The sequence below is a fragment of the Heloderma suspectum genome, chromosome 3, assembly GCF_057233095.1.
Source record: "Heloderma suspectum isolate Gila_16-S chromosome 3, 16-S_ref, whole genome shotgun sequence".
Taxonomy (NCBI): domain Eukaryota; kingdom Metazoa; phylum Chordata; class Lepidosauria; order Squamata; family Helodermatidae; genus Heloderma; species Heloderma suspectum.
The window spans coordinates 59749108-59871003 of NC_139460.1; the positions used below are offsets into that span (position 1 = coordinate 59749108).

Sequence of the window (121896 nt, forward strand, 5' to 3'; positions counted from 1 at the left end):
TGAAGCAAAAGTGAACTCCTGGAAACGGTATTGTTTGAAATGCAACAAGTCTTTTATGTCAAAACAAGGACTTTGGTTTCGTGTGTGTGTGTGTGTGTGTGTGTGCGCGTGTGTGTGTGTGTGTGTGTGTGTGAGAGAGAGAGAGAAGGGGGGTCAGGCATGGGGAACAATCCACTGTTAACAATTCCAGTTCTTCCTTTTCATCTTGCCAGCAGGTGTAACTTGACATTCTTCAAACAAACTTCCTCCTTTGTGGCTGGAGAAAAGTACTGGCAAATGCTTATCCTTTGATATGATGCATACCTGTCAAAAATTCACAGAGGGAGTGGAATTGCCACTTGGAAGAAAATGCTTATTAGAACACGAGGGCTCTGTAGAATGCTGTGACTTAGATAACAGATCAGGCAAAAATGTTCCCATTATGTCAACTGCGAAATCATGGCTATGCACACAGATTTCACAGAAATCACAAAGCAAATATGTGTCCATCATACTCCTGCTTTATTGTAATCTGCATTCTGGTCTCTTTTTTGAAGTAAAATGGTTGACAACCCCAAATTTTAAAATAGCTTTCTGTTTCCAACATTTTCTGCGGGTACTCCTTTTGCAGTTATTTAGCGATCACAGCACAACTTGGCACTGTACAAAACAGCGATACAATGACACAGTCTCTGCTTACACCCTAAGGAAATATTTCAATGGCATCTCCATACTGTACTTTATCTGGAAAGGCAGACATGGCTTTTCCTCAGGACATCCCCACACTGACCATGGGAATCTGGCTGTGTACACTGCACAGCCTGTGCATGTCTCATCCTTGGCCATATCAGCTTCCTTCAGTGGATGCACCAGTGGGTGGACAGTGCAGCCTGAGGAAGGCCTGTTGCCAGACTTTTTGTGGTGAGGGAGCCTAACGGGCCAAGGAATCATCGCAAAGCACCAAGACAAGGCCGGCATCAAGACTATGCACGGTCGGGCACCTACCAAGGGACCACACCCCAGCAGGGCCCAATTGGCAAAAGCTCCCTGGAGACGCTGCTCCTCTTCACCATTGCAACTAGGGATGTGCACATTCCCCACCATCCGCCCAGGGGGGAGGCTATCTGTTCCCCCCTCCCTGGAATCCTCCGGGGCAGCTCCTTTCCACGAGGAGTCTGCGGAGCCGCCTGGCTTGAGGGCCGCTTACCTGGCCCATTCACCTCTGCGCTGATTGCCATGTTGCTTTAAAAAGTGGCGATCGGCAGGATGTGCCCATAGACTTATATGCAAAATAGAGCCGTGAATCTTGCATATAAGTCTATGGACACATCCTGCCAATCGCCATTTTTTTAAATTATTTTTTTTAAAGGCAATTGGCGCGGAGGCGAACGGCTCTAGTTAAGCAAGCAGCTGAGAGCTGTTCCACACAGAATCCTCCTGGAATGGAAGTAAGTGGGGCTGTCCTGCTGCGGATTCTGGAAGCTGGATTCTTTCTTCTCATTTGAATCCGCAGCAGATTTCTCTAACATCCCTAAATGCAACCTGCTTGTTCACCTGCCTCTCACCCTGGTCCAGACAATGGTGGTGGTGAGAAGAAGGAGCAATAGTTGTCACTGCTGCTTACTCAGAGGCTCTTTGCCTGTCAAGGAAGCAAGTGGTAGCAATGATGGGGAGGAGGAGGAGAAGGGGGACCTGGCGACAATGGCAGTGAGAAGGTAGACTGAGGGTCGGGCACGGTGAGGGTTGCTTGCTCCAGGGCACTCAAAAACCTGGAACCGGCACTCCACCCAGAACTTTAAAACATTTGACCTGTTCTATGTAGTTATTTAATTGTATTTCAGTGACCAGGGCCCCACCTACATGAGCCATTTGCCCCAATGCCTCTTCCAAGGGAAGATCTTTGCAACAGATGACGCAGTCCCCGCTTTGCAGCCCAGTCGTGGTCTTCATGGAGAAATCCGGATTTTCTCAGAGTCCATTTGCTGCGAAGTTTTCCCTTGCTTCCAGTTCTCTGCGGGTGTGGAGCTGTCTGTCCCTTCCTTGGATTGAAATTGCAGCGTCATTAGTAGGGATGTACGAAAGTCACTTACCTTTTCGAAGGGTGACATTTGTGGGGGGGGAGGCGCTCCGTCCCTCCCCCCAAAATTCTGGCCAGGGGGGAGGCGCTCCGTCCCTCCCCCCCGAATCCTGGCCGGCCGGCTCCGCTCCGCAGGGATTCTGCAGAGCCGCCGGCCAGCTCTGCCAGCGGCCAGACATCCGGCCGCTGGCTAGCAGGGACGCAAATGGCGGCGGCCGTAGCCACCGCCGTTTGCATCCCTGCAGTCAGCCGTGATAGGCTACATAAATGTTTACATAGCCTATCACGGCTGATTTAAAAGAAAAAATACACGCGCGTACGCAAATGGCAGCGCCCATGGGCACCGCCATTTGCGTTCCTTATTTTGGCACATCTTAGTCTATGTAAACATTTACGTAGACTAAGACGGTGAAAATAAGGGGAACGCAAATAGCGTAGCGTCTACGCTACATGTTTTACATGTAAAAAATGTTTACGTAGACAAAGACGTGCCAAAATAAGGAACGCAAATGGCGGCGCCCATGGGCGCCGCCATTTGCGTACGCACGTTCTTCTTTTTTCTTTTAAATCAGCTGTGATAGGCTACATAAACATTTACATAGCTTATCACGGTGTTTTTAAAAAATCTAGCTGTGATAGGCTACGTAAATCTTTACGTAGCCTATCACGTTTTTTTGTTTTTTTGTTTTGTTTTTTTTAACTGGAAATGGCGGCGGCAGCAGCCGGTCGGGAGCGGGAGACTGAACCACCGAACCGCCGCCGCAGCCGCCGCCGGAGTCGCTGCTGCCGCCAGGAAGATCCACCCAAGGTAAGTCCCGTCCCGGGGGGGTGGGGGGGCAGACCGTTCCGCCACCGATTTCAGGGGGCTGAATGTGCTGGCATTCGGCCTCCCCGAGATCCGTGGCAGAATTCTCTGACATCCCTAGTCATTAGTGATGCCCCTTCGCAGCTCTGCAGTTACAGGGGCATGACAGAGTGGGCTGGTGGAAGCTGCGCTGATAGGTGGAAGGAAAAGTAGCCTGGGGCAGGGGCGGGGGGAGAGTGGAGGGGCAAACATGTCTACTGGGAAGTAAATCATTGCCTTCAGCTTCACGTCGCTGCCTCTCTCACTTTAAGTATCGAGCTTGAGAGTGGAGACGTTCAGCTACAAAGGAACACAGCAAAGAAACGCTGGATGCCTGTGGATTTGCAGCTGCGAAGTTGGGCAAGGGTGGGTACCAGGGCAGAGGATTTTCATAAACATGTACTCAGAAGCACTTCATCGAGCCTGTGTTTGTGCAAGGGTGGGGGTAGGGAAGCCTGTTGACTGGGTAGTTAAGAGGCTACACGCTACTCGCTCTCTCTTCCTCCCCAGCTCTGCTCTCTCTGCTCTTCCCAGTTTGGGAAGTCCACATTAACCCTCCCATCTACTGCCCCAGTTGTTAATTTGCAATGCTAATACTGCGCAGCTCCAATGGAACAAACAATGAAATCGGCACCATGTAGATGTGGTCCAGTTGGATAGAATGATACCTGCAAGTTTCTGTCTATTTCCCCAATAGAAGGGCTTTTTAAAGTGAACATTCAGAGAAGTGGTCTAAAATATCTTCCCGGGGGGAGGGGGCAGGGGGAGCAGGATCTCATAGGACCTTTGTGGCTAAGTCCACCATTTGGTATATGAAAACTGTGACAATTAGAAGAGATGCAGAGGTGAGCTCTTCTTAGCCCTGAGATAAACACTGGAGCATGTTGACATGCCTTATGAAAGAAATACTTTGCATATTAACTGAATCAGGTCCAGCCCCCAACTTTGCACGCACAGCTGACCTCGCCTCCTTAATGTACAGGTATTTGACATTTGAAGGCACCTTTGCAGATGTCACAAATGCATATGTCAGTTAGAGGAAATATGCATACAGCAGTCCTATGCTTAATTCTTGGTGAGTGTGCATCTCGTAACAAACAGCATAATCCTATGCCCATCTACTCAGAAGTAAGTCCCACTGAGGTCAATTGGATTTACTGTCAGGTAACTGTGCAAATGATTGCAGCCTCAATGCCCTGCATTACCATCCTCCCCACAACTATTCTTAAATTTAAAAATGGCAGTTTTCATTTTTGTTTCAAACAGGTTGCAAACTCCTGTATTGGCAATGTAATACCTTCAAATACATGCCTATAGACAAATATTTTCAAATGATGTATTGCTTTTATGTTAATCCAGTAAGCAAAGTACAAGAACGACATCAATAATGTGTCAGCTATCTCCAATTTCACATCATGTCATTATAGTTATCATCTCTCGCCAAGATACTTAGAGAGCAATCCTGTGGCCCCTAGACAGTGGGCTACAGCACACCGGACTTTTATCCCACAATTTACCAGGACTTCTGATACTGGATTCTTTGTGGGATTAAGTTTGTCTCCTTACATGGGCTGACACTTGTTCTTTCTCTTTCTCGGCAAGTTCTCAGCGAGTTCTATATGTTTCATGTTACAGCCACTAGGTGGCACTGCTGTAAAGTGCACTGTACTTTACATACTGAATGTAAAGTGCATTGTAAGTGCTTCCTAGAAAAAAAATGGGGCTTTTCTTGCACTTTACAATCACAGGATAAAGGTAATAAACCATGGGAGGGGTCCTGAAGGTTGATGACATTGTGTAAAGGACCCGCAAACTTCCATGAGTAACCAGTCTTGATTGCACAATATAAGCCCCATGTGGAGAAGCCCAGTGTTGGGGGGGGGGATAGGATTGTTTGATTTCCTGGCTCCTCACCCCCACCCCCTCATAGCTGGCACAGAGAGAAGTGTGCCAGCTACCTCTCCGCACTCAGAAAACAGAGCTTGGAGATGAGGGGAAAGGGGCGTTCATAAGGGCAGAGAGGGAAGGAGACTGGTGCAGTGGCGATGTGATGTATCATATAGCCACCCCAGCCTCCTTCCCTCCCCCTCCGAAGCACCGCTGCTAGATGGGTGAAATCGCCCATCTAGCAGAAATGCAGGGCGGCTGGAGTGCGGAGGCGAACATCACCTCTGATGTCCTCCTGCCCTGCACTGGATATTTGGCAGCCTCCAAGTTCAGAGGCTGCTGACTTTCCATGTCGGATTGCGCCCTTATGGAACTAGCTAGCATTTTTTTAAAGCAAGTTTTCCACCTGCACAAATTCCCATCAGACATCCCATATGGAAAAAAAGCTAAAAAATATTTTTTTTGCTCCTTGTTTTGGTCGTAGTTTCTTCTTAGGAGTTAATAGTTCCTATCTACTGTACAGTAATAATTCATTTATTAATCTGCCTTAGTACACTAATAACGTTATCGACCTGGTCCTGCTGCCTCACCAATTTCAACAGCACAAGTTTGATATCTCTCAGATACTGGGTTTTTCCTAGGTTCACAATAATCCTTTTAAAGCTTCTGCAAGCATTATTGCGTGCTCAGGCTGTTATAAATCTCCATTCCAATACCCTATTTCCAATACAATGAAGAATAGGGACGACTTTAAAATCTTTAAGCTGAGTGGTTGCTTTGGTGACCACTGAAGCTTCTGCTCCCACCTTCTCCAGTTTTCACCAAGATTGCCTGTTAATCACAACTCAGCTGGTGGCTTAAATGGGTCTATTTAACACCGCAGCCGAAAGTGCCTGCAGACTTTCAGTACCAGCTGCTAACTTGCCGAGGAAACACCCCAAACCTTATATGTTACTCTTGTTTGGATGTTTGTGGGCTCTGGGGCATATATATGGGTTAAAAGAAAGCAGGATAACCATTGTTCCCTCTGTCCCAGTCTAAAAACATAGCTGTACACAGTTAGACACAGACTTCGGCTTGTGATTGTCATAGCCAGCAAGGAATTCCAAAAAACAGTCTCTAACAGCTCCAGTTATCCTCAGCCCTTGAGTGATGTCTTCTTGCTCAGCCCCATCATCAGCACAACCTAGCTGTGGTTGCACAGTTAGCTCTCTCTTTTCAGCAGGCAGCTTAGAAAAACATCACAGGAAGGGCCCCAACTCTCCTTCCAGCTCTTTGTGCAGGACCTGCTGTTTCCTTGTCCTTCCTTCTCCAGCCCTTCTTATCTCACTTTATAGCACCTGCAGCCCCAGCTCAGAGACTCCCAGACTGACTGAGTTTGAGATTACTGCAAAACTGTACAGACTGAGGTAGGCCACAAGGCACAATGCTTCTAGATCGATCGAAGGACAGATATATTAATATTAGTACATTTATTCCATTCAGTGCTATAAATAACATAGGCAATAACTAGTTATTAGAGGCAATAACTATGCAGTTTTTGAGCAGCTCTTCTGTGAAGTGCCCATCCCTAGTATACCATAATGCTAAATATAAGCAAAACATTCATCATATTTTACAGGGACAAGATCATTTCAGAAATGAGTGTTTCCACTCAATTTGGGGCTTCCCCTAGGAAGCGCTAAATCTCCCTTCTGCAAGCGGTGGGTCCCAATTGCGCAATGGAATTGGTGGGATCTACTGCCTGCAGAAGAGAATTGGCGGGGGCATAAGCACCCCCTTGGATTCTGCCCTATTAAAAGCAGTGACCCTAATTACAAAGAGTCTACTTTGTAACTGATACCCAAGATGTTGAGACTATTTGCATTGAAGTGTGTGAGTCTCTCAGCAACTTCCTTCAAGAAAAACTCAGCATTGATAAAAGTCTTACCAGTGTCATCAAACCATTCTCTACCCTCTCCCTAGATGCAGATCTCACATTGGGCACCAATTTGAATCTCGCAGATCTGGGGATGGAGTATGAAGAAATACTGGACACTGAGTGTGTTGACAGTAGGGATGCTGGAGAAATTCAAGATGGACTAAAATGATTTCAGATTTCTAAGAATCCAGCCTGCAGAATCTGCTGTGGACCAGCCTCCTCAGGCTGCACGGAGTCCATGGACTTACAGATTTTTATTTTTTTTTTACTTTCCCAAAATTTATGCAAATTTATTCATAGGAAAGTACGCAAGTTTCTGCTGAGACTGGAAAATATATGCAGGCAAAATTTGAATGGAATGAGGGACAATACGCTAAATGTTACATACTAACATAAATTACATACATTGTTGGGGACCTTCTTATGGGATTATTTGCGTATTTTTCTGCATAATGAAAAAATTCACATCCAGCTGTAATTAATGACATCGCACAATCCATGAAACACACATGTGATGGACTTCACACAAAATCCGGATGACCCTAGTTGAGAGCTTGTGCACCATGGCTTTGAGGAACAAAGTTACATTCTTTGCAGGGTCACCAAATTTCAGAAACATCACTATGATCCTTGCCTGCGCTGATGTTAAGATGCTCTTAAATGCAAGTGTTGCAGTCAGAGTAAAACCAGCCAGGGCCCAGCTACCTGTGGAAAGCTTTTATCTGCACATCCACTATAATATGCAACCATTGGCTGACTGAAACCCCAGACCAGCTGCTTTGCACTGGCTGCAGAAGGAAGATAGGGTGCAATATAGGCCTAAGGTGCAAGAATAGGAGTAGTTTAAAGGTATTTACAAAGATGCAATGAAGTGTTACCTGCCCGAAAATGAAGGTGAAGAAGAGGAAGTTCCAGCAGTTGTTTTAATATGGTTTTGGCAACAAACAATATTTGGGCCATGAACTCACTAGGTGGTCTTTTAAGAAATAAATAAATCATGATGATTGTGATATTATGTAATATCATGATACCCAATACATAATAATACCAGATGCTGCTCACAGTGATCAATAAAAGATCAGCCTATAAAAAAGTGGAGTCCTTTTATTATTTACTGAAATGAAAAAGTTCAGGAAACATCAACCCTTTTTCTTTTCTTTACTGGGGATGATGTCATGTTAGTTGGCCTGGTATATATAAACAAGTGTGTTTACATTGTTAATATTGCTTTCTAATATGGGATGATTCTTGACACTATCAACCCACTATCTCTTGCTTTCAGTAGCCCTATCTGTAAGATGATGATGATGACGACGACGACGACGACGATCTACTTTACAAGGCTGTTGTAAAAAAACTACTGAGGCAACTTATGTGAGAAGTGCTTCTTAAAATAGTTCTATAAAATTGCTAAGTATTGTTATGATTATGAAACTGACTAGATCAGTCTACAACTTCTTTATAAGCTACATTATTAAGCTTCTTTGTTGCACCCACATTTCTTTCCCCCTCTTTCATGGGATGGAGTCTGTCAGTCCTCCTGTCAACAGGAATGTGCAGCCTTCTTCCTTTCCACATCTCTTTTATGTTTTGATTTCATACCTTTTGTCAGCCGGTCTCTTTCCTTGCACTTGCATGTGAAATTAGACAAAGCTTCAGAACTGCCATCAGACATAGACACAGCAGAGCGATGAGGGAAAAGTGAAGTGTGAGAGGCTGAGTCCAGAAGCCCTTGGAGAGATTCACTGTCAGAGTGTAGTGAGGAAATGCAAAGTACAGCTATATTCTTTTTTCTGAATGTGTCCAAAGGGCTCCCCTGTCCTCCAGAACATGCAATGGGGAAAAATAGGTTAGAACGGACTCCCATTTTATAAAATAATGAAGCCAGTTAACATAGGCATTTGAAGGACTGGCTTGAGGGGGCCCTTGGCACCATGCTCTCTGGTGGGTCCCTCCTACCTCGGGAGGCCCTCAGCTTCAGGCTTACTGGAGCTGCCATTTTAATTTTCTCACAATATCCCTGTTGTAGCATCACTTCAGCTTTAAATTTCCTACAATGACCTGGAGAAATCCCACCTCAGAGGGATTGTAAAATGTAAAATCCCACCATTTTACATTTACCAGAAATGTAAAATGGGTGACCCAGCATACGGGGGCCAGGGCAAGTGTTAACACCAATGGTCCCTGCTGCGCCCTGGCAGCTGTCCAAAGGCGCCAGATACTCTGACACCAGGCCTGGGCATTTGGATGACTTAGGCAAAGTAATACGCCTTCCCCCGCCTTCCCAAAAAACCCAACAACAACAAATTGGAGTTTGGGGGCTGGTGAACCCTCCTCTTCACATTTGGCCTGGCTCAATAGTCTAGTACTGCCTTCCCCAACCAGTTGCCCTCTGGATGTGTTTGTCTCCATCTGGTCCACTATGGTCTCTTTTGCACCTCAGCTTTTACAGCAGGGCCACTCAGCTAATGTTTACTGGCTTCATGCTCACGTTCTCCTCTCTCAGGCCCACTCTGCAAGTTATTATGACCACCATATGAAGTTGCTTGAAACTCATCTCAGCATGGTAGCTGCTCCTTTACACTTCACCAGTGCACGAGTGGCATTCCATGGGTCGTTCATAACTCAGAAATGCGGAGATGAGGGTGGAAAAGTTGTGACAATTCATAACAAGGAAAGAAAAGCCATTGCTTGCAATGTCATATAACATGTATTTTTGCTTCTTCAGTCAGATCATCTAGTACATCACAGGTACATTTCCTTGTCTTCGTTTGATCTTTGGTTTTTTTTTTAATGGCCTCCCATTTGGCTGCAGGTGAAAATTTTACCATGCATTCTTTTAGACATCTGCACCTGATGTGTGGTGAAATTTTCCTTAAGACCCTTGACAGGAGCTTGGTAACCTGTGTGTATTCAGAACTTTTTTCTTTTGTACACAATTGCCATAGGGAGTGCCGGAGTTGGCACGATATATGTGATTTATTTAGGGAGAAGGCATGGACAGGGGAGCGATTTAAATGGCTTTTAAAAGTGTGCCCAAGTTTATTAACTGTCCTTCCATATGGACACTCCATCATGCAGACATTCTCCGGCTACTGCCAGAGGCAACTAGGAATTTTTAGTGGTGGTGCAGACATTCTCTAAACCAGCCTTCCCCAACCATGTGCTCTCCAGATGTGTTTGACTGCAACTCCCATTATCCCCAGCCAGTTTGGCCATTGGTCATGCTGGCTGGGGATGATGGGAGTTGTAGCCTAGCACATCTGGAGGGTGCCAGGTTAAGGAACGCTGCTCTACATAGTAAGAGCCAAATGTGATTTTCAAATTTATTTATTTTTTAATGCGGGCATGGAAGATGCCATCAAAAGCAGACTGGTAGGATGGCAGTGGAACTTCTTAACCCTTTCTTCCCATGCTAATTTTTCCTGCTTAAAATAATCCCTCTTTCTGCATGCACTGAATCCAAGAATACTATATCCCTTTCACATGTTATTTGCATGAAGAGCGGGTTACAAGATTGAGGGGGATGCACTCTTAGCACTGCCCCCTGTATCAGGCACACAGCCTGGCTTTGGCTGCAGACATCCAGGCACTAGCAAGGTAGGTCATCTGCAGGGGAAACCCTTTGTGAGGGAGCACTTGCTCGCATGAAAGTAATTTCCAAGCAGTCAGCCACCCTAACATCCCCACTACCCATTACTTGCATGATGCCCCTTTCGTGTGAGTAACACATGAAGTGAGCTGATGGATTTTATACGAACTGTAAAATTCTTATCCCTAAGCTCATCCTAAAATTCTAGGGATGTACGAAAGTCACTTTCATCCCTCCCCCCGGAATCCTCCCTGGGCCGGCTCTGCTCTGTGGCGGCTCCATGGAGCCGCCGGCCAGGGCTGTCCGCAGCCTTTTCCATGGCTGCCTTTACCGTGCCATCCATTTGTGTGGCTGCCTTTACCGTGATAGGCTATGTAAATACTTATGTAGCCTATCACAGAGAGAACAGCAGCGCAAATGGCGTAGCAGCCGCCATTTGCGTCCCTGCTCTTTGCCGTGATAGGCTACGTAAATACTTACGTAGCCTATCACGGCAGTTTGGCAGGACGCAAATGGCGGCCGCAGCAACCAGCCGAAAGACCAGCCGCCGCCGAAGCCCCAGGTAAGTTTCATTCCAGGCGGATTCCACGGGGTGGCGGGGGGTGGGAGGCCATTCCGCCACGGATTTCGGGGGGGCGAATGCCAGTGCATTCGACCTCACTGAAATCCGTGGCAGAATTCTCCGCCATCCCTATAAAATTCTTATTCTAAAGCTGAAATTCTGCAATTTCTCTTGAAAGCAGTGGGGCTTACATTCCAAGTCAATTAATACAATCTAAGAAAGGAATTCTTAGAAAGCACGGCCAATGGTGCTTTTCTACTTTGGGCTCTGGAAGGAGAAAGTTGTCCCTGGATTCCAGGAGTTTTACAGCTCCAAAGCTGCAATGGGAACTCTGTGGACTTGGGATCTTTAGGATAGTTACAGTTGGGTACAATCCTGTAATAATTCTTTACAACACATCCCTCTCCTTAATTTGGCTCATCCATGCAACTATATATATAGGACTAAAGGCTCTGCCAACATTCAAGCTACCTATTTAGGATTTCTCAGCCCAATTCCTTTTGCAGTCCCTTTGCTTGTTGGTGCACTCATGTCATGCACAAGCATGCACGTACATGTGCATACACGCATGCACACACACAAATCTATTGCTCACAAACTGATTGGGCAGAAGGCCTTCTATGTCAGCCTTCCCCAACCTGGGTCCCTCCAGATGTTTTGGACTGCAACTCCTAGCATTCCTGACAATTAGCCATGATGGCTGGGGCTGATGAGATTTGAAGTCCAAAACGTCTGGAGGGCACCAGGTTGGGGAAGGCTGCTCTATGGTATGAGACCCCCCCCCCTTTTTTTTTAACTGTTTGAATCTTTGATCACTTTCCTCCCATCCACTTACTGTGGTAGTGGATAGAGAACATTGGATTTGGACCTGGGTTCAAATTATTATACAGCCACCAAGTTCATCTTGGGCCACTCATTACCTCTCAGTCTAATCTACAGCAGAGAGTTGTTCTGAGGATAAAAGTGGTGGTGGTGGTGGTGGTGGGGATATTTATATATCATCATTCTGAGCTCCTTGGAAGAAGGACAGGATCAAAATGTAAATAAATAAATTATACATTTCTTAGGCATGCCTGGTTAGGCTCTTTCTAGCTTGCACTTCAGTTTTGAGGAATAGAGGTCACTGAGGACATGGAAAAGGCAATCTCACCCTTGATATGAACCCCTTATATCTGTTTTGAAGTTGTTGGCCTGAGATATAGAATTGTGCCTTGCTTATTTTAGAACGATGAGTGGCCAGAGTGGGTGCCTTCCTCACTAGCTTACCCACTGTTCATAAATAAATATAAGAGCACTGGAGCATTTGCTTTTCAAATATGTAACTTATTAGTGAGCTCATTCCTAAAAAGCTGTCCCTGCTGTCCAAGCCTTTTCTTGAAAGGCCATGCCCCCTGATTAAAAGAATAGGAATCAAAGATAGATAGATAGATAGATAGATAGATAGATAGATAGATAGATAGATAGATGATAGATACACACACACACACAATAAATGATTTGGGGGGGGGCAGAGTTCACAAGAGATCATGGACTTCCTGTCCTACTTCCTGCATCTTAAGACCATGTAAAGTCAAAATATACTAGGCAATGAAAAGAATGACAGTTCTAAGTTAAAGCGCTGTTTAGGAAAACACTCAAAGTTCAATGAGAGGTAGGATGATGAGGTAGCACTACTAACACTATTTAGTAACACTGTTAACTATGTATTCATGCTTAATAACCTGGATTAAGAAGATGCTGGTATCTTATTCCTCAGGTGGGCTACTGTAGCATACAAGCCTGGATGCTAAGCTGTCCTTGAAAAATAGAAATCATCCTGAATATAGAGCAGGTAGCCCTCCTGATGTTGTTGGCGTATAATTCCCATCTTCCTTAACCATTGGCCATGCTGGCTGGCAGGACCAGCCCTACCATTAGGCAGAGTGAAGCAGTCACGTCAGGCAGCAGAGGCTGAGAGGTGGCAAAGGTGTTGGAGGAGAGACCTGTGTGCCATGCAGCTTGTTCTGTGCCCCCTAAGTTAATTTGCTGCCTTCCAGTGCAGTGAAGAATGCTCACAGAACTGTCCCCTTACCCTTCCCTCCACGTTTGTGAACTTATAGAGGCAGCCAGCATGGTTCTCCCTGAGCTGGCTGTGAGGGGGGAGAGCTCAGACTCCTGGGTCTGAATCTGGCCAGATGTCTCCAACCTTGGATCCAGGAATTCACACTCTCCTATGGTCCTTCACATGTTGCCTAGGGCCATAGGATTGCTCTCCCTATGGCTTTGGAAGAAGGAATAACAATGGTCTACATATTTCATTATTGTTTTTGGTACATTACTCAACATCACACACTGATATTTTGCTTTTTACCTAAAGTTCAAAAAGATTAGGTAGGGAGGCCAATCCGGGTAGGTAGACCAATCTCATTAGGCAATAAAATTTATTTTTATTAGAGCCAATTCCAGAATTTGCAAGATTTTGTTTTTACTTTAAATTATATCTAGGAGATTCTGTGGATTTTATTAGTTAAGAGATGTGAACATCTTTAAAGAGGATGATATATTGAACATCATGGATGCAAGGTCCCTGTGTATACAAGCATTTATTTATTTATTGCATTTCATTTCTATACCACCCAAAGCTGAAGCTTTCTTACTACAAGCAGAAACCACCATTTTTTTTGCCACCTCTTTATCTATGTTTAGAAGGATTGCAAAAGGAAGCAAAATGGTGGCATCTACCCATGGCAAACAATTCGTATGATCCATTTACTATGAGCACCAGAAATTGGAGAGGCCTAGCCATAAGCACAGTCATGTGAACTAGTCCTTACAATATGATGTACAAAATGCAAATAAAATGTTCATTCTTATACTTGCAGTCGCACCATGCATAAACTGTGTGGATGAAAACTAGTTGAGAAAAAAAGTGGATTCTTATACGACATGGGACCAGCTCAAGGTTGAAGGAGGCCTTTGGCAAAGTGTCTTCTGGTGGGCCCCTTCCCAGGTGAGTGGACCCCCATGGCAGGCTTTCCTGGTGGCAGCATATCAACATCTGGCATCCCCAGTATACCAGAGTGATGCTACATTAGGATCATGGAAAATGAAAAAGGCCCCATGCAGATAAGAACATAAGAGGGAAGGGTTTAAAGGGGGTGGGGGGTAACAGGTCAGGTTTCAGGCATGGACCCATCAGGGGGGCTGGAGCCCCGTCAGCTTCCTGAAGATGTTTTATGCTGACACCAGCCTTACTATAGCATATACAAATGAATAAATAAACATTATCCACATTTTAGGAGAATCATTTCTGATAAGTGAAAATAGAAACAAGCCTTAAAACTACACTTGTGATACTGAATACATATAATGAAGTAGCAGCTAAAATACTAAATAGAATTTAACTATAAAACTGTTCATGTGCACAGTACCATAACTTACAGAAAAGAAAAGGGGGAAAACACACCAAAAGAAGAAATGTATAGAATATAGGCAAGTTCAAAGGGACTGAATCAGCAACATCTGTAAGTATTGCCTCAGCTAAGTTCCCTGATGTGTTCATTTCCAACAAAGAGAATTCCGGGAGAACAAATTTTTAGGGGACACCCCCACCCCCTGCATTTGAAGTATTTCTTTTCAATGTGAGATGCCACATCCTGCTTACAAGTGTGCTCATGGGGCAGGTGATGGATAGAACTGCTTTGCTTCAGAGATCCCTCGTGAAGACCCAGACAGAAAACTCCCCTTTCCCTCCCTCTATCCCTCTCCCCATAGTCAGGGAGACCAAAAATAATAGCACAAAGGTTAAAAGGAAGTATGCAGCTCCACATTTTACTCTAATAAAGCTGTCCAGTACATGGCCAGCTAAAAGAACCACAGCCAAAAAAGAAAAAAAAATCAAATGGTAACTGCTCTGCCATTATAAAAGACTGCTTCAGATAGATGATAATCAAACTCTAATAAATAATAGTGCTTGAAATTACATGGATACACCAGCAAGACAAGAATCTGGATCCACTGTAGAACTGAGAATGCTCTAAAAGTTTGAATAATGAGATTTATGGAAGACGGGATATGTTTTATATACGTTTGCATCGAGGTGGAGATGATTTTGATGATCAGTACATCTGGATAATTAAGGCTGCACCTATATACACTTACCTACATGTAATCACCATTAAACAAACAGACTTACTTCTGAGTAGGCATATATAGGTTTGCCAAGTTGCTTGTTTACATGGCTGTTAAGAATAAAGGAGGAAATATCAGGAAAGGAAAAGGCTTGAAGTTATTGAAAGCACTTTACTGCTTAGCTGAACAGCAATTTGAAAGAGAGACCATACATTAAAGTTTAGCCACATTTACATCCACATTAAATGTAAGAGGTTGTGTAAGTGTGGCTATGGATTTGTTGTTAGAAGTTTATGGAAATTCCTTCTTAAAAGACCGCAACCTCTTCTATTCCTGGACTTCTGCTCTAGTGAACTGGCTAGTCTGCAGAATGCTTGGACACATAAGTATAACTTAATGGTATTATGAAAATTTGCCACTTGTATTAATGCAGATGTGTGGGGGAAACTGGGGGGAAACAAAAGGGAATGAGAAAAAAATAGACTTTTTAATTGGCTAAATCTTTCTCTTCATATTTTTACTATGTACTTTGTTTTCCTTTAAAAACCCATGTAACCTGTTCCAAAATTGTAGTTCCTTTGTGAATTACCTGTGTATATACACGCTCTAAATAAAGTGTGATTTCAGATACATGACCACCAGCCTTATCCTTTGGGTGCAGGTAGTTCTCATTCCCTTTTGTTTCCCTACAGTTTCCACCACACATTACTTTATTTTATTGCTACAGGACCATGTGCTGCATTGACATCACCATTGACAATCACCAGTTTTTTAGTTTAGGGCTTAATTTGATCTGCAGCTTACTAAAGCTTTGCCCTGGAACCTATTTTCAGGACTAGCCTCATCGGGCACATGCCAAAAGCCACCTCTCAGGAGATAGCCCATTGCTAGAACTCTCTGGATCTGTTGCTTGTCCATTGATGATTGCTAACATCTTCTCCCCCTCTCTCAGAAAGAGACAGAGGCAGAGATAGCGACAGAGAGAGAACTGCAATGAGAGTAAGGAGGAACTACATTTCAGTAGGAGTAGGGTATTTTATGATTGTAAAAGGGAGAACGTCCCACTGAAGTCAAAAGACCTTACTTAATACACAGGCTCAAGACAGATTCCATTGCATGACCATCAGACCTGACCTGAGCTCAAGTGAAGGCCTTCCATTCCTTTCCTCAGTGTATCATTGAGTGTACCAGCTTAAGTTTAATACTCCAAAAACGAACTAATCTTAAGGCACCAACAATTTACAGGCTGTGACTTCACCTTTGACATAATAAATGTTTTCACTGTGTTGTTCCATTGCCGGACATTGATTTAAGATATCTCGACCCTGTTAATCTTTGGCTTTCAATTTTAGGAGAGCAAATTGATTAAAAAGGTAAATAAATGCCGCAGGAGTAACCAAAGGGTTAGCACTTACTTTCCAAGTCAGCATTTACGTGACTTGGGTTCATTTTGATGAGAATAATTTATAGCAACATGAATAAATAATAGCAGAGAGTTCTCACTGTCTAAACACGATACATAATACCCTGGAATTTTTTTTTTTCCTGTTCTAATGACTGATTGTTGCCTTTTATGTTGTGAGCAACTGTGACAAGTAAATCATCCGAAAATAACAGACATGCTCAGGTTTGTTTAAGCCACCCTTGTCAAACTGCATCCCAAGTCAATTTGGAGAGACACTGTCCTGCAGCAAAGCAGTGTGGTCTCTTTTTCCCTTTCTTTATCAATAGCTATGCAGATGGTTTGGTGGGCTTAACGTCAGCAATTTATTTTGCCAAAGTTCATTGTTGTATCAGTCTCCTCACAATCAATGTGCATTGACCACGAAGGAAAGTGTACTTCTGGTTCAATGTAATAGAGAAAGTACAGTGTTCAGCCATTTTGAGGAGCAGGCCTGGCACAAGAACAACATGGCATCCTTGAAGAGTTGCCAGACCCTCAGTGTCCCTTCAGGATCTACACTGTAATGATGCCTGCCCCTCCGCTCCACACACATACATCTAGAGGCTTGGAGCTCCCACTTAACATTCCCCACAATGCTCTGGAGTGATGCTACATCAGGACACTGGGGGAAATTTAAAATGACACTTCCAACTCACTTGCCACTGATTCAAGTGCTGCTGCCACTATCAGATAAGCCTTAAAGGAGGGGGACCACTCTTTGCCATGAGACCCCTTGGACCTGGAACCAGCCCTGTGGAGAAGGGCACATAATGCACTCTGCTTCTTAGGCATAGGCTTCTGAGGGACAGGATTGGTGCTGCTGCTGGTAGTGGTGATGGTGGATCTTGAACCAGGACACCTGGGGCTTTTTAATCTGGTGAAAATGCAAGTGGGTAGCAGCAGTCTTGGATCCTTTCTACATGAGACTTTTATTGTGTGCTCATGATTGTTCACTCACAATAGTTTGCAGATCCTTTAAATGACATCGTCATCCTTCAGGACCTCTCCCATACTTTGCAACCATTATCGTGGGTTTTTTCCCTAATGAGGAAAGTCTTGTACTATTTACAAATGGCAGAATGAGAGTCTCATGTAATTGTGCAATTCCACTATACCATAGTGCCATCTAGTGGTTGTATAATGAAACATATAGAAAAGCAAGGAAACCCTCACCCCACCCCCAACCCAGAAAAAGCACATGTAAAGGAGCCAATCTTAATCCTGCAAAGAATTCGGAAGCAGAAGCCTTGGTAAAGGTGCAGGATAAAAGCCTCATGTAGAAATGCCCTTAGCCTTCCTCAGCATAGAACATCTGAAGAGATCCCACACACATATAGATGCGCAAGCTGGGGTTTTTATCAGCTGTGCTAATGAATGCACATAGGTTTGATGGTGGTGCCTTCTGCTAAGATGTGCATTCATTATCTCTGGATGGATTGAACACCTGAAAGGGGCTCTGATGCTCCAGGAAAAAGGCTGTTCATGCTACATCTTGGTGGCAGCAGCATGCTGGGCAGTGTACACCTGAATCCTCATCCTTATTTATACTGACATGAATGAACTCCATTCTGTTATGCATTCCCCAGTTTCCAGAACTCCCTATAAATACATTTTCAGTTGGTCATTTCCTCTGTCCTAAGCAATGGACCCAGTTTTAGGCCCGTGAAACTGAGCTGGCATTTCCCCACTCCCTCCTCCTCATGGTAGCCCCCTAAAATGCTACACAGAGGGTTGGGGGTCCCTGATGAATATAGTGAGCTGTGGCACACGGAGGGGAGGGAGGATTCCTGAAAATTGTTTGTTAACACCTTCCATGAGCAGAGCTCTTCTACCCATGGAAGGCAGACCCTGGATCCAACCCAATAATTATCTACAAAAGAGAGAGCCTTTTGGTGGTGGAAATTTGGAGGACTCCTCTCCTTAAGGAAGTTCAATCTTTTCTTCACCAGGTCAATTTATCTTTATTTGCCCAGGCATTAAGCAGATTGCTTCTTCTGGTGGTATTGTTTTTGTCACATCTCAGTTTTATTGTTTCTATGCTGGTGTTGATGGAAATTATTTGGTATTGCTGCCTCCTGTTAAAAAGGCAGCCTGCAGAGAAAAACAAAAGGCAAAACAGAATGAGCATTTACCAGAACCACATGCACACCAACAGCTAAAAAAAGAGACCACACCTTCCTTTAGTGAAGAAAGAAAACCAGCTTTACTCACAAGTACTCATAAGATGTACTTGCGGGTAAAGATGCAGGTAGAGCATAGGGTTTCAAAAAGGAATTTGTTCAGTTTGTTTTGTGTTCCTTTACCCATGCAGGAGCGAGAGAGCAAGCCATGCTCCCAGGAATGGTGAGAGAGAGAAAGAGAGAGAAAGAGAGAGAGGGGGAAGGAAGGAAGGAAGGAAGGAAGGAAGGAAGGAAGGAAGGAAGGGAGGGAGGGAGGGAGGGAGGAGGGGAGGAGCAGGAAGGAGGAACCACACTTTAGGCTATAGAAAGATCCTAAGGCTAGCTATGTCCATGCATTAAATAACTAACTGCAACACTGCCCCCTTCCTGTACCTTGCAGACGAGGTTGCAATATTCCCAACAGTTATTTATTGTTTGTATAGTATTTTCTTTGCAATTTTGTACTCTTTATATAAACCGCCCTGGTATCCATTTAGATAAAGTAAATAAACGCATAAATAATGAGTGTGCATTACAAGGGCTTCAGAAAGCCATTTGCATGGTTGCCTTTACCGTGATAGACTACGGAAATACTTACGTAGCCTATCACGGCAAAGAGCAGGGGCGCCAGTGGCGTAGCGGCCGCCATTTGCGTCCCTGCTCTTTGCCGTGATAGGCTACGTAAATACTTATGTAGCCTATCATGGCTGACTGCAAGGACGCAATTTGCACTTGTCTGATCTCGGATGCTAAGCGGGGTCGGCCCCGGTCAGTAGTTGGATGGGCGACCGCCTGGGAATCAGGCTTCCTGCACTGAGCAGGGGGTTGTTCTATCCCTTCAAATGAGACTAAGTTTTACCCCCTCCTATCCCCCACTCAGAATGGGTTTTTTTTTAATTAAGGCGTTATCCTCGCAGAATCGGGGCTTCTCCGCAATGTTTTTTTTTCTAATTCAGGCATGATCTTTAAAGCCTCACAAGCGTGCACAGGAAAACAGCACAGTGCTCGAGTGTGAACTGAGCTTGTGCATTCAATGAAGCACTGCAATGGGGAAAATGGGTGAGTGCAAATAATTACATTTTAATGCGAGAGCATTTAACCCGACAGGACACTGAACTCATTGCGATGGCAGACGCAATGTAGGTTGGCCCATAGGCATTGCTACATAAATGTTCTCTCACTTCATATTTATAGTATCATATTATTGCCATCAAGTGTTAGCCCTGGAAATCGAAATTGCCCCTTTTCTTCGTAACCCAGCCTCTACCTCATCTCTCAGCTGTTTCTCTCCAGCTTCTAACCTTCCTCTTCCTGCTGAGCCCAATATAGGGCATCTGTAAGCAGATCTGAACTTTTGCTTTGGCCATTTTCTTTGGATCCTGAAAAAAAGTTCATTAACTTGAAATCCATAATGTGCTGCCAGTGAGGATTAACTCATTAAATACTGATGCTTGGAAAAGTTCTTAAGAACATATAACCTCTTGAGTCATAGATCTGCAGCAGATTTTTTTTAAACCTGACATAAAACACTTTTCTGTCTCCCTTGTAGATGTACATCTAAAATAAGCAAATGAAGAACGCTTCGAACTTGCAGATAATATTTTGGGCCATGGTTTTCAAGGGACCTCAGCGTATGCTAGATTTTCAAATGTGTTCTTCTGAAGGCTTGCTTGCAAAGCTGCCACTGGTTTTCACCTCTTTAATAGCTACTATAGGACCTATTTTCAAACTATGTGTGCTGCTTTGGGGGATGTGCTGATTTTGTACCTTTGATTTGTTGAGGGTAATTGGTCAGAAACTACATGTGAGCCGTGGGTAGTGCGGAAGTCAGTGGGCGGGGCCATTGCTTTTCTCCCTCTCTTCCTGTCATCCTCCTTTCCTTTTATCTTCCCCATGCTTTAATCTCTCCCTTTATCTCTTTCTCTCCCTCTGTGCTCAGCAGGCTGACAGGGAAGGGACTGATCACTCTTGCTGGAGGTCTGAATGGAGCAGTAGCACAGCCAGCAACAGGGAGGTCTTGATCGAGGCTTTAAGTAAAGCATCCCTGCTCCCTTCCTCCTGGCACTCTGAATGCTGCAAAGAAACATTCCAGGCTTCAGGGACTATGGGAAATAGTTGTCTAGAGTACGTGAGTCCATAATACGGAGATCAGGCACTATGGGGAAATGCTTCCCTTGGTCCCACTTTTTATAATCATGTGTTTAGATATCTGTGCTTCTTTTATTTTTCTATCTGAAGTAGGGTGGCCATCGCCCCCAAAAGAAATGAATCCCCAAAAAAGAGGACAAAAGAGGACACCAATTTGCATAAAATATGCATGTGCTAATTTGCATGTATAGGTGCTAATTTGTATGTATAGGTGCACATTTAGAAAGAATTATAAAAATACAATATATCTCACCATAGCGGAAAAGACAGTGACCAGGTGACCTGTGCGCCTTCTCTACTCCAGCCTAAAATCCCACATGTAAAATGGGGCTTTCTGCTTCTGTTTTAAATGCAGGATCATGACGGACTCCCTTGGCACATGCTTCCTCCCCACCACCCCCATGCCCGCTTTTCCCCCTTATCTGAGTCTTCCATAGACTCAGATAAGGTCTAGCTCCTCTTATTGCAGCTTTTCCTTTTTAATGAAGGAACGCAAGGGGAACTCAAATGCTGTAATTTGATAGCTCGTTATCTACAATCTTTTTTTTTTTTAACGGAATAAAGGTCATTTAGTGCAGGAGACACCCTGGAGGTTGATGACGTCATCTAAAGGACCCGCAAACTTCCATGACTAACCAATCTCAATAGCAGGATAAATGCTCTCAGTCTGCTGTCCAGGTGCTAATTCTGGATGTGCAGCTTCAAGGCCCCTGCTCACCCTTCTTCTGGTTCTTTATCTTTAAACTGGACTTAGATCGGGCAGCTTTTCAAACAGAGAACTGCCCTTTGAAACCTCCTAGGAACTTGGTATAATCGGCTTAGATGGGAGATGGACACCAACACTAGAGACAGTGTGAACTACTAAATAAGTTTATTTATTAAAGGCATATTTTGTTATTATTAAAGGCATGTTTTGTACATAGGGCAATACTGGTATTTACTTTGGGGTTTTAAAAGCGCTTAACGACAGATTCTAAGGACTAAAGAGACACTGTTGCTGACATGAGCCTCTAAGGGTGCAGTTTATGCATGCTTAGATAGAAAAAAAGTCCTACAATTCCCAGCATACCCCAGCCAGCCATGAGTTCTAGGACCTTTTTTCTGTCTAAGCATGCATAGGATTGCACCCTAAATGGCTTTTGACATCAGGCCAAATTCCCTAAACCTCCACCCCAGCCAAATTTGTTGAAACCAACTCCAGCAACTGGGGAGCTTTGGCATTTTTCTCAGATGCCAAAACTCCTCCTGTTGTATTCCTGGCTGCTTAGACAGTTTATCTGCTTTTAAGACCCACTCGTGTAACCTTCTTCTGGTAAGATCTTTACACAGGGCAGCCTTCTGGCATAACATTGCTACCTGCACCCTTCTTCTGATCTTCACCAGCAAAGTAGATTTATTGCACAGTGAGTAAGAGAGCAATCCTATGTCCCCAAGACAGTATCTGGGGGAGATAGAATTTTTCATTTTCCCAGCTATGAGCTCCTAGACAGTGCTACAAGCTTGTAACCAGGAAACCATGTTCCCTGCACCCTCCCGTGAGCCCCGTAGCTTGCATGGAGCAAACCGTACCACCGCTACCTCCATGCTCGTAGCATGGAGCATGGAGGTATGAAAATGGAATGTTCCTGGGGGAGGGGAGGGGAGGAGACCACAGAAGCTGTTTTAGAGAGCTTCCTATGTGGCCTCCAGCCCTGTTCCTACCCCCTCCCTGAAGCCACACTTAGCACAAAAATGTGCATCTAAGGCAAAGTGTAGGGCAGCTGCAGCACGGAGGGAATCCTCTCCTCCATGCTGCTTCTGCCCTGCATTGGATAGGTGGTCGCCTCCAACTTCAGGGAAGGTCAGAGGCGCCCATCTGTCTCCATAGGATTGAGCCCTAAATAACTTAATATTTTGGGCTCAGCTATCTGCCTTCACCTAGGGTTACTCTGGTCCTTGCCTTACATCACACACCTGAGTCTCCATCCTACTCCCCACCAGTCATTTTCCAACTGTCAACTGCCCTTTTCCCCACTGGCTAGAACCCCCAGCGAACCAGAGTGTGATATTTCCCAGACCAATCAAAAATGAAGTTACCAGGTTTCACTACTTGGAAATAAATTCAGTGGTACATGCTCCCAAGGAAGTGTGCACAAGACTGCCATCTTAATACTGTGGAAGAGAAATGTGATTGACAGTACGAATGTATGAGATCTAAAACATGGTTTGGGGAGGATGGATCAGGCACTAATGTTTTTTTTTAAGTCTTTGGCAGGGCAAAGCTTCTTATTTCATGGCAGAAGGTTGCTCATTTGATTTTGTTGTTACCACACTTGTATTTTATGTAAAATATTTTTCTCTTGTGGAAGCTGGGCAGCTATGGATCTGATCAAAGCCTGGTCCAAGGCAATAATCCTCCCGGCTGCTTCTGCTGCCTCCCCTGCCAGGGAAGGCAGCAGCCAGTATTCCAGGTCCTTGCAAAGTGTCATGTTCTGAGTCACAGCATCCCCGGCAGGAAAACGTTGCTGCTGCAAAACACTCACAAATACTTGATCCCTTGGAGGCAATCAAAGTGATGCTCATGAATCCCTAATATTAATAATCCATATTAATAATAACAATAATAAGTTGTTGTTGTTTCATTTCTATACTGTCCAGTAGCCAGAGTTCTCTGAGCAGTTCACAAAAATTACAAACCATAAAATACAAGATGATAAAATATAATATACAAGTGTAAAAGTTTAAAACTATGGTGTGTATATATATAAAAAAGATAAAACAAACATAATATAAAATCTTTAATACTCAAAATTTTAAAACAATTTAAACCGCTAAGGGTGCAATCCTACGGCTGCTAGACAGCGTCTGGACAGCCATAGGATTTTTTGTTTTCTAGAAAGCAAGGTTGGAGCCAGTGAGGTCGGTTTTCAGAAAACCGACTCCCCGTCCCCTCCCCCACCCCCTTGTAGGCAGCTCAGTTCGTCCCCAGCTCTGCACTCAGAAAAGTAGTGCAGAGTGGCCAAAAATTGGGCATTCCTGGGGGCCGGAAGGGGAGAGGATGGCGGAAGCACCGTTATGACACTTCCTATGCCCCGTCCGGCCTCCCCCCGACCCCTACTCAGAGGCGCCCTGACTAGACAGCCAAAATTGGCTATCTAGCCATGCATGCAGGGTGGCCAGAGTGCAGAGGAGAAGAATCCCTCCGCACTCTGCCCACCCTTCATTGGACAGTCAGTCACCTCTGAGTTCAGAGGAGGCCGACTATCCCCATAGGATTGCACCCTAAAAAAGCTACAGTAAGATACTGGACCTGCTAAAAAACAAGTAACGTAAGTAACAGCATATACCATCAAGCCTGGGAGTAGAGGACAGTTTAGTCTGTTTCCTGGAGGTTGTTTGGGAAGTTCAGTGTAGCTGAGAGCAAAGGAAGTTGTAAAGGCTTTATGCCATGAATACAAAACTGAGATGCCCTTCACAGTGAAGGACAGTTCAGAGGTATAGTCGGAATTCATTCTGGTAAACAACATAATCCTCCATCATTGTGAAAATTCTCAAAACTACATCAAGAACTTTGGTTGTGAAGTGAGGTAGAAATTTAAGACATAAATAAAAATGCATTGCATTGTTTTCAATATTTCATTTGAAGACCCATCCTGCACAAAATTACAAAAGCAGCCAATGCAATATGTTGAAATAAAATAGCATGATTCACGGAGAAATCATGAATTTTCAATACATACTTGAAAGTAATGATAGACAAGTAGGATGGCAGAAAGCAATATTTCTTCCTATTATTTTACCAAAGGAAAGCTATGCAATAGAAAATCGAGCAAATATTAATACACAATGAAATATATTTTTTTGTATTGTAATTTCATGCAGTTGAGAGGCCAAGATGATGTAGAAGAACAGGCACCAATGCAAACAATCCCTGTGGGCACCATCCGTTGCAGATGAGATTGCTTTACAGCATTAGCAGCACAAAGCATTTGTGGCTGTTGGCACAAGATTAGCCCTGGCCACCATTTCTGATTTACACAGGGAAATTTTATTCAGTGACCATTGACATTTACTCAGAAAAGTGATCCTGACAAGAAACTTGTTTTTCCTGCAGATTTTTAAAACTCTTATTTTATATTCATGATTTGTATCTGCTTGGCATTGTGGTAGTTGTTGTAGTTTTTTATTTGTTTGACATAGGATATTATTTATTACATTTATATTGTACCTCTTATCCAAGGAGCACAAGGTGGCATAAATGGTTCTTCTCCTTTCCATTTTATGGAAAACTGGAAAGGTCATGAGGCTGAGAGAGAGAGAGAGAGAGAGAGAGAGTCTAGGGTCACCTGGTAAGCATCATGACCAAGTTGGGATTTGTACCTGGGTCTCCCTAGTGCTACTCCAACACTCTTTAAGAATATATTACTCTCGTTTACATATGTTATGATTGGCTGTTGTTTTGTTGATTATTATTTTATCTGGACTTTGAGTCACCTTGGGAGTTCTATAGTGGAGCTGAAAGGCAGGACATCCATGTCCTAATAAATAACATGTCTTGAACTGCATTTGTAAAGGCCTGGAATCTCCCTCACACCAATTGCCCATCAACATGGTTTTTTATTACAACGCAAGACATTCCAACAAAATATTTTTAAAAGAACATTGTCCCAAGGTGCATTCTGCAATGGCTGTGGCCTACGTTAAAACCATTCCCAAGATCCATTTAACATGTACATTTCCCACTTGTGTTGACATCCACCTGGACAAAATGGCAGCATGAATTGGGCTTGTATTATGAACATGTTGCCTGCCTGCCTTTCCTGCAACCAAAATATAGGGAAGAGCAAAAAAAATAAACAAAAAAGCAAATGACAATCTTGCCTCTACACACACACACACACACACACACATTTCATTAACCTTCCTTCTGAATATTAGGCTGGAGTTCAAAACACTGGGATCTGACTAATTTCAAATCCGATTATTGGTCCATTTGATTCAGTCCTGTCTACACTGACTGGCAGCAGCTCTCAAAATTTTCATGCAGCAGTCTTTCCCAGCCTTACCTGGGCCCCACCTACATGAGCCATTTCTCCAGTGCCACTTTGAAGGGAAGATCTTTGCAACAGATGACACAGTCCCCGCTTTGCAGCCCAATCATGGTTTTCATGGAGAAATCCGGATTTTCTCAGAGTCCATTTGCTGCAAAGTCTTGCCTTGCTTCAGGTTCTCTGCGGGTGTTGAGCTGTCTGTCCCTTCCTCAGACTGAACTCTAGGGATGTACGAAAGTCACTTAGCTTGTCGAAGGGTGACATTCGCGGTGGGGGGGGAGGCGCTCCATCCCTCCCCCCGAAATTCTCCCCGGTCGGCTCCACTCTGCAGCAACTCTGCGGAGCCGCCAGCCAGGGCCGCCCACAGCCGGACATTCGGCTGCTGGGCAGCCTGCACAGGGACGCAAATAGCGGCCACCATTTGCGTTCCCTTTTTTTGCCGTGATAGGCTACATAAATATTTACGTAGCCTATTACGGCTAAAGATAGGGGCGCAAGCGGTTACTACACCATTTGCGCCTCTGTCTTTTGCCGTAATAGGCTACGTAAATATTTATGTAGCTTATCACGGCTTCCGCAGGGACGCAAATGGCGTCCCTGTGTTAGCCGTGATAGGCTACGTAAGTATTTACGTAGTCTATCACGGCTATAATGAAGAAGCGAATGGCGGCTGCAGACGTGGCCGCCATTCACAAAGCAGCGCGAACAGCAGCAGTTAGGTGCTCCTTTTCGTGCACCTTTTGCGGGGCAGGGGGCTTTGTTCCACCATGGATTTCGGGGGGCGAATGCACTGGCATTCGGCCTCACCGAGATCCATGGCGGAATTCTCTGACATCCCTATTGAAATCTCAGTGTCATTAGTGATGCCCCTTTGCAGCTCCACAGTTACAGGGGCATGAAGGAGCGGGCTGGTGGAAGCCGCGCTGATAGGTGGAAGGGAAAGTAGCCTGGGGCAGGGGCGGGGGGAGAGTGGAGGGGCAAACATGTCTACCGGGAAGTAACCGGTTGCCTTCAGCTTCACGTTGCTGCCTTCTCACTTTAAGTATCGAGCTTGAGAGTGGAGACGTTCAGTTACAAAGGAACACAGCGGAGAAACGCTGGATGCCTGTGGATTTGCAGCTGCGAAGTTGGGCAAGGGTGGGTGCCAGGGCAGAGGATTTTCATAAATATGTACTCAGAAGCACTTCATCGAGCCTGTGTTTGTGTGGGGAGGGGGAAGCTTGTTGACTGGACAGTTAAGAGAGTACGTGCTACTTGCTCTCTCTTCCTCCCCAGCTCCGCCCTTTCTACTCTCATTGTGGGCTCAGTCTCCTGAGGCAGCAGCCACCTGCCTGCCTGCCTGCCTTAGAAATGTGTATGCGGGGTTTGTTATGAATGTCTACTCACAAGCAAGTCCTGTGTGCTAGTTGCACACGCTCCTCCCCAGCTCTGTGCGCTCTGCTCTTCCCAGCTTGGGGAGCCGCTTTAACCCTCCCATCTACAATCCCAGTTGTTAATACTGCACAGCACCGACGGAACAAACAATGAAATCGGCGCCATGTAGATGCGGCCCTGGACATGGCAGGAATTAAATCTGGGACCTTCTGCATGCAAAATTTGTGCTCTACCACTGAACTATGGCCCTTTCCCTGCTTTTTTTAGAGGTTGGTACTTTATTGGTAAAGGTCAGGATGGCATCTTTTCTTGTGGCCTCCTGCTGCCCCCCCACCCCTCGCCTGCCCTTGATGCTGTAACTTTCAGGCATTACTTGAATATTTATTTCTGTTCAAGCGCTTTTTCTCCCATGTAATGAATTGGAGATGTTTTATTTAATATGCCACAAAAAAAGGACTCGACGACCATTCCATTTGCAAAAGGATTTTTGCCAGGTTGGTTCCTAAGAAAAACAATTTAGAATGAAATAGAGCATGGTCATTTAATAAAGAAATAACCATTTCATCTATAATTCAGAATGAGTCCACCTACTGGTGTGTGTTTGGGAAACAAATTAACAGGACAAGGGCTGCCAAATCTAAATTAAGCTAATCCAGAAAGTAGATTGATTCATGGTTTATGTGCAGCTAACTGCAGAATGCTAAATGACCCCACCTGTGCCTATATCCTCAGGCACATGCTTTTTCGTCATTTAAAATGCTTTCCTCTTAGAATCTGTCAAAGGTATATGAGTTTGGTACACATCCTATATGGATGTCTATTCACTGAGATGGTAGAGGGCCAACTATTCTTCTAAACCTAGAACTACCAACAATTTTAGTTACATAATTAGAGAACAATGGATCATGCCTGGCACTTTGGAAGCTGCCTGATACAGAGTTAGACCATTGGTCAACCTAACTCAGTATTGTCTACACTGACTGGGGGCGTTCTCCATAAGCTGCTCTACCACAGAGCTATGACCCTTCCCTAAAAAGTTTGGTAAGGAAAGGGCTCTCATTCTCCACCAGACAAGCCATGAGGGCTTGCCGAGGGTTTACACCAGGGGGCCCTGATACAGAATCCATGGGGCTCCCCAATGGCATTTGCAAAGGGGTCCCCAATGTGGCACCCACAGACTTTACTATTATTTGTTCAGATTTCTCTAATATACATGCATGCATTTGTATATATCCATAGCAATCAATACATATGACATATATGAAATGAATATATGAAAATACAACTTCCCAGCATGTATACATTCACATTGCCTTACTATTGCTCTCCTGCAACCCCTTTTCTTGCCATTTTTCTCCTTTTCCCATCCTTAGCCTTCTTTCTCTCTCTTCCTAGCCCCTACCCTTGCTCTTTCTCTCCCACTCATCCCTTTATCGAGCTGTTTCTCTTGACTCCTAACTTCTAGCTTCAGTATTTCTCTCCTCCACCTCTTTACCTTGCTCTTACCCTCCTAGCTTCTAGCCTCCCTCTACCCCTTTGTCATATTATTTTCCCTGCCATTCCAGCCTCTAGCTTTGCTATTTCTCTCTTTTGACTAACCAGGCTCCTGTGGCAGCCATTATGTGACAAGCCACATCCTCCATGGAAACCATTTTGTAGTGGTGCCCACAACAGTTTCTCAAATTCCCAAAAGTGCCACTGGTCCAAAAAATTTGGGGACCCCTGGTTTACACCTTTCCACTTCATACATTGATGCTACATAAGACTTATCTTTTGAACTCTTCATCAAGTTTTTAGAATTACTTTCTGTTAATGATTTAACATATTCCCTGATCCAGGAAAATAATGGAGGGGAAATCTGTTTACCATAGGGTGGCAGTTGGAAGATATGCTGAGGACCCCTAGGATGACAGTACTGGGGGATTTCAACTTCCATGCTGAGGCCATAGGATGCAGAGTGGCTCAGGACACCATGACTGGGCAAAAGGATGGTGATCTGAAAGTGGGGGTATTAACATCTATCTCCTTGTCATTGTCAGATCACTTCCTATTGAGGTTTAGACTCACAGCAGCCTTTCCCTTCTGCAAGGGTGGGAGACCCATTAAAATGGTCCATCCCCCAAGGCTAATGGATTCTGATGGATTCCAGAGGGCTGTGAGGGATTTTCCTGTTGGCATGGCTAGTGGTCCTGTCAAAGCCCTGGTTAATCTGTGGAATGCCGTGATGACTAGGGCAGTTATCACAATCCCTCTGAAGTGGCTTCTTCCTCTGAACAAAGCCCAGGAGGCAGGTCCTTAGCATACACCTGGGCTGAGGGCAATGAAGCAAGAGGGAAGATGGTTAGAATGCAGGTGGAGAAAGACTCATGTAGGGATGTCAGAGAATTCTGCCACGGACTCTAAAGAATCTAAAGAATCCAGCCCCCTGGAATCTGTGGCGGAACGGCCTCCCCCCCGCGGAATCCCCCCAGGACGGAGCTTACCTGGTGGCGGATGCGGCAGCAGCGGCGGTTGTGGCAGCAGAGGCGGCAGCGGCTCTGGCTGGTCTCCCGGCCGGCCACTGCCGGGCTCCTGCGGCCGCAAATGGCGGCCGTTGTAGTGGCCGCCATTTGTGTCCTTGCAGTCAGCTATGATAGGCTACGTGAGTATTTATGTAGCCTATCACGGCAAAGAGTAGGGACGTAAATGGCGGCCGCTACACCACTGGCGCCCCTGCTCTTTGCCATGATAGGCTACGTAAATACTTACGTAGCCTATCACGGCTGACTGCAAGGATGCAAATGGCGGCTGCAGCAGCCTGGACGTGGCTGGAACTCTGGCTGTGGCCAGCCCCGGCCAGCGGCTCCACAGAGCCAGCTGGGGAGGATTATGGGGGGAGGGATGGAGCGCCTCCCCCGCACACTGTGGATTGCCTGGTGTGGACCCAGGTAAGACTTTCGTACATCCCTAGACTCATATTGAGTCTGACAAAACACACTCTGTGGTGGTGAAGGTGGCAAAGAGGGAGTTCTTTTCCACCAGCATTGCATCTTCTCAGTGTTCTCCAGCAGAGATTTTCCAGGTGGTCCATGGCCTTTTGCATCTGGGCCAGGGACACAGATGGTGGAACTCTTGGTAGCACCCTGTGACAAGTTTGCACAGCATTTTGAAGATAAAGTCACTCACATTCATCATGACTTAGACACCATGATTAATGCAGTTCCATTGGTAGAGGCATTCAGAGCACCATCGGGTAATTTTATTGGATGGGTTTCAGTTGTTGAGGCCCGCGGATGAGGATAAGGTGCTTGGCCAAGTCTGGTAACCACCTGTGTGCTTGACCCTTGCGTAGTTATGCCATGGGATGCGGCAGGGCTCTGTTCTATCCCCCATGCTGTTCAACATCTACATGAAACTGTTGGGGGAGGTTATCCAGAGATATGGATGGAAGTGTCACCAATATGCAATGACACCCAGGTCTCTCTCTCTCCTTTTCATCAAAACCAGGTGAGGCAGTGGGTGTTCTGAACTAGTGCCTGGGTGCAGTAATGGACTGGATGAGCTATTTTGTTATTTATTTTTATACTGCAGTTTTAAACTTCTAAACTTTTATATTGTATTTTATCATTTTGTATTTTATGGTTTTAATTGTTGTGAACCACCAGAGAGCTTCGACTATTGGGCAGTGTAAAAATGTAATTAATAAAATAAAAGAAAGATTAATACAATAGGCAAAGATGGCTTCTTCAGAATAGGTTCATTTGAATGAATAGGGGCAATGATGATGGTCAGGAGTAAGGAAAACATGTTATGTGAGGAAAGGTTGAAGGAACTGGATATGTTTAGCTTGGAGAAGAAAAAACTGAGGGGGAACATGATGGCACTCTTTGAATGCATGAAGGGCTGTCACATTAAAGAAGAGGGCAATGATTTGTCATCTGCTTCCCCAGAGGGAAGGACTAAATATAATGGGTTTATTTCACAGGAGGGTAGATTCTACAGAACATTATGAGAAATCTCTTGCTGGTGAGAGCAACTTAACAGTGGAACAAAAATACCTAGGGAGGTGGTAGACTTCCATTTGCTGGAGATATTCAAGCAGAGGCTGGACTGACCATGAAGTAGCCTATCATGGGGATGTTCTGGGTCCAGTTGCATGTCATGTGCCTTTATCCATGCATAGCCAATGATTTAGCTGCAGAAATGGTAACTGGATGAATCATTCAGACACACCTGAATGATTGCTCCAGATCGACATGTACTTTCCAACAAAGGGTGTGTGTGGATGGACCTGAAACTAGCTGTATCATGAATAAGTAACTACTCCCATTTTGTCCCATGTGTATTTGAGAAACATGTATGAGCTATGTGCTATGATGGTGATGAGCAATGTATATAGTAAGAGTTAGGTCCAGATCTTTATGGAGGACTCACTCACCCTCCATGTCTAACCACCTAATGATTGCTATCATAACATGAGGTTGTCATGTTATTGCTAAGACCATATGACATGTAATTGGGCAAGAAGAAGACCCTTGTCAGTTTGCTCTATTGGTTTTGCCCATGGGGAAAAAAGAGAGAAAAAGACTTAATTCTACAGTGTAGAGTCTAACTGGAGTGACTCTGAGGAAATAAAGTACAGAACTTAAATAAGACGCTGGCCCAGGGATTGTTGGAAAATGTTCAACCTGTGGTTTCCTGTACAGAACATGTTACCATAATTACCAGACCACTGGGCACTCCTACCCTAGACTTGTATTTGACCTTGCTGGTTGTATTTTGTTTTTGTTTTTTTAATCTAAGCGCATGGATGTGAATTTCTATACCTCTTTTGATTTGTATTTTCCTTTATTTCATCAGGGGTAAAGTAATACCCAGTTCCCACAAATGACAGAGGAAACAATTTCTTGGTGTTCCCTCTCCTGGGCAATAATTACAATTTGCCTGGAATGCAGTTTATTGTGATTCATCAAGCATACTTCCCAGGGGCATAATTGTGAAGCACCTACATAAATATCTGGCCCAGTTAAATTCTTGGAAACAATCAAACTGAAAAATAATGGTGGATAGAACATTAAAAACCAACGGAGATGAGATTAGCAGAATATCACAGTTTACCATGCATATCAGATCTTGATCCAGCCTTTCTCTGTGAGGAGATTTCTATTGACTCCAAAGGGAATTGAATCAGACGCTGAATAATGTTTGCATAGATACTGGGAATAGCAGGACAGCTCTGTTTAGATACTATACATTATTTTCCACTAGAAAAGCCACCTTCCCCAGTTTTTCATGTTCATCAGGAAGTCCCACGATTAAGAAATCTGCATTCCAAACTATATAAATGCACTTTATTTAGTTAGTTAGGGAGCAATCCTATGGTCCCTGGCCAATATCTGAGGGGCCATAGGGTATTTTGGATTCCCAGTTCGAAGGTCTGAGACAACCCTCCCATCTCGGAGCTGGGAATCAGAGCTCTGCCCACCACCCCTCTTCGCAGCCAGAGCAGAAAGAACTGCATGAGCTGCCTCTCCAAGGTCAGGGACTTGACCTCAGAGAAGGGGACATTTCAATGGGTAGGGTGGGGACTGGAGAGCCCAGGATATGAGCTATCCTGGGGCCTCACCTGCCTCCTTCCCTTCCCCTCCAAGATGCATTCACTGGATGGGCAAAAAAGCCCATCTAGCAAAAAGGCAGAGCAGGAGGACAGGGAGGTGAAGATTGTCTCCTCTACTCTTCCCACCCTGTATAGGATGCTTGTAAGCCTCTGAGTTCAGGGGCTTATGAGTATCAAGGGTGCAACCCATAGGACTGCTCCCTTACTTACTGTATTTCTAAAGTGCTCCTCTACTCAATTAGTGCTCAAAATTTTACAATAAAATCATAAAAAACAATCTACATTTAATTATATTTATTTAAAATTATTTTAAGCCACCTAAACCTTCTCAAAGCAGCATACAGGATATAAAAAAACATTAAAAAGAATAGGCAAATAAATATGCAATAAAATACTACAAAACATTATAGAAACAGATTACACCAAGAAAACCTGCAACAAATACATAGGAAGGCCAGCAAATTCCAAACAAAACAAAACTGGTAAGACATATATTGCAATAAAACAGGAACCATGTAAAAGCAAAGAGCTGCATTGATCACTGAAAGCTCATGGAGGCATAGAACGTGTGCATGTCATACTCCAAGTCTGGAAACACCCACCACCTCAGTGGCCTAAAGATCTGGCTGCTATTTCTATATTTGAATATATATCCTATTCAAATATACAGACGGCTTATATTGATGAATGCATTTAAAATACAAGTGTTCAATTCTTAAACAAATTGTGTTCTCAACTGACATTTTGTTTTGTTGTCCCCCCGCCCTTTTTTTCTTCTGTTCTATTTGCAAATGAAATTTAAAAAAAAAAAAATCACTAAAACCTTGGCAGAACAGTATAGTTTTTACCTATGTCCTATGATGGTAAAAATCTCAATATAACCTCCCTGGGAAGGGAGTTCCACAACCAGGGCACTGCTACACAGGAGGCCCTTTCTTGGGACCCCACCAACTTCATCTCTGTCCGTTGTCCTTGTCACCAGTTCAAGGTGCCAAAACCAAGAAAGCAGAGTTATGTGTAAGTAAGTAGTGTCGAGGCCGGTCAGTTTCATCCGGTCAAGTCGGGTTAAATCAGGTCAAGTCCAGGCACATCAGATAAGTCAGGTCTGCAGAATCACAAAGCAAGGTTAGACCTGGCAGGCTCTTTCAGGACCTTGACAAGTCCAAGCTAGCTGAGGCTCAGTCAGGGAGTGCCATTGTCTCAGCAACAGTCAAAGGTCCTGAAACCCTATAAAGGTCAGCAGATCTAGACCTACAGTTAGCCCCGCCCCTTCAGAGAAGCTGTTTGTTTCTTGAAAGGCCATTGCCCAATTTTGTAGCCACCTGCTCCTACAGTGTCAGGGTGGTGAAGGCTATAAGGGGGGGGGAGTGTCCTCTGCCTCTGAGAAGTCATGTAAAGGCATATCTCCTGGCCTAGAAAGCCCTGATATAGTAGCGACAGGTTAATGGGGGAAGTCTCCACTGCCTCTGAATCCTCTTCAGAGCTGGAGAGGAGATCGACTTTGGGGAACATGACACCTCCTTAGGAGGATATGTAACAGGGCCTCAGATGATGCTCTGGGTAGCTTGCCATTCTACAACATCCAACCAGTAGTGCACCTAGGTAATTTTAGACCCTGGACTTAATGGTCTTATGGGGACCCCCATTTAGATGACCATGTGTATACATCAGTTGGGAAACACGCAACTAACATTTCTGTTCTTCCCCTGCTGCCATTCCATGCTTTATAACTGCTTCTGCATTCTTGTTATGTTAGAGCAAAAAAGAAAAAATAAACTGTTTGCCAACTCTGATTAAAAAAATACTCTGAGCATGTGCAATTTTGACATTTTAAACTCACACCATAGCACAATGGCTACAGAAATTTAATAGAGTTCACTTCTGCTGCTAAACACATTTACTTGGAAATAAGCATCATTTTGTAGTAGAAAAAGACAATACATATATTAAAGTAAAAATTATAAAATGAGCATCTGTAACTATGTACGTGGTTTGCCATGGCCCCCATCACATACCGCTCTTGGGCAGGGGGAGGGGCTGAGCCCTGGAGCCCAGAATTGCAGCTCTGAGATCCAGCCCTATCATCCAAGTTTCCTGAGAAAAAGCTGCAATTATTATAGGCAATGTTAAGGAAAAGTTGAGACAAAGCAGCTTTCTTTATTTTATTTACTGATTTATTATGTTTGTTTATTTGTTTATTAAAACCTTTGTAGAAGTAGTATTCAAGGCAACTAAAAACACTGATTGAGTTCACACACAAGTTATGAGCTCTGGTGAGCATATTAAGCTTTAGTGAACACACAGAGAGCCCCATATCCTTCAATGTATGTGAACGCACCATCTACGTATGTCTTTCTATAGTTTATTTAACCATTTCTCCTTCAGTTTTATTTCATCATCTCCCAGACACCAAATATATAAGGTTGTGTGTGACAGGTTTTTTGTTTCGTTTTTTTTTACCCTTGTTCTGCCTGGATTTGGTCTTTTCCATTAAACATTTTGTGGTGACCTAGGGTTATGCTTCTTGTATGTAAAAGTTTAATTGCATGAAGAGCTGATAGTCAAGACACTTTTAATTAATGCCTTAAGAACCAGAGCTCAAAAGATGAAAGACTGGCATTTGACTGATTAAACTAAATCACACATTCAGGCATTGCCATAGCTATAAGGACAAGGCCCTTGCCAACTTTTTTCACACATTTTGAGAATGATTCTCTTTTCTTCAGAGGGTCTTGTAATATCGACATTAAAGTAAGCTCCACAGTGGACTTTCATGTTCAAAGTCCTTTTCATTTATTTTGCTTCTTCAGAGCTTGGCTTTTTGCATATTGGAAGGGGGAGGGGGAAGTCACTGCTAAATCTTCCTGCCTTTTGGGATCCCTCTACATGAAAGAGATTTCACAGTACTAAGAAATATGCTCCTGTGTTCACCCAGAAAGTGTGTGATAGTTTGGGTGGGGACTATAGTTTAAGCAGACAGGCAGGATTACTGAATGCTATAGTGTTGTCTTATAAGCAGCCTTCTGCTGCAATGTTGTTGTTTTTTTAAAATCCTACATTGCATAATATGGGATTTATTTTTCATACTTCATGTCAACTGACATTCAATATAGGGGCCGCCTGTTCATCATGTTTAATGCAAAAACTGCCTGAGATTGAAAGATGTCATTGGTTATTAGATAGACTTCTCAGAATGTTCTATGCCCTTGCAGTACTATTGGTTCAAGAGACTCCATATAACCAACAACAAGTGGAATTGGTTCTTAGCTGCCCAAAAAATACCCGTTACTTATTTTATTTATGTATTATGTCGGTGCCTTGCCATTTCCTTTTCTGTTTTTCTGCTAAATAGCCTCTAGGTGGCAGTGTGGTACAGGAAACTGAGCTTTCTCTCACTTTCACAATTAATACCACATTTTGCCTGCTATAAAAAAAAGCTCACCAAAACTGCTGGTTAGATACAGAAAAGGAACTGGAGGGTCACTAAATAACCTATAAAACAACCTTGAGTAGGGAATGACGAACAGACAATAAATGCCTCATGTAGAAAAGCCTGTGACTGGCCCAGAGTCACCCAATGAATTTCATGGCTGACTGGGGATTTCATTGCTGAATGGGTCTCCACAGTCCTAGCTAGACATGCTAGCTACTACACCACCCTTATAGGTTCATGTGATTCAAGTATCTCATGACAGCTTTCTCCTCACACTGGTGGCTATGCTTATGTATCATAAAAAAAATGATCAGGTAATGTTTGGGTAATGGTGATGAAAAAGCATCCAAGCCTGAATGGCTTGCCTAAACATTGTGTGGTAAATTCACTGTGACTCTCAAGCTGCTACTTATGATTGCCTGGGATCTGCTCTCGAAGCTTTGCTCCCTAAACCTAAGTATGCGGGGACAGGATACTATAGTTGTCGGTGAGGAAAAGTCACACATTCTGGGTCACTTTTCCTTATTGCTCCTCAACATGTTCCAGGAATCGGCACTAGTATAAAAAGCAAATCACCATTATGAATCTGGGTGAGTGCATTAAGCCCATGTGTGTGTTCTACTGCAGAGCTACAGCTTCTTCTCAGTACATAAATGCATTGCCAATCTGCCTCCCCACTCCTCCCCTCCCTGCTGCTGGTGCTGCAGCAGCCCTTCATCCCCCCCCCCCGCCACCACGGCTTTCCCTTCCCTCCCGACGTGCTATCACAGATTGGGAGAAAAAGTAAGAATGGTAGGAGTTGGGGGGAGTAGAAAAGGGTCATGAGAAGAAGGTGGGGAGGGAAATAGTGGAGGAAAGAGGAGGAGGAAATAGTGAAGGAGGAGGAGGAGGAGGAGGAGGAGGAAGGAGTCATAAAAATGGGGGAGAGGAGGATGGAATAATAAGGAGGGAAGGAGAAGACAAAGAAGAAGGTGCACCCACCCAGCCTGACAGCAATTTTTGGTGGTGCCCATGGACACATTTCAAAATGTAAAATGTGCCCATGGACCCAAAAAAGTTGCCTACTACCCCAGTTCTACAGCAATTGCGTAAGCAGAGCGGCAGCATTAGATACTGCCCATTGAGTTCAGTGGGCCTTTCACCTAGATAAGAGAGCATAGGATTGCAGCCATAACAAATTCTGGTTAAATGGATGTATGACAGTGCAATCCTATATACACTGGCTACTCAAACTGAAGTCCCATTGAGTTTAACAGGATTACTCCCAGATTGCAGCTTGAATGCATCATAAGTAGCAGAAAATATATGAAAGTTGTACTTTTTTAAAAAGCCCACAATTTGAAGAATCCTGCTTTAAAGCAACAGAGCTACTAAATAAAACCAGGCTTATCATCTCCCTTTCAGGAGCCCTGCAGCTGAAGTAGAGGCAGAATATCCACAGGTGCTGCATCCATTGTTGTTGTTGTTGTTGTTCAGTCGTTCAGTTGTGTCCGACTCTTCGTGACCCCATGGACCATAGCACGCCAGGCCTTCCTGTCCTGCGCTCTCTCCCGGAGCGTGCTCAAGTTCATATTCATTGCATCCGTGATGCTATCTAGCCATCTCATCCTCTGCCGTCCCCTTCTCCTTTTGCCTTCAGTCTTTCCCAGCATCAGGGTCTTTTCCAGGGAGTTTTCTCTTCGCATTAGGTGGCCAAAATATTGGAGCTTCAGCTTCATTATCTGTCCTTCCAATGAGCACTCAGGGTTGATTTCCTTTAGGATGGACTGATTTGACCTCCTTGCAGTCCAGGGCACTCGTAAGAGTCTTCTCCAGCACCACAGTTCGAAAGCATCAATTCTTCGGCGCTCAGCCTTCCTTATAGTCCAGCTCTCACAGCCATACATTACTACTGGGAAAACCATAGCTTTGATTAGATGGACCTTTGTCGGCAAGGTGATGTCTCTGCTTCTTACTATGCTGTCTAGGTTGGCCATAGCTTTCCTCCCAAGGAGCAAGCGTCTTTTAATTTCATGGCTACAGTCACCGTCTGCGGTGATCTTGGAGCCCAAGAAAGTAAAATCTGTCACTGCTTCCATTTCTTCCCCTTCTATATGCCAGGAAGTGATGGGGCCAGATGCCATGATCTTCGTTTTTTTAATGTTGAGTTTCAAACCAGCTTTTGCACTCTCCTCTTTCACCCTCAACAAGAGGCTCTTGAGATCCTCTTCGCTTTCTGCCATTAGGGTGGTATCGTCTGCATATCGGAGGTTGTTGATAATTCTCCCAGCAATCTTAATTCCGACCTCTGATTCATCCAACCCGGCATTTCTCATGATGTACTCTGCATATAAGTTAAATAAGCAGGGTGACAATATGCAGCCTTGTCGTACTCCTTTCCCAATTTTGAACCAATCGGTTGTTCCATCTCTGGTTCTTACTGTTGCTTCTTGACCCTCGTACAGGTTTCTCAGGAGACAGGTAAGGTGGTCTGGTACTCCCATCTCTTTCAGAATTTGCCACAGTTTGTTGTGATCCACACAATCAAAGGCTTTAGCGTAGTCAATGAAGCAGAAATAGACGTTTTTCTGGAATTCTCTTGCTTTCTCCATGATGCAGCGAATGTTGGCGATTTGATATCTAGTTCCTCTGCCTCTTCGAAACCCAGCTTGTACTTCTGGTAGTTCTCGGTTCGCATACTGCTGAAGCCTAGTTTGTAGGATTTTGAGCTTCACCTTGCTGGCATGTGAAATGAGCGCAATTGTGTGGTAGTTTGAACACTCTTTGGCGTTGCCCTTCTTTGGAATTGGAATGTAAACTGACCTTTTCCAGTCTTGTGGCCACTGTTGAGTGTTCCAGATTTGTTGGCATATTGGATGCAGCACTTTCACAGCATCATCTTTTAGGATTTTAAATAGCTCGGCTGGAATACTGTCATCTCCGCTAGCTTTGTTGTTAGTAATGCTTCCTAAGGCCCACTTGACTTCACTCTCTAGGATGTCCGGCTCAAGTTCAGTGACCGCACTATCATGGCTATCAGGGACATTCAGATCTTTCCTGTAGAGTTCTTCTGTGTATTCTTGCCACCTCTTCTTAATCTCATCTGCTTCTGTTAGGTCCCTGCCTTCTTTGTCCTTTACCATGCCCGTCTTTGCACAAAACGTTCCCTTGAGATCTCCAATTTTCTTGAAGAGATCTCTAGTCTTTCCCATTCTGTTGTTTTCCTCGATTTCTTTGCATTGTTCATTTAAGAAGGCCTTCTTGTCTCTCCTTGCTATTCTCTGGAACTCTGCATTCAGTTGGGTATCTCTTCCCCTTTCTCCCTTGCTTTTCGCTTCCCTTCTTTTGTGAGCTACTTGTAAAGCCTCATCAGACAGCCACTTGGCTTTCTTGCATTTCTTTTTCTTTGGGATGGATTTCGTTGCTGCCTCCTGAACAATGTTACGGACGTCCGTCCATAGTTCCTCAGGCACTCTGTCTATCAGGTCTAATCCCTGAAATCTATTCCTCACCTCCACTGTATCAGGGATATGATTTAGGTCATACCTGAACGGTTTAGTGGTTTTCCCGACGTTCTTCAATTTCAGCCGAAATTTTGCAAGAAGCAGCTCATGATCTGAGCCACAGTCAGCTCCAGGTCTTGTTTTGACTGACTGTATGGAGCTTCTCCATCTTTGGCTGCAAAGGACATAATCAATCTGATTTCGATATTGACCATCTGGTGACGTCCATGTGTAGAGTTGCCTCTTGTGCTGTTGGAAAAGAGTGTTTGCTAAGATCAGCGTGTTCTCTTGGCAAAACTCTATTAGCTTTTGTCCTGCTTCATTTTGTACACCAAGGCCATGCCTGCCTGTTATCCCGGTGATTTCTTGACTTCCTACTTTAGCATTCCAATCCCCTATGATGAAGAGGACATCTTTTTTTGGTGTTAGTTCTAGAAGGTGTTGTAGGTCTTCATAGAACCGATCAACCTCAGCTTCTTCGGCCTCAGTGGTTGGGGCATAGACTTGAATTACTGTGATGTTGAATGGTTTGCCTTGGATTCGTACTGAGATCATTCTATCATTTTTAAGATTGTACCCCAGTACTGCTTTTCCCACCCTTTTGTTGACTATGAGTGCTACTCCATTTCTTCTAAGGGATTCTTGCCCACAATAGTAGATATGATGGTCACCTGAATTAAATTCGCCCATGCCTGTCCATTTGAGTTCGCTGATTCCCAAGATGTCGATGTTCAATCTTGCCATCTCATGTTTGACCACCTCCAGCTTACCTTGATTCATTGATCTGACATTCCAGGTTCCTAAACAATATTGTTCTTTACAGCATCGGATTTTCTTTTCACTGCCAGACACATCCACAGCTGAGTGTCCTTTCGGGTTTGGCCCAGCCGCTTCACTCTTTCTGGCGCTACTTGGAAATACCCTCTGCTCTTCCCCAGTAGCATATTGGACATCTTCCGACCTGAGGGGCTCATCTTCCGGCGTCATATCTTTTCGCCTTGTGATACGTTCCATGGGGTTTTCTTGGCAAGAATACTGGAGTGGGTTGCCATTTCCTTCTCCAGTGGACCACATTTTGTCAGAACTCTCTGCCATGACCTGTCCGTCTTGGGTGGCCCTGCACGGCATAGCTTATGGCTTCACTGAGTTACGCAAGCCCCTTCGCCACAACAAGGCAGTGATCCATGAAGAGGACTGCATCCATCCTCATATGTAAAGTAAAGTTGCACCAGTTGAATTTCTGCCTGACATGTACCTGGTAAGAGCACTGGGCCCTCTGCCCCTTGCAGCAAACTCAGCACCCCCTTCCCTTTGTCACAGGGGTCCCCAACCTTTTTGGGTCAGTGGGCACATTTACAATTTTGAGAGTGTTATGGGTGCTCTGCCCATATGGCTGCCATTGGGAGGTAGCCCATTCATAAAATGGCTGCCATGGTGGGCATGGCTGGTCACATAACACTCATTTCCCAGAAAGTGAGAGTAAAGAAAAGCAACTTGCTCAAGCACCTAATACAAGGCAGAAGTAGAGTCCGAGAGCCCCAAAACAAAACCACTCCTTTGAACCCAAATAGAGATGGTACAGGAGGGTGGCATGTTGCTTTGCAGCAGGCCAGCCTTCCAGGTTTTTTTTTTTTTAAGTGGAATTAAAACATCTTAAGAAATAAAATAAAAATTGGGAGGGCAAGGAGCATGGCAGGCACCAAGAGCACCACATTGGAGACACCAGCTTTATGAGATACAAAGGCTTCCTTTACACTAAGGAAAACCCCCACAGTCCTCTGGTTCTGGTCTGGAGCCTTTCTGCATTTATTGTGGGCTCCCAGACAGGGACCATGTGATTGCTGAGAGGGGAAGCTTTTAATTTTCAAGGTTCCATAGAATGCAATGAAACAGCGCCATCTAGTAGCTGTTTTAATCACATAACATTCCAAATTTTAAAAATGGCTCATTAGTTCCAGATCTTTCTGTGATGAAATAAGCGGGAAATACCTCTGGATGTGCACAGGAGGTTAATGATGTCATGAAAAGGACCCTCAGACTTTGGTGTGTGAGAAATCTCAATAGCAGGATAAAAGCTCCACGTGAAGGAGCCCCAAGTTGGAGAGCTGGGAAAAGCCACATAGCAGCACTTAGTCCTAACAGTTCTGAGGTAAAAATGAAGTCAAATGAAGGTCAACCATCATTCTTTAAACTCCTATAAATAAGCTACTTCTTTTCCTTTCTACCTCAGAATCAGCATTTAGTACAGACTACCCTCAAACAAATCTCTCCTACACTGCCAAGTTTCAAATCAATCCACTGAGCCATTTTCTGAGTAAAGCTGTAGAACCTCCCACCCCCCGTGCTGAATTCTGGTTATAATGGTGGAATGCAATTCATCCTACTCACCCTTAACGTAGGGCCAAACTGTGGCCCTATAATATATCTCAGCAGTGACAATTTATGTACCAATGACAGGTTATGCGGTTGTTGATACTCTTGGGTAAGCAACTGCTCTGAGTGCTGCTGATTTTGCTGCTTCTGTGAATGTCATCACACTTTTTTTTTTCATTGCATAATATCATTCTTATATAAATGACAGTGTACAATACAATACAATTCACTTACCTCATTGGCTTGGTTACCATTGGATCCATCCCAAGCTCTTCAGCCTAAGAAAGTGAACAGCTGGGATGCATCTTGTAGTGATAAACACTGCAGATATATACATATGGGAAGATGGGTCATAGGATGGGAAAAGCAGTGCACCCAAGATATTTTAGACCTGACCTTTTTTTCTAATATGGAAGAAGAATTTAGCCTCTAGAGATTTATAGAGATTTATAATGGATGCTGGTAATAAGATTATTTCACAATATAGTAAATGGCTTCCATTAATGGAAATAGACGTGAAAGAAATAGTAATTTCCAAAGTCGAAAATCAACATGAGTATTTCTTTCCTCAGATAAATATTTTAAGTCCGATTTCTACATTGTGAATCCAGGAAATGAATGAAATATTTGGAGATCACTGTCAATATTTCCCCCCATCTAATATCCAGTCAGAATTAATGGCTTCCATTTCTTAAGGCAAGGAGATTTGTCATGGGTATGTTACATAATTGATGGTCGGAGGTAAAATCCTTCCTTCCTTCCTTCCTTCCTTCCTTCCTTCCTTCCTTTCTCCCCCTGCCCCCCTCTCTTCCAATGCTGCCAATATAAATGTTTAAACAGAGGGTTTGGAACATGATAAAATCAATGTCTGATATTATAGATGGTCTTCCGTCACAGAACAAATGGAGATTTCATACTCACTTTTGAGGAAAACCTGTTCGCAAATCTTTTGTAGTATTTATGAGGGGCAAAATACCAAGCAATGGCAAATGCCATGAAATTGTGAAGCTGACTTCAAGACATCCTTGGAGTGTTTACATAGCAATATATGCTTCACCTCTATAAACACAAATTATCTACAGTTTCTTTACAGTTAAATTCTGAGCTAATGAAGACTCAGTTCCTAGAGAACTGGGCAATGGGAGAAACTGGGATTGTCTTGACACTGTATTTCTCATCCTTCACGCAGATTAGCTGGAGTTCTGACTTCTCGGTTTGTGTGATGAGAATATGAGAAATAAATAATTGTTTCAAAAAATATACTTAGGATGTGACTAATTTTCTGAGAAAACTTGAGCTTGTCAGTGATATCTTTTAAAATAGTTTAAATTGTCATTTAGGTTCATATTTCACTTGTAGCTATTACCTGTCTGAACTTTTGAACAAAAACCATGGTTAGTTGTTTTGTTTTTTAATGAAAGGGGCTGAGGTTTAAGTAAGTGGTGGGCAAACTGTAGCCAGATGTTGGATAACAACATCCATCATCCTTGTCCATTGGCTATGCTAGTTGTGGCTTGTGGGGGCTGGAGTCCAACAACATCTGGATGGCCACAGGTTCCCCAGCCCTGGAGTTTAAACTGTGCCATCTGACCGAGAACTTCTTTCCTTGTCCTAGATTGTGAGGAAGAGCTGTGGTTCCTTATGTCTAGGTCTCACTGTAGTTGTGGACTCCCATGATGGAATGCTTCTCACACACAAACAATATCATCACTTTAAAAAAAAGCAACCACACTCTACCTTGCAACTCTAGCTGGGCTAGAACCTTTCTGCCCAACATCTTTTTTCAAGACATAAGAAGAGCTCTCCTGTATCAGACCAAAGGTCCAACATATCCAGGGGCACCAGGTTAGGGAAGGCTAATTTAGGGCACAATGTCATGCATGTTTTGACAGAAAAAAAGCCCTACAACTCCTAGCATGGCTGGCGGGGGAATGCTGGGAATTGTAGGACTTCATTCTATCTAAACATGCATAGAACTGCAGCATTAATATGTTCTCAGAAAGGTGGTGTAACTTGATGAAATGGAAGAACTAGTACCAAAGTGTAATTCTCCAAGATGGTTTCTTGCATTTATGTCAACAAGCCAGCTTTCTGATCTCACCCAGGCCCAGCCCACATCAACCCTCACCCATATCCACCTGTTCTTGTAGGCAACCAATTCAGGGTTTTATTTGTGTTTCAACACAGCTCCTGTAGTGGTTTTCTTGATGAAGTAGCTCTCCTTGAGACTATCTAGCTGTGCTGTGAATCCTGCAGGACCTGGTCCTTGCTTTTCCAGCTCATTCCACCTGGTCTGAGAGGGTGGAGCCCTACTGACGGACTCTCCAGAAACAAAGGTTTCTGCCCCTGTGGTTATTTTTGCTGTTTGGATTTGTTTAGTTCTCCTTCGTTTGGCCTTAGTATAATTATTGTTGGATTGCTTAATAGTGTATATTTATTAATGCGAGATGTTTTATGTGTATTATATTTATGATTTGTAACCATTAATTATTTGAAAATGTTGCTGTATTTTATTGTGTAAATTTTTTGATGCTGTAAGCTACTTTGAGCATGGTTTATCATGGAAAAACAGCATACAAATAAACTGATGCTGATGAAGAAGATCAAGAAGATGAAGAAGATGAAGATGAAGAAGAAATTATCCTGCTATGGAGGGTGGCCAGGTGTCCTCTTTTACAGAGAATGGTCCTCTCTTTTGAAGGTGCACTCTATTTGAAGTGCTGTCTATCTAGTACACATCTGGTATAAAGATAAACAACCATCTGAAGGAACAGCTGGGCCCATCAACAGCACCTGGACAGCAGTCTGAGCAAGGCACACAGGTTGCCTGGTTGCAGTCTTCCACACTATGATGAGGTGTACTGTATTTCTATTTAACTCGAAATAATAATGTCTAAATTTGCATCTATACATAGAAATTAGCATGTGCAGATGCTATGCAAACTGGTGTCCTTCTTTGTTCTCTTTTTTGTAGATTCACAAGTGGCCACCCTCCTGCTGAATGCTTTACATGGGAAAGAGGGACCCAATACCTGGAGTTTTGTGGTGGGGTGGAAGTACACCAGATCTTTGGCTCCTTTGGCACATTGTGTATGGATGTAGCTGCTGAGTATGTGGCAGTATCCAGCATTGTCAAAAGTCTTGCGTGATGATATACACTGAGTAGCCAGATGTCAGCATAGTGTAGAAGTACACACCACACCAAAACAAATGAACAAGCAAATAAACCAGCTAACCTCCCCACCCACCCCACCCTGCCAAAACACATACACACACATAGCAAAGGCAAAATACGCCCTTGTTCCCACCAGCTTCTCTGCCCCCCCCCCCCAAGGATACTCCATTCAACCCCGCTCTAGCCTCCCAGAACACTCTCTAACTCCACTGCCCAGCCTAGTTTTTTTTCTGGGCTACTGGGCTCACAAAGTGCTGGGCTGCAGCCATTCATTTTAATGGGGTCCAGAGGTATTCTTGAAAATAAAGAGAGTGGGGGTGTTTCCACCAGTGATTTACTCTGAGCTGGCTGTGTGTTGAGGGCGTTAGGGATAAATGACGTCGTGACCATCCAGCAGCCACCCCAGAGCTTATCATGGAAAAACTGGATTTCCCGAGGCTGCTTAAAGTCCAATTCTTTTCCTCAAGTCAGGTTCTCCCAGGTATAGCTGTTGTGTGCCCCAACCCTTGCATTTACCTTGGGTATGATAGCCCTGCACAGGGTGTGCCTTTCACTGTGACCCCCAGTCAAGGGGTGTTTACTGTGTGTTTTCCATCCCAGCACAAACCAATTAGTGTCTACTCAGAAGTAACTCCCATTGTGCTCAGTGAGGCTTGCTTACATCAGAATTTACAGAGATCCCTCTGAATTGAAATAGAGATTTTAAACCACTGATTCCCTGAAGCCTGTAAAGTGTTTTACTGAACCTATGATTCTCTTTGGCTTGGTTTATTGCCTTAGGAAGTAACTACTTCACAGCTTCCTTATACAGCTTCCTTATCCTTCCTTATCACAGCCTGCAGCTAGAAAAGAGGCTGGTTTCCCATCCCTGTGTCGACCCCCCCCCCCCGTCTTTCCCAGCACAAGCATATGTGTGTCTACTTAGCAATAACTCCCCTTGTGCTCAATGAGGCTTACTCCTGAAATGCAGGTGCATCTGGACTTTCAGGGCAAAGGAGAAAGGGGGGGAGCCTCTCTTATTAGTTGAGCAGCCCCTGGCAATCAGATGACGTTCACTCCAACCCCCACCCCCACCAGGAAGTATGTTCTGTGAAGCGATTTTTACTGGTGTGTCGGGGTGTACGGACCCCACTTACCTGGGTCCGCTGGGGGGTCCACGGGGGGGAAGGCGATCCAGTCCTCCCCCCCGGAATCCTCCCCGGCCGGATCCACTCCGCGGTGCGTCTGCGGAGCTGCTGGCCGGGGCTGGCTGCTGCCGGATTTCCGGCTGCGGCTGGTCTACAGACGCAAATGGCATCCGGCATAGCAGACACCATTTGCGTGCCTCCCTTTGGCTATGATAGGCTACATAAATCTTTCATAAAAAGGAAGCACGCAAATGGCGTAGCAGACGCCATTTGTGTCCTTCCCTTTGGCCATGATAGGCTATGTAAATCTTTACGTAGCCTATCACGGCGAAAGGGAGGCACGCAAATGGCATCCACTATGCCATTTCCATGCCTCTCTTGGCCGTGATAGGCTATGTAAAGATTTACGTAGCCTATCATGGCAAAAAGGGAAGGACACAAATGGTGCCCACTGTGCCAGATGCCATTTTGCATCTGCATGGGGCAGTGGCCGGACCTGGCCGGAGCCGGACCCAGGGGTGCCAGCCTGCCAGGTAAGATCCAACCGGGTCAGACTTTGCAGGTTGGCGGGGTGCGGTGGTCTGTTCCACCACGGGCTCGGGGGGGGGGGGCTGGATTCTAAGAATCCGGCCTCATTGGAGTCCGTGGTGGAATTCTCCGCCATCCCTGCTGGTGCGGAACACTTGCTCATGGAGCCCTGCATGGACCAAAGTGCAGCAAAACTGATTCATTTTTTTTTTTTTAATCCAGTACTCTTCCATTTGCTTCTCCTTCCGTTGTCATGGAGACACAGTCAGTGTTGGAGGCCGGCATTTCAGCTAGCCTCCCAGTTTAAAATAATTACACACACACACTTTAAAAACTTTTTAAAAATCAGGGACAGGGAGCTTGGCAAGTGCCAAGGGAGATGACTGCAGAGACAGAGTTGGTGGGTTAGAGGTCCCAAAAGTAAGTTTAGAAAGGGCCCCAATATTTATTTATTTATTTATTTATTAAATTTATTAATTGCCCATCTGACTGGTCACCCAGCCACTCTGGGCGATGTACAACCCACCATAAACAATTTAAAACAATAAAATTTTACCATAAAATTTTTTTTAAAAAAATACCCTAACCCACCCCAAATGCCTGCCTGAACAACCACGTTTTTAATGCACGACGGAAGCTCATTAAAGAGGGGGCATGACGGAGTTCCCTAGGGAGGGAGTTCCACAGAGTGGGGGCCACCACAGAGAAGGCCCTCTCCCTCGTCCCCACCAGTCTAGCTGTCCTGGCTGATTGGACAGAGAGAAGGCCATCCGAGGCTGATCTTGTTAAGCGGCCTGTCTGGTGTTGCTGGAGGCGCTCCTTAAGATAGGCTGGGCCGGAACCATATAGGGTTTTAAAGGTCAAAACCAACACCTTGAATTTGGCCCGGAAAACAACTGGTAACCAGTGCAACTCCTTCAGCACTGGACTGATGTGATCTCGCCGGCGGCTGCCTTTAATCAGGCGAGCCGCCGCGTTCTGTACCAGCTGCAGTTTCCGAACCATCTTCAAGGGTAACCCCACGTAGAGCGCATTACAGTAGTCTAAACGAGAGGAGACCAGGGCATGTACTACCGATGGGAGCAGATGGTCGGGAAGGTAGGGGCGCAGCCGCCGTATCAGATGGAGTTGATACAGCGCTGTCCGGCTCACAGCTGACACCTGAGCCTCCATGGACAGCTGGGAGTCCAAAATGACCCCCAGGCTGCGGACCTGGTCTTTCAAGGGTAGCTGTACCCCATTCAACACCAGGTCAACATCCCCCAGCCTCCTCTTGTCTCCCACCAAAAGTACCTCGGTCTTGTCAGGGTTGAGCTTCAGCTTATTCCTCCCCATCCAGCCACTCACCGTCTCCAGACATTTGGACAGGGATTCTACAGCCAACCTTGGTGAAGATTTGAATGAGAGGTAGAGCTGAGTGTCATCTGCATATTGATGACACTGCACCCCAAACCTCCTGATGATAGCCCCCAGTGGCTTCACATAGATGTTAAATAGCATCGGGGAGAGGATGGAACCCTGTGGCACCCCACAAGTAAGTGGCCACGGGTCCGAAACCTCCTCTCCCAGTGCTACCCTCTGGTACCTGCCAGAGAGGAAGGACTGGAACCACCGCAATACAGTGTTTCCAATGCCCAACCCCTCCAGGCTGTCCAGGAGGATACCGTGGTCAACGGTATCAAAAGCCGCTGAGAGGTCGAGGAGAACAAGGAAGGAGCATTCACCCCTATCCAGAGCCCTCCTCATATCATCCACCAAGGCGACCAAGGCCGTTTCTGTCCCATGCCCAGGCCTGAAGCCCGACTGAAATGGGTCTAGATAATCAGTTTCTTCCAAGTGTGCCTTCAACTGCACCGCCACCACCCGCTCAATCACCTTGCCCAAAAATGGCAGATTTGAGACTGGGCGAAAGTTGTTCAGAACTTGAGGATCCAAGGAGGGCTTCTTTAAGAGCGGTCTTATCACTGCCTCCTTGAGGGCTGATGGCATCACTCCCTCCTCAAGGGAGGCGTTCACCACCGCCTTGATCCCCTCACCCAGTCTCTCTCTGCAGCTCATAATGAGCCAAGATGGGCAAGGATCAAGTAAGCAGGTGGTTGGCCTTACAGATGAAAGCACCTTGTCCACTTCATCAGGAGGAAGAAGCTGGAACCGATCCCACAAAACCGGTTTGCCACAGGCCGCCTCTTGCTCACTAACTGTATCCACAGTGTGCAGAGTAACACACCTAATCTGATCAATTTTATCTGCAAAGTGCCTTGCCAAAGCCTCACAGGAGGCCTTAGAATGCTCCAGTGGTTCCGGAGCCACAGGACCGACCAGGCTCCGGACCACTTGGAACAGCCTCCTGGGGCAGCACTCTGCAGACGCGATGGAGGCAGCATAATATTCCTTTTTTGCTGCCTTCACCACCACGTGATAGGCTGAAGATATAGCTCTAGCCCGTGTCTGATCGTCTTTGGAGCAAGACTTCCGCCACCGGCGCTCTAGCCGTCTCACCTCCTGTTTCAGAGCTCGTAACCGCGGATTGAACCATGGTGCAGTCCGAGCCCTGTTCAGGGGGAGAGGGCGTTTCGGAGCCACCCGATCTAATGCCCCAGTGATTGCGGCATTCCAGCCACCCACCAGGGTCTCGACCGAGTGGCCGTTGGCATGCCCCAGAGAATCCCCAAGCGCGTTCAGGAATCCATTTGGATCCATAAGACGCCTGGGGCGGACCATTTTAATGGGTCCTCCACCCCTGCGGAGGGGTTGTGGAACCGAGAAGTCCAACATCACCAGATAGTGATCTGACCATGACAAGGGGGTGGTGGATATACCCCCGACTTCCAGATCACTCCCCGCTTCTCCAGAAACAAACACAAGGTCTAGTGCATGACCGGCTACATGGGTGGGCCCAGTTAGAATATGGTGCAGCTCCCAGGAGGCCATGGTCTCCATGAAGTCCCGAGGTGCTCCTGTGAGGATGGCCTCCGAATGTACGTTGAAGTCCCCCAACACCAGTAAGTTAGGGGACTGTACACGCACAGTACAGAATATATGAATATATGAATATATTATGAATATGAATATGAATTCATATGAATATATTTGAGAAATGTTGCTTTGATCGGCCAGTCTTGATGGTGTTCCCCCCCCCCATGTGATAGGCAATGGCCAAGACCATAGACAATGACTCATTTCTTCCATAATATTAATCCCAAATGGCTGTTATCTCTCCACACAAGAGAGGATGCTTTAGTTATCATACACAGCTGATTTATCTTTATAATATGGAACCTATTAAGGACGTCTCTATACTTATATAGTTAAACTTTAGTCAAGTATAATTTCAAGCCAAATAAATAATTTTACCTATTTAAGAATGCTGGATCTTACTATTACTTTATCATATGCATGCTGACATCAACTCACTCTCAGCTTAATTCTGGAATTGAATATAAATTAATCTTGATATTTCTTAACCTTTTTTAGCATCAGCTTATGCATGTCTATTTAGACCTATTGAGTTCAATGGGACTTACTTCCAGCTAAGTATATACAGGACTGCAATCTTAATATCTTTCAACCAGCCTAATGAGAGTGAATCTGAAAGTTTATCTGCCACAACAGCAACAACAACAATAATGGCAGTATCCAACCATGTCATTCTGTTACCACAGATGATGTTGCGCTAGCGGAAACTAGCTTCTGAAGTATGCGCAAGAGGAGAATCCAACTAAAGTTACATTTGAGCAAGCATGATTGTGCAAGCGGTTGTGCATTACACTTGTGCAACCAGTTGTGCAATCAGTCACACATAACTCTTGTGCAACCGGTTGTGCAACTGCTTGCGCATTCGGCTTTTGCAACCCATTGTGCAATGGGTTGCAGAACCACTTGCACAAACTGTTGCACAAGTGTAATGGGCAACCATTTGCACAATGGAAAGTTTTGGAGGGGCTCCACTAGCAGTAATTGAGTTTGTCGAAGGACACCATTGGATAGTGCCCCTAGATATAGAAACTGGAAAGTTGTTTATTTGTTTTATTTTTTGTTTTTTTAACTTTCAGCCAGTGCTCGAATTATAGGGGGAAAGGTAGGAGGGCACACTTAACGACACTTACCTGCCAACTTGATTGGACTTAGAGAGCAGGGCCTCTGAGATGGATCTTAAGGCAAGTTCATATGGGTTTCTGCGATTCTTCAAATAACCTGGTCCCAAACAGCTGAGGGCTTTAAAATTATCATTGCATGATGCAAAATTGTTGTAACCTGATCGAAACATCTAGCCCTCAAAAACATTATTGCAACTAAAAACTGAACCAGCTGAAGTTCCCACATTGTCTTTAAACTACCTTATTTGGAGAGTATTACAGTCTAGTCTAGGTGTAACTAACTAGCATGTATAACTGAAGCCAGGTCTGCATGCTCCAGGTTAGGTCGGACCAGCCTAACAGTGCAATCCTAGGCATGTTTATTTAAAGTTAAGTCCCACTGTGTTCAATGGGGCTTATTCCCTAGTAAGTGTGTTTAGGATTGCAACCTAAGCTGGGGAAGTGCGTAAACGTAAAAAGCACAGTAACACAGAAACATTGTGGAAGCATACGGTTGCTCCCCCATGAAATGAATATCAAGAAACAATTTGATTTCTTATTATCAAGGATCAGTCCATGAAAAGAGGTCTCCTGCATTAGCCCTACTGAAATGAGTGTGAGCTGCACAAGAGTATGATGGCACTTTTGCATGGACAGGAGACCATTCCACTGGATTGGGCCCTTAATGATAAACAGCCTAAAAAGTAATGTGGTTTAAGTCCAAAAATCATTATATCTGAATATCCAAACAACTATACTCATTGGATTAAAAAGGTATTTTGAGTCTAAATAAAACATTGCTTTCTACAACTTGGATGAGTGAAGGCTCAAGTATTTAGTGAAATTATCATTTTTAAGTTATTAGCTTCATTTGTGCTGAATTATTCCAATCATTCAGCTCCATCTTCTGGTTTCCTGATGCACAGCACCAGTGTTTAGAATATACAAATGTAAAATGGAATTTGGTTTTCAGTTATCTAGCTCTCTTATGTACTGCTACTAATAGTTTATAAAGCAACTTTTTGATGCAGCCCAATACTCACCTGGAGTACACATATCTGAGGAGACATGTATAGCATTGCCATTACATGTGAAAATGACCATATAAGTCATTATTATTCCCCTTTCCTGTACAGAAAACTGAGGCAAATGGATGGAGAGAGAGATGGAGAGAGAGAGAGGCAGCCGCCGGTGAGATCACATCACTCCAGTGCTGAAGGAGTTGCACTGGTTACCAGTTGTTTTCCGGGCCAAATTCAACGTGTTGGTTTTGACCTTTAAAACCCTATATGGTTCCGGCCCAGCCTATCTTAAGGAGCACCTCCAGCAGCACCAGACAGGCCGCTTAACAAGATCGGCCTCGGATGGCCTTCTCTCTGTCCCATCAGCCAGGACAGCTAGACTGGTGGGGACGAGGGAGAGGGCCTTTTCTGTGGTGGCCCCCACTCTGTGGAACTCCCTCCCTAGGGAACTCCGTTATGCCCCCTCTTTAATGAGCTTCCGTCGTGCATTAAAAACGTGGTTGTTCAGGCAGGCTTTTGGGGTGGGTTAGGGTATTTTAGAAAATGTTTTTATTGTAGAATTTTATTGTTTTAAACTGTTTTTATTGTATGTTGTACATCGCCCAGAGTGGCTGGGTGACCAGCCAGATGGGCGATTAATAAATTTAATAATAAATAAAATAAGAGAGAGAGATGGATTGATAACTAGTTAGCTAGATCATAGAATCATAGAATAGTAGGGTTGGAAGGGGCCTATCGAGTCCAACCCCCTGCTCAACGCAGGAATCTAAGTCAAAGCATCCCTGACAGATGGCTGTCCAGCCTCATCTTGAATGCCTCCAGTGGGAATGCCTCCACTACCTCCCTAGGTAATTGGTTCCACTGTTGTATTGCTCTAACAGTCAGAAAGTTTTTCCTGATGTTCAGCCAGAATCTGGCTTCCTGTAAACTGAGCCCATTATTCTGTGTCTTGCACTCTGGGATGATCGAGAAGAGATCCTGGCTTTCCTCTCTGTGACAACCTTTCAAGTACTTGTACAGCACTCTCATATCTCCCCTCAGTCTTCTCTTCTCAAGGCTAAACATGCCCAGTTCTTGCAGTCTCTCTTCATAGGGCTTTGTTTCCAGTCCCCTGATCATCTTTGTTGCCCTCCTCTGAACCCTCTCCAGTTTGTCTGCGTCCTTCTTAAAGTATAGTGCCCAGAACTGGACACAGTACTCCAGATGAGGCCTAACCAGTGGTGAGTAGAGGGGAGCTAGTACTTCCCGTGATTTGGAAGCTATGCTTCTATTAATGCAGCCCAAAATAGCATTTGCCTTTTTTGCAGCCACATCACATTGTTAGCTCATATTCAGCTTGTGATCTACAATTCCAAGAACCTTCTCATTTGTAGTATTGTTGAGCCAAATATCCCCCATCTTGTAACTGTGCTTTAATATCCATCCCACCTTTACTCCAATGGGTTCCAAGTCCCATTTTGCTTTCACCACAACAACCCTGATAGGTTTGGCTGTGACAGTTATTTGCTTAAGGCTACCCAGTAAGCCAAAACCACAACTCTAGCCACACACCACCCTGCATCTTCTATAAGGAACTGGATGTGTTTAGCCTCAAAGAAGGGTGGAAACAGATAACACTCTCCAAATATCTGAAATTGAAAGGTTGTAATGTTAAAGAAGAGGGTAAAGAGTTATCTGCTGCCCCAGAGGGCAGGACTGGATCTAATGGGCTGAAGTCACAGGAGGGTCAATTTCAGTTGAATGTTACAAGAAATGTCTACATGGCAAGAGCAATTTCATAATAGAAACAATTACCGGGGGGTGGGGTGGGGGTCTGAGGTGATCTCTCCTTTCAAGCAGAAGCTGCTGGGGCATCCTTTGGGGATGTTCTAGCTCTGGCTGTCTTGAATTAAGCAGGGAAGGTTGTATGGCTCACAAGGACCCCTCCAGCTTGATGATTTGATGGGTGCAACTTTGACTGGGAAAGAAAGCAGCATAGGAATGGGACAATGTCACCCTTCACTCCCAGACATTTTCCCAATCTAAAATCTCTCCCCTACCCCTACTGTCATTTGCAGAGAAAAATATATAAGGATATGAGTTATCAGCTGAACAAAGTTACAATCTCTCTTCAGACTTTCCCAGTTAACATGGGGAGGCTAGGGACAGAGGAAGTTCAGCTGAAGCACATGTCTCCATGACTTTCCATGCTTACTATTTCATGTTACCTGCACTGGAAGATACTTGTGGCCCTCCAGATGTTTTGACCTACAACTCCCATGATCCCTTATCATTGGCTATGCTGGCTATGACTGATGGGAGTTGCAAGCCATCTGAGAGATGCTCCTGGCAGTTGAAACATTTACAGCTTTGCTCCCAGTTGGGGTTTCAGGACATGATTTGCCATGGACACTTCAGACCATTTAGTAATAATCAACAGGGTTTGTGTGTTGTTTATGGCTTGGATAGTAAAATAAATTAACTTAAGAAAGTTCAAAGAAGGGAAGTTTCTTGTACCCTTTTCCCCACAGCAGCTCTGTATCCCACATTGTTCAGAAGGTCCCCCAACCACAGCCCCCTGGGAGACTTGCCCGAGGGGGGAAGATGAGGAACTTCCTTTCCATTAGCTTCCTTTAGGGCACAATCCTATGCATGTCTAGACAGAAAAAAGTCCTACAACTCCTAGCATTCCCCAGCCAGCCATGTCGAGTAAGTTATTATTCAACGACTTATTACTGTAATTAATATGGTTTTATTTGTTTAACCAAATCCTATACCTTCTGCTGTTGGCTATGTAAGGGGAAGGTATAAAGGGAACAGTACAAGGTTACAGAGAAAAGTATGTGTGCGTCCTCACAGCTTGGGGATACAGTAAAAGGTTAGGCCTGAGCCTTAAAGGTCCTGGTGGCAGTGAAACTCAGATTGTGTGGGAGAAGGTAGTTCCTGCTGGGGTGAGAAAGGCCTTAGAGAAGGGGAATTCTCACCAGGAGAAGGCAGAAACGCCACAGGCTCCCTGCTGCAGGAGTTATGTCTCAGCTTGTGAGGGGTTCAGAGGAATTGCAGGACCTCCGGTGTGGAGATAAACACAATGCTCCACAGCCCATTGTAATTCCTACAACTGAGATCGATGTGGCTTATTCCTAAGTAAGTGTGTATAGGATTACTGCCATAGAAACTAAATAAAGCATTCCTCTTGTTTTTTGTATTTGTTTAATTGGAACAATTCCACGTGGAAAAGGTCCAATTGGATTAGCATTCCAACCAGTCCAGAACTAAGAACGCCTTGGCTCTAAGCAGGTAATGATGATAAATCCACTCACTATGGCAGAGGTGGCAAACCTGTGCCTTCCAGATGTTGTTGAACTCCAGCTACCATCATCCCTAGCCAACACAGATGATAGATGTAGCTCAGCAACATCAGTAGGGGCACAATTTCCCCACATCTGCACTATGGCAAGAGTTAGAAGAACGAACTGTATCACCTCAAAAATATGCTTCTCTAGTCTTCATACATGGCACTGCAAAACCAACCATGCTACAAAGATGGAACAACGCATAGTGCACTAAAATGAACACATCCAAATGTATATCCCAAACACCATGTTTCACAATTGAAAGTAAGATGTTATAACTTAGTTATTTAGCAGCTGTTCTTCTCTTCCCCTGTAAGCTGTATAGTTTTCAGTTTATATTCCTCAGTTGTGTATTGTAAAGAGTTCATAGCTGAACTATTAAAAAGACCCCCTGGTGATATTTGAGCTAGAATTTTAGCAGCCAGTATGGGCTAACTCATGCTTTCCTGTCAAAGTGAGGTCTCTATTTCAGGCTGTAGACAAATGACAGAATCACCTGCTTCTTTTGTCTTCCCCGATGAAAACTCTCAGTGGATCTTGTCAACTTGGATTCACTATGGTTTTACATATGAGCAAGTAAAATTCAGAGAGAGAGAGAGACTGGGTACCATACCCATTTATATCCACGATACTTAAGACAATACCTCTCCTAGAATGCAATGGGATACATATTTCTCTTTACTTGTCCTAAAATAAGAATTACACTCGATGAAACCAGTTAACACCCACAGTATATTATTTGACAAACCTCCAGCTTGTTCTTCTGCCTGTGATGATTCATAATATTTTAATACAAGTGGGACCTGCAACAAAATGCTGCAGTGTGGAGTAGGGGTGGGCAAATCTGCTGGTTTTGCTTTCTCCCACGTTCAAATATTTTAAAATCTCAAGTTCCTATTTATGAAGACATTGTGAGAACTTTGGTAAGGTCTTTTTTTAAAAAAAAAATAAATCCAAAACGAATTCTCGCCCATCTGTACTGACTGGACAAATTTAGCAGGTACAGCTATTCCCAGCATGGAAAGGTCCATGTTGTAGTGCCAACCATGTGGCTGTTAAAGGTAAAGAGCCTGTCAGAAAAAAAGAGGTGGCACCCCTAATTCAGCATCACAAACATAGCTGAATACACAAGAATTCAAACCCAGACTTTTACAAGCAAAGCACCCAAAGCCCACTGTCTGACTGGACAAATCTGTCCGTTTCACTTTCTCCGTGATTTTTTTTACTCTCAAGTAGGGGTATAAGGATTTTGTTAAATCTGTTCAGTCTGTGTTTCACAGATTGTCAGGCAACTTTCATTCTGTTGTCCACTCATTGATGGAATCGGAATTTTTTTTACCAGAATTTCATTCTATTTGTGCTAATTTTTATTAACGCTAATGCGCACTCACACTAGTGTGGATTAACTAATGCAAACTAGTGCATTAGCACTAATGCATATTTGTGCTACTGTGTTAATGCTAATTAGTGCAAATCCACCTCCCATGAAAAATTGGTTCTCAAGTCCACGGAGCCCACGTGACTCAGAAAAAGCTGGTTGGCTGCTGAATCTGGAGGCCAGATTCATAGAAAGCCAAACACATTTGAATCCATTACAGGTTTTCCAACATCCCTGCCTCAAGTTCTTTCCATCCTAGTTATGAAGAAATTTGCATATTATGGTAAGTTCTTATCCAAAAAGTTACCAAACTAAAATCTCACCCATCCCTAGTGTGGAGTGCTCCTGTTTAGGGTCCATCCAAGCAGTCATACAGTTCTCCAGATACTCCATTCCACCACCACCCACCTTCGGTTTTCTGTTCCAGCTCCCCAACAGACACTCAGCATTCTGTAGCTACTGAGAACAAGTGCTCATTGAGCTGTTTTGGGTCCCCCCCCCCGCATTTTTTTGTATCTATCCTTGTTATTCTCCCACGTCTGCTTATACCTCCCCCTTGTGTGTGAATTGTGCTCTTTTAGCTACATGAGAGCTGGAACTAAGACAATGAGTTTGTTCGTCATATATAGGATATAATATAGCACCTGCTGCTATAAAATACAGTTTCGCTCGTCCAAGCAGCCCGATACAAAGCATTTGCCCATAATCAGAAGAAGAACATGATTCAAATAACAATGAATTTGGATAAGCAAGGCTGCAATGCTAAGTATGCTTATTTGGAAATAGAGTCCCATTTACTTTATCTTATCTATCTATCTATCTATCTATCTATCAATCATCTGTCATATTTCTTGGCTGCCTTTCAGGGCAGGAGCCCTCCCAAGGTGGCATACAACAGTACAGCTCACATAATAAAAATTGATGCGGTAATAAAAACAGTAAGACCAGCAACAGCAGCCAACATTCTTTAATTTAAAAAATCAACGAACACCAGCATAAAACAAAACCTAGCACACACTGCAGCTACAACTCAGTCTGATAAAACATAATCAGGGGAAGTTCAGAGTAAATCAGTAAGTTTTCAGGGCCTTTCTAAAAGCCTGCAGTGATGAGCCTGGCAGACCCCCGATGGCAACTTATTTCAGAGGTGTGGGACCACTGCAGAAAAGGCCTTTAGGACTACTGAGTAAGCAAGGTTTGGTTTGGTCCTTAAAAATGTAAAGTAAATGAGTACGGGTTCATGATTAAGTGAGAGAAAGAAGACATCTTATTATCTTTCATGTAGTTCAAATATTTTGATTTCAAAGGGAATTGGCATATTTAGTTCTCCATTGTCAGGGCTGGCCCTACCATTAGGCAGAGCAAGGCAGCTGTTCAGACAGAAGATAGTGAAGCGCATGGAGTGGACTAAGCTATGTTGTGTCCCATAAGCTAGCCTGCTCCCCTCACATTTTCAGGGCTGAAGTAAGATCAAGAGCCAATATGGTCAGCTTTTGTATCACCATTTTGGTCTTCGCCTCAGGCAGCATAATTTCTCAAGCCGGCCCTGTCCACTGTAATGCACTGAGGCATGGAAATCAAATGGGTTTTGGGCCAATAGAAAAGATGTTTGACCTAGCCACCTTTCTCAACAGACATGAGCTTCACAATTGAATAAAAAAAGAGAGCAACTAAAAAATGGTATCTTTTATTGACCTATTGTTCAAAGTACTGGATATTGTGAGTTACCAGGAACTTGTCTTCTAGTGCTGGGGGTTTAGATACATTGAGCAGCTAGATACAGACACAGCACAGGACTGACATCTCCATGCTGCTGTTTCACAACACTGTGGTGTCAATGGTGAACTCTGCTAAAAATCATATTTGTAAGTATTAAATTCAAAACTAAAATTGGTTTTATATTTGCACAGGAAACACACTCTTTTGTCTATTTCTAGATTGTAACCCCAGGACCTGTGCTTTCTTTTTAAAGTGCCATGCATATGGATGGCTCTACATTTTATTATTATTAACAATACCAAGCACACAGCAGTGGAAATAAAACTGTAAATTCTCCTTTATTGTTTTTTGTTTGTTAAAACAGAGCAGCATTTACACTTCGTAAAAATTCAACCCAGTATTTTACATTAGAACCAGAGCATGTTACAATATTCATACAGGACACAAAATAGAACTCAGTTAAACTTGTTTGGTAAACTTCTTGACAGTATATTTGATTATACGAATTGTATTCTGAAAAATACTTATGCATATTTCAACACTGCACCCTGTAACTGCTACTATAAAGACTATGAATGCTTTAAAGGGGGTGGGAGGGGGGAGATTGTTTGGTAGATATCATTTTTTTAGATTTAAGTATTCCTTGTTATACTTTGCTTTCTTATGCAGGAAAGCAAAGTATAAAAACAAAACAGAACAAAATCTAATCTCTGCTCATGGCACAAATTAACAATGTGCATCCTTACTGCATGCTGAGTAAGATACATTCCAATCCTGTGAAACTCTGGCAGCAATCGAATAAGTGTGAACAGGTGCATTCAAGCTATCTGTATATCCAACCAACTCTGTCTGTTCTGTGTTCCCCTGGGAGTTCAGCGTCAAACTGCCAAATCACTTAAACAACGTTTTAGTGTGGCAAGCTCACACAAAGAAGTATGCAGCAAAACTGTGTGTCCTTACGTATTTTTTTTACATAAGCTTATTACCCTATTCATGTTCATACATGAGTAAAGTAGAGGAACCTTACTTGGCTCTTCAGAATCACAATGTCCATTATGGAAAACTAAGTTCCATTAATGCCTACTGGGACTTAGTTGCATGTGCTTTAGGATCAGGATGTTAGCTGGCTTGAAGTTTACCTTTTATTTAAGAGTATGATCTTAAACACGCTCACTTGGAAATCATTTCTGTTGGCCAAAACTGAGACTTGCATCTAGCCATGTGTAGTTAGGATCCGGTGTCAAAATAAGGGTTGGGTAGATCATCAAAGCTGAGATCCTAGCCATATTTTCATATAAGCAAGTTCTATTTGGAACTTCATATTTCTGATGCACCGATGTCATGATTTATTTGGAAATTCGGTTGATTTCAATGGTGCTACTTAAGCGTGCCTAAGATCAACTCAACAAAATTCTTTAACATGTATGTAAATCCTACTGGCATCCAAAGTTCTTTAAGTGGTAATATTACGTTGTAGTTTTTGAGCTATTTTCAAGCCATGGTTCATTAACATCTGACAACCAAGTGTTGTTTTCAAGCTATATTCAAGTCTTTAGAAATGGGCTGAACATACTCATTCAACCAAAACAGTGTATATATTGTGCTGTAAGGAATTGTAAATGGGATGCTACAGGAGGCCATGATGCTGGTATCCAATAATATATGATACCATGTTAATTCATATGCATATCATTCTTCCTAGAATATATGCATGTGAATTAACATATATTCACATATGTTAATATGTGAATATATGTTCATATATATGAACATATATGTTCATTTGTTCATACGAACATAGGAACAATACTACACTGAAGTGCAGTATTGGGACCCCTCATGGGGAACACACAACAAATAACCGTGTAGACTTTCAATCAGCCCAGTAAGTCAGATACATCCTTTTCATTATATTCTACTGTTATGTGTATCATGTTGAAATATACAATAGAATATGGTCTTCTCGGCTCAGCAGGTTATATAAATAGAATACTAATTTACTGTATTACGGTAAGTATTTGAGACCACAAATTGTAGTGTGGCTGCTGCTACTAATATGTCTATTATGCAAAAAGTGACTGGACCCATTTAGTAGAATTCTTTAAAAATCATAGAGTTTGTTAGGATTGTCTCATTGGTGCTTTGGTCCTAAATATTTGTGTCACCATTATCTATCTGTGACCATTATCTCTTAAAACATTGTTGCAGGATTTTGTGTCAAAGATGGTTCACAAAACAGTTCATATTCTCCATCTGTGTAGAGCTGTAAGACCTTTTTTATAGGATCTTGGTGAAATATTATTCTTTAGAAAAATGAAATATCTTGATTTAGTCTATTCAGCTTTTCTTTTCTTTTTTGCTGCCACAATACATTAGAATCAGGATGTCAAACTGAGCACAGATATATGTTTTCTGGTTTTATTCTCCAAAGTAAGTAAAATATAAAATATGAACTGTATAAACGTTGACAAGTAAATTATTCAACTAAAAATCCTGAAATGTTATAAACGACACTATTTTGACAAAATATTAATCTTGGTATTGTCCCTTTATATTGGAAAAGGATGCAATATATTTGTTCTCAAAACAGATAGTTAGAAAAGCAAACCTTTACAGTTCAATTTCTGTCCTTACTCATTTTGTGCAAAAGAATCTGGATTTTCTTATGAGAGATTAGTTAACAAAAGGGAGAACAGTGGCTTGAGGACTTGGCATTTCCTCTATAAGCAATGGGCATGAATGTGATCTAATGTCATTCTTTTTGGAGATGGCTTCATCCAGATCCAGCTGCCTATCATTGATTTTCACCTCCATGCAGCCATTGTAAAAAACTGTTACCGGGGTTGTCTCAAGTGGAACATCTACATAAAACATAATATAAAATCAATACTAATTCTTGGATTTTTGATCCATGTCTTTTTAATAGCAATTTCCCAACATATATAATAATTACTATATATAATACAATATATATCTATATCTATATATATGCATGTATGCATAACAAAGAAAACAAGAGGTGGGAACATTATACATCTTGATGGAATAAAACTCCCCTGACAACAAAAGCTGAAATTGCGTCTTCCATTTTAAGAGTGCCCTCCATACTTCCTGACATTCACAATTTTCTCATCACATTTTGTTGTTGTTATGATATGCCTCATTTTGCCACAAAAAGGTCCCTGAACTTCTAAGTTGGGACATTTCACAAGTAGGGACCCATGCCAAAAAGGTATGCTTCTTTCTCCTCAAAAGCCTCCCTCTCTTTATCCAGCCACTCCCATTTTTCTTTTTGGAATACATCTCAGTTACACTGCATAATGGCAACCTCTGTAAGGTGGCAATTGATGAGAGAAGAATGACTTTCCCCTGATATCTTCCCGTAAGACACATTTTTTGTCAGTGGGCAATTATTTTTGTTGCTTTGACTAATGAACTTGGATTATTTGTGTCTGCACGCTAATTGTTTTCCTGGTCCTTGAGGCCTTTGAAGCACATGGTAGATGCATGCCATTCTGATTTGCTTTTTCCGTTACTTTTATTGCCAAGGCATCATTGCCATCAGCTGACCTGCTCTTCTTGCTTTGTTTTTGTTAACCTTGGGGAAGGCCTTATAGGGTATTTTTCCTTTTCCTGAAGACTATTATGACTCCCATTTTTACTAGCACTTTCTAAGAAGCAAAGGGGTGGGGCTAGGGCTGTATGCAGTAGGCAGAAGCTGAAGTACTTTTCACACACCTTCTTCTACCTAGAACTTTAGAGAGGGAAAAGCTGTTTTAGCTTTTCTTGCCATGACATAAACCACCTTATCGGCAAAAAGAACTTGTGTTAAAAATGTGTATTTCTAGCGCACCAAGGCACCATAATTTCAGCAGCTTTCACGCAGCCCCGAATGACTGGCAGCTTCAATCCAGTAATTGTGTGAGAGTGTATGTTTAAATATGGGTACAATGCAGAAATGTCTATGGGTTTCTGGGAGTCAAATTCACTTTAATCAAGGGACTAATATTTTGTACTCTAGTCACTGTAATTAAGGGTGCAATCCTATGTGTGTTTAGACAGAAAAAAGCCCTACAATTCTCAGCGTTTCCCAGCCAGCATTACTGGCTGGGGAATGCTGAGAGTTGTAGGACTTTTTTCCCTGTCTAAACATGCATAGGTTGGCATCCTAAATGTATCTTAACTCCATACCCAAAGGCACTAGCAGCCAGACACTGAGGAGCCAAATGTGCCTTTCACACATTTCTTTGTCAATGATGGAGTGTCACTTCAGCAATAGGGATGCCAACACTACTGGTTGGGGAGAACTCATAGTTGAGATGACAAGACAGTCTCTATTTGGGAATACAATGCTTGCCTGAAAGAGAGACCAGAGCTATGCCCACTGCCTCCAACCCACCCCCCTCCATGTGTTGGAAGGAAGGTCTGAAGAAGTGAGCTTGTTCTACATAGGTAGGCTCCCCCTCTGATGCTTAAACCTGATGTGTAGAGCAGGCTCCCCTCTTCAGACCTATGCCCCAACACATGGACAGGAGTGGGGGTGGAGCCAATTCACACAGCGCATAGTTAAACTATGGAATTTGCTACCACAAGATGTAGTGATGGCTACCAATTTGGATGGCTTTAAAAGGGGATTAGACAAATTCCTGGAGGATTAGGCTATCAATGGCTACTAGTCCTGATGGCTATATGCTACCTCCAGTATTAGAGGCAGTATGCCTATGTACGCCAGTTGCTGGGGAACATGGGCAGGAGGGTGCTGTTGCATTCATGTCCTCTTAGTGGGTTTCCCATGGGCAGCTGGTTGGCCACTGTGAGAGCAGAATGCTGGACTGGATGGACCCTTGGTCTGATCCAGTATGGCTCTTTTTAAGTTGTTAAGGATGCAGCAGTGAGGGTAGGTGAAGACTTGCTCTCCCTCTCACATGATGTTAATCATCTAAGGGGTAATGCCCAAATAGGGTTACTGAACATTAGACAGCAAAGAGTGTGAAACCCATATAATGTGCTGAGCCATTACAGCCTACGATATTGAAGGACCACCCAGCTGATTCTAGTGAGAGCTCATCTGAACACACAAAGCTTAGCTGCAGTGGATGGGCAAGACACTGTTTAACATTCATTGCCTTGCTGTGAAAGAAAGGAGAATTTTAACAGTTTAGGATTTTAGATGTGATTTTTACCTAGTTTCGTATTTTCAAGGTGGCCCATGAAATTGTAATAGCAGGTAGTAGTGGGTTCTTATAAACATGCTTTGTCTTTTTCATACATCGTCCAATTAGCAATTTAGAAATAACTGTTTGCAAAAAGCATCAGTGACTTGAATTGCCAGTGCAATTCTTCAGAATTGCCAGCAGAGGACACTTAAGGTATACTAGAAACTAAGGCTTCATAGGATCAGAGAGGGAAAAAAGAGAGAAGAGGAATGGGCAGGGAAGGAGGGAATAGAGGGTCCCCAGGGTCACATCCAAAAATAGACATTTTGAGAGAAACTCTGCTTCTATTAGTGTTAGGCTAATGCAATTTTAATGATTATTGCTATACCAGGTTTCATTAGAAACTGCACAAAATTACTTTAAAAGAAAAGACTAACACAACTGAAAGAAAAAAAAAGAATTTCTGGATGACTGAACTAAGCTAATCAATTAAATTAATGAAAGGAAACAAGATTTACCAGGAATGCCACCTAGGTAGGTATCAATAGTTCCATTCAGTGCTTGATCAAGGACAGAGAGCTGCTGACCAACATAGGTAACCTCGGAATTGGATTCAGATGTAAGTTCAAGCAGCTGTCTAGTTACTCTGAGCCCCAGTTGCACTTTTCTTGAGGTACACAAATCCTTGGACTCCAAGCGGGCAACAATGACATTTTCAATAGATACAATTATTTCCTATGGGCCAGGTGCAAAAAAAGAAAAAGGAGGAAATCATATTTATTTCATTTCAACACCTCAGGGGCACTTGCAGTAGAGTGTTTAGTGTTGCAATAACCCATCCCCTGGAATGCTTTACTAACCGTCATCAGACAGGTTCCCACAGGTCTAATGTTTAGATATTTTCTCAAGTCCCATCTCTTCAGACAGGCTTTCCCTGAAGGGTGACCCAGCCAGCGATGGTCTGTAGCATACAGTGGAGTGTGCAGTTTTCTTGCTGTTTAACATTTTTATTTAGTTGTTTTATTGTTGTATTTATTGTTGTTTTGATGGTATTATATTTCATAAGGAACGCAGTATATGACATTTATTAAGAATAATTAATTTAATAAAATAATGTTTGTACTTTACTTTTCCATTCACAAGGTAGAATACCAAAACAAAAACAACAACCAAACAAATTTTTTTTTTGGGGGGGGGGGATCTTAACACTAAAGTCTACGCTAACCTATCACTAACATTTCAAGATCTGAGGAAAAAATAGCAATTCAATTGATATACAAGCCACAATTCATAAACACTGAATCAGTGCATACCTACAGTACTAACATTTAAATAAATAACAAAGAGATAACACAGTACCTATTTTAGTCAAAAATATACACTCTTATACCACCTCCTACTTCAGCTGACAATATACCAAAAAAGATTGGAACAAACCATTAAATCTATCCTAAAACCAGCAAAAGACAAATGATAACAACCAGCCCATCCCAGGACCCTCCAACCACTCATTCATCTCAAAGCAATGCAGGACACTGCGAACCACCCCTAAAAAGTCACATGCGAAAACTGACCTCTCAGTCAACATAGGCAGAAAGAAAGAGCAGCAGCACTGCCTACTTCTGCAAGTGGCAACCAAAAGGGATGACCTACTGGAGGCAACCGGTTCAGGTAGTGGCTGTGAATATAGCCCAGCCTGGAGTGTGAATACATGGGGCTGACGGCACATTTCTGGGTTGGGAGAGGCTCTGGAGACCTATTACATTTAGTTTTTACACATTTTATTTTCACACCATGGTGCAAAAGGAATTATTAGTGCCAATATTTTCAAAAGAATTCAAGCTCAGTCTCTTGCAAGCCAATGAAAACATGCTATTTCTGATGTGGTAAAGCACTGTTGCAGGACTGTACCACCTTACAGCAAATAGTTTGCTTTAAATTGCTTTCTTTAAAGAAGAAAGCTTTCTTCAGAGAGAGAACGCTTTCAGACATGCAGTGCCACACAAGCATTATAAGTGGCGTGGTAGAGAAAGAAAAACATACATTAGAAGTGCCCATCTGAACGAACTCTAAGTCCACTGCTATTGGGCTGGGGGGGAGGCTAATTCATGCCTTTCAAAATCAAACTAGACATTCATATGTCTAAACATCTTTAACTACCCCTGAAGTCCTTATATTGCTTTAAGTCTTTCGTGGTGGTGGTGGGGTATTGGATTTCAGTCAGATTCGATTTCCATGGCAAAGGTGAGGGCTGAAGTGGTATTCACACTTTTTACAACAAATTATTCCTCATTCAGCCAAGGGCGATGCTGAATAACTGGCCAGTTTCCTTCACTATGAAGGCAAGCATGTAGTGGGAGCAAAAGCCTACCTGAATGTCCAGTGAGTTGACTATAGCCAAAGCAAGAGGCACTGTTTCACCAGAAACCAAGGCAAGCATTACACCAGTGCCTGTGGATGGCCGGATGGCCATGGTCATATTTATTAACCAATCTTCTGTACTGGTTAGGCTGCTATCTGTTTTATTTTAAACAAATTGAAAAGCAAGTGAAAATAATAAATTAGCAAACTACAAATGAATCACTTCTTTAAAACTTGAAGATATAACCAAATACTAGCACTTCCATAAAGATCCTTTTGGATGGGTTACAGGCCACCCAGCAAGCCCAGAACACCGATAAAGGACGGACTAAGTATCTGCCAATGTGCCCTGAAATATCTCTACTTGGTTATTTGCCAAGTTGTATGATGATAATGTTCACAAAAAATCAGTGGCTGCTGATTCATAGTGCACCACAAAAAGCTTTTCAACCAATAATCTGGGTAGAGTCAGATCATGACAATAATGTAGGCCCTATAAATCTGAGGGACTGCTGCTTCACATATGCCCCACCATGGCCCATGATGGACTTTTGGAAGGAAGTACCATTTCTATGTCAAGATAGAACATGAAGTACACACAAGGAGATTCTCAGTAGTAGCTTTTAGGTTTTGAGACGCTTGTTCTTGATATTTGTTGAAGGGCAATTTATGGTTTGTCTGGTTCTATTTCAGAGGCAATGTCAGATGTTTTTGTTTGAAATTGCAGGGATAGGGCAAGGGTTTTTTTTATAGATAACTGTGTGTTAGGTTTATCGTAAAATAGTTTGGCTTTGTAAGGTTAACGCATTTGATTGCTTTTCATACCCTACCTTGACATTAAGAAAAAATGGCATGATGCTCCTAAAATAAGGAAATGAGCAAAATTACGTTCAACTAGGAATGTGGTCAGTGGCCACAGGCAGGGTCACAGAAATGAGAATGTGACCACGCTGATCCACATGGCAAGTAGTCCTACATTTTACAGCTTACTATGGGGAGACCATGGCACAATATGGCAGCTGCAAGATGTGCTCTGGCATTTTAGCTTGCCATCCACAGAAGTAGGGCTGAGGCCTGGGAAAGAACTCAAGCTTGTATAGGGACACTGTCTCTCACTTTGAGAATTTTGGTCCTGCCTCATGCTTACTTCCCAAACGTTTGGACTGAGAGCATTTCAACGGTTCAACTGAATACAGGGATGATGACCTGCAGTGAAGGTGAATAACAATCTCATCCCCCTACCCCCATCCTTAAATTTAGTAATCAGCCCAGCAATCAAAATATTGTCAGAGGAAGAGGGGGAAATACTTACTATAGTTAATATGAAACCTTGCCATTCCAGTGCCAGGATAGTAAGATCCCCTTCCAACACGTATTAAGCAGTGTTTGCTTTGTTTCTGTTGAATGATATCTTTTACACCAGAATTTCCCTGATTCAACAAGTTCCAAGCACGAATACACCCATCCAGACGAAGGTTAATCTGCAGAAGAAGTTGCACTAGTGATTGTGGCTCTCTACAATGTTCCAGGAACACTGGCAATCAGTGCAGAACAAGTTACTCCACAAGACACCTTACTTCTGGACACCAGGGCCCAATCTACACAGAGACACTTTCTGGGGCGATTCAGTTTAAAACTGGATTTTCATTGTTTCATATTTGCTCCTCTCGTGGCACATGTTGCCAGCTAATGTGGCATATACCTGGGGAAAACCCGCTGGTGCCAGGCAAACGTCAGAAGAAACCGCATTACTTCACACATATATGGACGGAGTCCAATGGTCGAATTACACGACATCAACAAGTTTCCTTCCTTCTTATTTCTTTTTTTACACATTCGTTAAGCTTGGTGTGAAAAAGTGGGCTTTTTTTTTTTTTTTAAGGCATCCCAGAATGTGATTTACTTCTGAGGAGACATGTGAGGAGAAGAAGCATTGCAGGAATGAGTTAATAACTTCCCTTTGTCTGGGGACATTCACAAGTTTCCTTCCCTTTATATATATTAATTCACTAAGGCTTCGCAGGTGTGATGATGCATGGAGAGGTGTTGGGTTTTTTTAAGGCATCCCAAAAGCAACATGCTGACTTTCTCATGAGTAAGCCTCATTGAAGAGAATGTGATTTACTTCTGAGCAGATGTGGTTATCTGTGCCAGCTAGTTGTTCCTTAAGGCGAAGAAATAAAAAGGACAACGGAGAGAAGCTGTCTCATTCATTAAGCTTATTTGAAGGTGTGATGATGCACAGGTACGCATCAACCACCACAACAAAAAACAATGGTCAGCAGAGGGTGAAGCCGACAGGAAGGGCTAACTCCATACACTGCTGTGGGATCCACCTTTAGTTGATGCAACTTTCCGTTCCTTCTTGTAGTGCTGAATCCATTCCTACTCTCCACCCCAGAGTAGTACTGCAAGTTTAGGACACACGGAGTCCCAAAATGCATGGAAGTCATGGTAACCGGAAAATCCGCCACAAAAGGACTTCGCGAAAATGCGTTTTTTATGGCAAGAAAATCTGGGACTGATACAGATTGGGGGTAATGTCATGTGCCACGTCCATGTGTGAGGTGCAATAACACTGCAATAAAATCCCCAAGTACATTGGGCCCAAGTTACAAAGAATGCATGCGACTGAGCTCAACACTATTTTTTAAAAAATGAAAGCACCTTAGGGTGAAACCTAGACATCATGTTAAATGGATCTTTGCATTTAATGTGCAGATTTTTAAAAAAATGCATATTGCATCAGCTGGGGGGATGGATAATGAACAGAATCAGAGCAGGCATACAGAAGAAAGATAATACTTTCCTCCTGCTGAAATCCTGAGGGAAATCCCTCCTCTGAAAATGGTATTTGCATTGGAAAGAAATGTCCATTCGTACTAGTGGGAGTTCCCCCCACCCTCCCAAGCAAATATCAGCTTCAGAAGAGATATTTCTACTGTGGTGAGGATTATTATCCCTGTTTTATAGAGGGGGTTGCTGAGGCTGATGGTTTGTCTAAGGCCAGCTAGTGAGTTCAAGACTGAAGCAAGATTTGAACCCAGGACTTCCCAGATCATACTTTTAGCTGCCAGATGACACCAGCTCTCAACTGATGCTCACAGCTCTCCATAATTCAAACAACATATATTGCGATCTCAGTCTCTGCAAGGACTGATAAAAGTCACAGAGACTGCATGTTAACGGAGAAAAAGAATTGTGGTTGAGAGAGGATAGATTCAAGGTGTTGTTGTTGTTCTTGAAAAGGCACAGACATCCTGATAAGAACAGAAGAAGAGCCATGTTGGATCAGACCAAAGGTCTACTTAGTCCAGCATTCTGTTTGCGCAGTGGCCAACCAGATGCCTATGGGAAGCAGAACATGAATGAAGCGGCACTGTGTGGGAGTGCAATGAGCACATACAGCTCTGTTTTGAGGAGGGGCTGCCTCCATTTCCAGCACAGCTCAGGAAAGAAATCCCCATGCTCCTTCACTATTATTTTAAATTTCTGCTTGGTATTAAGAGGTGTTGCTTGTCAATCTCTGAAGATACAAAACTTTTAGATCGTACAATGGGTATATAACACATTAACTAATAAAAGCACTGCAGGCGCCTGTGCAGGTGTGTCTAGATTTGCCTTCTCTTCTTATTTAGAAGGCCCTCTTTTACCAACTAGAGCGCAAGCTGGATAAGAGCTGAAAACGACATGTCTATAATTCTAATTTTCAGATAAGCCGAGTTACATGTAACTCTCATAAATAAAGAACTGCATGGAATCAAGCACTGCTCTAACTAATAAAGGCAGCTTTCTGTGGGCTGACTGACTCTAACTAAGGGTTCCATGTGGCCAGGTGTCACACTTATAGGGTTCGTAACATGTGTAACAATCTCTACATGTGCAGTGTTTGCACACCACCACAGATTTGATTATGGCCACCATTGGCTGGCATGACAATTCTGCACATGAAATGGCTGGTGCAGGGGCCTATGGATCCTTTAAATGTAACACCAGTGAAGGGGTTTGGATGCTTTGCCAGGTTTAGACATCACAACAACCCATCCTAAGCAACCCAACAACAAGCCATGGGTTGTCAGGATGGTATGTTTGTGGAGAACAACCAATGAGGGAAAATTCACTTTGGGTTTGGACATCATGATAAGCCACCCTGAAATAACCCAAGCATATCATGTCTTGCAAACCAGGCCACTGGCTGGGTCAGACAACATGATAACCCACACTCAAAGGTTGAGTAGGGGTTGTTGTTGAATTGTGGGTTGTTGTTGATACGTGTTATCTGAACGCAGCCACAATAATAAAAAGCCATTGTTTGTTAACCACAAGCAACCCACAGTTCACAACCCAACAACAAACCATGGGTTCTCTTCATGGGTTGTTTGTGGTTAACAAATGATGGCTTTTTAAAATCACGGCTGGATTCAGACAACACGATAACCTTCGCTTCAACAACAGCCCATGGTTCAATGACAACTCACACTTAACCCTTGAGTCTGGGTCATCATGTTGTGTGAACTTAGTCACTGGCTGGGTTCACACAACATTCTAACCCACACTCAGTGGTTGAGTGTGAGTTGTTGTTGAACCATGGGTTGTTTTTTGAGCCGTGGGTTAGTGTGTTGTTTGAACCCAGGACATTTTTCTCAGGATAGCTTGTTAACCATGCAGTGTGGCTTATTTTTCTTGAACAAGCCACCTTGAGAACCCATGGTTTGTTGTTGGGTTGTTCAGGGTGGTTAACAAGCCACACTGCATGGTTAACAAGCCACCCTGCAGAAAATGTCCTTGGTTCAGACAACATGCTAACCCATGGTTCAAGAAACAATCCAAGGTTCAGCAACAACCTACACTCAACCACTGAGTGTGGATTAGTGTGATGTGTGAACCCAGCCAATGTCTTTTTACTACTGTTTCCTTTGGGATACTTGAAACTAAAACAGCTTCTTTCAGCTCTAATTTATTTTCAAACTACTGCAGGTTAAATGCAAATCCAACAGCAGCTCCAGAAAATCCAGAAGTAGTCCTGGCACTAAATTGCTAGTGAAAATTCACCTTTGGCAGATTTGCTTTTTGCAAATCTCCACTGCAATCCCCAGTTGTTTTTCATTAAGAATGGCCTCCATTTTTTTTACTGAGTGACCACATCTGTCTGCAGCAGTAGATAACATTTGTACTAAAAACTGATTCCATTCAGAGTCTATGCAACTTGAATGCCTTACAAGCTAATAACTTTCTATCTGGTATCATCTGAAACTAGGAAGACCAGATCTGTAAATTCAACTTCAAAAGAATGTCCTGTTTCCGAAGAATAAAATTAAGTAATTAAACTTGAAAATATATCAGAAGGTATAATTTCTCACTGGCCCCTGAAATTAAATTAAATTATGGAAAGCCTCATAACACATCTCAGAAACAATGGTCCAAAGTGATATTTTTTTTTTTTAAAAAAGAAAGAGCATGCATTAACTTTATTGAGCGAAAACACTAATTGACATGTCACATTCAACATTGAAAATATTACCGGTTTAATGAGAACGCTGTCCACTTTGCGAGGTAGTCCTGCAATATACACCTTTGTTTCCAGGAAGCCATTGGATGGCTTAAAAAGATTTCTTGGGCTGTTAATATTCATCACTGCTTCTTTTTCTATTTTTACACTGATGCTGTGTTCTTGTTCTTCCACGGTGATCTACATTTAACAGATATATTTAAAAACTTTGAGGGAAGCTACACCAACCCAGCAAGGGTGATCTTTGTGCAGAAATGATTCTGCTTTTCTAGAAGTGATTGGCACGAACAACAGGGGGCTGCATTTGGGAAAAAACACTATATCCAGCATCTAGGGCTGTGTCCAGTAACAGTTGGTGGATCAGGTCCATTTGCATCCCGCCCCTGCCAAACAAATGGTTGCTTGGTCAGCTTGACAAACCCAGTCACCCATTAGAGAAAGCCACATTACCCATGAATGGATAATGAATTTTCCTTACATCAAAATCTCGTATGTGAAACAAAATCCATATAATGCATGTGCCCACTCTCCTAGCAAATTACATTTTCAGACTTTTTTGCCTCCGTACACCTAAAATAAGCAACTTCTGTCTGAATGAATAAGACCTTTCTTGAATCCTAGGCTCAGAGCTCCATTAGAGGAGTCTACAGTACAGACTCTAAACCTTAAATTATGAGGACATCAAAATATTTTGTGAAAATTAAGTGATAAATTGATGCTACTATTACATAGTTATCACGTTACTTTAAAAGTGGCTTCTTTTATAAGGAATTCCATTTTTCATTCCTAACTCACTGAGGGGAAAAAAGGCTTACCATGTGCCATAAGCCATCATTAATGGCTTTGCCACCGCTTGTTACTTTGGTTCCAAGTTCATTTTTGAACTGAATTTCAATCTTTCCATCACGCAGTGCAAGCAAAAACCATGCTGTGTTGTCAGTGGATTCGGCAAACAGTATAATGCCCTCATTATCATAAGTCCGGAAATCAAATTCTGCAGAAAACCTGGATTGAGAAAGGATGGGGGGAGGGGAGTATGACACAGTGTAGAGACTGGATCTTTGCATTAAGAATTTTGTTACAGAACGAAATAAAACTAATAATCAGCTACATAATGCTACTCACATGCACAAAATGCAACAGGCACACATAATACTCAGACTGAATGGGCATGTATACTGATATCTACTTACCTTGTAACTTCTGGCAATCTAAACCTTAAATACAAAACAGGGAGCCCTATAAATTGCTCTCCCAGATAAAGCAATTCATAATTCGTTTCAAGATACAGAGCGAGACAATTTGGTACCATCTAGAAATAAGAGGAGAAGAAGCATTTTATTATAATTTGATCATGTGAGGCCACTTTTCTGTTTTTTGTCAGATTTAGTAGATTCTTCCTAAGCAATAGGATGGTGTCATCATTGTCTTACTGGGGAGGGGCACATCTAAAACCCCATCATCCATACTTTGAGCTGAAAAGAATGAGATTCTCCACAGGTAAGTATCTGAAGTTGACTTTATTGGTTCACCAGTTACCTCACTCGGTAGCCTAGTGGTTAAAGCAAATAACAAATATGTCAGGGCAGAAATTCTCTGCATATTACTAGATGCTGAGAGGCAGTTACTTCCTGTGAGGACAATGCCTCAAGAAGTCAAGTAAAGCTCTTTTTCTGTGGGATCCTTTTAGATCTTTTCCACCTACTCCTGGTGTCCCTCTCACTCCCGTGTGCAATGTTGCCATGGCAGTGGATGTGCAGGGTCGGTGTCAAGGGTATACATGGTGGGGCACCTGCTGAGGGCCCACCAGACTTCCTCCTCCTCTTCACCATTGCAACCTGCTTGCTCACTTGCTTCTAGCTCCGGCCCAGACAATGGCGGTGTTGAGAAGGAGGTGCAGTAGATGCCACGGCCTCCTTGCTCACTGGGGTGCTGCCTGTCAAGCAAGTGATAACAATTATGAGAAAGAGGATAAGGAGCACTAGCAGCTGGTGACAATACCAGTGAGAAGGTAGACTTACTGAGGAAGGGGACCCACTGAAGGTACCTTGCCCAAGGGCCCTCAGAAACCTGGAGTCAGCACAATGGATATGACTGGGCAACTCCACCAAGTGCTGCATGGAGTATTAAAAGTTCCCCTGCAGATGTTCTTGTAGCAAGGATATGTTGATGGAACAGAACTCAGATTCTTCATCTGTAAATTCCCTTTTCCTGGCTACTGCTGGTCTTATGCCCGCTCTGATAGGCAGGCTTCCCTCCAGATCCTAAGAGCACCTAACATCAACAAACTCACGCCCAAGAAAGCCCTGTGAGTGCTTTTGTGGTCTGTTTTCCACTGTCCCTTGCCTCCTCTTCCTTCCTTCTCCAAAGCTGGCCCATCTGCTGCTTCTGGAGCTTCTGCTTTCTCTCTCTGTACTGTTTCGCTTGCCTCTCATCCTCCCCCAAGCTTCCTCCATGGGCAGTTTAGTGGCTCCATACTGCAGCTTAGCCATGCCATCTCTTTTCCAGCCAGCTGGACCTGTGGTTCTTGATGGCTGTCAGGTGAGCACAGTGGCATCTGGTGACTCCAGTTCCGAAGGGGCTTTGATTCCATTGAGGGTTTTAGTTACCACCAGCCAAAACTCTAACAGTGCTACCCGAAGTGCTGAACCCTATCCCCCCAAAATGGGTTGAACACCTTGGATGGCTCCTTTCAGCACCTTGGATAGCACCATTAGAGTTTTGGCTGTTGGTAACCAAAACCCTGGAATCACAGGCCCTCCAGAACTGGAATCACCAGTTGCCACTGGGTGAGCGCATAGCACCCATCTGCAATGCCACCACCAGGTGGTGGCATTCCATTCAGTCTGATCCCGTCCCCACTCTGGGCAGGAATGAAGGGGCATGCTGGAGAGCCCTGACAGCCTGCTACAAATGGAGCCAAATCATTTTCCTTCAGCATCCATTTGCAATCACCACGTGGTGGCAATGGAAGGTATCCTCAGGGAAGGATGATATCTGCACCCAAATAAAGTAGTTCCACTTAAATTCCCACCACATGGAAAATGCAAAAGAACAAGCACAAGTCATCATGGTCAGCCAGAATGACTAGAGTATGAATGAACATCTTGCATAGACTCCTTTTCTTATTTCAAACAATTCCACTTTATCTATCTATTCCAACTCTGGCGAAATGGAACAAACTATTGTCAGATTTTATCTGGTCAGGACAGAAGCCGAGGCTGAAGTGAGCAACTCTTAGCAGACTGCAGGCAAAAGGAGGTCTTGCAGTGCCAAAGCTGGAATGATATTATGCTGCTGCTCAACTAAGATTTCTTGTAGAATGGATGCATCCCTCCTCAGAGCACCAGTGAACACTCACAGAACAAGAAGCAGTGGCCAACTACCCTCTTGATGCCTTGATTTGGGTCAGATATTGTGATAGAACTAAGGGCATAATTGAACATCCAGTAATTAGAGACACTATACTTACATGGGAACACTGGTAGAAAAAAAATGGCTCCTGATCTGGCTCCACTAATGTCATTGTTGTATCATCTAGAATTTGCAGCACATATCAATCTGCAAGGATTTTGTGCTTGGCTAGCAGCAAAAGTTTCTTTTTTTATTTATTTGATAAAGGTGAAACTCTCTCCTGTGCAGATGTTCTGAAAAGAATGGAACCAACCGTGCTATGTTTTTATCTGTATCTGCAACTGCGTCACTTTCTTAGCCTGAGTCACATTAAGAAGGCAACCAAGCACCCATTTACTTTTTTGGAATCTTTTATAGCAGCTGCTATTACTTCAAATAAAGGGTTGAAGTGATTTGGTGCATACAGCTGGGGGCTTTGGACAGGGATGGGAGAGACCACACGGCCCATAGAAAGCCCCGTAAAGTGACTTCCGTGGTCTCTTCCCGTTCCTGCCCCTGCCCTCTATCTCCCATCCCCATGGTCCGTTTCTGAGTGTGGAGAAGTAACTGCAGCAGAAAGAACTGCACCAGCTACAAGGGGGTGGGGAGTGTGGTTTCTGGGAACTGCATTCAGAACTCTGGCTCCGACTTTGGTTCCCAGAAACTGAAAAATCCTATGGCCCTCTAGACAGTGTCTAGTGGTCATAGGATTGTTCTCTTAGTGATTTTGATTTATTATTATGTACATCCTTCTTTTTGTCACCTTTATTTTGTTAACTTTATTTTGAAATAGAAGTTCATTATATATATATATATATATATATATATATATATGGGGGGAGAGAGAGAGAGAGAATGAACGAACAGACGAAAACATGCACATTGGTTATTTGAATCCCCCTTTAGACTAAGCAGAAACATAGCCCCTTAGGGTTCCTTCCAACAGGACCTTCCTATGCCTCCATATGAGCACCTCTTAGATCTGCATTGTTCAAAATAGTTTGAACATCACGATTACAGACCATCACTGCAATCTGTTCAGCAAATGCAAGCAACCACTATTACAGCTAATTATTAGCTGCTAATACAACAAAGAATCTTGTGACACTGTATATATATGAAGTTAGGGTAAAACAAGATTCAAACTGAAATAATGCAGTCCACTGATAATAAGGTATCTATTGAACCACTCATTACAGTACCTAACTATAGAAGAATATAGTGCTAATCCTGGATATGATTTTGTGACAGAGAGCATAATTCACAGCAGATGTGCCCTTTCAAGAAATCCTCTCTCTACCTAGATATTCTCTGCACATTACAGAGAAGTGGACAAAGCACATATTTCCCATGCTTTCTCAGAATTCAGAACTTGAGGCGTGGGTGCTAATTTTGCTTCTCACCTCTCTTCCCAAGTCTCTGCTAGGCAAAATGATAATTGCCCAAATGCCCATCTCTGAAGGTGCCCTAGGTGTGTGATACTTGCACCTACTGTCCCTTGCATCTTCCCATTTCTGGAGCTTCCTCAAGACATTATTTATTCATCATCACAACATCAAAGATTTAAAAAGGGGTGATTTCTAAAATGCAGTGGTGTAGCAGTGGCAGGTCGCGCTGAGGCATCGCTCTGGCACTTTTTCTGAAGCCAGCCCCCAGCCAGGTCGCAGTCTGCTAGGGAAGGAGGAGGGAGCAGAGGGAGTGTGGGCAGATGCCTCTTGGCTGCCTTTCGTCTACTATGCAGAGCCGGCCAGAAAAACAGAGCAAGCAAGAGAGGGAGCCTGAGGGAGCTCTGTAGCCTCCTCTCACCCACCCCTCCTCCTCAGCTCTTGGCTTCTCCGCCCATCCCTGCTCCGTGCCTGCATGCCCGGCGCTGCCCTTGTCTCCTGCAACACCAGCCACCCGCATTCAGGGCTGCTGCTGCTGGCCACGGCAGCAGCAGGAGAGTGGGGGGGGGGGAGGCGCTGCCACCATTTACTTATAGGGCAGGGCAGGTGGCTGGTTTGTGCCAGTTTTTAGGATTTATCACACAATCATATGCATGTTTACTCAGAAGTCAGTCCCACTATGTTCAATGGCCAATTGGGCTTTCTCCCAGGTAAGTGTGCATAGGACTGCAGCCTTAGCTGCCTTCCCAAGATCTCTGTAAATTTAATTCGAAATAAACACCCATTGGATTGCACTGTTAATTCTTGAACATTAATTTCTACAGTAAGCAGAATTGCCAAATGCAACCTGCTCTGTCAGCTACACTTTTTGGTACAAGGTTGGCATGGATCTGGGCAAACAAACCCTGGTGGAGGGAAGGGAAACAGAAAAAAATTAGTTGGGGGGAGAGGAGAAAGAAGGTAGGTAGGGGTAGGGGTAGGGGTGTTTGTGTTTGTGTTTCAATCCAGCGGGGTGTGTGGACGTTTCTGTTGCGGGATGGGAGAGACATAATGAAGGAGCTTAGGGAAGGCTAATGGGTAATGTTGGGGCACTAAGGGAGTGTGCAAGGGGGCTGTTTAAATGAGAAGGAACCTGTCCATGAGGGTGAAGCTTCCATAGAGTTACGGATGTATGAAATCACTTACCTGTTTCGTAAGTGGCATCCGCAGTGCGGGGGAGGCGCTCTGTCCCTCCCCCCAAAATCCTCCCCGGCCAGCTCCACTCCACGCTGACTCTGCGGAGCTGCTGGCTGGGTGAATCCGCAGCCAGGCATCCAGCAGCGGCAGGTCTGCGGCCGCAAATGGCGGCTGGTGTAGGGGCCGCCATTTGTGTCCCTTCGCTGAGCCATGATGAGCTACGTAAATATTTATGTATCCTATCACAGCAAAAGCGGAGATGCAAACAGCAGCCGCTACGCCATTTGCATCCCTGTCTTTTGCTGTGATAGGCTACGTAAATATATACGTAGCCTATCACAGCAAAAGAAAAGGCACGGACGCAAATGGCGTAGCAGCCGCCATTTGCGTTCCTGCCTTTTGCCGTGATAGGCTACGTAAATATTTACGTAACCTATCATGGCCTCCGCAGGGACGCAAATGGCGTCCCTGCGTTAGCCGTGATAGGCTACGTAAATACTTACGTAGCCTATCACGGCCACACGAAGGAAGGCGAATGGCGGCCGACACCAGGTAGGCTCCGTTCCGGGCCCATTTCGCGGGGTGGCAGGGGGGGTTGCTTCATTCCGCCATGGATTCCAGGGGGCTGAATTCACTGGAATTTGACCTCCCTGGAATCCGTGGCAGAATTCTCCAACATCCCTACATAGAGTATCATATTTTGAAAACCTAAAATGTTTTTTGTGAGTGAGTGAGTGAGTGAGTGAAAAAGATTAACACCCCTGCATTTTTTTCTCAGACATCCAACTGAAATACCACTGCCTTGCTCTCAGCTGCACTGTTTTTGGATTCCAGTGGAAGGCTGTATATCTTACAAGGCTGTACAATCTTAGAAGGGGCATGGCTGTGAGGGGGCATGGCTGTGACTGTCACAAAGGGACCCTGCACTTCTGAATTTGCTACTACACTACTGCTAAAATGTGAATAATCACTTATTAACCAGACAATATATCGTTCAGATGGAAGCCTGATTTTAATATTTTCAAATTAGGATTTACTTTTAGAAATCTTGGACCCCAATTTTTCACTTAGAAAATTTTATTTTATTTATTTATTTATTTATTTAATTTCTATACCGCCCAATAGCCGAAGCTCTCTGGGCGGTTTACAAAAATTATACCAAACACACAATAAAACAATTAAAAATATATAGAACATTAAAACCACAATATAACAATACAACCACAATAAAATCTAGCAGCAGTGCAGGAGTTTAAAATACAGATTTAAAACAGCAAAGATAAAAATTTAGAAAGCTAAAATGCCTGGGAAAATAAAAAGGTCTTCACCTGGCGCCGAAAGGAATACAATGTAGGCGCCAGGCGAACCTCACGAGGGAGCTCATTCCAGAGCCGGGGTGCCACAGCAGAAAAAGCCCTCCTCCTAGTAGCCACCCGCCTCACTTCCTTTGGCAGGGGCTCACGGAGAAGGGCCGCTGACGATGACCTTAAGGTCCGGGCAGGCACATATGGGATTGACCCCTTGTGAAATGCTAATTAATAGTCAAGGAGTAAAGGGTTTAATGACAAAGCTTGCTGACTTAATCAAAAAACTGGGAAGGAAGAGACAAACATTCAAGATAGAATGGGAAAGAGATTTTGGAATAACAGTCTCAGAACAAAAATGGAATATTATACGTATGTCATTCAGTTAGGATGTTATCATAAGGACTATCAGTGAAGGAGGCACAATATAAATTATTTCATTGACATCTGACACCAGCTAGGCTTGCTAAGATGCATTCAGTAACATGATGTCAGTTTTAGAAGAGTAAGGCCACTTGTGTGAATTTTATTCATATGTGGTGGGGTTGTCAGACTGCTTACAGTTATTGAACACAGGTTATAAGCATTATATCAGAAACAGTTGAATATAACAAGAGGTTTAAGCCCAGTATTAATTTAATTTAATAGAAGAGGAAGCAAATATTTGGAAATAATAATCAGTGTATTAATCCCTTTAAACATTTTGTGGGCCAGAAACTGGCAAAAATCACACGCATACACACGCGCACACACACACTCATATATATATATATATACATACACACACACACATGCAATAGGGAGTTGAAATGTATTGAATTAGCAGAAATGGACAAGTTGACTGATGCAATACATAATGGTTCTCAATTAACAATTAATGTTGCTGAAAATGGCCTTGTTTCACAGATTATATGTCTGCAATAAATATTCCAATAAAGCTTGACAGGAACTTATGTCTGCGGTGTGAACCTTTTGTTTTTGATCTGTACAGATGTCTTTTGAAAATTAAAGAAAAGATGAACAAATTTATTATGGCATAAGCCTTCTGGGAGCAGAGACTGATTTGTCAGTTGCACAAAGTATTATCCTAAATTGCCAGGTGTATATACATGTGTGGAGATTTTATTTTTGTTTTAAGGGAAAAAAGATGGTAAGCAGTAAAGTCAGAGAGAAATGAAAAATTCAGAAAATACAGACTGTGATAACAGGTATCAGAACCAAAGTCTGTACTTGGTTATGTCACATTTTCTTTTTGAAGAGGTTCATTCCTGGCAATGAATTCTTTCATGCATTAAATTTGGAACTCATCTCCATGTACTAGTTGAGACTCTGTGTAGTATTAAGTTAATAAACCTCTGAAGCTGAAATCCTCTAGGGCAATATTTACTTGGAGGATAAATGGCCTGCTTGTGGCTGCCATTATCTTTAGGGAATGGAATTACACCCCAGGTTGCCTAATCATTAAATCACAGTTAACTACAACTCACCAGGTCCTCATAAGTATGTTCAAGTACAATAGCAACCTTTGATCTGTGAACCATTTAAACCCCATTACAATGAACTGTGTCAAAGCTTGTTTTAAGTGGTAGCTGTCTGAATACACTTCAACATGCCCTGTCCTGCCAGACAAGTATAAAGGAAACAATTCACAGGGAAATGTTTTCATTACAATCCTGCATAGGCCCATGGTTTCTCCAGATCAAAATGTGCATGTTAAATGCTTTGATTGCATAATATAGCTCTCACGTATGTTTAGCTTGTAGTGAGGGAATTATTACATTATTTTTAAAATGCGGTGCCTCATGTTAAGGTTAGGAAACAGAGCTATACAAATATTTGGATGATACAAACTCAGGCTTTGAGCCCTTTGATGATGATAAAAACAACAAGGTTAGGAGAAATTTCGAAAACAGATCTCGACACAGATGATGGGCATTGTTTCCCATGGTATACACAGTTATTTGTTTTATCTCTCTGTCATCTCTAGTCAAATAAGATTCTCAGGTTTCCGAAGCGCTACAAAACCCCTGAACAGAGATGATAGTGGGATATTGCCCATAGCACACACCATGGGCAATGATGGCTCTAGTCTTGCCACCTTCCAAAAAAGTGATAGCCTGTCTCCTTCCAGGTAATCATGAAAATGAGAGACACAGCTAACTCTAGTGGAGGGAGAGGGGAACCCCGGTGTTAGGGAGATTCAGAAAGGTGAAAAAAGTGGGGAAGAGGTGGGATAAACACGTGATAAACAAAGGGTTGTTTAAAAAATTGAAGAGATATGACTAAGCAGCAGAAGAAATGAGATAGGAGTCTTCCAAACACATCCCCTGCAACCAAATTTGCGTGGAATGTGAAGCCAAGCCCCCTAAACATTAAACCCTTAAGCCCAAACTAGATGAGAGACACCATTCATGCAATTACGAATAGGATGGATGGCTTTAAAAAAATTCAGGCATGGGGGGAGAGAGTGGGGCTTTAACCCTTTGCCCCCACTGTGGTTCCACGTCCTTGTACCTGCTATTTATATTGGAAATATAATCTGGGTCCCAGTCCAGATCAGGATCATCACACTTGCAAATTACTTTTCAAAAGCCGTTTATCCAATTGCTAACTGCAGTAGTGGATTGCGTCTAGCCTACCCAGGATTTAAGATCTTCGAGAAAGGTCCTTCTTCAGGAGAGGCCCTTCAAAGCCCTTCTTGTGTCTAGCCTGCCCAGGATTTAAGTTTTTCAGGAGAGGCCCTTCTTTTGGTACTGCTGCCTTCAGAGGTGCTTTTGGTGGCAACACAAGAGAAGGCCTTCTCAAGTGGCTGCTCCCAGGCTGTGGAACTCTCTGCCAAGGGAGAGTGAGGTGGCTCCCTCTCTGATGGCCTTCCACCAGCAGGCCAAGACTCAACCAGGCTTTTGGCATGTAAGCAGGTCTGCTGGGTTGGGTGCTGTTTTTATTGTTATTGTTCTGCTTTTAATTGCACTTTTAATGCATTTGTTTTATTATTGTTTTAATCTAGTTTTTATTTATCTATGATTGTAAGCCGCCTTGAGTGACATTTTCTTGGTAGAAAGGTGAGGTACAAATCAAATCAATCAATCAATAATAATTATGTCAGTTTAGATTCTGAAGCATAATGGTCCAAACCCTAAAGCTGAAAACCAGACTGGAATAGCAATGGTTACAAGCACCAAGCCACTTACTCCAGCGAAGTCTCCTAGACCGCCATTGTATTATATACATTTCTTTGTAAACTGCCATGAACATGTGGAGGAAGAAGGATGTAAACAGATCAATAAATAAAATAAATAAGTAGTTTGATAGTGTGTTTTTCTAGCCTCACTGGAAAAGGACATTTAACTCTCTACTGTTAACCAAAAAAAAAAGTGATTATTGTGATATTTTACCTCACAAGTTCTCATGTCCCTGGAAAGCTTGAAGCCCTTTGTGCCATCACAATAGCAGGTGTAACTTCCGGGAGAATTAACACACATTTGGGAACAAGTGTTTTCAGCACATTCGTCCACATCTGCAGTAAAATGGGAAAATGCAGGTTGACACTTGTACCTTGACCTGGTTGTCAAATGACTGAACTCTTGGGTATTAAACTGGTATTTAAGTGGCATGAAGTTGCAGTGTTGAATGAGTGGGAACACACATATATTTCAGATGCAGGTTAGACAGGTTCCTAGAAGTGGCTCCAAGGCCTTCGTTCCTTCTTTTAAGAATGGATGCAGCAATGCCTCAACCGAAGACTTGAACAGCCTGTGACCAATCCAGCCAAATCCAGCCCACCGATCAGATATTGTGGCTTAGGGTAGCCAGTGACCTCTTTTACAAAGGACAGTCCTCTATTTGAGGGGTTGCCAGAGGTCTGCCCCCTATTTTGAAGGCATCCTCTATTTGAAGGATTGTCCAGTCCAAGTCTGGTTTAAAGATAAAGAATCATCAGAAGGAAGATGCCCATCAACAGCACCTGGACAGCAGACCCAACAAAGCACATAGGCACTTAGTTACAGTTTCCATACTGTGTACTGTACTATTGAAATTATAATTATTATTTCTAAATTTGCATCTATATGTAGATATGTTAGCATATGCAAACTCTCTTACTGCTGGATACAGATCTAGCTTGTGATCGCGTTTCTGAATCACAGTCACTCATAAGAGTTTTTCCTAGCCTAAAACACTCCACTGATGTCAATCTGTAAGCCACAAGAAAATGTCTATGGGGTTTGTGAAGCAAGTGAAGCTGTGGAAAAGACTAACTGCATGAGCAAAAATTTCACAGAACTGAGCTATGTAGCCAAAATAAGTAAACAAATCAGAGTGAATTGTGTAAGAAAGCTCAAACCAATGTGTCTTGGTCTGAAACAGTATATCCTGCTAGTTATAGCTTTTAAAAGTTAGTTAAAGTTAAAAGGAAAGTAGTATCCTAGAGTACTCCCTATTGCATGCTCAGCACTGTACTACGTGCATCCACTCTGTCTTTATAAAGTAAAAATCAGTTCAATACAATTTCATTGGGAGATATGTGTGTGCCAAGTTCCAACGCCCAGGGGAGCTTGAGAAGCAATCATTCAGAAAGTAAATGTGGACTGACCAGGGCAAAACACATTTTGTCCTCACTGAATGAAGCCGACTACGTTCTCTGCTTTGTTGGGCAAGGACAATGAATAAATTAGAAGTGCAAGGGCAAGGCTGTGTGAAAGATAGCATTAGTAACTTGCCTTCTCTGCGAGTAAACAGACACTAACTGACTGAGAAGATTCTACTGGGATGAGTACAGGCTCAGGAAGTGTTGCAAAGCCTGTTCCTAAATTGCCACAATTCTTTGATAAAACTTATTATGTATTGAGAGAGAGAGATAACATTGATTTTATAACACCCTAGGCTTGTTGTAGTATGACTCAGAAAATGGAAATTTTCAAAGAATTCTACAATGTGTAAAAGTAAAATATAACCACTTACTAGTTACAGCAAATTTTGCTTTGGGAGATATGTGTGCCCTATTCCAGTGCGTGTTCACAGAAAAAACTAAATAAAAAAACTTCACAAGTCTACCCAGCATCTAACAATGATGCTTTGGTTAGATAGATAATGGGTGCATTGCCTAAGGGTGGTTCAACGCTTTACAGAACAGGTTGGTCCCAGTGGGTACACAGTGTTCAACAGTCTTCCCACACTGAACATATTTAAACAGTGGACATCTAAAGGGTGAATTGAGGTGGGGCTTCCTGTATTTTTTTTCCCTGTCTTACGGCAATGGGAGGGAAACATTTAGACCAGCTCTTGAGCTAATCTAAATGTTTCCTGGGGATGGAACTGTGGTGATCATAGAATCATAGATTCATAGAGTTGGAAGGGGCCTACAAGGCCATCGAGTCCAACCCCCTGCTCAGTGCAGGAAGCCTGATTCCCAGGCAGTCTCCCATCTAAGTACTAACCACAGCTAACCCCGCTTAGCTTCCGAGATCAGATGAGATCAGGCGCATCCAGCCCTTTAGGGGCTGAGAGGGCACTGGATCTAGTGGATCTCCCTTCCCACCCACCGGCATGCCCCCAACACACCTGCTCCTCCCACCCCATGAGGCTGGGGTTCCAACCTTGTAGATGGAGCCACTGCAGAAACCTCCATACTGGCTGGGCAAAGCCAGTAGGGGAATGTCAAAATCAGAAAAATCTCTCCAAGGTCAGAGCTATGTCTTAGAACTTGGAGGGGAGTTTCCGATCAATCCTATGGCTCTGGTACACTGTCTATGATTTCAGCCCCAGATGGGTCACTCTATTAACAGTGCAAATCCGTGCATGTCTACTCAGAAGTAAATCCCACTGAGTTCAATGGGGCTTACTCTCAGATAAGTTGGTATAGGATTGTGCTGTTATTTATTAAGGAGTTTATATACAGCCTTTCAAGATGAGTTTTTGACACACTTTACAACTGGTAAAAGATATCAATACAAAAAACCAATCAAAACATCAAAAGTAGCACTTAAAAGGAACATCAGTTCTAAAAGTCCTTTAAAAGACTCTTTAAAATCCTGGAAGAATAATACAGTTTGCCTCGTGCTGAAATATAGCAGCAAGTTTCTCTTTGCCTAACCTGTATCACAGAGTTGTCATGAAGCTAAAATTCAGCTTGAGCCTCTTGAAGGAAGGGTGGAGTACAAATAAATTAAGAGTAAAACTAGACAATCACTAATCCCAAAATAATGGATTAAAAATGTACTCTGTGCCAGATTTAAATGGCCACATAAAGATGTAGATAGCTAAAACAGGAGGGTGCAATCACTGGGCTTACCGCGTCACATATCGTTGGTGCACACACAGATATTATATTCCAGGTACTTATTCCTAAAATTATTGACTCAGGAGCTGATGGATATATATATCTCCTTCCTTTCAGCTTCATTTGAAGCTCCATCACAAGGTGGAGTGATTGTGGTCAAATAGCATTCCCACACAAAAAGACTGCAGAAACTAGAGATGGCATATTTGGATGGCAAAGTCACATTGTTATATCTGCAATCTGTATGAAAAGTAATCTGAATTGTATATAAATCCCTAAATAAAACAATGTAAAAGCTACGGTAAATAATGGTGAGTACTCCTAGAAAGGTAAGTTAACTATCATTTAGGAATCTACATTTTTTAAACAAAATTTAAACAAAATTTCTACCTTCACATTTCTTTGCAGTTGAATTGTAGGTATGGCCTGCTGCACATTCACACTCGTACTTTCCAGGGGTATTCCTGCATTGCGCTGTCCCACAAATGTTCGGGTCTAACATGCATTCATTCCAGTCTGCACATATGGAATGTGTATCAATTTCTCATAAAAAGGATTGCGTTATTTTTCATTTCTGTTGTAGCTGACTCCTGACATTTGCCCCTGGGATACATGTGATCTCAGGAGATAACAGGAAAGTTCTGGAAGCACCAGCTGGTCCCCAATGAAATATGCAAAATGTAGACCCATGAAGGTTAAGCCATAAATCCACAGGAAAGTAAATGGTATGTGGATATTTTCCTAATTTTTAAAAGTTGATAGTCAAATGAACATATAGTTAAAAGGATAATTCTCTCACTTCCATGCTTTTGCAACGTATTTATCTCCCATGCAGTTACCCAGGTGGTAAGGTTCCCTCCATGTGATCAGTCTAAGCGGTTATTTTTTGGTACTGGAAGTTCGTATTCCCCATTTTCTTTTAATTAAGCACTGTCATCACCATCCAGATCCCTGCATGGGGTGGATGATTCAATGGCAAGCCAGACAGATGGTGCTTTGCAAGCACATGGGGCTCAGCAGGCATTCATGTAGCATCCTCCCTCCCCCGCCCTTCGCTTTTGAATCAATCCTGTCTGTTCAAGTACAGACTTACATTCGTTAACAAGGCTAGTAGATTGACTGGGACAGGGAGTGCATGTGCTAAAACACTAGCTTTTCCCCTCACGTTAGCAGCTACTCCTTGGCCTGAGGCTCTGATATGAACAATTTCATTTAAGGTATGGGGTAGGGATGCTGGAACTTGTCTGTATGGATCTTGGCATTGTGACCAATCACCATAATTTGGCCTTTTAATGCTATTGCATGGTATAAGGGAACGATCCTATGGCCCATAGACAGCATCTGAGGGGGCAAAGGATACTTTGGATTCCCAGATCTGAGGTCAGAGACAGCGCTCCAATGTTGGAGTGGGAATCAATCCAACCCCCCTCGCAGCCGGCATGGAAAGAACCATGGCAGCTGCTTCTCTGAGATCAGGAGCACACCTTCAGAGAAGGGGGGAAAGAGGGCATTCTGGCGGGTGGGGACGGGAAGAGACTGGAGAGGCCAAGATAAGAACTATCCTGGGGCCCCTCAGCCTCCTTCCCTCCCGCTCCAAAACGCTTTCACTAGATGGGCAAAACCCCACATCTAAAGAAAATGCAGGGCACAAGGACAGGGAGGTAAAGGTTGTCTCCGCCGTTCCTCCTGCCCTGCATAGGCTGAGCAGAAGCTTCCACATTCGGGGGCTTGCAATAATCGCTAGAGGATTGCGCCCTAAGTTGTATTTTGTTTTATGTGGTGTTGGCATTTCTAGTTTGGGTGTTTTCCTTACCTTCGCAGTACAATTTATTTGGCTGTATGTAATAACCATCTTCACAGGTACAGCGGTAGCTTCCAGGAAAATTAACACATGTTTGACTACATCCTCCATTTCTGTTTGTTGGATCTTCACATTCATTTATATCTAGGGGGAAAAAAAATGTGTGCGCGTGTGTGTATATGTGTGTGTGTGTGTATATGTGTGTGTATATATGTGTGTGTGTATATGTATATATATATATATATGTGTGTGTGTGTGTGTGTGTGTGTGTGTGTGAGAGAGAGAGAGAGAGAGAGAGAGAGAGAGAGAGAGAGAGAGAGAGAGAAAGAAAATACAACCTTAACCATGGACTGGTCCTTTGCTGAACAACTACTGTGTTCATTTGATATGGAAACATACAGTCAGGGCCAGAAATATTGGAACAAGGATAACTGTTTTGGCAGTTGGCCTCTGTATACCACCACATTGAAGTTGAAAGGAAACACACCCAGATGGGAGCGAAGTTCGGACTTTCAGCTGTAATTCAAGGAGTTTGACACAAGTGGGGCACTAACCATTCGGGAAGTACAGCCAGTGGCATACCCCACCCCCCCACCCCCATCGTTGGTGGCTCATCAGTAATGGAACAAACCAACATCATTTCAAACTTAAGGATCACCTTTACTACCTGGATGAAAATCCTCTGCAGTCAATGACTGCCTGAAGTCTGTAACCCATGGACATGACCAAATGCTGAGTTTCCTCCCTCGAGATGCTTTGCCAGGCCTTTACTGCAGTTGTCTTCAGCTGCTGCTTGTTTGTGGGTCTTTCCGCCTTCAGTCTTGTCTTCAGTAAGTGAAAAGCATGCCCTATTAGGTTGAGATCAGGTGACTGACTTGGCCATTGAAGAACATCCCACTTCTTTGCCTTGAGAAATTCTTGGGTAGCTTTTGCTGTATGTTTTGGGTCATCATCCATCTGCAATATGAAGTGGCGTCCTATCAGTTTGGCAGCACTCAGCTGAATCTGAGCAGAAAGTATAGCCCTATACATTTCAGAATTCATCCTGCTGCTTTTATCAGCAGTCAGGTAATCAATAAACACCAGTGACCCGGTTCCATTGGCAGCCATACACGTCCATGCCATAACACTGCCTCCACCATGTTTGACAGATGATGTGGTATGCTTTGGATCATGAGCTGTTCCTTTCCTTCTCCATACTTTTCTCTTCCCATCATTCTGGTACAAGTTAATCTTGGTTTCATCAGTCCAAAGAATCTTATTCCAGAACTGGGCAGGCTTTTTTAGGTGTTTGCTGGCAAAGGCTAATGTGGTCTGTCTGTTCTTGAGAGTTACCAGTGGTTTGCACCTTGTTGTGAAACCTCTTTATTTACATTCATAAAGCCGTCTCTTGAGTGTAGATGTTGACAATGACATGCCTACCTCCTCAAGAGCATTCTTAACCTGGCTAGATGTTGTGAAAGGGTTCCTCTTCACCATGAGCAGAATTCTGCGGTCATCCACTTGAGTTATCTTCCATAGTCTTCCAGGCCTTTTGCTGTTGCTGAGCTTGCCAGTTAATTCCTTCTTTTTCAGGATGTTCCAAACTGTTGTGTTGGCCACTCCCACTGTTTCTGCTATCTCTGATGGGTTTGTTTTGTTTTCTCGGCCTAATGATGGCCTCCTTCACTCGCATGGGCACCTCTTTGGACCTCATGTTGGGAGTTCCAGTGAACAGCTACCAAATGCAAATGTAACACTCAGAACCACCTCCAGGCCTTTTATCTGCTTGATTGGTCATGGGGTACCCAGGAAACAGGCCACACCTGGCCATGCAGCTGCTTGTCAGCCATTTGTTCCATTACTTATGAGCCACCAACGATGGGGGTGTGTGTATGCCACTGGCTGTCCTTCCTGAATGGTTAGTGCCCCACTTTGGTCAAACCCCTTGAATTACAGCTGAAAGTCCTGACTTCGCTCCCATCTGGGTGTGTTTCCTTTCAACTTCAATGTGGTGGTATACAGAGACCAACTGCCAAAACAGTTATCCTTGCTCCAATATTTCTGGCCCTGACTGTATGTTTAAAAATGAGCCAGCTCTGGGCTGGCTCCAATGTTGTGCAAGTGGCCATCCACTTGCATTATGCCTTCTCCCCCCGCCCCCTGGACCCTCCCGCCTCCCAAATCTGCTGTAGAGAGTCTCCCAACCCTCTGGGAGCAGAAATGGGGGTGCACAAGGGGCTGAGGAAATCTGTCCCATCAGCGGTTTCCCTTCTGCTGACAGAATGGCACCATCAGATCCAATGCTATGTTCTCTGTCATAGGATAAAATGAAAATGACTGCAGAACAGTAATGAGTTGTTACAGAACAGACTGTACCTTCTTCACATGTCTCTCCTTGCCACCCAGGTTTACAGATACATGTGAACTTGGCTTGCCCATCTCTGCATTCTTTATAACCATCTTCATTGCATGGTAGAGGAATACACTGGTTTGGTATTACTGCAGAGGAAGACAAAAAAGCAGAAAAAGTGACTTATGATCAGCCTTCTCCTAATCTTACTTGTTCATTTTCTCCCTAAGAAAGGAAAAACATACTATATGAAAACAATTGCCAACAAAGACAATGTACCCCCACCAATCCAATTTTAATCCTTCCCGGGTCATTTGGTGAGGCTACTGGATGCAAATATAACATAAGTTTTATTTCCACCTCATTCCATTGGCTCAAACAATGATAAGCTTCTGGTTTCTGATAAACTGGGTCTAATGCACCATTCTTCCTTGTAAGCGATGTACGTGAGAAAAATCTGATCAAATGTTAATGCAAACACCTGAAGGACAATGCATTTTAGAATTATATCTGACTTCATTTTGGGCTTTTCTACATGAGGCTTTTAACCGCTCCTGAGGCTTTGGCTTCCAGATTCTTTGTGGGATTAAGATCGACTCCTTTACATGTGTTTTTTTCCAGGGTTTTTCTTTCTCTGCCTTTCTATATGTTCCATTATACAACCACTAGGTGGTGCTGTGGTACAGTAAAATTGTGCAAATGCACGAGGCTTCATATATTTATTTACAACTTTTGTATACCGCTCCACAGATGGATAGATTCCAGAGCAGTGAACAATAAAATACAAAATAGTATAAAAGAATAAAATATCTTGTTAATTTTTTTTTAAAGAGCAGAATTCTAATAAAACCATGGCCAGTCGATCAAGGAAGGCTTCCTGAAATAAAGATGTTTTCAGGAGGTGCCAGAAACAATATAATGTTGGTGCCTGCCTGACCTCCAAAGGCAGGAAATTTCATAGGAAGGAGGCCACCAGACTGAAGGCTCTTCTCCAGGTAGACTCCAATCGGGCCACAGGTCCATGTGGAACCACCAGGAGAATGCCCTCTGATGACCTCAGTGACTGGGCAGGTTGGTAAGAGAGAAAGCACTCTCTTAGGTACCCTGGTCCCAAGCTGCTTAGGGCTACAAAAACCTTAAACCTGGCCCAGTAGCGAATAGGCAGCCAGTGCAGTTCCCTCAGCAAAGGAGTTGCATGCTGAAAAGGGGCAGCTCCCAACAACAGCTGAGCTACTGTGTTCTGCACTAGCTCCTGCTTCTGGAGCAGCCTTAAGGGCAGCCCACATAGAGCGCACTGCTGTAGCCCAGTCTGGAGGTTACTAGAGCCTGCACCACTGTGGCCAAGCCATCCCTGTCCAGAAGGGGTTGTAGCTGGTGAACCAGCTGAAGCTGGTAAAAGGCGCTTCGAGCCGCTGCAGCCACTTGGGCCTCCAGTGAGAGGGATGGGTCTAGGAATGCCCCCAGGCTACAAACCTGATCTTTCAAGGGGAGTGCAACCCCACCCAAAACAGGCAATGAGCTACAGGGCTTCCATCTTGCCAGGATTCAGCTTCAGTTTATTGGCCTTCATCTAGCTCATTACTGAGTCTAGGCACTGATCGAGGCCTTGCATAGCCTCTCCTGATTCAGATGTCACAGGGAGTCACTGGGCTCCAAATACCCTAATGACTGCTCCCAGCGGCTTCATATAGATGTGAAACAACATTGGGGACAAGATGGTACTATGCAGAACCCCTTGACTCAATTGCCAAGGGGCCGAGGTATAATCACCCAATGTCACTCTCTGAAATCAGCCCTGCAGGTAGGACCGGAACCACTGTAACACAGTGCCTCCAATGCCCATCCAATGGAGTCGATCCAGGAGGATACCACGGTCGATGGTATCAAAAGCTGATGAGAGGTCGAGCAGAATTAACAGGATTGCACTAACCCTGTCCCTCTCTCAATAAAGGTCATCCATCAGGGCAACCAAGGGCTGATTCAGTCCCATAACCAGATTGAAACCCAGACTGGAACGGGTCTAGATGATCAGTATCCTCCAAGAGTGCCTGCAGTTGCTCCACCACAATGCTCTCAAGTAGTTTCTCTAGGAAAGCGTTATTTGCGACTGGGCAGTAGTTGTATAGTACCATTGGGTCAAGAGTACTTTTCTTCAGGAGTGGTGGCATTACTGCCTCATTAAGGACAGTAGGGGGCCACCCCTTCTGATAGGGAATCATTTACCACTCCCTGGACGCACCCAGTCATACCCCATCAGCTAGCTTTTATTAGCTGGGGGGGGGAGCAGGGATTGAGAGGGCATGTGGTCGGTTGCATTGCTGCAAGCACCTTGTCCACATCATCAGGCTGCAGCAACTGAAGCTGATCCCACAAAATTGGGCAGATGGCAGCATCAGACACCTCAACTGGAATTGCGCTAACAACAGTGTCAAGTTCGCTGTGGAGACAAGCAATTTTGTCCTCAAAATGCGATGCTAAAAGGTCACAACAGGTCCTTGTGGGGGCCAGGGCCCCATTTGCTGGGAAGAGTGTTAACAGCCCCCTGGCCACCCAGAAGAGCTCCACTGGATGGCTACTTGAGGACACAATGAAGGCAGAAAAATAAGCCTTCTTTGCTGCCCACACTGCCACACAATAGGCACGATTATGTGCTCTAGAGTGTGCTTGGTCATCTTTGCTTCAAGTCTTACACCATTTGCGCTCTAGCTGATGTCCAGCCTGTTTCATTGAACGTAGCTCCCCAATATACCAAGGAGCAGAGAGGGCTCTACAGCACTGCCAAGGGCACTCAGGTGCAATCATGTCGATGGCCCTCCACATCTCACCAAGGCCCTCCGCATAGTGAGACTTGGGCCTTGGCTGGATCACCAGCTCTCTCTACTGGAAAATCCCCAAGGGCATTCAGAAATCCATTGGATTCAATCAGTCTCCTGGGGTGGACCATCTGAATGGGTCCCGCAGCCCTGCAGGAGGGAAGCAGCACCATGAGTTCAAATCTCACTAGAAAATGGTCTGACCATGACAATGGGGTTACTTGGGGAAAAAAACACAACCATTTTTTTCAGACCACCCATCTCACAACTTCGAGCAAAAACCAAATCAAGGGTGTGCCCTGCCTCATGTGTTGGGCCGAGGACAAACTGAGACATGGTATGCCTGAATGCCACCATTCAGAAATATGCCAGACTTTCCTCGTTAGAAACACACACTCCTAAAATGGTTGCCAAGCATGGGAGGGGCGCTGGAGGATGATGACGTCATGTAAAGCACTCACAAGCTACTGTGAGTAAGGAGTCATGAGCGCACAATAAAAGCCTCAAGTGGAAAGGCTCTGTGTACACTAGTACACAGATAGTATTGGCAGTGGGGTTAGGCCTGATTCCCATGAAAATTTTCAACACAATAAAAATCACTACTTCTACCATTTTTATACAGTAAAGCATATTAAGAAATGCATCTGTCATGCAGTACCTACCACTGACTAGAAAACATACAAAATCTAACATCCCAAAGACTGTACAGATCAGGCCTGGAGAATTAGAACGGAAGAGTATAAACTAAAGGAAATTAGTTTGATTCGGCAAATGTAAATATAGATGGAAAGACGCAAGCTGGCCATTACAGGAAAAGGAATGGATTGAGCTAGTCATTGAAAACTTATCTGTTGGGCCTGCTGGGCACCCACCTCAGGTGGAAAATGTTAGGGTATTATTTTAAGGCAGCAAATTGTCAATTAGTCTTTTTTTTTAGACTCAAGGGAGCCATCTGGATTTTCTGTCTCAGGTATGGAAATATGTTGGGCCATCTCTAAGGTTTCTTTTCCTTGTACTGTCCTCTCTCACTGCAAAACATCTTCCTGTGACCACTGTGGACCAGCATGCCAGGATAATAGAGAGGGAAGGAGTACGAAAGTTTCATACAGCAGAAAAGGAAGCTGTTGCTGCTTGGTAATGTGGTCATCTTCTATACGTACAAGCTCTGTTCAGGTGTTCGCTTGAATGCAGAAGGGCTAAACGCATGCACCTGGTGGATGCCATGCACACAGCTCAGACCTTGTCATGATGTACTGGCAAGGTTTTAAAGGGAGTTCTACTTGTGTTCACTTTACCACAAATAGAACTCTCTGAGCAGTTGGGGTGGGGCGGGCAACCCAGAGACCGGGGGTGCAGGTGCAGCCAGCCCACAAATACAGGGCGCAGGGGAAGCATGCCTGGCCTCATCCGAGGACATAGTTTAAGCTCTCACGCATTCAGGCAAATGCCTGAACAGGGCTGCAGTGACCTTTAAATCAAGGTTTTCACACCTAGACATACAGTTCAAGGAATGAATCAGGCCTAGTATTTTCCAGGGAGTAACTGGTTATGCATGAGGAATGGAGCTGCTTGAGAGTTGATAAAGCACTGTATCACTTTCCTCAAGATCCACTGATCCAGGAGATCAGGTGATCTACTTGAAGGAACATCAGCCTAGCACTTAGAAAACTCTCCTGAGAATATGTTAACTAGGGGCAATGCTGAGACATAAAAGCACTTTCTGCAGGGAAGGAGGCTCTGGTCCTCCAGGTGTTGTGCTGTGGCTGCAGGCCCAGTTCAACTCAGAGTACCCTGAGCCACTGCAGAATTTTGAGGATGGGGTTGTCAGGATATGAAGTCGCAGTTACAACACCTTTGTTGTTGTTGCTTATAGTATTGTCAGTGCTTCTCCAGTGGGTAATCTGTGACAACCACTTTATGACACAAGCATATATAGGGAATAAAATTAAAGTCAAGAATAGCAGCATTTCTCACTAGAGACTACTCAGCAAGATAATATGCTCACTCATCCCTGCCACCCCACAAGAGCCTCTAATGAGAGTAAGAAAAAGAGAGGAGAGATGAATAAGAACACACTTTAATTTGTGACTGCAGGGACGCTAGCACAGCAGTCTGGGAATTGTGTTCCATCTCTGGCTGTGGCAGGATAATGATCAAGGATTCCATTTTGCCCTCATCTGTTCTCAAGGACAAAAAACAGGGACAGATGCTTAAGGATAAAAATGTATGTTTCACTTGGGAATTCTTTCTAAACACCTAGACAATTTTGTTAGAAGAGCAACGAGAAGGAGCACTTCCAGCTAATGAAAGAGGATGCTTTGCATAGATTGTTTCCTACTTCTTTCATATACTTCAGATGTGTTTGCAAAAAAAATTTCCTGTTCAAAAAATAAAAATAAACATAATCAAAAATCAAAATTAAAATGGCTGCTTTTGGACATATTGAAGAGTTTGATGTGAGTCAACCTGCTTCCTGGGATTCTTATGCAGAACTGGGTCATCTTTCTAAACACTGCAACTTTGGGGATTTTCTAGGGGATATGTTCAGGGATTGCCTTGTCTGTGGGGTTTATGATGAAGCGCTACAAGGACGCCTCCTGTCGGAGCCAAACTTGACATTTGCAATGGCTCAAGAAAAGGCATTAGCCAGTCAGACTGCATCACTATATGTCTCTTTATATCCTCTTGCTCCTCAAGAGAGGAGCAGAGGATATAAATGCAATCCAGAGCAAGCAGGCTGAGTATTCTGGGCAGCAAGGTCAACAGAACACAGGAACTGCACCCTCCATAAAATCTGCAGATAGGCCGTGGCTTACCTATTCCTGCTCAAGCTGAGGAGGGCCACATCAGCACTCTCTGTGCAGGTTCAAAGATGCTGAATGCAGGTTTTGCAAGAAGAAGGGCCACCTTGAGCGAGTTTGCCATTCAAAATCTGTCCACACAAGGCCAAGGAACTACAACAAAGAGTCACTCCACCTAGCGTCCCATGAGGTTGATTGTCCACTGGGTGAAGCTCAACAGCTATATCACGTTCAGAAGGTCTGTGACAAGGAATCCCATGATTCTGTGTTGTATGCAACAGTATTAAACAATGGCCAGAGGTGCAAAATGGAAGTGGATTTAGGGTCGGGGTATCCATAGTTCACAGGGACATCTTTAAGTGCATATTTTCTTGGGCCCTTGCTCCAAGGTTGTCAAGTCCATCATGCATTCTGCATGATTACAATGCAAAGAAGGTTGATGTTGCTGGATGCTGCACTACAGATGTACAGTTTGGCTCCTTCCAAGGGAAGCTTCTCCTCATAATTGTGGAGGGACAGTGAAAAAACCTCTTGGGGAGAAACTGGTTCTCATCAGTAGGAATCAGCATTCAAGGAATTCATGCCCTTACTACAGCTTGCAATTGTAGGGATGTATGAAACACTTACCTGGCTCCATCCCGGGGTATCTGCGGTGGGGGGGAGGCGCTCCGTCCCTCCCCCTGGAATCCTTCCTGGCTGGCTCTGCTCCGCGGCGACTCCGCGGAGCCATCGGCCGGGGACAGCCGCAGCCGGAATTCTGGCTGCTGCTGGGCTGCTGCGGCCGCATATGGCGGCTGCTACGCCGGCCGCCATTTGCATGGCTGCCAAGCTGTGATGGGCTACGTAAGTATTTATGTAGCCTATCACAACAAAGAGCAGGGGCACAAATGGCGTAGCGGCCACCATCTGCACCCCTGCTCTTTGCTGCGATAGGCTACGTATTTACATAGCCTATCACGAAGAAAGGCAGCCATGCAAATGGCGGCCGCTACAATGGCCGCAGCAGCTCGGCAGCAGCCGGGAGACCAGCCGGAGCAGCTGCCGCCACTGGAGCCACTGCATCCACCGCCAGGTACGCTCCATCCCAGGGGGATTCCGCGGGGTGGCGGGGGGGGAGGCTGTGCCACCACGGATTCCGGGGGACTCACTGGAGTCCCTGGCGGAATTCTCTGACATCCCTATGCAATTGTTAATAAATTTCCAAGGGTATTTTCTGAAGAACTGGGAGATTACAAAGGGAAGCCAGTGTTATTCCATCTGGATCCATCCATTGCATCAATCTGCATGAAAGCCAGGAATGTGCGTTTTGCACTGCGGGAAAAAATTGAAGAAGAGCTTGAGCATCTCATCAAGCAAGGTGTGCTAGAACCAGTTACACAGATCCAGTGGGCTACACCCATTGTGCCAGTATTAAAACCTAATGGGAAGGTGTGAGGATTACAAGTGCACTGTGAATAAGGCACTTAAGCAGCAGCCATATCCAGTGCCTGCTGTCAATCAACTCCTCGCTGTTCTTGTTGGAAGGAAGGTCTTTGTAAAACTTGATCTGGCCCAAGCATATCAACAGTTGGTCGTTGATGATTCTACAGCAGATGTCCAAACAATAATAACTCATCGAGGGGCATTCCAAGTAAAGCGTCTGCAGTTCGGAATTTCTGTGGCCTCTGGACTGTTCCAGCAATTCATGGAAATCCTACTTTCTAGAAATCCAGGTGTTGCACTTCATTTTGATGATGTCCTGCTCATGGGATCAACAGAGGAAGAACTTGCTGAATGACTTCAGAAGTCCTACATCGTTTTGACACATCTGGCATTCATGTAAAAAAGGAGAAATGTGAAATTGGAACCTCCAGTGTAACACTTTGGGGCTATCGTATTGATGCTTTTGGCATTCACCTCACTGAAGACAAAATATGTGCAATTAATGATGCACCTGCTCCAGAAACAAAGCAGGAGCTTCAAGCCTTTGAGGGATTTCAGTTTCTACCATGTTTTTTTTCCACAAAAGGCTGCCGTTGCTGAGCCACTGCATCACTTGCTGGGAAAAGGAGTTCTATGGAAATAGACCAGCCAGCATGAGAATGCTTTGCAGAATGTCAAACACTTGTTGAGTTCAAATTCTGTGCTTCTACATTATGATGAACCCCCCCACACACTAATCCTTACTACTGATGCTTCTTCTTATGGGGTTGGTGCTGTGCTAAGCCACAAATTCCCAGATTGTACAAAGGCATCACTTGCTTATTATTCAAGGATTATGTCATCTACTGAAAGAAACTTTGCACAAATTGACAGAGAAGCCCTAGCTGTCATTGCAGGAGTCAAAAAGTTCCACAACTATCTCTATGCCGATGAATTGAGTTGTGTACCACTTCAAATTCCAGATTTTGTTTTACCTCCTCCACTGGATGTCTTGATGCTAAAAGCTCTTCTGGACCCACCTCTTCAAGCTGATCAAATGGCTAGGCTGACTGCTCAAGATCCTGTACTGGCTCGTGTTTTAAACTGGGTGTTGGAGGGGATGGCCAGATGAGGAACTGCCAGAGGAATTTAAGCCATTCAAATGCTGTCAGCATGAGATGTCTGCACATAAGGGATGTCTGCTATGGGGAAACGGTGTTGTTATTCCAGATAAGGGTCATCAAACCATCTTGACCACACTGCATGCAGCTCATCCAGGGATTGTTTTTATGAAAGCATTGGCCAGAAGCTATGTCTGGTGGCCAGGTATTGATTCAGATATTGAAAAAACTGTAAATGAATGCAGTACTTGTCAAACCACTAGGCACAATCCACCAAGAGCACCTATCTTTCCATGGGAAGGGACGAAGTAGCCTTGGTCAAGAATCCATATTGATTTTGCAGGACCATTTCAAGGAAAAAACCTTCTTGGTTGTGGTAGATTCTTACTCGAAGTGGCTTGAAGTAGTCTTAGTACCATCACAAACAGCCGCTGCAACAATCACAGCACTGCACCCTTATTTGCAACCGAAGGGTTACCTGATACTATAGTCTCAGACAATGGGACTGCTTTTACATCTGCTGAATTTAAAACATTTGCAGACAAGAACCTTATTCGGGCTATCACCATTGTACCTCATCATCCCCGAGCAAATGGCCAAGCTGAATGGATGGTGCAGACAACAAAAGATGCCCTGAATTGCAGGAGGAGACTGGTCAACACACTTTGCCAGGTTTCTCATTGCTCAATGTTACTCCTTGTGCAACAACAGGAGTTGGTCCTACAGAGTTACTTTTGGGGCAGCATCTGAAAACTTGCCTTGACTGTCTCCACCCAGATTTAGCTGAAGACTTACTGTTATTATACTGCCTATACAAATAGTACTGCCTGCTATTTGTACTGCGATTTATATTATACACAAGTACTGCCTGCTATTCGAAGCCTGGACCAGGCAGGGGAAGGCAGCCGGGACATCCAACAGAAGCAGGTGGGCCAACGTACCACTTACTGGCCCTGCCTGGTGAGAAGCCACCCCCTGGCTGGAGTAAGCACTTACTTACTGCTGCCAGTGAGAAGCCACCCCCTGGCTGGAGCTGAAGAGGGAAAGAAGAAACTCCCCCAGGCTAATTATGGCTGATTCGAGCTGGCTGGGCCTGAGCTCCCTGGGAAGACTCTTATCTGCCCAGCTGTGACGTGGGGTGGCAGTGCCCTGGTGGTGGCAACACTGAAGGCGGGGTCGCCCCTTTGGGGGGAGATGCTTCCAGGGCAGATGCAAGGGCAAGGGCCACCTCCCTAACACTGGGTTGACTGGTTCTTGCGGCTTCTATGTGTGGGTGTTGGTTGTTGTTGTTTTTCTGTTGTTTTGTGTCTGTTTTGCTAGGATCCTGTTATGTGCCTGGGTGAGACGATATATGGCCAAGTCAGGGCACTTGAGGGGCCCCCAATTAGTGTGGTTACGGGTCAAAGGAGACATGGCGTTGGGAAGAGGGCTAGCCAGGTCAGGGGAACACGGCCCAGACAGTTAATGGCTGTGCTGTGTTCCGGCCCTCCCCACAACCGCAGGCTTGGTGGCTGCTTTATCAGCCTGGCTTCAGATCTCTGGATGCTGCTTTTAAATGCCAGATTGGTTCAAAGTAAGACCTCTCTCACCATGACTTAATAGTGGATGAGGTGGCCGATCTGGCATGTATAACCGAGACCTGGGTGGGTGAGCAGGGAGGAGTTAGTCTCTCCCAGCTCTGCCCACCGGGGTACTTGGTTCAGCATCAGGGAAGACCTGAGGGCCGGGGGGGGGGGTTGCTGTGGTCTATAGGAACTCCATCTCCCTCTGCAGGCTCCCTGTCAATGTGACTACTGGTCTGGAGTGTTTGCACCTTGCGTTGGGCCAGTGGGACATATTGGGGACTCTCTTGGTGTACTGCCCGCTCCACTACTCAACAGACTCCGTATCAGAGCTGATGGAAGTGGTCTCTGGTGCGCTGCTGTGATCCCCCAGACTGTTGGTTCTGGGGGATGTCAACATTGGCGCTGAGGGCAGCTTATCTGGGGTGGCTCAGGACTTCATGGCCTCCATGACAACCATGGGACTGTCCCAAAATGTCATCGGCCCAACACACGTAGCGGGGCATACTCTAGACTTGGTTTTCGCAACTGGATATGGAGATGGTGGTCTAAAGGTGGAGGACTTTGCATAAGTCCCCTTGTCATGGTCAGATCATTACCTGCTGAGGTTTAGACTTACAGCAGCTTTTCCCCTCCGCAAGGGTGGGGGACCTATTAATATGGTCCGCCACCAGAGGCTAATGGATCTGGATGGTTTCCAGAGGACTCTGGGGAGGTTTCCGGCTAATATGGCAGGTTCTCCTGCTGAAACCCTGGTTGATCTGTGGAATGCAAAAATGACCCGGGCAGTTGACATGATTGATCCTGAGTAGGTATGTCAGAGAAATCTAACACGGATTCAAATGAGGCCAGATTCTTTAGAATCTGGCCTCCGGAATCCACAGCAGATCGGCCCCACTTACCTCTGTTCCAGGAGGGTTCTGCGCGGAACGGCTCTGGCTGCTTGCTCCTGGACCCATCCCGTTCGCCTCCGTGCCAATCACCATTTTTTAAAAAACACAAAGTCTTATACGCAAGATTCATGGCTCTAGTTTGTGTATAAGTCTATGGGCACATCCTGCTGATCGCTTTTTTTTTTTTTTTAAGGCGATCGGTGTGGAAGAGAACGGGACAGGTCCAGCAGGTAAGTGGCACTCAAGCTGGGTGGCTCCGCAGAATCCTCACAGAGCAAACCCACTCCGGAGGATTTGGGGGGGGGGGACGGATCGCCTCCCCCCACCCCCGGGTGGATTCCCCACTGGAACGGATGGTGGGGAATGGGTACACCCCTACACCTGAGCGCTGTCTCCTGCGTAGAGTTCTGTCTGCTCCATGATATACCCTAGAGCTGAGAGCGATGAAACAAAATAGGAGACGGCTTGAGTACAGATGGAGAACAACTCCTAGTGGATGCAATCGGGTTCTCCTTGAGACAACTTTGTCACTTGAGGCTCAGGTGGCCTCAGTGGCATGGAGTGCCTTCTACCAACTTCAGTTGGTGGCCTAGCTATGCCCCTATCTGGACAGGGATAACCTGGCTTCAGTTGTCTATGCTCTGGTAATCTCCAAATTAGATTACTGCAATGCCCTCTACATGGGGCTGCCTTTGAAGACAGTTCGGAAACTGTAGCTCGTGCAAAATGCGGCGGCCAGATTGTTAACAGGGACCAAAAAGTCTGAACATATAAGACCGACTCTGGCCCACTTGCATTGGCTGCCTGTATGCTTCCAAGCCTGATTCAAGTTGCTGGTTTTAACCTATAAAACCTTACACAGCTTGGGGCCACAATACCTGACGAAGCACCTCTCCCACCATGAACCTACCCGTATACTACGCCCAACATCTAAGGTCCTCCTCTGGCTGCCTGCACCGAGGGAAGCTCGGAAGATGGCAACAAGGGACTTCCGGTTGGAACCAATGTCACCCCCGCAGCATCCCGCAGAGTCTCTGTGGGACTCTATCTCAGATAGCTTTTTAAAAGGTTGAAAAACCTTTCCATCTCCCCCCTAGAATTAAAAGGAGGGGCAAGGCAGCATCTGGATAACATCTTGGAGAAAAGTACTCCTCACGAGGCAGTGGGGGGGGGGGGGGCTGGATTCCAGGATTATCTTCCCAGAACTTAACCACCGCAAAAAGCTGTGCTGAAACTCCTATTTAATAGGAGAAAACAGGGCTGACGTGTTGCATTGTAATATATGGATTAAGAAATATCAACAACACCTGAGGGATCGTTTTAGAATATCAACAATATTTGAGAATATTTGAGAACTTGCAAGATTTGTCTGAAGAGAAACATGGCTACACCGAGGAGAAGAAAGGGGGTTGCATCGCCACCCACTTCTCCCATACCACCTTTGTCAAAAGCTCCGAGAACAGAAGACATAGGGGAGTTATTTACTTTGATAAAAACTTAATCTTTGCAATTTGCGGAGCAAGCCAAGAGGTTGGATTTAATCCAAAATTCCATCATCGCCCTGCAAGAAGCTGTGAACTTAATTAACACTTCTTGGCAAAAAATGGAGACAAAAGTTAATGAGCTACAAGATAGGCTCACAACGAATGAAATTACGACACAAGCGCTTTTCAAAAATATCTCTGCCAGAATTTCTCAACTGGAGGCCTTCATGTGCAGATCCAATGTACATATTATTGGGATTAAAAATCTGCTCACTGATGTAAATTTGCCTACCTTTGTGGACAAGCTTTTGCATGAGATACTTCCTGTGCCATCTGATCATTTACTTGATATTGAGCAAGCATTTCATGTGTCAAATGCTAAAAGGACTGACCATACGATTATAGTTCAATTTGCAAGAGTCTCCACAAAGAATTATATCCTGCATTTGGCAAGAGAAGGTAGAAGTCTTTTTTGGAAACAAGATAAAGTTATGTTGTTTCCAGATTACATCAAAGAGGTGGCAAACAAAAGAAGGCAATTCATCAAGGCGAAAAATATGGCAAAACAAATGAACATACAATATTATTTAAAATATCCTGCTACATTTTGTATTGTTCCTGAAGGTCAGACGAAGAAGTTCCTAAACCATGAAATGGCGGAGGCATGGCTGAACGTAAAAATGCGTGAGATTTCTGTTCCAGCCCCATGAACTGGAATTTTTAAATGAGCTTTGTTAACTGTTTATGTTTAGTCTACATGATTCAGGCTAGGCCAGAAGATATCTGATTATACACATATTCGTTTACTTTCATTTTTCTTCTCTTCTTTATTTTTCTTTAAATTCTCTTTTTCCAAAATAGATATGATATACTGTATTTAAATAAATTGTTTGAGGGTGTATTGAACACACTCATTTATATATCTAGTATAAAATATATCACTGATTGTTGTGAGGTTGCTTTCAAGCTTTATTATTATATAAAATTATAATTTCATCTTTTCTTTTTTTTAATCACTATTACTATTATTATTGTTATCATCATCATTACTATAAGATTACTTAGTAAGATTTTTGGTTGGTTGAATTGTTAAGCTTTATTATTACTATTATATTTTAACTTAAGGGCAATATATGGTTACTGGGAATGAATTGTAGGCCTGTTTTCTTGATATAAGACTGATGATATGATATTGAAATGTAAGGTTGATTATTAAATTGTAATATTGCTAGTGATATAGGTATAGTTTTTAAAGCAGAATGGCATCTGTAGCCTGTGGGTATTGGAGTTTAAATTTAACCCTTTGAAAGAGGAGAGGGAAGAGGGGAGAGGAAAGAGGAAGATTGCTTCTTTCTTTTCCTTTATTCTTTTCTGTTCTGTTCTTTTCTTTACTTTTCCTTTCTTTTTCTTTTTGTTACTGTTGTGACATCATAAGAATATTGCATTGTTGGGAAACTGTAGTTATTGATCAGGTTGTTGGTATTTATTTCATTTATAAAGACAAAATAAAAAGTGTTTTGTTTTTTTTAAAGGAAGATGGCAACAAGGGAGAGTGCCTTTTTGGTGGTGGCTCCCAAATTATGGAATGATCTCCCCGACAAGGCCCACCTGGCACCAACATTGTTATCTTTTCGGCACCAGGTTAAGACCTTTCTCTTCTCCCTGGCATTTGGCAGCATATGATAAGTTTTAATTGATTCTGGAATGTCTTATGGCTATGGTTGTTTTTGAGATTGTTTGCTTGAGGTTGTTTTAGACAGATGTTTCTTTTGTGTATATTGCCTGTTCATGTGTTTTTTATGTAAATGGTTTTTAATCTCTGTATATTGTATTTTTAATGTTTTTAATCTTTGTAAACCACCCAGAGAGCTCCGGCTCTTGGGCAGTATAGAAATGTAAATACTACTCCTCCTCCTACTACTACTAATAATAATAATAGGTCTACTTGAAGATAAACCCTTTAACATTCAGTTTCAACCACACCATTTGTTCAGGAACAGAAATTATGTTAGCCTACATTCTGAATTCAGTCCATTGTACCAACCCAGGAACAACTCCTTGAACAGTGGCTACACAGACCAATGCTACGATTCAAAGTAAAAATCTAGTTCTCTTCTTGCAGGGTGAGCAGCTGCACTATGGAAACTAAGAGAGACAGAGTCCTTACTCTCCTTACAATTTTGCCTTGTGTTCCTCATCCCTCTTAAAAAAAAAATTCCACTTACCTCTGGATCCATGCTGCTCCTCTTCCCACCCATTGGAATGCCCCTTTCTTGACCTCTTTGAGGTTGTCCAAGGTTGCTGCTGCAACCTTGGAAGAGCATCTGCCATGGTGCTTTCCATTGCAGCTGTGAGTGGGCGGGGGAGGGGGAGTGGCCGAACTTCAGATTCTTCTCCCAAGGTTGTAGAATCTATGGCCCCAGGAGGGAGGATCCACTATATCCTATAGTGGCTAACTATAGGATTGTTCTGCCCATGTATTAACTGCAATCTGTATTACTGTTAGACAAACTGTATTTCTGTCTTAGTTCCAGAAGTATAGCATAGGATTACAAATGCTTACCTTTTACGCAGGACCGCAGGTCAGCTGGAGAATTTGAATTCTGCATTCCCTCCCTTGAAAACCCTGTTCGATGTAAAACCAGGCAGTCTGTGAAAGCATAAAAAAGCTGCTTATTGACATAAAATAATCACTACAACAACGTCATATTTAAAAGTACTAAGACCAGAGCTAGGTATTCAGTTAAATTACATGTTACAGTCCTTCCTGTACCGTATTGCTTCAGACTGGAGATGAGGAGAGATGCATTTTAAAAGGCTCAACCATGTAACAAATTAATATGTCAAAGATGAGGGTTTTAGGCAGCCTTCTCCCTTTCATGCTAGCTTTCCATGTACAGAGGGGAGAAATGAAAAATGTGATCCTCCACCTGCAGAGCTTTATAGAGCCAAGAAGGACTATACCATGTGAGTTTGCTGTTTGTGCAGATCAGCCCTGTCAGATTCTAAAGGGGTAGGACAAAAATTATGTTAAAATAAATCATAGAAATGAAGAAGCCTGAGGGCTGTCCAGATCTTCAAACTAAGTTCCCTCAAGCTCTATAAATCTATAATAGCTGCAGGTGGTTTATATATTTTGGCAGACCTAACATAATCCAAGTTTAGTGATGAATGCAGATGATTTTGTTTTGGTACTTCATATCTGTCTATTTCTATTCACCATTGATAAGTCCCACCTCTGCGAAACACAATATACCAAACATTCCTGATACAATTAGCTCAAGTTGAATAAAAATGTGTATTGTTATATGTATTCCACTTAGGGATTTATTATGTTAAGCGGTATATAAATATTAATAATACATACAAACATAAATATTAAGACTGCAAAGTTAGTGTGGCCACCAACAAAGAGCCAAAGAATCGGTCCTATGTACATACATACAGAGAGCTTCGGCTATTGGGCGGTATAGAAATGAAATGAATGAATGAATGAATGAATGAATAAATAAATAAATGCTAGCATGAGTGTAGACAAGAAATAAGGTTGCTCAATGATACAGAGTGTTTTACACTCTACAGGAAAGGAAAGAGGGAGAAATCTCAGAGTCATCAGCAATTTCACTCACGTGAGTTAGACTAGCCCTGCAACCATCCTATGCACATGCACCTGGGAGTAAGTCCTATGGAACCTAGTTGGACCTACTCCTAATCATTCCCAGAATCAGGCTACAAAAGACGGGGCTGTCACTGCATGTGTTGCACAATGCCTTTAGATTAGCCCTTGCATTTTAGGCACACTGCACATCCCAGGTGGCTAACAGCCATAACAAAACCATCATAAGATAACTATCATAAGATAAGATAACCATCATAACAACAAAAACACAAACACAAACACAACACAAACACAACACAACACCACACAAACACAACACCACACAAACACAACACCACACAAACACAACACCACACAAACACAACACCACACCAACACCAACACCACACCAACACAACACCACACCAACACCAACACCACAACACCAACACCACAACACCAACACCACAACACCAACACCACAACACCAACACCACAACACCAACACAACACAACAAAACAACACAACAAAACAACAAACACAACAGCAAGGAAATCCAATGGCTACAATATCAGCTAATAAAAACTAAAACTAAGACCAGTAGCTAAAGGGAAGGCCTGTTGAAAGAGTAGTGTTCTTACCTTTCTACAGAAGGCAGGGAGAGATTTCCAGGGCAAGGTGTTCCAGTCACTGAGCAGACCTTCCCCTGTGTACCCAGTCATCTCCCTTCTGTTGGGGATGGGGCACAGAGCAAGGTCTTCCCTGCTGACCTTTCCATATGAGTCTATTCATACAATGCAGAGGTGTACCTTCTTTATAGTGCTATTCCATTGGCCATGATGTGGATGTGAATACTTCAACCCGAGGGACTCCTTTTATGCATCTGTCCCACCTGATTGCCACTTCACAGGGATGGAAAGCAACAATCAGGAAGGGGGGAAAACCCACATGATCAGACCAGCCTATGTGGTTGTGGTATTCATGCATGTAACTGCAGCTATGGAGAGAGCGCTGCAGGGAAGAAGCCCCCATGCTGCTTGATGTGCAATATAAGGTCTCTAGAGAGCCACCTTTCAATGGCAGAATTGTTCCCAACGATACTTCCAGATGGTGTTGTTTGTCCATAGAATTGCGGTTAGTGAGACACCAGGCCAGCAGGATATCACATAGGATAATGCTGGTTATACTGAAGAAAGGATACCATCAACACAGAATATTCTATGCTACGTGTTCTGCTTTCAGTGAAGGATGTCCAGCATTGTGTCATGGTGAAGCAGCCAAACAGGGAGGCACTGCCCACACAGACATGTACTTACCTGCATCACAAACATAATCACATTAAGGAGTCTTATTAAAAACCATTTGATTTCAGCCACCTTCCAATTTTCTCCTAAAATCCTTCAGAGGTTAAAGCGCAAAAAGGCTGTTATCTAAATGGTGAAAAAAAAAGCTTGATTTTTTTTAATGAAACTTACTTAAATATTTGGGGAAGAAATATTCCTGTGTTTAAAAAAGAAAAGAAAAATCAAATTAAAATGTTAATCCAACAAGAGACACATCTTAATTGTTTGCATTGCTCAGCAGGATAATTAAAAATTACTTGCACTGTAACCGTAATAGCTCATAAAGAAAATGATTTTATCTAGTATTTACTTCTAATTTGATAGTATTAACTTAGAAGTTTAATTAAATTGTGTTTTATTTAATGTAACTCTCAGAGTATTCATTAATAAAGGGGTGCCAAACAGTCTGAACTGAAAATGTTCCTTTATAAACCCTTCAAATTAAGTGCAGATTACCCTGTCCAGTTATGCTGCCAAAAGCCTATAAGTGAGCTCAGTATTTAATCTTGTTCCCAATTTCTGAGAAAGAGATGGGGCATCTTTGCTCAGCCATGCTAGAATCTGGAGGCTTCATATCTTTTGGTGAAACACGCCATAAATGTATGCTATGCACACTCAGATCACTCTCAGGTGCCCAAGGGCTAATTTAGACCATCCCATCCCACATAAGTGCTACCCAAAGCTCAGTTGCATGCTGCTTCTCCATAGAAACATGTAAATTTTCTTTATTCTTGTCCACCACTAAAATCTACAACTGCCAGCCAGGGCCACCTTCAGACAGTAGTGAGCAGCCAGACTGACAGAGTCAACCATCCCCAGAGTGCAGAGGGGCTGTAGCTCAGTGGTAGAGCACCTACTTTGTATGCAGAAGATCCCAGGTTCAATCCTCAACTTCTCTAGACAGGGACCGGAAAGAATCCTTCCTGAAACCCTACAAAGCTGCTGCCAATCAGTGTCGACAATACTGGGCTAGATGCACCAATGGTCTGACCAGTATAAGGCCGCTTCCTAAGTCCCTATGCTAAATTCTCACTTTCCATGGAGCAGTGAGGGTCAACGCCAGCGTGGAGAATCCTCAATGGGCATGTCCCATATCTCCCATATTAAAGAGGCCCCCCACCAAGGATGGCTTCCAAAATCCTGAAGGTATCAGTACCCCAGTGCTGCTGTTACTGCCAGAATAGTGCTGGCACCACATTAGGCTGCTATGCATTGGCCTGGTTCGCACATAACGCTAACCCATGGTTTAAATAAACCCAGCCTCTTTATCTGCCAGTACTGCAGTGCTGCAAAGGCAGTTGGGATACAGGGAGGGAGCAGATGAAAGAGAAGGGAAACAAACAACCCAGGGATAGAGAAAATAAACCGCAGTTCATTCTATCATCTGCCAGACAAACCCTGGGTAGGACAACAAACCATGGGTTCAATAAACTATGGGTTAGCATTATGTGCAAACCAGGTCAATATAACCATTACTTATTCAACCATCACCATAGTATGATTTCAGTGGAATATATTCACATATAATGGGTTTAAGACTGGGATGTCATATTGTATTTATTAATGGAAAGCAACTGTTTCTTTTAGCTTTGCCTATTTGATAGCACCCCTTCATGGATCACTGCCTTGTTGTGGCGAAGGGGCTTGCGTAACTCAGTGAAGCCATAAGCTATGCCGTGCAGGGCCACCCAAGACGCACAGGTCATGGCAGAGAGTTCTGACAAAATGTGGTCCACTGGAGAAGGAAATGGCAACCCACTCCAGTATTCTTGCCAAGAAAACCCCATGGAACGTATCACAAGGCGAAAAGATATGACGCCGGAAGATGAGCCCCTCAGGTCGGAAGGTGTCCAATATGCTACTGGGGAAGAGCAGAGGGTATTTCCAAGTAGTGCCAGAAAGAGTGAAGCGGCTGGGCCAAACCCGAAAGGACACTCAGCTGTGGATGTGTCTGGCGGTGAAAAGAAAATCCGATGCTGTAAAGAACAATATTGTTTAGGAACCTGGAATGTCAGATCAATGAATCAAGGTAAGCTGGAGGTGGTCAAACATGAGATGGCAAGATTGAACATCGACATCTTGGGAATCAGCGAACTAAAATGGACAGGCATGGGCGAATTTAATTCAGGTGACCATCATATCTACTATTGTGGGCAAGAATCCCTTAGAAGAAATGGAGTAGCACTCATAGTCAACAAAAGGGTGGGAAAAGCAGTACTGGGGTACAATCTTAAAAATGACAGAATGATCTCAGTACGAATCCAAGGCAAACCATTCAACATCACAGTAATTCAAGTCTATGCCCCAACCACTGAGGCCGAAGAAGCTGAGGTTGATCGGTTCTATGAAGACCTACAACACCTTCTAGAACTAACACCAAAAAAAGATGTCCTCTTCATCATAGGGGATTGGAATGCTAAAGTAGGAAGTCAAGAAATCACCGGGATAACAGGCAGGCATGGCCTTGGTGTACAAAATGAAGCAGGACAAAAGCTAATAGAGTTTTGCCAAGAGAACATGCTGATCATAGCAAACACTCTTTTCCAACAGCACAAGAGGCGACTCTACACATGGACGTCACCAGACGGTCAATATCGAAATCAGATTGATTATGTCCTTTGCAGCCAAAGATGGAGAAGCTCCATACAGTCAGTAAAAACAAGAGCTGGAGCTGACTGTGGCTCAGATCATGAGCTGCTTCTTGCAAAATTTCGGCTTAAATTGAAGAACGTCGGGAAAACCACTAAACCGTTCAGGTATGACCTAAATCATATCCCTGATGAATATACAGTGGAGGTGAGGAATAGATTTCAGGGATTAGACCTGATAGACAGAGTGCCTGAGGAACTATGGACGGAGGTCCGTAACATTGTTCAGGAGGCAGCAACTCAATCCATCCCAAAGAAAAAGAAATACAAGAAAGCAAAGTGGCTGTCTGAGGAGGCTTTACAAGTAGCTCACAAAAGAAGGGAAGCGAAAAGCAAGGGAGAAAGGGGAAGATATACCCAACTGAATGCAGAGTTCCAGAGAATAGCAAGGAGAGACAAGAAGGCCTTCTTAAATGAATAATGCAAAGAAATCGAGGAAAACAACAGAATGGGAAAGACTAGAGATCTCTTCAAGAAAATTGGAGATCTCAAGGGAACGTTTTGTGCAAAGACGGGCATGATAAAGGACAAAGAAGGCAGGGACCTAACAGAAGCAGATGAGATTAAGAAGAGGTGGCAAGAATACACAGAAGAACTATACAGGAAAGATCTGAATGTCCCTGATAGCCATGACAGTGCGGTCACTGAACTTGAGCCAGACATGCTCGAGAGTGAAGTCAAGTGGGCCTTAGGAAGCATTAGTAACAACAAAGCTAGCGGAGATGACAGTCTCCCAGCTGAGCTATTTAAAATCCTAAAAGATGATGCTGTGAAAGTGCTGCATTCAATATGCCAACAAATCTGGAACACTCAACAGTGGCCACAAGACTGGAAAAGGCCAGTTTACATTCCAATTCCAAAGAAGGGCAACGCCAAAGAGTGTTCAAACTACCGCACCATTGCGCTCATTTCACATGCCAGCAAGGTGATGCTCAAAATCCTACAAGCTAGGCTTCAGCAGTATGCGAACCGAGAACTACCGGAAGTACAAGCTGGGTTTAGAAGAGGCAGAGGAACTAGAGATCAAATCGCCAACATTCGCTGCATCATGGAGAAAGCAAGAGAATTCCAGAAAAATGTCTATTTCTGCTTCATTGACTATGCTAAAGCCTTTGATTGTGTGGATCACAACAAACTGTGGCAAATTCTTAAAGTGATGGGAGTACCAGACCACCTTACCTGTCTCCTGAGAAACCTGTACGAGGGTCAAGAAGCAACAGTAAGAACCAGACATGGAACAACCGATTGGTTCAAAATTGGGAAAGGAGTACGACAAGGCTGCATATTGTCACCCTGCTTATTTAACTTATACGCAGAGTACATCATGAGAAATGCCGGGTTGGATGAATCACAGGTCGGAATTAAGATTGCTGGGAGAATTATCAACAACCTCCGATATGCAGACGATACCACCCTAATGGCAGAAAGCGAAGAGGATCTCAAGAGCCTCTTGTTGAGGGTGAAAGAGGAGAGTGCAAAAGCTGGTTTGAAACTCAACATTAAAAAAACGAAGATCATGGCATCTGGCCCCATCACTTCCTGGCATATAGAAGGCGAAGAAATGGAAGCAGTGACAGATTTTACTTTCTTGGGCTCCAAGATCACCGCAGACGGTGACTGTAGCCATGAAATTAAAAGACGCTTGCTCCTTGGGAGGAAAGCTATGGCCAACCTAGACAGCATAGTAAGAAGCAGAGACATCACCTTGCCAACAAAGGTCTGTCTAATCAAAGCTATGGTTTTCCCAGTAGTAATGTATGGCTGTGAGAGCTGGACTATAAGGAAGGCTGAGCGCCGAAGAATTGATGCTTTCGAACTGTGGTGCTGGAGAAGACTCTTACGAGTCCCCTGGACTGCAAGGAGGTCAAATCAGTCCATCCTAAAGGAAATCAACCCTGAGTGCTCATTGGAAGGACAGATAATGAAGCTGAAGCTCCAATATTTTGGCCACCTAATGCGAAGAGAAAACTCCCTGGAAAAGACCCTGATGCTGGGAAAGACTGAAAGCAAAAGGAGAAGGGGACGGCAGAGGATGAGATGGCTAGATAGCATCACGGATGCAATGAATATGAACTTGAGCACGCTCCGGGAGAGAGCGCAGGACAGGAAGGCCTGGCGTGCTATGGTCCATGGGGTCACGAAGAGTCGGACACGACTGAACGACTGAACAACAACAAATTTGATAGCAACACATGCAGCACAATCCCTATACATGCATGTTTACTTAGAAGTAAGCCCACTGAGTTCAAAGGAACTTACTCCCAGTCCCAAGTAAGTGTGTTCAGAATTGCAACCTTAGAAGTTATACAGTGATTTTTAAGTGCCCCGTAGCTCACATACGTTATCTCATCCCTGAATAACAATCCTGAATAGTAGTATTGTTCTCTCTCTATTACAACTAGAACAAGAAGGTGAATCCAAAAGATAGTGGCTTGCCTAAAGCTCTCCGATGTCCATAGCTGAGATGAGATTTGAATGAAGGACTTCCTAGCTCATACCCTATGCAATTTACCACTACTTTATGCCACTAACTTCTAACTGAAAATGGCCTGAAGGCACATCACAAAGTTCTATGCTGAAACTAAGCAGATCTGGCCCTGGAGATCACCTACGAACTATATGTTAGTAGCTCTAAATTCCTCAGAGGAAGATGGAGTGTGAGTGAAATAAATACATTACACAAGCACAGATTTAAATATAAACATTTACTAAAGCAGTAAAATGAAAAATCCCATGTCATATTGTCACTCATCTAATGTCCCCAAGATGCACCTAGCAATTGGATATGTATTATTTCAGCCCATAACATGGGTATTTAGATTTGCTTGCTTGGGAATTCATAATCATCATATAAAAATATGCACTTATGGATGCCTGTGCATGGGTACCTTGGGCACTGGAAGTGAATGAACAAGCAGTCACAGAACCAGGCTTTGCTCTATCAAGATTGCGTCAACCCTTAGTAACTCAAGACTGACTATAAGCCTATAAGCTCTTACCGTTTCAGGGTTATTTTCAAATATTTCCCTGGCTTCTTCTTTATTGCAATATTCTTCAATACATTCACGTTCCAAATTCCCCTTCTTACTTTCTTCCATAAAGGAATTTGCTCGACGGTTTCTAACCAGAAATGCTGAGGCATGGTGCTGAGATAAAACTTAATAAAAACAAATATTTTTCATTTTAAAAGGTTCTGTTGTGCAACCAAACAATGCCAAAGAACAAAGAGTAAAAGTCAAGGTTTTGATGACCATGTGGGCTATTGTTAGATCAGTATAAAGAGCAGGAATAAAATAGCTTTGTTTTTCTGTGCTAAAAATCCTGAACCAACAAGAACCTGATAAACATAAAAGAACCCCCCCAAACTCCCTATTAAGCCATGTCAGCTGGGATGATTAAGAATGAATTTATGCCAGAAAGCTGGAAGTCTCCTCACAAGCAGCCAGTTTTTGCTCTAGTCAATTTCACTCTGAAAAGTGAATAAGGCTATAGATTTTCCCTCTCCCCTTGGAAGTGAAATTAACTAAACCCAAAAATGCTTGCCAGAATCTGCTTGCAGTTAAGGGCTTCTCCATACCATGCTTTTTATACTCCAACATTACTGGGGCTTCTGTTTCTGGATTCTTTGGGGGATTAAAATCCTTCACACGCACTTCCTCTCCCCCCCCACCCCCGAGATTGCCTTTATCTGTAAATTCTATATGCTTCATTATACAGCCACTAGATGGTACTGCTGTTATAGCACAACTTCCTCTTTACACAAATTCAAATTGCCTTTTTTAATTAGCTCATTATTTCCATTTCAGCTAAAACCATGGAAATGGTTGAAAACCATGGGAGAGGCTCTGGAGGGTGACAATGTCTTATAAAGAACCTGCAAACTTCTGTGAGTAACCAATCTTGATCACAGGATAAAAGCCCCATGTGGAGAAGCCCCAAGTCTCCAGCTTTAAGTGGCAAGCTGGAGACCTCCCACTTGAGCAGATTTTCTGGCAGGCAGCCTGATAAATTTCAAACTCTTACTCACAAGCAAACACTATGGTCTGTCATTTTACACAGTAAGTTCCATAGTGACAGTGTTCCTATGTGACATTCATCCAGACACTGCAAAGAATACTATGGAAAACCCACATATTTCTTTAACAAGGTAATCACTCCCTCCAATAGTGAATGAACGTGGTGAGTACCAATAGAAATGGAGCTAAAAGGACGCAAGCGAGAAACAAAAGATTGGTATCAGCATGTTTGGGAGAGCCCTAAGTTTTTCAGGAGAGTGAGAGAGAGAATACACACACACACACTACCCTAAAGGACCAGTTCCCCATCCCCTCCAAAAAAATACCCCCAGCACAAAGAGGAAAGAGCATACTCAGTAGGCACTGAATGTTGGGTGTCTACTGAAAAATAAAAAAAACGGAAAACTGGAGGGGGGAAGTGGAATGAAGAGCAGCTCAGCTATTCCTCGGCAGCACGTTTATCCCCTCTGCCACCCACACATACCAATGCTCCTGTTCAATTATTATCAAATAGTCACTTCATAATGTTATATTGAATATTATATTTTGAATTTTATTTCAAAATAGAGGGGAAATTCTAAGATTGCTCTTCTTGGCTGCTTCTGAGGGACTCTGCAAGCAACAAAGCCCACAGAGGAGGAACAGACAAGCACAGTTTTCAAAGCATTGTGACTGCTAGTCAGGATCTAAGAGGCACAAGATAGCAAAGATGATTGACATGCAAGGCACTCTAGTGGGAGAACATGGACACTCCAGCTTAACTACACTCAGCTTCTCCCAACTGGATGAGTTCAGTGAGTGTTGCTAAGTATTTTTAAAAGGAAGTCTGAGATGCAATAATAAATAATATCAGCAAATACTATGAGCAATGTACTTGCATCTGTGCCACTGTACAGAAAACAAGACTCCATATTTGAAATGTAGGACATCTTGCATTGCTTCATCGTTTCATATATTTACATGTTTAATTATATGCTGTTATTAAAATCCTACTGGAGACTGACCTAAGTTTATTTGTAAAATACTGTCATAGCCCTAAATAAACTGAACTTGACTCTTAATAAATTCATTTATAACATTTGTATACTTTGTTTCCTTGTTGGATAAGATACTTTACAAATAAAACATGCTTCAGAAAATCAATGCATCAGTGTGCTTCTTTGTATTCCACAGATTTCAATACAAAACAGCACCAGGAAAGAGTACACACCCATATTTTGTCAGGAGCTAAGAGGAAGAGTAAACTTTTAAAAACAACATAACCCTGCCACTTAAAGCTAAAAAAAAGGAGTGATCTAGTGAGCCTTTCTGGGTGAGCCTTTTAGTGAGCCTTTCCTTTCTTTCCTCCCTGGCTGGCTCCACTCCGCGGTGATTCCGCGGAGCCACCAACCAGGGCCAGCCACAGCCGGAATTCCGGCCACTGCCAGGCTGCTGTGGCCGCAAATGGCAGCCGCTATGCCGGCCGCCATTTGCGTGGCTGCCAAGCCGTGATAGGCTATGTAAGTATTTATGTAGCCTATCACGACAAAAGGCAGCCACGCAAATGGTGGCTGCTATGCCATTTGTGTGGCTGCCAAGCTGTGATAGGCTACGTAAATACTTATGTAGCCTATTACGGCAAAGAGCAGGGGCACAAACGGCTTAGCAGCCGCCATTTATGCCCCTGATCTTTGCCGTGATAGGCTACGTAAGTATTTACATAGCCTATCACGAAGAAAGGCAGCCACGCAAATGGTGGCTGCTATGACGGCCGCCATTTGCAACTGCAGCACCCCGGCGGCAGCCAGGAGACTGGCCGGAGCCGCCTCCAGGTACGCTCCGTCCCAGGGGGATTCCGTGGGGTGGCGGGGGGGAGGCCATTCCGCCACGGATTCTGGGGGGCCAGATTCTTAAGAATCCGGCCTCACTGGAGTCTGTGGCGGAATTCTCTGACATCCCTACTTTTAAGCCTGTCTAGTGAGGGTGCTTTGGAGGGGGAGGAAAGGAGGCCAGAGGAATCTCAAGATAACTCATATCTTGGCTTCTCCAGTCCCCTCCACCCCCTGCCAACTGGAACACTCCCTTTCCTCCTCCTCCTCCTCCTCTGAGGTTGCTTTTCCAGCCTTGGAGAGGCAGGCGGTGAGGCTCTCTCTGTGCCAGCTGTGATGGGGAGGGGTCTGGGGTAGGATCTCCAAAGTGCTGTCTCCAACCTTGGGGATTTTCTGAGCAATCCTATGGTCCCTGGGATGCTCACCCAGGGACCATAGGATTGCTCTCTAAACAATTAATGCATGTAGGGAGTTGGGGTGCTAGTTTTGGCTTCACTTTTGCCTACTTTGCCTATTTAGTTGTAACAAGATGCCTGTTAACATTAAGAAAAACGTCCTGTTTAAAGCTTTCAATTGTCTTCCGTCTCAAGTGTGGCCAGACAAACCTTACTCTGCAACACCCCCAAGCCTGCTGACCTACCCTTCTTATATGTGAATGGTGCCGTTTTGGCTACATAAGAATCAGCACTCAGAGAATGAGTTTGTTATTAGTGCATAGGATATATAGTAACTGCTCCTACGAAATACAGCTTTGCTAGTCCAGGTGGCCATAAGCAAATTATATGCCCATAATCAAAACAAGAAAATTATTCAGACAACAGGGAAAGGCAGTGAATTTGGATAAGCAAGGCTGTGCTGCAAGAAGAGCAATTGTAAGTGGGGAGCAGTGAAGCGGTAGATCATCAGACAATCACAAAGACCTGCCGGCTTGTGGTGGCCAGGGTGGGCACTGAGTCAGGCGGGGGACTTATCTTTTTCCCCGTCTACAGCCATTTCTTTTTATTTTCCTTCCCATTGCTTCCAACAGCAAGGAAACTATCTGTGCCAGGATGAATTTGGTGTAGGCAAAGGGCCCCATTCTGGGGAACAGAGAGGCCTTAGATCTAGTAGATCCTATGCTTCCACCCTCATTCCATTTCAGGGCATACTGCCAGCAGGAACATCACCAGCAGTAGATTTACACCCATGGAAACCTAACCCCCTCCAGCTAGTGTTTTTTTGGGGTAAGGTTGCACTGTAAGTATACTAACTTGGAAATAAAGTTCTATTTATCTCAATAGGACTGCTTCTGAGCAAACAAAGAGCATCTCTACACCAGCCTAAAATCCCACATTTAAAATGGGGCTTTCAGCTTCTGTTTTAAATGCAGGATCATGACAGACTCCCTTGACAAGCGCTTCCTTCCCTGCCCTCCCCATCTGAGTCTTCATGTGTTTCATTAAACAGCTGCTGTGGTCAAGCTCCTCTTATTGCAGGTTTTCCTCTTTTCAGGAGGGAACTCAAGCGGATCTTAAGCACTGTAATTTGATAGCTCATCATCTCTGATCTTTTAAAAAATGGAATAAAGGTAATTTAGTGCGGGAGACGCCCTGGAGGTTAACAACGTCACCTAAAGGACCTGCAAATGTCCATGAGTGAGCAATCTCAACAGCAGGATAAAAGCTCCATCTGAAGAACCCCAAGTTCTGCCTTGGGATAAAGGAGTTACTTTAAAATAACTGTATAATAGTTCACAAATAACGGTTTTACTTTGAGGGAAAGACATCTTTTCATCTTGCATGTAGGTCAAATGTTTTGATTCAGAGGAAAGGAAATTGGCCTATTTAGGAGTACTCCACTGTACTTGCATTGACACCTGCAAATCAAATGAGTTTTGGACCCTTTCCAATGAAACACTGAATAGACATCTGACCTAGTCACGTTTCTCAGCTTAGTAGGATATTTTCTATGGACTTCCAAGAGACGTGAACTTCATAGTTCAATACAAACAGAACAAGTGAAAACTTTTATAGACCAAGTACTCAAAGTACTGTATGCTTGGAGTTACAAAGAGATTTTCTTGTAGTGCAGAAATTTGAGGAAAAAACATTATTTATGATAGTATATGGCATATGCTAAAAGTGCTGTTCTACATTTCAGAGGGGTATACAGGAGTGCTGTACGCCTACATTGCCTCTTTAGCTAGTGCACGTCCAAATAATCTGTTCTACTAATATAACTGCTAGACTGTTCTGCACTAAGTGGTCTCTAGTTTATAAAAGCTCAGTTGGTAGAAGAGATGAAAAGATACCTTCGTATTTACTTAATTTTTGTTTGCTTAATTTGTTGAAAAAGTGAGTTCTGTCGGAATCAACCCTTCCAGGAAAGTCAGTCAGCGCTCCAACTTTGGAGCAAGGAATCGGAGATCCGGCCCTGCCTCATAGTCGGTGTGGAAAGAACTACACCAGCTGGCCTTTGAGGTTGGGAACCTGACCTCAGGGAGGGCTAGAAGGAGGCATTTCAGTGGGCAAGGAGGGGAGGAGATTGGAGAGGCCAGGATGTGAGTTATCCTGAGGCCTCTCCAGCCTCCTTCTTTCCCCCTCCAAAACACCTTCACTAGGTGAGCAAAACAGCCCATCTAGCAAAAATGCAGGGCCAGAGGACTGGGAGATGATAGCAAGCCTCCAAGTTCAGGGGCTTACGGTCATTGAGGGCACAACCTATAGGATTGTGCCCAAGACTTACTACTATTGAAATGTGTTCCTGCTGTCCTTTATTTGCCATGTAACATCATTCTTTTAATTTAGTTTTTAATGTGTTTTGGACACCTACATCTGAAGAATTCTTTGTAATTTGTCAAACTCATGCTTCTGTTGTTTTGAACATGCAATCCTAAACATATTTCTTAGGGAATCAGTCCTACTGAACAGAGTGGGGCTTGATTCAGAGTAAAAATGCATAGATTGGACTGTTAGGGTGCAATTCTATGCATACCTATTTGAGTAAGGTGGCCAGAACTAAAAGAGGCCAAGGCTCCTGCACCTTTAATTTAAGTTGTATAGAAGGAATTTCAGCCAAACTCCCTCTTCTGCACAACAATTAGAGGTGAAGATGTCCTGTCCATTAGTTTGTTTTTTGCATCTGGTTGCCTTACTTGAGAGTAAGCCCCATGGAACTCAGTCAGATTTACTTCTGAAATAATCAGGCAGAGGACTGGAAAACAGCTGGTGCATCTTCCTGCATTTTAATTTAATTGAAGTACAATTCTAGACATGTTTATTTTGTTGTTAGTGTGTTGTAGGACTGCAGTCTTCATATATTAAAAAAGTTGCCTCATTTGCTGTATGGTTTTGTTTCCAGTGGCTATTAAGATTTCTTGGCTACCTCAGAAGTAGAATGTGCATTACTCAAATAAATAAGAACACAATATCTACCATATTGGTGCACAGGAGCTTCTTTGCTATGTAAAATAGACTTCTTTTATAATGAAGGTGACAAAAGTGGCCTCAGAAAAAGTAAACATAAACTCATTTTAGGCTTTTTAAATCCTTTTGATTCTGAAGTTCAGAGCAAAGCATCTGAATTTAAATGCATAAATAATCCCTCCAGGGGATTTAGGGCTGCCAAGTTCAGATCCTGAGTGTGCTCCTTTATCTTTAAAAAGTTTCAAGAGAAGTGATTTCACCAGCTGGAGTTTCCCCACCATGGTGATAAAGTGACAGGAGAAGCCAGGAACCAGAATCTTCCTTTTATGCATCTATTAAAGGTGCTCAAGCCCTTCTGGGATGGGAGATAGAGTGATGGCAGGGCACATCAATTTATCAGCAATCCCCACATCTCCTCTGTTAAACTGAGATTGTGATGCTCCAGTCATATTGGTTGACAACTCTGAGGATTTTTGTCTTCCCTGGGAAGGCCTGGCGTGCTAAGGTCCATGGGGTCACGAAGAGTCGGACACGACTGAACAACAACATAACAAGCATTACGGCTTGTTCTACTACCTAGGATTTTATTATGACCTTATTCCTTGATATGGAAGTTCCTTGGGCGTGGTATATATATTAGTACCACTTGTTAATCTACTTCTAGCATGGTAGAATCTAGATGGTCATAGACTGCATCCTTTCTGTGGTGAAGAAGAATCTTGTCTCAAGGTTTATTCACATGTCTCAAGGTTTATTCAGAAGATTAATTCACATGTAAGGTAGTCATGGTAAAAGCAAGCCCGGAATTCCTCCCACATTCTGGCAGTTGAGTCCATATACTACCAGGCACAGCACTCAGAACCTAGCAACTCAGATGTTACATCACCCTGATACCGATTAATGTTTGAAGCCTCAGACTCCTTCTACAGGGCTGCTGTGGATAGGTAAATGGCCACCTCCTGAGCAATTTGACATCTGTGGTGCTCCATCTTGGTTTATATGTACCATGTGTCAGGTAATTTTAAAGTAGGCAGTGAGCTAGGTTTCCTGTCCTGGGTATCTGAAGTCTCTAGACAGTTGGGTGACAAGGTGATAATTATGGGATGAGGTGCCCGAGCATGATCAGTGAAAGGCTTGAGATTGCTCCATGGGCCACATTTAGGCTATAGGCATATTCCAAAATCTTGCCCCATCTTGGGATCTCTCAAGAGCCTGTATGGTGTAATGGTTACAATATCAGACTAGGAACTGGGGAGACCCAGTTGCTGTGAGAACAAAATGGGGGCTAGAACCATGAATGCCAGCTTGAGCTCCCCATCCTCCTACAGCAGCTTAGTGGGCCTCATAACCAATGTAGATGACCCATGAAATTAGACTTATTTGTGGTAGGAAGAATATAGTAGTAAGAGTTTTTAAGAAGTAGTAGTAGTTCAGCTCAACAATCTGTAGAGAAGAACTGGTTCTTCTTGATCAGAAAAAAAACATGGTGAATTTTCACCCTGTATAAAATATTGCATACAAACTCTTCAACACAGCATAGAACATTTTTCAAAAACAGTATTAGTTCTTTCACAATGGTCAGAAACATGCTTATTTGCTAATGTTACTAATTACTCCTTCAGTTCACCAACTAGTCCTCAGTCCTTAGCTCAGCTTTTCACAAAACTTACTGTTTAGTAAGGGGGAATGGAGGCTTGCTTAAGCACAAATCAGGGTCACTTTTTCAGAAACTGCAGAGCTTTGCCTTGCTTTATGAGCCAAATCAGCATTTCTCAAGCATACCTGTTACAAACAAGCCAGATCAGTCTATTTCTGCAGTCCTATGCAGTTACTTGGGAGTAAATGCCATTAAACGCAATGGGATTTACTTCTGAGTAAACATGCCAAGAATCAGGCTGCATCTCTACTACTCCAAGAGATTGCATGATTTGTTCACTGAAAAAGCCATACAGCAATATACATTCTGTCCACATTTATTTCTTAAATTGTGCTAGTGTCATAATGGTTTTCTTCATTGCACATCACAAGCAACCAGCTGGAGCAAGAGGATAGAACACAAATATGAATTAACAAGAAAAGCAAACAAAAATGAACTACTTCAAAAGTTGGAAAGCAATCCAATTTTACTTACATGTCCTAGGCTCAGAGAGGGTGACTGCTGTAATAAACAGGCAGGAAATAAACAGGCAAACCACACAGTGAAGCCTCATCCTTAGGGGGAGTCGCTGCGGTAGGTTATGCAGGGCGGGTGTATCTGTTGGGGGCTAGGAAGGGGAGGGGGAAGCTGGCATCCGCTCACAGATCCCCTTCTTGCTGCTGCTTCTCTGTTTACACGGTGCCTGGGAGTGATGCAGCAGGGAAATGCTCTGCCAGGTTCCAGTCACTGAGGGGGAGGGGAGACTGATTGGGGGATGAGGGAGGGCTGGATACTAACAGAGGACATTTCCAGGAAACATTCCTGTGTGTTTCGTATGGTGGGTAAACAGGATGCATGGGAGGGGGACCTTGTGTCCATCACCCTGAGGTTGCTGCAACTCTCATGGTGTTGGTTTCCAGAAGCTCACTGAAAAAGACAGTGGGAAGAGAGAGGGGGGTGATGAAACACAAGCTGCCTTTCACTTCTGCATTTCCTCTGGTTTCATTCCCATAACATAGAACAGGATACCTCACCTCCTAAAAATGCTCCTCTTGCCAAAATCAAAGGCTCTTACTTGTTATAGTTTATGATGAGACCTTTTACTGGATCTGAGATTAATTCACATTATGTTTCTTACAGACATTGCTGTTCTCCCCAAAACATTCATATTGGCCTGAATTCAAATCCAGTTAAGGTGAACATTTTATAAAATTGTACCATTTAGTTTTATTAAAAGGTACAATTTTAATTTTAGGTGACTCTTTTTCAGTCTATGATAAATGAGTCAGAGCGCACTTGGAGGCAATCCTAAGAAAGCCAATATCCTGAACTGCTAGGGCAGAAAGCATTCCATATAAATAGCTCAGTTCTGGCCTTATCTGCTACCATGAAACTGTACTCTAGGCACCTTCAGCTCACTGATGAATAGTCTTGAATGGAAACAGGTGTATCATAAAGACTAAGGCTGCAGTCCGTACCTGTACGTAAGTCCCATTGAACTCAGTGAGATTTCTGAGTAGACATGCATAGCATTGCACTGTAATGCTGCACACTATGCCTATTTACCTGGGAACAAGAGTCATTGAATTCAGTGGGACTACTCAATGAGTAGGCACGTATAAGAGTTGTATTATGGTACAAGCTTTCAAGGACTAGAACCGACTTTATCCATTGCTAACTTAGGAAAGGAACTTGGATATTCAAGAATTCATTATAAACGTTGTTTATTCTAGAAAATTACTTGAATGGCCTGTAGGAATACATATGCCTTATTATAACAGCATAGGAGTCTGTGGTTTTGAATGGGAGGCAAAGTTGTCTGGCAAGTGAATATTATTGTTGTTAAAATGTATTAGCTGCTTTTCTACATGAATCTTGGAAACAAGGCTTTTTTGTGCAATTGTACTGCCTCATTCACAGAATTTTACAGGGAGTCCAGACAATGTGATCTTCAATTTATAGCCCTCCTGTATTTTCCCACTGCTTCCTTTTTTTTAAAACCAGAAAAATATCAATTAATGGCAAAATCCTATGCATGTTTAGACAGAAAAATTCCTACAATTCCCAGCATTCTCCAGCTAGCCATGCTAAGGAAGAAAAGGTGGAATAGCTGTATGTTTTTTCTTAGCTTTAGGAGCCCTCCGTCTGGAAACCCTCCTGTTCTTAAAGCAGCTTATAAAAATGTTAAATACAGATGGACACAGTAAAAGCATAACAACCCTAACATATGCCAAATGGAAACATGGTCAATATTCCGCATATTCAAAATCCTATTTCATTATGATAGGAAGCACCCTTATAACAA

The 121896-nt window shown here is 43.6% G+C and overlaps 1 protein-coding gene across 1 annotated transcript; it reads right to left on the bottom strand.

Annotated features, from left to right (window-relative positions):
- Positions 1–58681: 58681 nt before the first annotated feature.
- PROS1 (protein S) lies at positions 58682–120302 on the bottom strand. The gene is made up of 15 exons (XM_084843390.1): positions 120087–120302; positions 111727–111884; positions 106212–106236; positions 103701–103787; positions 89089–89211; positions 86743–86874; positions 85320–85445; positions 82048–82169; positions 72588–72706; positions 72210–72399; positions 71407–71574; positions 67198–67366; positions 65896–66041; positions 64043–64259; positions 58682–61229 (listed from the first exon to the last, which is right to left on the bottom strand). The coding sequence occupies exons 1-15, from the start codon at positions 120163–120165 to the stop codon at positions 61042–61044; spliced, it is 2049 nt and encodes a 682-aa protein (XP_084699516.1). The 5' UTR covers positions 120166–120302; the 3' UTR covers positions 58682–61041.
- Positions 120303–121896: the final 1594 nt, after the last annotated feature.

Coding starts and splice junctions, on each gene's coding strand:
- PROS1 (XM_084843390.1), bottom strand. CDS start 120,165: ATGAGGCTTCACTGTGTGGTTTGCCTGTTTATTTCCTGCCTGTTTATT. Junction 72,707..82,047: donor GGGACATGAGAACTTGTGAG/GTAAAATATCAC, acceptor TCTTATTTCTAG/ATGGTACCAAATTGTCTCGC. Junction 61,230..64,042: donor CTACCTAGGTGGCATTCCTG/GTAAATCTTGTT, acceptor TGTTTTATGTAG/ATGTTCCACTTGAGACAACC.